Here is a 121,896-nt window from a genome sequence, read left to right as displayed (position 1 = left end):
GGAGATTGTCAATCATCCAGATCAGGGGTCTCCAACCTTGGCAACTCTGGGAGGAATTCAACTCCCAGAATTCCCCAAGATTGGAGACCCCCTGATCCAGATCACGGCTGTCCCAAAGATGCTTTTTGAAAAGGCAACTGGACTTTCTTTGTTTTTTTTCTTGAAGACATTTCGCTTCTCATCCAAGAAGCTTCCTCAGTTCTTCAGTTCAGAACCGAAGAAGCTTCTTGGATGAGTAACGAAACATTTTCAAGGAAAAACAAGGTCCTGTGGACTTTGAAAAAGTACTTTTGGGACACTTTTCTGTGGGTTTGCTGCTGGTTTTGGAACACGAAGCTTTGAAACCTCTGCGGTTAGAAGGACAGTTTAACTGTCTGTGGAACGAGAGAAACTCAAGACTTTGTGTTATTGGTCATTAAAGAAGTAGACGGGAAAGTTAAGATTTGTTGTTTTATTAAGGTACTGGTAGAACATAGTCCTTGTTCGAACAGCTTTAATCATAAATAAAATATGGCTAATACACGATTCCTACGAAAGTCATTAAAGTTACTGGAATAAAATTTTCAACCGATCCCACCCAACATGTTATTAAATCATTCCGACTAAACTGACCTACTTCGTTCGTGTTAGGACAACACAATTAACTTTCAATAGCTCTGTTAATATGCTTGGCATTCTTAGGAATGCACTGTTCCAACGTTTTAGTGATAATCAGGAATGTCAATTTTTTTTCCCCCTTTCCAAAAGCGGGGATTGTTAGACACACGTTTCATCCCGTCAAACCAACTTTGACATTTGCGCAATACTTCCAACGTGTTAATAATACTGGTGACTAAATATTTAGTCCTATCGTAGAGCTTACATTATAAGCCAAATTTGACATTTGCGCAATATTTCCAACGTGTTAATAATACTGGTGACTAAATATTTAGTCCTATCGTAGAGCTTCTATTATAAAGAGAAACCGGGCCTGGTTAATGGGCGCTAAGAACCCTTGCTAGCGGCATTGTGTTTGTGGGTCCTTTTCGCTCTGGAGCGAACCAGCCGATTCTTGGAAAGAAGTCCAGTTTCTTAACCATTCTCCAGTTTTCCTAGGCAAGGGAAAGGGCCACTTGAACTATCCTTTTTCAGTTTGCCGCACTGAACTTAACGCTGCATAGCTGTTTTTCTGGCTTTAACTGTTCTAAAAAGAAAAGGAAATAAACCCCCCAAAGTTGCCTTTCAATATACAACAGTGTAGTTAATGTAAACACAGGACAGGTAGGGCTACTTTATGAATCTAAAGGTTCTAATTTGAAAGTGATTTATATGGAAGCAGGGGAGGGCTAGATGCTGTCCGACCACTGAGGTCTCTTCCTCTTAAGGACGTTCTCTCTCAGCCAGGGAGAAATATCCTCCTTGGCTTGCTTTTTTGTGGGTATCTCTAATTTGCTTAGGAGGAGACTAGCAGATTGTGCTTTCTCAGGAAGTACGCAGAAGTCGGAGTAGATTCTAAAGTGCTGAGAGTGATTGATGGCACTTCAGGGTATAAATATTTTAACCTTCCTTCTGTGCAAGTGCAGGGCAACTGAAGTGGATTAATCAGCAACCGGATAAACGTTGCATGCAGTCCTCAACTTAGAACCATTCGTGGAGCGGCCATGCGAGGTTACGTCAGCACTGGAATAAGTGACTTGCAGCCCCGAGCTCACCTGATCCAACGTTTGGGCAGCCAGCAGATACGTACCACAGTCGCAGCATCCGGGCATCCCGTGATCGCCACCCACAAGCAACAGAGAAAACTTTTTATCTGCTTAATGGCCACGTGATTCAAACGGCGGGGTTTGCTTAACAACCATGGTCGAAAAGGTCAGAAAATCAGATGCAGCTTACTAAACCAGCTGCCTTGCTTAGCGATGGCAACGCTGATCCCAATTGCGGTTGTAACTGGAGGACTACCTGTATTCTAATTCCTGCTGCAGAAGGTATTCCTCCTAATTCTATCCAGTTTCTATCAGAGGGGGATTAAAGGAATCCCTTTGTAAGTCACAGTGGATAAATTCACAAGCCGGCTCCCCAGCGGCCTCCGGAAAGGCAGCGTCTCTCTCCTTAACCAACTGCTACTGCTTCTGTGTTCTTACACAACCGATGCAGATTTGTGTGAACTTGAGAGATACTTCAGACCTTTATTGGAAAGATTTCAGTATGCAAATATCAAGCCACTAGTTAAAATACAACAGATTTACCACACACTTTACAAGACGACCAACATTAACACGGTTAAATACCTATATTAGTTGTTTTTGCTTTGTTGTATATTTTCACCAGCTAAAAGGATCAAAATACAAGATACTGAACATTAAGATTAATCGTTAATTTAAAAGGAGCTTATTGCTTACGTCAGCAAGCAGCAAATGAGGGCGCAGGAGTTGTAACTGAAGGGAAATTACTTCCTATTTTACCAGTGGCAATGAAGAAAAAAAACACAGCATGTCACAAAGCACGTTTTTTTTTTCCTTTTTGTTTTGTTCTGTTTTTTGTTTTTATCTCTTAAAACGCCTAGTGTCATAGAATCAAGCGGCACGAACCAGAATCTGGAACAACTACTTTTAAAATATGTCATTATTACCACGTTTGGAGAGGGAAAAAAATAAATCGCCTCACAAATGGAGTCTACACACTTTTTATCACTACGTGAGATGAAAGAAATGGACACGCTCTACTTGTTTGTAACAATATTTTTGTACTGGATCACAGTAGGAATCCACTGACCGGCTCTTTCCTGCAGGGTCAAACATGGCGAGTAGCAGGTAATCCACCTATCAATCCACAGGCATGAAGTTTTAACTTTGTAAACACGAGAGAGAGAGAGAGAGACAGGTGTTCCACAACCAGAACCTTCCAAGGACGCCTCCATTTTGGGAAGACCATCCAATACTTCCATGGCACCTCCGAACTTGGTCGTGTCTCTGGAGAATTACTTTTGCGTGTTGCATTGAAGACAGCAGTTGGATCTATCACTCCTTGACTGATATGAAAGTTTTTCAGACAAGGTAGCCCTTGTACTCATCTCCTTGTCACCCTCTACGTTACGTGATACACCTAAGCTTGTAGTTGCCAAATAACAAACAAATGGTTGGTTCTCCCTCCCATTCCATCAGTACGCCTAAAGTAAAGGCTATTAATCTCATTTCACGGCATAACACTGTTTTCCTCTCGTGTAGCGTTTGTCGCCCTTGCAATTTTTATGAGGCGTGGACTTCCAACTCCCAGAATTCCCCATCTAGCATGGCTGGCTAGGGAATTCTGGGAGTTGAAGTCTACATGTCTTAAAAGTTGCTCGGGTTGAGCATCACCGCTCTTCACAAGGTGTGGACTTCAATTCCCAGGATGGCTGGAGAATTCTGGGAGTTGAAGTCCACACCTCACAAAGTTGCCAAGAGTGAAAAATACGGCTCCCAATTATGGCATCCGTCACAATTTCCAATTATGATGTCTAGATTTTAAGGGTTGCAGTTCCAAAACCTCTAAAGGGTGTCTAGTTAAGGACTACCTCAAATATATTTCTTTTTTTAAAAAAAATCAAACCGTCAAACCACGAATCAAAGTTCAGAAACATTTTCCGTAACTATTTAAATCTGCACAAACCGCATCATGCACTGGTTAATTTTACTGATCAGAATATTGTGGAATTTGGGTGAGTTTTTTTTTTTTAAGATCGTGTAAGTGGTGTTTTCAATATTTTAAGTACCTAAAAGACACCTGACATGTTTTATGTGATTCTGTTAGATCCCAGCTACCTAGCTTACGTGAAAATTAGTGTTTGTTTCAAGAATGTTTTACTCATCAGGTTTAAAATAAAAAAATGGAAGGCAATCCTTGGACTCACCCCGAACCTCTTCACTGGCAATTTAAATCTCCAAACCTTTTACATCATTTTTCTAAAGTTGCTATAGTCGATGGCCACATTCATACTTTATTTCTTCGTCTGATTACTGCTCTGGACATCCCTAGTAGGTAGCTTCATTTCCTATTCTCACAGCCTCTTCAGTTGAAAATGCAAGAAATTGGAGCAAAAACGGTTCCGACACGCGATTATTTCTAAAAAAAAATAAAATTAAAAAAAGATTACAACTTCTTATCTGGGAAAGCAGAACTGATGATAAATCGGCGATTTAAATGAGTTTTCAATAGGACAGTGTGAATTGTATCTGAACTGACTTTTACCTCCGTTTGACACCTGAGTTAAAGGATTGGGAAAGAGAGCACGGTCGCTTGAATCAGCCGCAAAATGATGATAAATCTTGAGCTGTTTTAAGTATTATTATTACTTCCCCCCCTCCCCCCCCCTGTTTAAAAGGCTAAACTGTCATTAAGGAACCCTTCCCTTCCCAGAAGCCCAAACAAGTTAAGTGTGATTTCAGCACAGTTTCGATTTTAGCGGCAGGAAAATTACCTTTTTTCAAAAAAAAAAAAAAAAAACCTACAAAAGCTCGCCATGGCATTGCTTCCCCTTGCCCCATCTCCTCAATGGGAGGGAAAAACAATTAAAAGATTAAATACTTGAACTGCATCTGAAGGGTTGGGAAGGGCCCAGGTGCTAGATTGAACCTCCCATATGGCTTTTTAACAGCAGACCTGCAAAACAACCTGATAAGATAATTTTTGCTCTATCTGATTAAAGAAGCCCGAACCCCAAGGATTCCTTATACGCCTTCTCACTTCCTCCTCTCCTCCACTTACAAACAAGCAAAAAAAACCAAAAAAAAAACCCATTGGTTCTAGAAAGTCTTTCTGAAAATATTGCTCCGTAGACTTCTCTCATAATGGGTTTTTCTCTCATTATTATTTTTTTGCAAATTCTTTTTTTTTTTTAAATGGCACTTTCCTGTCTTGTCCAGCGAGTCCATAAGAATATCCAGTTCCCACGAAGAAATGAAGCTACTACACAAAGAGTACATACAGATCCGTGTGAGAGTATGTTGTTTATACATGAGAGAGAAATTGAATGTGTCCACGAAGTTTGCTAGGGAGACTGGTATGCCAATCCTTCGTTTTTGTTTTTCCCAATTTTTGAAGACAAACGCTTGGATGTATTTACATGAGAAGAGACTTCCGCGATATCCTAATTCTGAAACACTCCCTCCGAATTACTTCTAATTATGTGAATGTCTAGCCTATTGAAGAAGAAAGGGAAAAAAATACAATGGAGGGAACATGTTATTTTTTACAGCTCCACAGCAACCATGGGTCTGGTGGTATACAGGGACTTGGCCTTAACATCAAGAAAATACTCTCGCCGTGACCTTGATGGCAGCCCAGGGAAACTTGCCCAAGATGGCTTCTTAGAAACTTGTTCCTACGGCCATTTACGTGGTTGGGTGAGCAGAGGGTTAAACCTTCCGGACATAAAAGGGACCTCTGCTCGAAGAGAAACCCATTGAGCTTCGGTTTCAGTCTAGCTAACCGTTGCCACCGCTTGGTGTCGCAGAAATGAAAGTGAGAGAAAATGGAAGCTTTTCTTCCCCACGACTTGAACCACAAGCCTTCGGGCCCGGCGGGGATCGGGGCCTCCACCAACACCACGCTGCACTCCCCTGGGGTTGGAGACCCCAAGTTCGCGGAGCCCCGGAGGGCGTTCTGCTCCTGGGGAGAAACCTCGTCCCTTCTCTTGCCGTCTCCCAAAACGCCTTGACTCAAAATCGCCCTCTTTGGTACGCCAGCACTGAAGACTTGATCTGGAGAAAGGCGTTTGGCGCTGTGGAGTTTGCCCGCTTCTGTTTTCCTCAGGTCTAAGCAGCCAGGCTCTTCCAAGATGTTGATGGTGGAACCGGCGCTCAAGGTAGTTCTGTCTGTAAAGGAATCCACTCTGCCGTCGTAGCCCAAATCGGCAGGCGCCGAGACCTGGTGCTGAGGCCACTGTCTCTTGCAATCTCCCTGGTTCTCTTTGTCGTCACCGCTGTCCTCTTGCCCGCCTTGGAAAGAGTTCTCGGTCCACTCGGATTCCTCGTCAACACTGACAGCGGCGCTCATGTCTCTGAGAAAGACCACAATGACGGTGATGTTGTCACTGGAGCCGGCATCTCGAGCGGAAGCCACCAACTTGTGGGCTACCATGCTGCTGTCCCCGTTGTTCTCCTTCAGGTGGTCGGCCACCACTTTCACCGCCTCGTCGGGGTTCACCGTGTCGTAGAAGCCGTCGCAGGCTAGAATGAGGTAATCCTCTGATCCATCCAGCACTGTGGATCCAGAATCTGCATCTCCACAGATATATGGCTTGTGCTCTGCATCACCTGGAACAGGTAGATTTAAAACAAAAACAAAAAAAAAACAGATTTAGGCTTCTGACACATACCCGTTAAACCACGGGTGTCAAACTCAAGGCCCGCGGGCCAGATCCAGCCCATTGGGTGCTTAGATCTGGCCCGCAAGGCCACCCTGAAAACAGTGGACTGGCCCACAGTGCCTCTGCTAGCAAAAATAGCTCCATTTTCACTGGCAGAGGGTTGCAGGAGGCCATCACAGCTGAAAACGGAGCTCGGGAGCCCATTTTCGCTGGCAGGGTGCTCGGGCCACTACAGGCGCCCCTGACATGAGTGACGAAGACCTGGCCATGCCCCCCAAGGTCAAACACAACCCTGATGCAGCCCTCAATGAAATCAAGTTTGACACCCCCCGTTAAACCATCGATCCGTGTTTTGCTTTTAATCTCTAGCGTTTTCCGATGCTTTACTTGGCTCTGCTCCAAAAGTATCGAGACATAGACATTTTCATTCAATTTGTGGCTGTAGCACTTCCTGACTACCAGCAATCCACATTAACAACTGTGTATTACTGCAAAAGGGCACAACAGGTAGGTAGCATTTTTCTCCTACCAATGGCTCTGGAGACAGACAGACTTCCGTTGACTCGCCACGCTCCAAACCAGACCACACAGCCTCCAAGGGCCTCGATGCGTTTCTTCTCATCCTGAAACGGAAGACAAAGCACCCGTTGGTTGAACTTCCTGCTGCTGCAGTGGAATCTACCTTAACTCCTTAGCATTTACAGTACATCCATGTCCTCAATTTTCATCTCAAACAAATTAGTCTATCTATTTAAAAAAACCCTCCCTTTTTACGACCCAGTAATCCCTTAATTCAGGGTGGAATTGGCACGACTGGATGGAGCTGTGCTTTTACTGGCTGGATACCGTTCCTGATGCCACACAGAGTTTGCAGCAGATTTTTATTTTTTTGCACCCTAGGAGAAAAATAGCCACTACCCAGCATTGAACTCTCAACCTTCCAAGTGGGAGGCGAGTGCCTCCACCACTAGGCCACCATGCCATTCTATCTCTATCTCTCTCTCTCTCTCTCTCTCCCTTTTTCTCATCCGTTTGTCTGTCTGCCTGCCTGTTATCTACCTACCCACCTACCTATCTCCCGATCTATTGTTCTATATCTATCTACATCTGTCTGTCTATCACCTATCAATCTAACTCCATGTATCATTTATCATCTATCTCATCTATCGTCTATATCAACTGTCTCTCTGTCTATATATCTATATGTCTGTATCATCTATTTGTCTTACTATCTCATATTCTATATACTGCCTGCCTACCTCTATCTAATCTCTCTCTCTCTCTCTCTCTCTCTCTCTCTCATCTCTCTATCTCTTCACCTATCTATCATCTATCTATTTATACCTATCATCTATTACATTTTGGAACCGCCCTTCTACCTCACATGGGGGATTCTGGGCAGTATACAATGAAATATTAAAACACAAAAACATCATATAAAAGTTAAAAAGGGGCAAGGATGGTAAAACTGTTAAAAATTAATTGAAAAAATGGGGAACGCACCAATCACAATTTTCTTTTTTAAAAAATCCCATCTTTTGCCAACCAGTCCCAGGGCTGCGTGTTCTACTGTGCCCTGAGCAAGGAAGCCTCAGAGCCGTGTTTTTACGCCTTCCCAGAAGACCAGGAGAGTGTTGTCGGGGGAGGGGGTTAACCTCACTTCTGGCGGGGGGAGTGTTCCACAGGACAGGGTCAATTACAGAGGAGGCTCTCTTCCTCGAACCCACCCCCTCCCAAGTCTGAATTCTTTAACTGATGGAGTCTGCAACATCCCTTCCCACCTTGACAGGTTGGTACAGGCTGATGTAATGGGATGAAGACATTCCACAGGTAGCCCAGCCCCCTGCCAATCAAACAGGCACCCAGTATAGGCTATGGAGCAGAGGTGTTACATGCACCCTTCTTTTGGGTACCCGAAATTGCCTCTGTGGCTCCATTCTGTACCAGCTGAAGCTCCCAGATACTCTTCAGGGGTAACTCCACATAGAGCACGTTGCACTAGTCCAAACAGGAGACGATTGGGGCGTGAGCAACCAAACCAGAGAGCCATCCCTATCTAGGAAAGGGCATTCATTCACTGGCACACCATACCAGTTAGCGCAGGGGTGTCAAACTCAAGGCCAATGGGGCCAGATCTGGCACGCTGGGGGTTTAAATCTGGCCTGCGAGGCTGGCCTGGAAATATCAAAGGACCGGCCCGCAGTGTCTCTGCTGGGCAAAATTGGCCTTGGCGGGACGGGGCGAACTCATGTGGCCTCCCTGCATCCTGTTTTCGGCCCTCCCTCGCCTCCAGCAGCACTCTGTCGGCCACAAAACTGGCCACGTGGCCAAAAACTGGCCTTCGCACGGCCTGTTTTTGGCTGGATGAGTGCTGCTGGAGGCGAGGGAGGCCGAAAATGGGCCCCGCAGGAGCCTTACAGGGTCTCTGCAGGCTCATTTATGGAGGGGAGAGTGTTGCAGGAGGACTTGGAGATCGAAAACAAGGGGCGGGGGAGGGGGGGCTGTGCACTGTCTCCCTGCACCCTGTTTTGGCCAGCAAAGTGCTTCAGGAGGCATCCATCCCGTCTCTCCGCCCGCTCCCTGCGTCAGCCCGGCCCGCGGAGGAGAACTACAACGCTGATCCAGCCCTCCAAGAAATCCCGCTTCACACCCCTGAGTTAGCGAATGCAAAGACGCCGCACACACCACACTGGGCTGCTGTCGGCCAAGTCCCCATGTTCTACGAGGGGTTTTGTAGTCCTAGAGGCGACTCACCTCCCGGTCTGGCTTATGAGGCTTCATCAATTCTACCGCCTGGCCCCTCTTCACAAGCATAACTTGCGAGTCTCCCAGCCAGGCCACGTACAACATGTTCCTTCGGATGAATGTCACGACACCTGTGGTGCCACATCGCAGGCTCTGGGAAGAGAAAACACAACCGTCGTTTGGACACACTTGACAAAACGGAACCCTAGTTCGGGCTCTTCTGACACACCCTGACCAAGCCCACACTTGGACAAACAGAATATAAACCAGCTTCTTTGTGTTCCAGGCAGTCCTTGACTTACAACAATTCACTTAGTGGCCATTCAAAGTTACAACGGCACTGAAAAAAGGGACTCGGAGCCCGTTTTTCACACTTACGACTGCTGCAGCATCCCCGTGGACACGGGATCCAAATTCAGATGCTTGTCAAAGTGACTCATATTTACAACGGTTACAGTGTCCCGGGGTCATGGGATCCCCTTTTGTGACCTTCCGACAAGCAAAGTCAATCGGGAAGGCCAGTTACACTCAATAACTGAGTTCCTAACTTAACAAGTGCAATGATTCGCTTAACAACCGTGGCAAGAAAGGTCGTAAAAATGGAGCAAAGTTCACCTAAAACCATCTCACTTAGCAACAGAAGTGTTGGTCTCTGTCATCGTAAGACGAGGACTACTTGTGCAGTTCTATATATTTTTGAAGCCGGCGCGGGCAATACGAGATTTTTTTTAACCAAACTGTTTGAAATACTGACGTGCATTTCTAATGGGGACATCCTCAACGCCCAGAGCAAAACCATTGTGAAAGCTGTCCTGACACATGACTTAAGGAAAGAAAAGAAAAAATGAGAGCGTCCGTGGATATGTAAATTGGTAAGTATTAATACGAAGAGTTATTTTTGTTCAACCTTTCTATTAAAGGAACGGACAGATAACTGGAAAAGTCTACTGGCTTTTGCGGTGATCAAAGCCACCCAAAATAGCTTCTGCTTCAGGCAAAAATAAAGCGTTAGGGATTTACTCAGAATAAGAAATATTTGAGTCGATGAATTCTAGAGCCATGTGAAAGCCAGGGTGAGATCAGTTTGCCAAAGGAGAATGACCATATTTTTCAGAGGATAAGACACACTTTTTACACACACACACACACACACACACAAAGTGGGTGCAAATGTCTGTGTGTCTTATACAGTGAATGCTTGCTGAAGCCCCCACCCACCCGCCAGCCTCCTTGCAGCAAATAGCAAACAGCCTATTTCAGCTTCAGCACAGCCGGATTAGCACAAGCAGCTGACAGTCGGTTCGATCGACCTCCCGACAGTCAGCTGTTTCAGGCTGCAGGGATTGCCGTCGCCTATTGCTGCCTCTGTGCACTCCGTTTTTGGCATCCGCGCGCCCCATTTTCTGCCCATTCTGATCCCCGCTGCCCGGAACGAGCCGAAAATGGGGTGAGCGGAGGTGGCAATAGGCAATGACAATCCCTGCAGCCTGAAACAGCTGATCGTTGGGAGGCCAATTCAACTGCTGAAGCTGAGCGGGCTGTTTGCTATTTGGTGCAAGGAAGCAAATCGCTGGGAGTCAGAGGCAGATTTTTCCTCCCTTGTTTTCCTCCCCAAAAGCTAGGTGGTACTTTGGAGTGTCTTATACTCTGAAAAATATTATAGCTTTCTATGCCCAAGCTTGAAATTCGAGGTAGGCCATTTGGCTTCAGGTAAATAAATAAAATATTGGCAGATTTCCTTCCAAACAACTACAGGCAGTGGTATAATGGGTTCACTTAACCACCACCACCACAAAAAAATGTCATAAAACGGGAGGGGTACATGAGTGTTTCCGATTATGAATGATGAACGTATGATGGAAATTCCAGCCTCCATCATGGGTAATAAGTCGAGGACTACAGGACAGGTGGTCCTAGGCTTATAACATTTTATTTGGTGACTGTTCAAAGGTACAACGGCACTGGAAAAAAGTGACTTATGACCATTTCTTTGCACTTCTGACCACTGTAACATCCACCTGATCACATGATGCAAAATTTGGTTGCTTGGCAATTCATTCATATTTATGACAGCAGCAGTGTCCGGGGGTCACCTGTTCCCCTTTTGTGACCTTCTGACAAGCAAAGTCAATGGGGAAGCCAGATTCACTTAACAACTGTGTGACTAATTGAACAACTGCAGGGATTTGCTTAACAAATGTGGCAAAAAAAGTCGTAAAATAGGGCAAAGCTGACTTAACAAATTTCTCACTTAGCAACATACATTCTGGGCTCAATTGTGGTTGTAGGTCGAGTTATCCTCTATGAAAATGACTCTAGGTAAGGAATACAGTGGCTCATATGGTTAGGATGCTGGGCTGGAGGTTAGCAAGCCCGCGTTCGAGACCTGTACGCTGCTGCCTGCTGGAGTGAGCTCTTGTCATTCGCTCCAGCTCCTTGACAGAGACATGAAAAAAATCCCGCACGGGCATCGCTTAGGCAGCAATGAAGTCATTAGCTAATCCTTTCGATCCAGAAGTATCTTAAACCAGGGGTCCCCAACCTCTTCAGAACCATGTTGCAAAAGCAGGTCAGTGTGCGTTCGTCGTGCAGCTCCACCTGCACAAACGACGGGTAAGCGCATGTGCACGCAAAGCTCCGTTTGTGTGGGCGGTGTGTGCGCGTGCCTGGCCACTTGCACAAACATAGCTATACACATGCACCACTCACGAGAAACCATCTTCTCTGCCCCACCCTGCTGCCGGCCCACTAAGCCAGAAAAGTTGAGGGGGGAGTGGCTGCCTTAAATGGTGCCTCCGATAAGAATGGAACCGGGGGTTCTAGATCAGGGGTGTCAAACTCGCAGCCCGTGGGCCGGATACGTCCCATATTGGCCACGCCCACCCCCGGTTTAGTGAAGGGGGGGAAAAGCTGGAAAGAGTTTGAGACCCCTGTTCTAGATTCAGCCCAATCATAAACCAGAGCTGTCTGAAACCCACTGTCAGCGTTCCAGCAAACCTCCATTCCAACCCATAACTCCCGAGACAAGACATCTCTCTCTCAAAGTTTCCTTTTATTTGGATAGTAACTGGCACATCTGCAGAATCCCGAATCTGAAAGTTTTGGGTTTCCTTGCAAAAGTAAAAACTACAAATTCACCCCCTATAACTGTGATGGCGAACCTATGGCACACGTGCCACAGGTGGCCGTTTCTGATGGCATGCGAGCTGCAGGCAAACTTACCACACTGTGCATGCATGCGCCTCAGCTGATTTTCTGTAGGCTTCTGCAGGCTTTGCAGGCCGAAAACCAGGCCCGTTTTGTCACTTCCTGTTTTTCCGAAAATACCGGAAGCGATGAAACAGGGCTAGCTTTCAGCCTGCAAAACAGAAGCCTGCAGAAGCCTTCCTCAAGCCTCTGGGAGGCCAAAAAAGGCCTCAAACCAACCAAAAATCAGCTGTGAGGCGCAGTGCAGGTAAGTGCAGGCCAGCAGAATAGGTGGGTGGGTGGGGATTGCGCACGCATGCGTACGGGGCGTGGGGGGATTGCACATTGCCTTCTGGGTGCTTGCACGTGAGTGCGAGCATACAAGTGCACGCACAATTTTTGGCACAGGAGCCCCAAAAGGTTAGCCACCACCACCCTAGACCCATCACCACATCACATGGCCGAAGCGCCATCCGTCCCAAAGTAAGACTTCCTTTTCACTATGTGCAACACTACATGACCTTGAGCCAGCAAAAGAATTTTATTTTGTCTAACTAGGTATACCCAAATGAACTCCCCCCCCCCACTCCCACTTTCCCAGGCTCAACTGTGGCAGCATGGGAGCATCGGATCTCAAGATGGCTTCCAAAGGTGACACCCATGTCCCGCCCGCCCGCTCGCTCAACTGGAGAATTCAGTTCACCTCTCTGGCTGCCTTCTGCACAAAACGTTCGTCCGTCACCCGGAAGGCTTTGCAGAGGGCTTCAGCCGGGTCGTGCTGGAACGCTTCTTGGTGCACCAAATTCACGTGCAGGTGAATGGAGGCGTAAATGGCAGCGTCCACTCCTCCGTGGCCGTCGAAGACGGCAAAATAGGCCTGCTCCCCTTGATCCTGCCGGTCAGAGGAAGAAGAGCAAATCGAAAGAGAGAATAAGCCCAGGGCCAGCAGCTTCAGCCACCAGGTGATGCAGAGGGCCTTTTAATGAGAAAAAAATTTAAGTCCAGCTGGAACCAACTAAAAATCATGCGTGGGGGAGTTAGTACTCCAGTAGTGGGATAGGGGATATGGAAACTTCCCAGTGGAAGAATCCAGACCACATGTTAATAAGCTCCACTTATGCTGATTTGTAAGGGACACGGTGGCTCGGGGGCTAAGATGCTGAGTTTGTCGATCAGAAAGGCCAGCAGTTCGGCGGTTCGAATCCCTAGTGCCGTGTAACGGAGTGAGCTCCCGTTCCTTGTCCCAGCTTCTGCCAACCTAGCAGTTCGAAAGCATGTGAAAATGCAAGTAGAAAAATAGGGACCCCTTTGGTGGGAAGGGAACAGCGTTCCGTACGCCTTCGAAGGCATTTAGTCATGATGGCCACATGACCACAGAGACGTCTTCGGACAGCGCTGGCTCTTCTTCGGCTTTGAAACGGAGATGAGCACACTGCCCCCTAGAGCCAGAAATGACTAGCACGTATATGCGGGGGGAAACTTTACCTTACTCATACCTACTCGCAAAGATCTAGTCAACAGTCAGCACTAAATTGGCACTAAGTAAATGGAATTCAAGAGGAATTAGGCTTAGACCGCTTGTGGGAACATAATGATTCTAGGCTGATTACTCTCTTCACTCCTACCCCTCCACCCTCACCGAACCAGGTTCTGCTACTCCTTCTCCTGCAGTCTCCAAAGCACCTGAAGGCAGAACAAATAGCAATGGAAGGAAATTAATCAAGGAGAGAACCAACCTAGAACTAAGGAGGAATTTCCTGATAGTGAGAACAATTAATCCGTGGAATGGCTTGCCTCCAGAAGCTGTGGGTGCTTCAACATTGGAGATTGTTAAGAGACTTTGGTCCGGAATGGTCTCCCTGTGCAGGGGTTGGACTAGAAGGCCTCCCAAGTCCCTTCTGACTCTTGTTATTCTGATGAGACGATAGTATAGAGCATTGAACTCTGGGAGTTGAAGTCCACAAGTCTTAAAGTGGCCAAGGTTGGAGACCCCTGGTGTAGTGGAATGTAGTCTGGATTCCCAGGAGGAGGGGCTGCATTCCAGAGGACCCAAGAGACAGCAAGGTTTAGATCGTTTGGTTGGGAGGAAGAGGCTCAAGACGCTCTCAGAATATCCTTCTATTGATGTTGTAGCCTGCTTTAGTTTGGCAAGTTTTCCATCTATATTAATATGTTTATTTATGAGGAAAATTTATATGGCTTCCTAACTCACCATGACATTTCCACCCGTTGCTTCTTGTCCTGTCTTCAGGTGCTTTGGAAAATAGGTTGGCCCTTCTCCGCTTTGTGGGAGCTCCTCAAATATTGGAAGACTGCTATCGTGTCACCCCTTCTTTTCATTAAACTAGACGTACCCAATTCCTGCAACGGGTCTTCATATGTTTTACCTTTCAGCCTTTTAATCATCTTTATTGTTCTTCTCTGCGCTCTTTCTAGAGCCTCAACGTCTTTTTTTATATGAAGATGACCAAAGCTGTTTCCATTATTCCAAGTATGGTCTGATTCTATCCCTCTGTCGATGCAGCCTAGGACCGTGTTGGCTTTTTTTTGGCCACTGCAGCACACAGCTGCCTACTATTTCAGGATTAGAGTCCTTCAAATATAGTTGAGGAACAACGAAGTAAATTGCTTTGGAGTAACTCAGAATATCTTTCTCGGTTTGGGAGCCTGACATCGAGTGTGGAGTTCCTTCATATATATATATATATATATATATATATAACTGCAATGAAAAGCACTCTCTTGGCACCCATATATATATATGTGTGGAGTTCCTATATATGTGGAGTTCCTTCATTCATATATATATATATATATATATATATATATATATATATATATATATATAAAACTGCAATGAAAAGCACTCTCTTGGCACCCATATATATATATATGTGTGGAGTTCCTATATATGTGGAGTTCCTTCCTTCATATATATATGAATGAAGGAACTCCACATATATAGGAACTCCAATATATATATATATGGTGTTAAGAGAGTGTTTTTCATTGCAGTTAGGCAATGAAAAACACTTTCTTGGCACCTATCTGGATTCTACCCAGGGTCGATAAAATTGATGGTTATTTTTAAACAAAATTAATGTATTTTTTAAAATTTAAATCAGATTGTTTTTTTGGATCAAATTTATTTTAATAAAATCTATCAAAAGTAAATCTAAAGATAGTTTTCTATTTAAGATACATTAATAATTTAGTTTATTCATTTAGTTAATATTAGTTTATTCACGAAAGGGAGCTTAAATTAGATAGCACGAGGCTGTAGATCATAGATCTCCAAACTTGGCAGCTTTAAGACTCGTGGACTTCAACTCCCAGAGTTGAAGTCCACAAGTCTTAAAGTTGCCAAGTTTAGGGACCCCTGTTGTAGATTCTGCAATATTTACATTTTATGGTAAACTCATTCAATGAATCCGAGCTCTGCAAACTTAAGATAACTGCCTTCATGCATTCACACACTTTCCCAGTGGAGAGGACAGTGGCTCTTTAAAAAATGTGACTTAAATCGGGTTGATTTAAATCACACCTATTTAAATCGAGTGATTGAAATCGATTGAAATCAAATCCACCCTTGATTCTGGCTACCTAGGGTTTTTTTTTTACCTCCAGGTTGAAGAGGGTGTTGAAGTCTGGAATGCAGACGTGTTTGTCTTCCATCTTGCGTCGCATGTTCTTAATGGCGTGGATCGATGTCTCGTAGTAACGAAACGGCTTCGTCTGCAGCGGGAAATCCTTCACCCAGGCGCTGCAGATATCGTGAAGCTTGGTGAACACGGTGCGGGCCAATTTCTCTGTCTCCACCTCTGTAAGGAGAACCAACACTATAGTCAGAATGAAGAACTTCTTGTTGAGATCCAAAAGAACATTTAATACCAGGAGTGTTAAATACCTTTTCTTTTGATGTTTTACTGAAACGTAAAGACACGGGAATTGCCACCTTTCGTTTAGCGGCTGTTTCCCACGTTACAAAGGCACTGAAAACAGTGACTGACAGTTTTTCACACGTACAACCATTGCAGCTTTCCCATCAAGTGATCAAAATTCAGATGCTGTGGATGACCCAAAGGGGCGTAGGAGTCCCTATCTCCAGCTTTGCCCCCAATGTCCAGTCTACCTTTGGAGATAAACTCTCCCAAGAACAGCCTTTGATGGCAGGAAATTCAGTCCAAAACAAGGTACAGCGGTGTGAAAAAGTCCTGCACGCGTTACGGTTTACAGTGTATGACATTTTTTTGGATTAGGCCATTGATTTTAGGATATTTTATGCTATGCAAATATTGTTATATTTAAATAAATACTGGTAGTTTTTAAGTGAAAAACATAAGCTTTTTGCAATTCGGTGCTGTTTGGATGGGGACTGTGAATTTTCTTGCACGCTCACAATGCATAAGGAAACAGATTAACTGATGCATACGTGTTGCAATTACTAAGGCCGATGCTAGTGTTTTGTTAACATTTTTATTGTTTGTAGCCCTGAAAAGGACCATTTAGGTAACCAAACATGGTTACTAATACAAAATTGGCCAGCCCTTAGTGCTTATCACCAGCTGGCATCGCTTCAGCATAGACTGCATAAGCCTTTCCACGTGATCTTTGTGACAATGTGGTGCCAGGCTACAATAATGGATTCAGTCAGCTCCTCTTTGGTCTCGGGATGCTTCTGGCTTATTTCGTAACTAATCTTGGCCCACAAGTTCCCAGTTGGGTTCAAATCCGGGCTGTGAGCTGGCCAATCCAGGAGTCGAACACCATATGCTCTTTCATCCACTGCTGGACGGATTTGGCTCGATGACAAGGAGCGTTGTCATCCTGGAAGTAAAAGGCCTTCCCTACAAGTCGCTGAGCTGAAGGAAGGATGGTTTTTTTTTTTCCAGGACTTCAATATAACTGCTTGGAATTCACGATTCCCTGTACAATTTGTAGCAATACAGCCTGAGATCATCACGTGCAATGGATGCTTCACAGATAGATTCATGCAGTATGGCCTAAATTCTTCGGCTGGAAATCTTCTGACATACTTATTGCACTGATTCCCAGTCAAGTAGAAATTGCTCTTGTCACGGAAGATGACCTTGGCCCACTCTTCATGGGTCCACTTGGCTTACTTCTTGGCCCATGCACGTCGACGAGAGCGGTGAGAGTCTGCGCGCAAAGGTTTACTTGGAGCCCTGCAGCCTTTTGGCCCCCTGGCAAGCAGCCTGCGACGCACTGTGCTTGTGCACGCTTTTACAGCACAGGTTTCACCCCAAATTCTTGTAATCTGAGGTGAGGTGAGCTTCCTGTCAGCCATCGAAACGCATTGCAGAGCCCGATCTTGCTGTTTTGTTGACTTCCTTGGTCTTCCAGAACAGAGCCTGTCATCAACTAGAACCACTTATTTGGTATTTTTCAACCTCACTGCTCACTGTGGTGCGATGGCATTTCACTCTCTTGGCTATTTCGGTACAGGAGTAACCTTTCTCCTCATGAAGCACAATGATGCGATGCCGCTGCTCAGTGCTGGTGAAAGCAAAGGCCTTCATCCTTGCCCGCAGCCAGAGTTATATTAAATTTCCCAATGCTTTTCATGCCTATTTATAGTCAGAGAGTATGACAGCATTGATTGGCTCATAGATTTAGCCTCTGGGCATTTTGATTGGTCAGCCACAGCCCGCTGCCGATTGGCTACTTTCGATCCTAACATGCTCGAAAATTCAAGTTGTGTTTGTTTTAGCACATAAACTCACTCAAAACCTTTAAAAAGACCTTGGTTATATTAATAAAAATTATGCATCTCAATCTGACTACAGAAATTTTCATCAGAAGTACTAATTTTGCATGGTCTCTATGAGTGAAAAGTTGATTAAACGTGTAAATACAGCTTCAAAGTGAATGTGTGCAGGACTTCTTCACACAGCTGTACACACAAACTGTAACTTCAAATCCAAACAGACCAAACTGAAGTAATTAGTTTGGCAGGGCAGGAGCAGGAATTTCAAACTTAAAAGCACGGCAAAACTCACACTGTTGGGAAGATGCCAGGAACACAGATAAGCCTCCACGATACAAGATAAAACTCACTTTTGCTCCCAACAGCCTGCTGCACATAGTTTGCCTTTTTTATACACTGTGTTCCCAACTGCAGCTAATGAAGGGAATCAGGGCCCTTTCCTCCCCCGTAAGCCATGCAACCCATGTTGCTCCCTTCTCCGTTCCTCCCTGCGTGCCCTGGGTTGAAGAGGGGGTGGGCCTGGGTCTACCTCTGAACTCCCTCTCCCTTGTTCTACCTCTCCCCTGCTCTGCCCAGCCGGACTTTGCCCTTCCCCAGTTTTGTCCACAGCCAACGGAGCCACACTCCCACCCCCTGTCAACTGTTCTGCTTCCTCCTCCGAGTCAGAGTCCAATGCTTTGGCAACTGACTCCTATTTATGATGGCTGCAGTCTCCTGTAGTCATGTAATTATTATTTTTTACGGCCTTCCGACAAGCAATGGGGAGGCCAAAGTTCTCTTATCAACCATGTTACTAACTGCAGCAATTCACTTAACAATTGTAGCAAGAATCACAGTTGTAAAATGTGGAGGAAATCTCATTTAGCAAGTGTTCCGTTTAGCCATAGAAATTTCAGGCTCCATTGTAGGTCGTAAGTCGAGAACTTCCTGCAGAAGCATGGGTCTTAGGCATCCTATTGCAACCTTGTCTGAAAAAAAAAGTATAGGGTCTCCTGCTTGAGCAGGGGGATGGACTAGAAGACCACCAAGGTCCCTTCAAGCTCCGCTCTGATTGGTTTTAATGGTCTAAATCCCACCCAGAAACTGGTAGAAGGAATCTGCAAATGGGAAATTAAAAATTCCAACATAAATCAGCATCTTCTTTTACTGACCCCCATAATCTCTTGAGGGGTGCAGTCTGGAAAACTGAATGGAGCTGAGTGTTTACTGGCCCGGATGCCCTTCCTGTCACCAATGCGGAGTTTCATTCAGCAGACACATTCTCATCGTGCCCAGAGTGTTGCGGTTCGCCGGCAGCAGGTGCAGACAGGTGAGGTCTTGGAGAGCGAGGACTCAGATGAGGGGCCTGCGTGTGGGATGCAGGGATGGGGCCAGGACCATTCAGGGAGTGGAGTGCTGCCTTCGGAGATTGTGGAGGCTGGCAGCAGTGAGGAAGAGGAGCCTGAGGAGCCTGTGCTCAGCACGTGTGTGCACAGGGCTGCTCGTAGGAAAGAGCAGCTGCAGCAGCACGGGCGACTCAGGAGTAAGGCTGCAAGGAAATGGCCCCTCCCTTAAGAGATAAAAGCCAGCTGAGAAACGATAGTTCTTTGCAGGAAGCAAAGTTCTTGCACTTCAAGCCTTCTGGAAGTTCGGAATATCTTGGTTGGTGTTTGGCGACTCTTTGTGTTTGAAATATTTCTTGGCAACTTAATCTAGTGCTTTTGGCAGCACCTTGGCAAGGCTAGTTCTTACCAGAGACCATTAGTTTTAATAGCCTTTTAACCGTGAATGAATGGAATTTGCAGAGAAGCATTAAAAGGTTTTGCTTTTATCTCTGTTTGGTGTTTGCTTCCTTGGAACAAGGTTTGGGTCAGAACACAAGAGAGAAATACCTGCCTCTACCTAGGATCCAACGCCCAGCCTCCTGATTGGAGGCGAGAACTCCACCTCCAGGCCAACACATCAAATATTCCAACATAAATAGGGTGAGAATATTCCCTTCTGATTAAAAAAAAACTTGGTTAGAGTAAAAAATTTCACTCAGCGGATTGAATCCACGGTGAGCGGCGCTTTTGCCAAACTCATTCATTCGCCTGTACGTTTTTTAAAAAAAAAATTCTCACCTCCCGAAACCGGCAAGCAACTTAGTGTTAATGAGTCACTACGTTTTTGCACAAAATTACAAAAGACCGGCACTTCTCTTTGACTTTTGAAACCGCTTAGTTTTAGCGTGGTCCTCTACTTACAACCATTTTTTTTTTTGCTGATTGCTCGAACTTACAATGGAATTTAGGATCTTTTTTTTTTTTTTCAGCCCGTACGACTGTTGTGGCCTCCCTTATGGTCCTGTGGTCAAAATTCAGACACTTGGCAATTAATATATAATAAAAAAATAACTAAAAATGAAAAAAAAATGTATTCAAACGCTTGGCAACTGACTCATATTTATGACGGTCGCCCCCAGGATCACATAATCACTTGAGACTTTCAAGAAGAGATTGGACTCCCATATGTCAGAAATGGTGTTGGGCAGTGATGGCTAATCTTTTGGGCCTCCTCTGCCCAGAAGGCGATGCGCGCCACCCCCACGCCACCTACGCATACATGCGCAATCCACCACCTACTCCCCGCCCCCCCCTTATGTGCACTGTGCTGATTTTTGGCTGGTTGAGGCCTTTTTCGGCCTCCCAAAGGCTTGAGGAAGGCTTCTGCAGGCTTTGGCAAGCTTTTTAGCCGAAAACTAGCCCCTTTCGTCACTTCCTGTTTTTACGAAAATACCGGGAATGATGAAACAGGGCTAGTTTTCGGCCTGCTAAGCCTGCAGAAGCCTTCCTCAAGACTCTGAGAGGCCGAAAAAAGGACTCAAACTGGCCGAAAATCAGCTGTGAGGCGCGCACATCTGCAGTGTGGTAAGTTTGCCTGCAGCTCGTGTGCCAGCACAAATGGCTCCGCGTGCCACCTGTGGCACACGTGCCATAGGTTCCCTATCACGGGTGTAGGGTCTCTTGCTTGGGCAGGGGGTTGGACTAGATGACCTACAAGGTCCCTTCCAACTCTGATTATCTCTTCTCTGTTATCCCCTTTTGTGACCTTCTGACTGGCAAAGTCAGCGGGGAAGTCAGATTTGCTTAACAGCCATGTGACTAACTTATCAACGGTGGTGATTCACTTAATGACTGTGGCAAGAAAGGTCGCAAAAATGGGGCAAAACTCAATGAACAAACGACTCGCTTAAGAATGGAAATTTTGAGCCCAATTGGGGTGGGATGTCGAGGACCAAATGTACAAGAAGAAAATTTTTGTCTCGCCAAGAAAAATGATAAAATGGGACAGAACCTATTTAACAAATGTCTCACTTAACAACTTAAATTTGGGGCGCCATTGTGGCTGCATGTTGAGGACTAGCTGTATATAGTCTGAAAAGAAGTTTCATCCGGGCTTAAAGGTATAGACCACAACTTTAAGACAAGAAGCAACAAACGGAAACTTATCAGGGAGAGATTCAACCTAGAAATAAGGAGAAACTTTCTCACTGTCAGAAAGTTGCCCTTGGAAGTTGTCAGAAACGGTGTAGTGTCTCCCGCTTGGGCGGGGGGTTGGACTAGATGACCTACAAGGTCCCTTCCAACTCTGTCTGTCTGTTAAAGAGTGGAGTGGAATGGAATCTTTAATTAGAATTAGAATAGAATAAAATAGAATAGAAGTTGTGGGAGCTTCATCACTGGAGGCTTTAAAGAAGAGACTAGACTGACAGCTATCAGAAATGGTGTAGGGTCTCCTGCCTACAAGGTCCCTTCCAGTGCTGTTTGTCCGTCTGTTAAAGAGTGGAATGGAATGGAATAGAACAGAACAGAACAGAATAGAATATATGGAATGGAATGGAATGGAATGGAATAGAATAGAATAGAATAGAATAGAATAGAATAGAATAGAATAGAATAGAATAGAATAGAATAGAATAGAATAGATACTGGAGTGTAGAATGGAATAGAATAGAATAGAATAGAATAGAATAGAATAGAATAGAATAGAATAGCAATTAGAATAGCAATTAGAATAGCAATTAGAATAGAACGGAACACAATGGAATGGAATGGAATGGAATGGAATGGAATAGAATAGAATAGAATAGAATAGAATAGAATAGAATAGAATAGAATAGAATAGAAATGCAGAAGAGAGAATTAGAACTAGAGAGACAAGCGGGTAAAAAGGGGAGGGAGAAGAAGAGAGGGAAGAAAGAAAGTAAAAGAAGTTTTAAAGGACAGAAACAAGATATGGAGAAACGGCCTATTTAGAGATAATGGGTGAAACTTTAATTGAAAAATGGATTCTGCAAAGGTACATAAGATAGTATTGTTTATATTAGAAATAGAAATAATTTTAGAAAATATGAAACAATGTATGATTAAAATGATGGATAAAATAGTTATTGTAATCTAGTGAAATGTTTGTTAATAAATAAGTGAAATAAAATGAATGAGAGAATTGAATTAGGAAAGAATGGGAACATTTTAATTGTTTAATGTTTTATAAAATATAAGGGAAGAGAAACAGGGGAAAAAAAATTAATTATGGAAAGCTTATAAGTGTTCCCAAGGAAGTATGATATTTAATTGAAAAGTAATGTCAAAGATGTTAAGACTTCAAGGAATATTAATGATAGAACTGAATTGGAATGGAATGAGTGTTTTAATTACATATATTTATAATCACTTTTTAAGAATATAGTGTGTATTTTAAGAATGTACCAAGCAGAATTCGATTGGAAGTTATGTATTATATTGAATGTTATAACCTCAAGGTATATATTGAAGCTTAAATAAGAGTTGAGTGGATTAAGTTAAAAGATATAAAGGTGTCATACTCCAATTACAGGAGAAAATGTGTTTAATGAGAAAAGAAAATATGAAATTGAAACAGGACAAAAGTATAAATATAATGATTCGAATTGATATGAGATAATTAAAATAAAATTGAGAAAATTAAGAGAGGAGAAAAACTATGTAGAAAATGTAAAACAGTAATAAGGTATGGAACAGAACATAAAAAGTGAGCATGAAATTGAGTTTGTGTCTGTATGAAGAAGTGTAACCCGGGACCATGCTATTTTCAAAAAAAAGATGTTTTATTTGTATTATGTTTTTTTGTGTGTGTGAAAACCCAAATAAAATTTTCAAAAAAAAAAAATGGTAAAGGTTCTCCCGCTTTGAGGCTGAACTAGATGACCTACAAGGCCCCTTCCACCTCTGTTATTCTGTTATGAAGACCTGCATGGTCCCTTCCAAGCTCAATTCTGGAACAGAAATGTGCATTTATGCCGAAGAGGAAGCCATGTGCCCCAGCCGGAGAGAAAAAAAAGACTCTTTTAATCCTGACGAGGGCAGCTCCCAACCCCCTGTGGATGGCACACGCTGGGTGAGCATCATCAATAATTACTGGTTCATTTTTTTTTTAAAGGAGCCCTCCTAGCAGTTTATCCACCCCCACACAGCTGTAAATTACTCATCAATCCTTAATGCTGGAGTGCTGGGCTGGGGCTGACTCAGCCGTCACTCTGTCTCGGCTACCACCACGACCTCCTTCCCCTCCTGCTAGGAAGCCTTAATTGAAGCAGAAATCCCACTTTACCTCACAAGGATGCGCTGGCCGGCCGAGAAGGGCCGCGCGGAAGAAGCAACGGCTAGTCCGCAGTCCGTTGCACGCTTGCTGCCTTCGTATGTTTTTAAAAAAAAGAAAAAAGAAACAGCGCTTTTTCCAAAAGCGCTTGTAATAGTAAGGGGCAGAAAAGGCAACGCAAGGGCGAGGACGAGAGAACGGTGAGGTCGGTGGGGTCCTGAGATGGGTGGTTTGCTGGTAGAGACGTTTCGTGAGCCGGCCAGGTAACATCATCAGTATCAGAAGGGAGTGGGGTTTGCTCCCTTGGTTCTATACAAGTGGCTTGGGTTGGTGCGGAGGGTTCTTGGTGGTTCTATCATTAGGCAGATGAGAGAGATTTAGGTGATAGATAGATGATAGAGTTGAAAGATAGAGAGATGGATATAGAGATAAATGGATGGATGGATGGATGGATTTAAGTGATAGATTGATAGATGATACAGGTGATAGAGAGATGGAGATAGAGATAGATAAATAGATGGATGGATGGATAGATAGATAGAAATATAAGAGATATAGATGATAGATAAAGTATAGAGATGATAGAGAGATGGAAATAGAGAGATAGATCTTTTCTTTTATGTAGACTTGAGAGTATATACACCAGGACAAATTCCTTGTGTGTCCAATCACACTTGGCCAATAAAGCTTCCTTCCTTCCTTCCTTCCTTCCTTCCTTCCTTCCTTCCTTCCTTCCTTCCTTCCTTCCTTCCTTCCTTTCTTTCTTTTTCTTTCTTTCTTTCTTTCTTTCATCTATCTATCTAGATGATGCAGATGATATAGAGATTGTATGTATGTATGTATGTATGGTATTCAGCTTTGTTTGGGTATTTTCCCACGTCATTATAGTTGTGCTTTTAAAGTTGTAGCAACATTTCGGCAGAATCTCATCTGCCATCATCAGGCTTCTGTATTGTGTTCGTCTGATGATGGCAGATGAGATTCTGCTGAAACGTTGCTACAACTTTAAAAGCACAACTATAATGACGTGGGAAAATACCCAAACAAAGCTGAATACCATACATGTAAGTACCCGCGAAAATTTAAGAATCTCAATCTCAATCTCACACACACACACACAGAGATTGAGATATATAGAGATAGGGAGATAGAGGTGATAGAGAGATGGAGTGATATAGATAGAGGTGATGGGTAGATTATAGATTATCTATCTATCTATCTATCTATCTATCTATGAGAGAGAGAGAGATGGATGATATAGTCTGTGGAGATGGTGTCCTTGGTGCTCTCTGAGCTTGGTTGTTTTCTTGCAGACATTTCATGACCCAACTAGTTTACATCATCAGTGCTACAGAGGCATAGGGTTTCCTCTCTGTTTTATACTAGTGGCTTGCCCCATCAGTGTTGGTGGGAATGATCTTCGTGGTTACTTGATTAGGCTGCTGTTTACAGAGATGGATGGATGGTAGACAGACAGACATGGATGAATGGATGTACTTGGTAGATAGATGGAGGGGCGGGGGGAAGAGGATGGGAGGGAGATGGCCGTAACTCAAGGACTACCTTCATTGGGTTTTGAAACTGCAAGAAGACCCTTGGAATTGAGCAACTTACCGCATCCTCAAGCCTTTCAAGTCGAGGATGAGAGTCTGAGAAATGTCAGCCATTCTCGGTGACTCCCAAACATTTAGGCCAGTTTCAATTTGAAATTAATGAGGGGTTTAACGCACAGCCAAATGAGAGATGGGCCCATGTCCTTCACTGAGGCAGAACCACTTCAACCAACGCAGCCCCCAAAAATAAGCCATGGTTTTCCGCTGGTCCTTTGCACTTCATTTATCTCATTTATTTTTATTTTTATTTTTGAATCTCTAGAACAAAAGCAGAGGGAAGGAAAGATGACAATCTTGTTTTGCAGGCTGAACAATAAACAGGCCCGTCAGCAATGTCCTAGAAAGAAGTGGCCTCTCCTAACTAGCGTTTGGGGATCTAACTCAGCAGATACTCTGGGAGTGAAAAACATACCTGGCCTTGGAAACGGGCGGTTGTGAACTTTTCCCGCATCACAGAAGTGTAAAAAACAGGAAAACTTTTAACAGATTAGCAGAGCTGGAAGGGACCTGGTAGGTCATCTAGTCCAACCCCCAACCCAAGTGGGAGACCGTACACAATGGCACAATGGCAGTCCAATCTGACACAATGGCAGTCCAATCTCTTCTTGAAAGCTTCCAGTGATGGCGCTCCCACAACTTCCGAAGGCAACTTCTGTCCCATGGGTTGATATTTCTCACAGTCAGAAAGTTTCTCCTTATTTCCAGGTTGAATCTCTTCTTGTTCAGTTTCCATCCATTATTCCTTGTCTGGCCTTCAGGTGCTTTGCTTGACCCCTTCCTCCTCTCTGTGGCAGCCCCCTCAAATATTGGAAGACTGTTATCCTGTCTTCCCTGGTCCTTCTCTTCACTAGACTAGCCAGGCCCAGTTCCTACAACCGTCATTCGTATGTTTTAGTCTCCGGTCCCCTAATCATCCTGGTTGCTCTTCTCTGTACTTTTTCTAGAGTCTCAACCTCTTTTTTATAGTGTGGTGACCAAAACTGGGAGCAGGACTAGGTGTGGTCTTACTAAGGCTTTATAGAGTGATATTAGTATCTCTTTTGACCTTGATTGTATCCCTCTGTTAATGCAATTTAGGATTGTGTTGGGTTTTTTGGCTGCCACTGCACACTGGCATTTTATAAAACCTCTTGTATCCTGACACCATAGCCACCCCCAAAATAAAAATGGTTAAGATCTTCATAAAACTTCCCGATTGGCTGCATCCAAGAGGAAAGTTGATTTTATCCAAAGTCCACAAAACAAGCTATGTAGGTAGTCCTCAACATAGGACCACAATTGAGCCCAAAATTGATGTTAAGTGAGACATTTGTTAAGTGAGTTTTCCCTGCCACTTTATGAATATTCGAGCCACAGTTTTTAAGTGAGACATTTGTTAAGTGGGTTTTCCCACATTTTATGACCCACAGTTGATATATTTGTCGGGTTTTGTATTAGGATCGATTTTGTATTATGATAGCTAGTCATATACAGATAGCCCTTGACATACAACAGTTCAACTCCCAAAATTTCCCAGCCTTGGCCATGTTAAGATCTGTGGACTTCAACTCCCAGAATTCCCCAGCAGGGGTAGGATTCAAATTTCTTAACAACCAGTTTGTGGGCATGGCCTAATTTGTGGGTGTGGCTTGGTGGTCTTGGTGACTGGGTGGGCATGGCTTATATGTAAATATTGTAAATATTTATGTAAATATTGATTTCTTTTTTAAATAAAAAAGCAACTTTTACCCAAAATCAGGCAAAGCAGGCAGGCAGATTGAGTTGCTCATAGAATCACAGATTCACTCAGAGATCTATCTATCTGCAATCTGCTACCTGAGTCTGCATTGAAAAATAGAAGCTTCAGTCCTAAGGAAAGTTCAGCTCTGCTTTTAGATTAGAGAGAAAGCAAGAAATCTAACGATTTCCTGCTTTCTAGCTAATCTAAATCTCCCAGCACAGCTGATAGTCAGAACAGCTGATAGTCGGGGGGGGAGGGGAGGAAAAATAGCAACTTACCAAAAATTAGGTGAAGGCACAACACAGGCAAGTTGGATGGTGCACATGCCAGATAAGGAGTGGGTGGACAGGGAGGGGAGGGGTGGGGCCAGCCAGTGGTAAAATTTGCCAGTTCTCTGAACTGCACAGAATTGTAACAATCGGTTCTATAGAACCCGTCTAACCAGGTAGAATCCCACCCCTGTTCCTCAGCCAAAAGTGTTTCCCAGCCTCAGCCATATGGACTTCAACTCCCAGAATTCCCCAGACAAATCAGCATTTCTCAATCTTGACCACGTTAAGATCTGTGGACTTCCAGCTCCCGGAGTTGGCTAGCTGGGGAATTCTGGGAGTCGAAGTCCACAGATCTTAACTAGTGGCTAAGCGTGAGGATCGCACTGTTCTTTGTGGTGTATTTCCTCACTTACGTATGATCCCATCTGGACTGTCCTCATGTTTGGGCAGGTAATGATTGGACAGGTCGCTCTGCAGGACTTCATCCGCCGTTGCCCGGGCTAACGCTGCCGCCAGGAGAGAAGGGCAGTTGCTGGAAGACAAAGAAGAAACGGGAAAGGTTTAAACGCTTTACCGTTAAAAAGCAAAGAACCAGATGGAAGAGCGGCACCAGAGTCAGATGTGAGCTGGAAGCTACGTATGTGAGAATTTTGAAGATTAAGATTCAGAGCCCCCTAGTGTTTTGACCTCGGCTTCCCCCAAAAGCACTAAGCCGACTCTTTGTCCCGGCAAAACCCCTTTTATTAAACGAAGGTGGATTTCTTGCATTCACATTCAGCCAAAGGCCTGGCAAACAGTCTTTCAAGGGTGCAATTAGGAGCCCAAACCTTATCTAGCCTGGAGAGCTGCCAAGTAAATACTTCCAAACGCAGTGCTGACAAGGAAGGGCTCAGCACGGTGTCTCTGAGATGCACAGACAGAGCTTCACACGGGTGCAACGAACCAATTGTCTCCTGCAAAAGCCCCCTCCCCTTTTGCTCCTCTTTTAATCCCTATGGGAGGGGCCATTCACCCTCCACCTGTGGCCTTATTCCCACCTCGACCCTTAGTTCATAATTGTTCTTTTCTTTTGGCAGTTCTGTGCACGTGCAGGCTCCAGTTGCTCCCCCGCCTCACTGCTCTCTGACTCCGAAGGCAACTGACCGCTGCCAGCCTGCCCTGGCCCCCTCTCTGCCTCGCACACAGAGCCCTCGTCCGAGCCTTCCTCAGCCTCCACGACTGGCCCATGATCCTCCCCAACCTCCTCACTGTGCTGACAGCTCTGCTAGCTGCTGGCAGGCCACGATACCTGGTGGCACAGTAGTTTAGAAGGCAGTATTGCAGGCTAACTTTGCTCACATTGTCAGGAGTTGGATTCCCCTCAATCTAGACCGGCTCAAGATGGACTCAGCCTTCGCTCCTTCCGAGGAGGGTAAAATGAGGGCCCAGATTGTTGGGAGGCCGACTCTGTAAACCGCTTAGAGAGGGCTGTACGGCACTGTGAAGCGGTCTATAAGTCTATGTGCTGTTACTATTGCAAGCTCACTGCCCACTGCCAGGAGTTTGATACTGACTGGCTCGAGGTTGACTCAGCCTTCCATCCTTCCGAGCTCCGTAAAATGAGGACTCAGATTGTTGGGGGCATAGACTAGACATACCCAATTCTAGCAACCGTTCTTTATATGTTTTAGCCTCCAGCCCCCTAATCACCTAATAGTAGTAACCGTGAGGGGGACCTCGGAGTCCTAGTGGACAACCATTTAAATATGAACCAGCTGTGTGCAGCGGCTACCAAAAAAGCCAACACAGTTTTAGGCTGCATAAACAGAGGGAGAGAATCCAAGATTACGTGAAGTGTTAATACCACGTTATAAGGCCTTGGTCAGGCCACAATTGGGATACGGCATCCAGTTTTGGTTGCCACGATGTAAAAAATATGTTGAGACTCTGGAAAAAGTGCAGAGAAGAGCAACAAAGAGGATTAGGGGACCGGAGGCTCAAACATATAAAGAACGGTTGCTGGAACTGGGCATGTCTAGTGAAAAAAAGGACCAGGGGTGACATGATAGCAGGGTTCCAATATCTCAGGGGCTGCCCCAAAGAAGAGGGAGTCAAGCTATTCTCCAAAGCCCCTTAGGGCAGGATGAGAAGCAACGGATGGAAATTCATCGACTTAGAACAAAGGAGAAATTTCCCGACAGAGCAATTAATCAGAGGGACAACTTGCCTCTAGAAGTTGTGAATGCTCCAACACTGGAAGTGTTTAAAAAAATGTAAGATAACCATTTGTCTGAAGTAATGTAGGGTTTCCTGCCTAGGCAGGGGGTTGGACTAGAAGACCTCCAAGGTCCCTTCCAACTCTGTTATTCTATATTCTATCTTTGTTGCACTTCTCTGCACCCTTTCCAGAGTCTCAATATCCTTTTTGTAATGTAAGGACCAAAAACTAGATGCAGTATTACAGGTGTGACCTTACTGAGGGCTTTATAAAGCAGTACTAACATTTCATGTGTTCTTGATTCTATCCCTCTGCTAATATGACCTAGGATTGCATTGACTCTTTCGGCTGCCACCGCACACAGCTGGCTCATATTTAAGTGATTGCCTACTAGGACTCCAAAATCCCTATCACTCTTATTTTTATTGAGCCCGTTTTCATCTAATCTAACATCTTACTTTTCTCTACATAGAATTTCATTTTGTTAGATAGGGCCCAGTGTTCAAGTCTGGTGAGATCCATCTGGATCTTGAGCCTATCTTCTGGCGTGTTGGCTATTCCTGCCAGTTTGGTGTCATCTGCAGATTTTTCCCAAATCACCGCTCTTACGCTGACAAGTTTTCAAAAATGTAAATTTAGAGCGTTCTTACATAAAAAAAAAAACCCCACAAGTCTAGAATACTGCATCCAGTTTTGGTCACCACACTATAAAAAAGATGTTGAGACTCTAGAAAAAGTGCAGAGAAGAGCAACCAGGAAGATGAGGGGACTGTTGACTTAAAAACATATGAAGAATGGTTGCAGGAACTGGGCATGACTAGTCTAGTGAAGAGAAGGATCAGAGGAGACAGGATAGCAGTCTTCCAATATTTGAGGGGCTGCCCCAGACAGGAGGAAGGGGTCAAGCTGTTCTCCAAAGTGCCTGTAGGCCGGAGAAGGAACAATGGATGGAAACTGAACAAGGAGAGACTCAACCTGGAAATAAGGAGAAACTTTCTGACAATGAAAACAATCAACCCATGGAATAGCTTGCCCTTGAAAGCCCTTGGGAGCTTCATCACTTAAGACTTTCAAGAAGAGATTGGACTCCCATCTGTCAGAAATGGCGTAGGGAAGGGGGTTGGACTAGATGACCTACAAGTTTCCTTCCAACTCTGATTTATCTGTTAAATCTGAGTCACACTGCATCTACCCAAACTTCCATTTTTTTTACATGTCATGTTTCTGTAAATTTCTTTAAGACAGTCTCAACGAACAATGCCCACCAAATAACACGCTGTCGGGAATAAAATGCCAACCTTTTAACTTAAAATGCCATCAAGAGGCGCCTCCTTTTCAGCTTCAGCGGTTGTGCTGTCTACCCACACAGTTGCTCGGAAGTGCAAAAAAAAAAAAAAAACCACAGTCTAGCAACGCGGGAGTAGGCGGGGATATTCTGAGGCGGCCGATTCTGACACTGGGCCTTGGGTACCGTTTAAGGCAGGGGTCTCCAACTTCGGCAACTTTAAGCCTGGTGGACTTCCACTCCCAGAATTCCCCAGCCAGCATGTCCTGAGTCCCTCCATGGCCGTTAGAAATTTAAGTCCGACCCACCTTGAATCTACTTATTGCTTATTTATTCACTTATTGCTTAATAATTATTACTTATTACTGAGAACTTATGCACGGGAGACAAATTCTTTGCGTGTCCAATCTCACTTGGCCAATAAGGAAGTGAACTCTATTCCATTCCATTCTTGATTCTATTCCATTCCACTCCACTCCACTCAATATTCATTCCATTCCATATTATTTCCATCCCATTCCTTCCCATCCTATTCTATTCCTTCCCATCCTATTCTATTCTATTCTATTCTATTCTATTCTATTCTATTCTATTCTATTCTATTCTATTCTATTCTATTCTATTCTATTCTATTCTATTCTTCCATTCCATTCTATATGATTTCCATTATTTCCATTTCATCCAGTCCCCTAATCATCCTGGTTGCTCTTCTCTGTACTTTTTCTAGAATCTCAACATCTTTTATAGTGTGGTGACCAAAACTGGACGCAGTACTCTAGGTGTGGTCTTACTAAGGCTTTATAGAGTGGTTTTAGTACCTCCCTTGATCTCGATTGTATCCCTCTGTTAACACAATTTAGGATTCCATTAGCTTTTTGGGCTGCTGCTGCACACGGCTGGCTCCTATTTAGCTGGCTGTCCGCTAAGACTCCAATATTCCTCTCCCAGTTACTGGTATTAAGCCTAATTTCTCCCAATCTATATGTATACTTTTGGTTTTCCTTGCCTAAGACTTTACTTTTCTCTACTTACTTTCTCTTCCGACACCAAAGAGAATTAAAGTGAGACAATCTTGAGCTCCTTCCTCACTCCTTCCGTTTTCAGGGGGAAGTTGTTGCAATGCTACGTGAAATTATCCGTTCACAACGTCTCTCATGATCTCTAATCAAAGAATGGGTCAGGTAGGCAGTTGGCACCACACCCGCAAACTGTATTCCTACAGTCCTTCGAATCATACCAGCCAACCGGAAGGAGTCACATCAATGAACTTGGAAAGGAAAAGATTTCAAATGGGGTTCCAGATTTATTTGTGGGGACACTCACAGTTCCAGCAGGGCACCCGAAAATCAGCCCTGGAGCCAAGGAGACGCTCTCTACCCACCTCCTTCCAGCCCCATGCAATGCCCACCCTCTGCCCAACAGCTACTCTGTTTTTGCCGCAAACCAATTTAGAATCTCCTAATTCTTTTTCACCCTTTCCCAAACTCATCCAAAACGAAGGGAGGAGGAGAATCCGAGACAAATATCTTCCACCCACACCCCCACTTCCTCCACGGAGGTATTTGCTTCTCGTACAATCAGAAGTCGGCTCTGGAAATTAGCAGATGGGAAAAGCTGGCTGCTCTGGGTATACAAGGGCTGGATTTCTCAGGGCCGCTTCAAATTGAGCAAGCATCGCTTTCCCCTGCCAGGGCTTCAGGTGTTGCTCTTCTACGCATGCAAAAGGAATTAAGCACAGCACCTGAACTCCTGTGCGTGTTTTCAAGCCTGTATCCTGCAGGCAAAATGTCATCTGGCAAAGCCTTCCCTTTTGATGTGCAGCTCCTAAAATGGCAGGGGCGGGCGCTATAAAAAGATGAGAAATTGAGAATTCCTCAATGCCAACCACAAGACGGAAAGGTAATTGTGTTCTCTCTCTCTCTCTCTCTTCCTCTTCTCTTCCTTTTTCTCTCTCCCTCTCCCCCCTCTTTCTTTCTTTCTCTCTCCCTCTCCCCCCTCTTTCTTTCTTTCTCTCTTTCTCACTCTGTTTCTCCCTCTCTCTTTCTCTCCCCCCTATCTTTCTCTCTCCCCCCTCCTATCTCTCTCCCCCCTCCTTCCCTCCCTTTCTCTTTCTCCCCCTCTCTTTCTCTCTCTCCCTCTCCATCTTTCTCTCTTTCTCTCTCTCTTTCCCTCTCTTTCTCCCCTCTTTCTCCCTCTCTTTCTATCTCTCTGTATCCCTTTCTCCCCCTTTCTCTTTCTCTCTCCCCCATCTCTTTCTCTCTCTCTCCCCTCCCATATCTCTCTCTCCATCTCTCTTTCTCTCTCTCTCCCTTCCTCACCCTCTCCCCCCTCTCTCCCCTCTCCCCATCTCTTTCTCTCTCTCCCTCCCCCATCTTTCTCTCTCTTTCTCTCTCTCTCCCCCTCCTTCCCTCCCTTTCTCTCTTTCTCCCCCTCTTTTCTCTCTCTCCCTCCCCATCTTTCTCTCTCTTTCTCTCTCTCTCCCCCTCCTTCCCTCCCTTTCTCTCTTTCTCCCCCTCTTTCTCTCTCTCCCTCCCCATCTTTCTCTCTCTTCTCTCTCTCTCCCCCTCCTTCCCTCCCTTTCTCTCTTTCTCCCCCTCTTTCTCTCTCTCCCTCCCCATCTTTCTCTCTCTTTCTCTCTCCCCTCCTATCTCTCTCTCCATCTTTCTCTCTCTTTCTCTCTCTCTCTCTCCCTCTCTTTCTCCCCCTTTCTCCCTCTCTCTTTTTATTTCTCTGTATCCCTTTCTCCCCCTTTCTCTTTTCTCTCTCCCCATCTCTTTCTCTCTCTCCCCTCCTATATCTCTCTCTCCATCTCTTCTCTCTCTCTCTCCCTCTTTCTCCCCCCTTTCTCCCTCTCTTTCTATCTCCCTCTCTCTCCCCCATCTTTCTCTCTCTCTCTCTCTCTCTCCCTTTCTTTCTTTCTTCTCTCTCTCTCTGTGGGGAGTCAATGCAATTATTATTCAATTTTTTTCAAAGGACCAACTGTTTTAATTTCAATCAGAATACAGCTGGAAGGGACCTTGGAGGTCTTCTAGTCCAACCCCCTGCTCAAGCAGGAAACCCTATCCTATACCATTTCAGACAAGTGACAGTCCAGTGTCTTCTGAAAAACCTCCATTGATATGAAGCACCCACAACTTCTGGTGGCCAGCTGTTCCACTGGTTAATTGTCCTCGCTCTTAGGAAGTTTCTCCTTAATTCCAGGTTGCTTCTCTCTTTGGTTAGTTTCCATCCGTTGCTTCCTGTCCAACCCCTCAAACGCTGGAAGACTGATTTAATTTATAAAAGAGATAAATCAGATTTCACCTGTTTCCTTCAAGAAATTGTTCCTGGAAATCCGTTTATCTACAGTAACTGCTGTCTTGGTTTCCTGCAAGATATTTAAATCCATTTGTAAAATAAAATTTCTTTAAGGGCAGATAGTCAAAAACGATTTCGTTTCTTTGCTTGTGTTAATAGGAACTCCCTTGCCTATAAATGCAGCATGTATTTATCAATTGCCTGATACCGCATCATTAAACGTAATCTGATTTTAATAATAATAATAATAATAATAATAATAATAATAATAATAAGTAATTTATGCACTGCCTCTTAACTCCAAGGAATATAATTTGGACTTGTTCAAAGTAACTGTTAAAATCAAGTCAAAAAAATCTCGAGAAGTTCTGCAATTCAGCGACACCCAATCCAGACCAAAAGTCACAGTGGCATTTATTATTTTTCTGAACTAACTATGAAAGTAATTCAGAGGAGCAATTCCACTTATTAAACATACAGCTGGAAAAAATGCCCTGGACTCAAGCCGAAGTGGAAGTCCAGAAAAATAACGAGAATGAATCATGGGCCCTTGGTCCACCCAGTGACGTCCGCAGACTCTGACTGAGGAAAATCGGTGGGCGTGGAATTTTTGCAAGTACATCAGATGGTTGAAAAAAAAAAGGGACATTGAAAGAATATCTGAAGGTCAGTGAAAAAAAAAAATAAAGATGGACTGAAGCTTACCGAACATCAAAAAAGTCCGGGCTACTGAGAAGAGCAATTCAGAAGATCAAAGAAAGAAGGAAGGGAGAAAGAGGGAGGCAGGGAAGGATTGAAGAAGGGGATTAAGGAGAGGCAAGAAGGAATGAAGGATGGAAGGTAGGAAGGAAGGAAGGAAGGAAGGAAGGAAGGAAGGAAGAAAGGAAGGAAGAGAAGGGAGGGAGGAAGGGATAGGAAGGGAGCAGAAGAAAGGAGAAAGAAAGAAAGAGGGAGGGTGGAAGAGAGAGAGAAAGAAAAAAGAAAAAGAAAGAAAAATGAAGGAAGGAATGAAGAACAAAAGGAAAGGAGGACTGATAGGAAGTCAGTCAATGGAGAAGCCAGGTTCACCTAACAACTAATAGCAAGAAAGGTTGTAAAAAGGGGTGAAATTCATTTAACAACTGTCTTGCTTAGAAAACAGAAAATTTTGGCTCAGTTGTGGTCATAATTCAGGGACTATCTTTAAACAAATAAATAAATTCCAGATCAAAGGCTTGGGGACTAAAAGATATGAAGAACGGTTGCAGGAATTGGGTATGGCCAATTTAGGACTAGTGGGGACAGGATAGCAGTATTCCATAGAAGAGGGGGGGTCAACTTATTCTGCAAAGCCCCGGAAGGCAGGACAAGAAACAACGGGTGGAAACTAATCAAGGAGAGAAGCAACCTGGGACGAAGCAGGAACTTCCTAACAGGGAGGACAGTTAATCAGCGGAACAGCTTTGCCTTCAGAAGTTGTGGGTGCTCCCATCATTGGAGGTTTTTAAGAAGAGACTACCTGAAACAGTATATAGGGCCTCCTGCTTGAGCAGAGGGTTGGACTAGAAGACCTCCAAGGTCCCTTCCAGCTCTATTCTGATTGAAATGAAAAGTGAGTTGCTTGGGTCTAAAAAAAATTGGATTGACTCCCCCCCCCCATATATACACACAGAGAAAGAGAAAGAGAGAGGGAGTGAGAGAGGGGGTAGAGAAGAGAGCTGGAGAAAGAGAGAGAGAGAAAAGGCGGGGGAGAGGGGGGAGAGAGCGAGAGAAAGAGAAAGAGGAGAGAAAGGGAGAAAGAGAGAAAGGGGGGAGAGAGAGGGAGAAAGAGAAAAAGGGGGGAGAGGGAGAGAGAGGGAGAAAGAGAAGAGAAAGCGGGAGAAAGAGAGAGAGAAAGCGGGGGAAAGAGAGAGAGAAAGGGGGGAAAGAGAGGGAGAAAGAGAGAAAGAGAAGAGAAAGTGTGAGAAAGAGGGAGAGGGAGAAAGAGGAGGAGAGAGAGATGCAGAAAGAGAAAAAACGGGAGAGAGGGAGAAAGAAAGAGAAGAGAAAGTGGGAAAGAGAGAGAGGAAGAAAGGGGGGAGAGAGAGAGAAAGAGAAAGGGGGAGAGAGAGGGAGAAAGAGGGGGAGAGAGATGGAGAAAGAGAAAAAGAGAGAGAGAAAGAGAGAAAGAAAGAGAAGAGAAAGTGGGAAAGAGAGAGAGGAAGAAAGGGGGAGAGAGAGAGAAAGAGAAAGGGGGAGAGAGAGGGAGAAAGAGGGGAAGAGAGATGGAGAAAGAGAAAAAGAGAAAGAGAGAAAGAAAGAGAAGAGAAAGTGGGAAAGAGGGAGAGGGAGAAAGAGGGGGAGAGAGAGATGCAGAAAGAGAAAAAAACGGGGAGAGAGGGAGAAAGAAAGAGAAGAGAAAGTGGGAAAGAGAGAGAGGAAGAAAGGGGGGGAGAGAGAGAGAAAGAGAAAGGGGGGAGAGAGAGGGAGAAAGAGGGAGAGAGAGATGGAGAAAGAGAGAAAAAGAGAGAGGGAGAAAGAGAAAGAGGAGAAGAGAAAGCGGGAAAGAGAGAGAGGGAGAAAGCGGGAAAGAGAGAGAGAGAAAGGGGGAAAGAGAGGGAGAAAGAGAAGGGAGAGAGAGGGGGGGAGAAAGAAAGAGGAGAGGGAAAGGGAGACCCTGAGGACACAGATAAACTTCCAAGTGGCCTCAACGACCCTCTAAAAGGATGCAAATGACCAGTTCTGTCTGCAAGGAATATAAACCCTTCCATCCTCCACCATCCAGTCAGAGCTGAAGAAGCTCCTTGGATGAGAAGCGAAACGTCTTCAAAAGAAAAAAAACAAGGAGATCCAGCTGCCTCCTGAAAAACCACTTTTGGGTCAACCAGGACCTGGATGACCGAGAACCTCCAGAGAGACTTCTAATAAGGACTCGGGAGCTGGCGAGCTTCTGCTTTCGAATGAAATGCGTCATTCAGAAAAGACGCTGCAAGATTCTTCCGGAGTTTTGTGTTTGTTCGTTTTTTTGCTTCCTTTCATCGTGAACTAACACAACTCTTCTCTTAGAAACCTCAAAAGGCGGCTTTTTCTCAAATTGTTCCATGCCTCACAAAGAGGGAAGCTTCTTTCTTAAGTATCCTGTGGAATCTATGGAGAGGCAATCTGGTCTAGTGGTCGAGGCTAGAGTAGAATTTAGAAGAACGTGAGTTCTAATCCCAACTTAACCGTGGGTGTCTAAAACCGACTGGGTGACTTTGGGCCAATCACCAGGAGAGAGTGAGTTCTAGTCCCGCCTTAGACATACATGAAAGCCAACTGGCCTTTCAATCAATCATGAGGAGAGTGTGAGTTCTAGTCCCACTTTAGACACAAAAGCTGACTGGGTGATTTGGGCCAATCACCAGGAGAGTGTAAGTTCTAGTCCCACCTTAGACACAAAAGCCGATTGGATGACTTTGGGCCAATCACCAGGAGAGAGTGAGTTCTAGTCCCACCTTAGACATACATGAAAGCCAACTGGCCTTTCAATCAATCATGAGGAGAGTGTGAGTTCTAGTCCCACTTTAGACACGAAAGCTGACTGGGTGACTTTGGGCCAATCACTAGGAGAGTGTAAGTTCTAGTCCCACCTTAGACACAAAAGCCGATTGGATGACTGTGGGCCAATCACCAGGAGAGTGTGAGTTCTAGTCTTGCCTTAGGCATGACACCAACTAGGTGACTTTGTACCGATCACAAGGAGATGGTGAGTTCTAGTCCCGCCTTAGACACAAAAGCCGATTGGATGACTTTGGGCCAATCACTAGGAGAGTGTGAGTTCTAGTCCCACCTTAGACACAAAAGCCGATTGGATGACTGTGGGCCAATCACCAGGAGAGTGTGAGTTCTAATCTTGCCTTAGGCATGACACCAACTAGGTGACTTTGTACCAATCACAAGGAGATGGTGAGTTCTAGTCCTGCCTTAGCCACAAAAGCTGATTGGGTGATTTTGGGCCAATCACCAGGAGAGTGTGAGTTCTAGACCCATCTTGGACACGAAAGCCAACTGGGTGACTTTGGGCCAATCACCAGGAACCGGCGAGTTCTAGTCCTGCCATTGGTCTATCAGATATGGGTAAAGCCTTGAGTTGTTTGTAAAAATAATAAAGGCAGGATACAAATAAGCAAAGAAACTCCAAACATTATTGATATATTCAAATTGTGCCCAGAAAGCATGGTTCTCTGTTCAAATCCTGAATATATATACATATACATATACATACATACATACATACATACATACATATATATATATATATACTGAATATATACATATATATGTATGTATGTATGTATGTATGTATGTATAGCAATTTCCCACCGTTTGCTGGGTTTCACAGCATGTGAAATCTCTGCAGCTTTTTATAAACCTCACAACGCTCCCAAAACAGAAGCATCCACTTTTTTTCTTCCTGCACTGCAAAAAACTATAATCTACGGCAGACAAAGAACAGAACTCAAAAGAGGGAGGATTTTGAATTGTGCCTCATGGATTTGTCCTATCTTAAAACAGCAGAGTCAACATTCTTTTTTTTTTTTGAAAAAAAAATATCTGCAAATCCAACAGGGAAACTGACAAATATTATCGCAGCTTGGTCCGCATCATTAAAACACCTGTTAAAAACATCGGTGGGTTAAAGGAGCATTTGCCCAATTAAAAACGAATGATTAACCTGCCACTTCCAGCAGGAGGCTGATCTCCTATAATGCTTTTGAACACCACAGGATTCCTAAGAGGCCTTGAGGTTTTGTTCAGACATCGCTCACTATCAATTAATATTTATATTCCATTCTCTCGTCCAAAAATGGACCCGCAGTTGTTGTGGCTCAAGTCCAGGGAAAGCATATAAAAGTCGCACAATAAGCAACTCCAATGAACGCCATATATAAGAACGCCTGGTTCTGTCGTCCCCGTTCAGGGGCTGCCCAGATTCTTTGGACTACGAATCCCATTATCCTCAGCAGCATGGCCATTGGTGAGGCTGTTAACCTTAACAACACTGCTCCTCTGCAAAGGAAGAGTCTTTAAGGTGCTCTCGTCTTTTAATTTACCACTAATCAGAATGGAGCTGGAAGGTAACTTGGAGGTCTTCTAGTCCACCCCCCCTCCTCAAGCAGGAGACCCTATACAATTTAAGATGAGTGACTGCCCAGTCTCTTCTTAAAAACCTCCAGGGATGGAGCACTTCTGGTGGCAAGCTGTTCCACTGGTTAATTGTTCTAGCTGTGAGGAAATTTCTCCTCAGTTTCACGTTGCTTTTCGCCTTGATTAGTTTCCATCCGTTGCTTCTTGTCTTTCCCTCTGGGGCTTTGGGAGAATAAATTGACGCCCTCCTTTTTGTGGCAACTTCTCAAATACTGGATTACCGCTATCATTGCCATACGCTAAATAAAATTAAAATAAATTGCTATCCTGTCCCTCCCTGGTCCTTCTTTCCTCTGGACTGGCCATACCCAAATCTTCCAACTGGTTCTTCGTATGTTTCAGTCTCCGGGCCTTTAATCATCTTAGTCGCTCTTCTTTGAGCTTTTTCCAAAATCTCAGCATCTTTTTGTAATGTGGTGACCAAAAGTGGGCATAGTATTCCAGGTGCGGCCTTACTAAGGCTTTACGAAGCGGTACTAATACTTTGCCTGATTTTGTTTTTATGCTTCTTTGCCTCCTAAAAGAACCATCGGGTTTATCTGATTTTGGAGAGGAATCAAAAGTAAAACGTGAAACCTTCCCCAAACACCCCAAATGTCAATGCTAGGAACCACTCCGTGCTTGAAATGAACAGTCGATCTGGAACCATAGAGATGGAAGGGCCAGCGAACCCCGCCTCTTACTTAGCGCATAAATTTAAACCTCAAGAAGTTATTTTTTGCAATCGAGACAATGTTTTGATAATGGAAATCTGAGTCCAGAATAGACCTGTAATCTAAGGAAGCATCTCAGATAAAACACTCCCTAGTTCTCACAAAGGGAAAGGGGATAGAAGGGCATAGAAAACTTACAGATTACAGATTAACAGAGTTGGAAGGGACCTTGTAGGTCATCTAGTCCAACCCCCCGCCCAAGCGGGAGAACCTACACCATTTCTGACAGATGGCAGTCCAAACGTTTTTGGAAAGCCTCCAGTGATGAAACGCCCACAATTTCCAAAGGCAAGCGGTTCCATTGAATATAGAATACCAGAGTTGGAAGGGATCCTGTAGGTCATCTAGTCCAACCCGCCAGCCCAAGCAGGAAACCCGACACCATTTCTGACAAATGGCAGTCCAGTCTCTTCTTGTAAGCCTCTAAGTGATGCCTTGCAAAAATGTCTGTTATAGGTAGCCCTTGAATCAAACAAAATCAAGTTCATTACAGTCAAAGACCAGAGACCAGAACAAATAAAAACACTCCAGTTAAAAATTCTAGAATAACGTAATAAATAAACAGATAAAATCTACATTACAACCACAATTTGGCCTCCAATCTCTCAGTTATGAGTGGCCTAACTATATCATAACATCGAACCTTAAAATTGTGAGGCCCATAGTCATTAAACACTAAACTGCAGAAGAGTAGCAATGGGAAAGGGTAGTCCTCGAATTACGACCACAGTTGGGCTCAACATTTCCACTGCTAAGTGAGATAGTCGTTAAGTGAGTTTTGCCCCATTTTTACGACCTTCCTTGCCACAGCCGTCAAGTGAATCGCTGCAATTGTTCAATTAGTAACATGGTTGTTTAGGGGAATCAATTCAATGTGCAGCATGCGAAGGATGTGCGTTTGTGTTTTATTTTCACAGTCATAATATACACTGAAGATGGCATTTAATTTCGTTGCACGAGGTCCAATGACAATAAACTAAACTAAACTCTGTCAGAACTTCCAGCCTTTCGTACGATTTATCTATTTTTTGTGACTACTGACAGAATCCTAAACCATCCATAAAACGCACCGTGCCAGTTTTCTCTTAAATTATGGCTTGGGGTAAACGTTATTGATTTTTTTCCCCCTCCCTCTCATCATTCTTCCCGCTTTTGCCTGTACTGCAATTGTTTCCTTTGAATTTTGCACCTATTTATCGAGGTGGAGGGTTTTTTTGGGGGGGTGCGCGCGATTTTCTATCATTTGTGACATCGTAGCTGAAAACCCATTACAGGCCTTCTGACTGCAGGGAACGCAACACAACCCCGTGTGTTTTTTTTTCACGGCTGCCGTTTCAACGCGTCCCTTGTCATGCGCCCCCCCCAAAAGTGGCAGCTCTTTCAAATATCTGGCGCCGCCAGAAGGAAAATGGCTGGAGCCGAGTCGATGGCGTGAGGCATCTCTTCCCGTCTTTTGAGGTAATATGTCTGAGGTAACTGCAGGGAAACGGCAGCTGGTGTGCGTCAGACTGTGGCGAGGAATGACTCCGCTGGAGCGAAGGAGGAAGGGCGGCGGATGCAAGTAGCCAAGGATGCTTCCTTCGCAGGCAGCCACGGGGCTCGCGTTTCATCTTTTCTTTCCCCCGCCTTTGTGACAAGGGAGTTCTAAAATTGCCGGGCGATCTGAGGGCGTCCGCTTGAAAGAAAGAAGATGGGAGAGAGGAGATGGATGGGTAGATAGATAGATGGATGGATGGAGAGTACGCGAGAGAGAGAGGGACAGAGAGAGAGATGGATGGATGGAAGAAATGATAGATGATGGATGGATGGATGGATGGAAAGTATGTGTGAGAGAAAGAGAGGGATAGAGAGAGAGATGGGTGGGTGGATGGATGGATGGAGTGTGCGAGAGAAAAGAGAGAGAGATAAGGATGGAGGGATGGATAGATGGATGGATGGAGAGTGTGCACGTGAGAGAGGGATAGAGAGAGAGATGGGTGGATGGAAGAAAGGATAGATGATGGATGGATGGAGAGTGTGTGTGAGAGAATGAGAGGGATAGAGGGAAAGATAGAGATGGATGGATTGATGATAGATGGATGGAGAGTGAGCGCGAGAGAAAGAGAGGGATAGAGAGAGATGGGTGGATGGATGGATGGATGGAGTGTGCGAGAGAAAGAGAGACAGATAGATGGAGGGAGGGATAGATGATAGATACATGGATGGAGTGCGCAAGAAAGAGAGGGATAGACAAGAGAGATAGAGATAGATGGATGGAGAATGCACAAGAGAAAAAGAGGGATAGAGAAAGAGAGAGAGATGGATGAATAGATGGATGGATACAGATGGATAGATGACAGATGGAGAATGGGTGAGAGAGAAAGAGAGGGATAGAGAGAGAGATGGATGGATAGATGGAATGGATGGATGGATAGATAGATAGATAGATAGATAGATGGACAGATGATGGAAGAACTGAGAGGAAGGTAAGGAAAGATGGAAAGAAGGAAGGGAGAAAGAGGGAGGCAGGGAAGGATTGAGGAAGGGAATTAAGGAGAGGCAAGAAGGAAGGAAGGATGGAAGGTAGGAAGGAAGGAAGGAAGGAAGGATGGAAGGAAGGAAGGAAGGAAGGAAGGAAGAGAAGGGAGGGAGGGAGGGATAGGAAGGGAAGGAAGAAAGCAGAAGAAAGGAGAAAGAAAGAAAGAGGGAGAGTGGAAGAGAAAGAGAAAGAAAAAAGAAAGAAAAAGAAAGAAAAATGAAGGAAGGAATGAAGAACAAAAGAAAAGGAGAACTGATAGGAAGTCAGTCAATGGAGAAGCCAGGTTCACCTAACAACTAATAGCAAGAAAGGTCATAAAAAGGGGCGAAATTCATTTAACAACGGTCTTGCTTAGAAAACAGAAAAATTTGGCTCAATTGTGGTCATAACTCAGGGACTATCTTTAAACAAATAAATAAATTCCAGTAATGCATCAAAGACTCCACCAGGGCAGGAGTGACTGTCAATGGAGCCATCTGGTCCCAGAACAAATGCAACTGGCACATAACACAAAGTTGCACAAACACCCACAAATGCCATGAGGAGCTGTGAGCTCAGGAGAATCCCAAGATTGGACACTGGGGCTGTTTGGGGTGGAGCCAACCCAAATCTACTGCAGAGGTCGCCAATCTTTCGGACCTCAGGGACCACTAAATTCATAATTTTAAATCTCATGGACCACTACCATGAATTAAAAATAAATAAATAAATAGCATCCAGTGAAATATAAAAAATGCAAATAGTTTTTCTGCAGACCACCAAAATTTTCTAGTGGACCACCAGTAGTACAGTATGAAGACCACCGGTTGGTGACCGCTGGTCTATAGTCACCATCCTCCTCCTCCTCCTCCTCCTCCTCCTCCCTCCCTCCCTCCCTCCTGCAAACTTCTCCCTTTCTAACACTGATGATGTTTCCTAGTTGGGTAATGAAACGTCTCCAAGAAAACAACCAAGCTCAGAGACCACCAAAGACCCCATAGTCATCCTCCTCCTCCTCCTCCTCCCCCCCTCTCCTTCCTTTCTAGCACTGATGATGTTTCCTAGTTGGGTCATGAAATGTTTGCAAGAAAACAAGCCAACTCAGAGAGCACCAAGGACCCCATAGTCGCCCTCCCACTTCTCTCTCCCTCCTTCCTTTCTGACACTGATGGTGTTTCCTAGTTGGGTCATGAAACATCTGCAAGAAAACAACCAAGCTCAGAGACCACCAAGGACTCCTCAGACCTCCTCCTCCTCCTCTTCCCCCCTTGTAAATACCACTGTTTAGCACTGATCGTGCTAGCTATGAGTAATGAAACATTTGCAAGAAAGCCACACAGCTCAGAAAGCACCAAGGACTCTTCATTTCAACTCTGAGCTGCAGAGATTCTCCTTTATCGGAATGCCAGATTTGCAGGTTAGACAGAAAGGGCGGGAAAAAAAACATCCCTGGAAAACAGCAGGCTTCGTTCCCGACGCTCAGAAAGCTGCATGGCTGATTCATAAAATCGTCCGCAGCTCAGCTGAAGGACGGGTTTATTTTAAGACAGGAGTCTCCAGCCTTGGCCACTTTTAAGACTTGTGGACTTCAACTCCCAGAATCCCTCAGCCAGCAGAGCTAAAACACATATTCTGAGAGCGCCTTGAGCCTCTTCCTCCCAACCAAACGGTCTAAACCTTGCTGTCTCTTGGGTCCTCTGGAACGCAGGCCCTCCTCCTGGGAATCCAGACTACATTCCTCTACACCAGGGGTCTCCAACCTTGGCCCCTTTAAGACTTGTGGACTTCAACTCCCAGAATCCCTCAGCCAGCAGAGCTAAAAAAACATATTCTGAGAGCGATTCTGGGAGTTGAAAGTCCACCAGCTTTGCCGGCTGAGGGATTCTGGGAGTTGAAGTCCACAAATCTTAAAGGGGCCAAGGTTGGAGACCCCTGTTTTAACACAGGGAACGGGTTGATCGAGGTCGGGGGCCTCTCGGATGGTTGAGCCCATATTCTCTCCGTTGGAAAGCTTTCTCTGCGGAACCCCTCCTGAGGCGCCGCCGTTTACTGACTCGGAAAGGAGAAGAAGATACCAGGTGGCCCGTCCTCTTCATCGGTGAGGAACGAAGGAACTGATGAATTATTCATGGGATACGGGACGCTGCTTTGTTCTGAGACACATCGGTTGGGTCTCTTTCTCATCTCCGTGGGAATGGAAGAGGTTCTACATTTTCAGGAGTTTAGGATGTTTTTTTAAAAAATTAAATTATTTTATTTAATACACAGCACAGGGAGCGGGGTAATGTCTTTAGTATCCAAAGCTGAGTATTGACCTGACAGCCTGCCTGCCTGCCTTCCTTTCTTCCTTCCTTCCTTCCTTCCTTCCTTCCTTCCTTCCTCCTTCCCTCCCTCCCTCTCTCTCCCCCACTCACTCTTCCCTTGCTATCAATCTTTCTTTCCTTCCTTCCTTCATGTCTCCCTCCCGCTCATTCTTCCCTTGCTATCTTTCCTCCCTCCCTCCCACTCACTCTTCCCTCTCATCAGCCCTTCCTTCTTTCCTCCCTCCCACTCATTCCTCCCTTGCTATCAGTCCTTCTTTCCTTTTTCTTTCTGTTCCTCCCTCCCTTCCTACTACCCATTCCTGCCTTGCTATCAGTCCTTCCTTCCTTTTTTCCTTCCTCCCTCCCTCCTTGCCACTCATTCCTCCCTTGCTATCAGTCCTTCAGTCCTTCCTTCCTTCCTTTCCTTCCTTCCTTCCTTCCTTCCTCTCATTCCTTCCTTCCCTCCTTCCTTCCTTCCTTCCTTCCTCATTCCTTCCTTGCTAACAGTCCTTCCTTCCTTCTCTTGCTATCAGTCCTTCCTTCCTTCCTTCCTTCCTTCCTTCCTTCCTTCCTTCCTTCCTTCCTCTCATTCCTTCCTTTCCTTCCTTCCCTCTTTCCTTCCTTCCTTCCTTCCCTACTCTCATTCCTCCCTTGCTATCAGTCCTTCCTTCCTTCTCTTGCTATCAGTCCTTCCTTCCTTTCCTTCCTCCCTCCCTCCCTCCCTCCCTCCTTCCTTCCTTCCTTCCTTCCTTCCTTCCTTCCTTCCTTCCTTCCTTCCTTCCTTCCTTCCTTCCTTCCTTTCATTCCTTCCTTGCTAACAGTACTCCCTCCCTCTCTCCCTCCCTCTATTGAAATCCAAACAGCTTAAAGATGCCAAACTGCCCTATTTAGCAATTTATCTGTTCTTCAGTCTCTGGGAAAAATGTCTTGTCTGCGTTAAGAATTCTAATAAGAGGGATTGTTCAGAGAAAAGCCAAATTGTTCAGGCTCACAAACTGCTCTAATGAACGGGAAAGAGGTCCTGTCCTTGCATATACGTAGCCCAGGGGTGGGATTCCAATTTTTTAACAACCGGTTCTGTGGGCGTAGCTTAGGTGGTGGGTGTGGCTTGGTGGTCATGTGATTGGCTGGGTGTGGCCAATTCAATATCACTCACATCGAGGCACGCATCTCTCGCCTGGCCTCTCATGACCGTGGGGATGCTGCAACAGTCGTAAGTGTGAAAAATGGTCATAAGTCGCTTTTTTCAGTGCTACTGTAACTTTGAATGGTCACTCCACACAAGCAAAGTACCAGCAAAGGAGGGGAAAAAAACTCCAGAGAAGTTCCTGAGACAGGAAGTCTAGTCCTGCCAAGAATGTAATAAGGGTTAACGGAGAGGCAGTTTCTGTAAGCAACCCCAGAATGTTTCCTTCCTGCCTTCCTTACAGGATTAGCCCTGTAATTTCTTCTAACAACCGGTTCTCCGAACTGCTTAGAGTGTTAACAACCGATTCTAGCGAATAGGTGCAAACTGGTAGAATCCCACTCCTGACGTAGCCACCACAGCCATTCATTTAGCAAAGTCACAACGAACTTGCACAAAAGGGACTTAAGCCTTGTTCCTCGCAATTAGGATGATGTTGCAGCATTGCCCAGGGTCATGCGATCAAAATTCAGGTTGCTTGTCCCTCTTTCCTCAGCAGCTGAGGTGTGATTTAACAACCATGGCCAAAAAAAAAAAGGTTGCAAATCAACACGACTCACTTAACAACCACTTTGCTTATCCACAGGAATTCTGCTCCCGATTCTGGTTGTAAGTCGAGGACCACTGCAATTCCACAATCAAGCCACTTATGCATGATCGGGCCATGAGGCCAAAATAGGCCTATTTGACATATATTTTCTCCCAGGGAGGAGCGGTTGTGACGTTACAAAAATAAAAATGAAAGGTAGCCCTCTTCTTTCTCCAAATTACATCTGGAAATTTTCCAGTTTAAGAAAAAAAATTGAAATCCTCGGTATTTTACCGTCATCCAGGTCCTGGTTGTCCTTCTTCAAGATGCAACTGGACTTTCTTGTTTTTTCTTTTGAAGACGTTTCACTTCTCATCCAAGGAGCTTTTTCGGCTCTGACTGGATGGTGGGGAATGAAAGGATTTATACTCCTTGCAGGCAGCTGGTCATTTGCATCCTTTAAGAGGGTCATTGTGGCCGCTTGGAGGTTTATCTGTGTTCTCAGGGTCACCTGAGTGGTGCAAATGGTTCCTATAAAATATTTTTTGTGCTACTCTTTCTTTCTTTCTTTCTTTCTTTCTTTCTTTCTTTCTTTCTTTCTTTCTTTCTTTCTTTCTTTCTTTCTTTTTTCTTTCTTTCTCTCTCTCTCTCCCTCTCTCTCTCCCCTTCCTTCCTTCCTTCCTTCCTTCCTTCCTTCCTTCCTCTCTCTCTCTGGAAATCCAAGGGATGAACATCGTTTGAACGGTGTGGGAGTAGGGATGGCTTTCCAGAGGAAAAAATTGCAGACTATAGGAACTAGGAACACCGCCCGGGTGACCTTGAGGACACAGAAAAAACCTCCAAGTGGCCTCAACGACCCTCTAAAAGGATGCAAACGACCAGTTCTGTCTGCAAGGAGTATAAATCCTTCCATTCCCCACTTTACTGTCAGGGTTGAAGAAGCTTCTTGGGTGAGAAGCAAAACATCTTGAAAAGAAAAAAGATAGAAAGGCCAGTTGACTCCTGAAAAAGCATCGATCTGGGACAATCTGAAATCCTCCATCTTCAAAAATCTACGCGATGGGGATGGTCGGATGTTGATGAGCCTTTCCAGAATTTAACAGCAAGCTTCTTATTAATTTCTCTCTCTTTTCTTTTCTCCTTGAGCCTCTCTCGGACAAAAAGCCGAAGCGATTTAAATTTCTTTCTAACAGCTGCATCAGTTCAGCAAAAGAAGCACCCCGTCACCCTCCGCTTCATCTTGCAGACAAAGAGATCAAAGGAGGAGAAGCAACTGAAGGGAAAGTAATTAAATTTGAAGGAAAGTCGAGACCAAGCGTTATTTACGTGCCTTTATTTAGGATCCCTGGTCTAAATAAGGGCTGCTAAGGAAGGGCTTGTCAAATTAAGGAAAGATTGCCGATGAGACCACCTCCAGAGCCGGTCTGGTGTTATGGTGCCAGCGTGGTGGACTAGAAACGGGGAGATGGTGAGTTCTAGTTCCGCCTTAGGGAAGAAAGCCAGGTGGGTTGACTTTGGGTGAATCACCAGGGATAAGGTAAGTTCTAGTCCCAACATAGCAATGAAAACCAGCTGGGTGACTTTGGGCCAATCACTAGGAGACTGTGAGTTCTAGTTCCAATATAGCCATGAAAGCCAATAACCAGGAACCAGCGAGTTCTAGTCCCACAACAGCCATGAAACATGGCTAGGGGACTTTGGGCCAATCACTAGGAGACTGTGAATTCTAGTCCCACCTTAGCCATGAAAGCTGGATGGGTGACTTTGGGCCAATCACTAGGAGACAGGGAATTCTTGTCCTGCCTTAGCCATGAAAGCCGGATGGATGACTTTGGGCAAATCATCAGGAGACTGTGAGTTCTAGTCCTGCCTTAGTCATGAAAGCCGGATGGGTGACTTTGGGCCAATCACCAGGAACCAGCAAGTTCTAGTCCCACCTTAGCCATGAAAGCCAGCTTGTTGACTTTGGGCCAATCACCAGGAGACTGTGAGTTCAAGTCCCACCTTAGCCATGAAAGCTGGATGGGTGACTTTGGGCCAATCACTAGGAGACAGGGAATTCTAGTCCTGCCTTAGCCATGAAAGCCAGCTGGGTGACCAGGAGACTGTGAGTTCTAGTCCCACAATAGCCATGAAAGCTGGATGGGTGACTATGGGCCAATTACTAGGAGACTGTGAGTTCTAGTCCCACCTTAGGCAGGAAAGCTGGCTGGGTGACTTTGGGCCAGTCATTCTCTCTCAGCCCACCTCACAGGATTGTTGCTGATGGGACCAACACAGATCTCTGGGCTCAGAATCCCATTTTTTCCCCAACAGAAATATTATGCTGGAATCTCGCTTCTCGGTCTGGATTTCCAACGTGACTATCCGATACCCTTAAAGGCACGTTTTATTATTTACGAACTTTTCAAAATAAAACGTGTTTTTTTTTCTCTCCCCTCCTTAAATTGCAGATTTAACTTCATGGATTCTCTCCTTGCAGGATGCAAAATACTAAAAGGTTTGAAAGGGGAACCATCCAACCGCCATTCTGTTAATTCGGGAAAGTTCCTGGCCTGGAAAAAAGGGACATCGCCCGTCTCTCTCTCTTATCGATCCGTATTTTTAGCAGCATAGAACGCAAACACAGATAGTCCTCGACATACAACCACTACCGAGACCCAAATTTCCATCGTTGAGCAAGACAGCTGTTGATGGGGAGTTCTGCCCCATTCATGATCTCTTTCGCTATACTTGTTCATGCTGTGATCTGCTTTGCACTGTTTATATACTTTAAAAATTCCCTTGGAATTTTTACACATACACACACACACACACACACATGCTCACACAGGTTTTCTCCCTACCCCACACACCCCAAGCTGGGCAGGACTTCCTTAGGCATCGCTCCACAGTATGCAAAGCAGAACCTTAGATTAATTAATCTATATATCTATATATCTGTACACATATAAGCGAAATACCACTCATGCATCATCGCAAAATCTTCAGAACCGTAAAGCCTACACATTTTTGAAATTTTGCATGTATGTTCCTGTTGGCTTTTAGGTGTTCACTAAGAAAGGATTTTTCAAATTGACCATCAGAGCATTAGTGTTTCCTATATTATTATTAATACCCTCTGATGCTAAGGAGTTCTACTCCCCCTCCCCACCTGAAAAGAAATCTCTTCCAAATGCAAAACACCAGCAGAGGAGAGGAGTTGAAGTTTCAGAGCACCAAGCAGCTTTAGTACAGCACAGTTGAGCTAAGCCACGCCCAGGCTCCTTGCTGTCCCCTTCTTGCTCACATAGCAAATACTGTTTCAGTTTCCAAACAGCCCTCAACTCTCACACACTGACAGGATGCTAGCCAAATGAATAACCGATGGATGCTGGTAGGCACAGGCAGAATTTTTTCCCCTTATTCCCCCAACCCCCCCTCAAAAAAATCTAAGCCCGACCACATAGTTTCGTAGCAAACCACGGGTACCGAGCTAGTACCAAATTAATATACAGTATATATTAATTTAAATTAAATTGCAAATAGCGAAACGGCACCGAACGTTAACTGATTTTTTAGTCTCTCAAGGCCAGTCTTGCAGGCATGACAATGGGAAACAGGCTGCAGGATTTGATATAATGATGCCAGCCCACGCGTTGCCCTTCCTCTGAAATTCTCCATTATTATTTTCTCTTTTTTTTTACTACATTTCCCTTCAGGGGCATCGGAGAAAAGGGGTCTAAATAAAATCTGAAAGGCCGTGCAGAGAACGGATTAAACTCCAGCAGGCGACGGAACTGTGATGCTTGCTAAACGTGTTCCTCCAACCGTTACGCACACCCTTGTTTATCGGGTGTGTACGTCATCCCCTGCCTTCTGAAGTGATCGAGGCAACGGCTATTAAATACGACCTCGGCCTCCAAATGATGAAGGGCGTGCAGGAAGATGAAAGAGGAGGCTCCGGGTTTGGTTTGGTTTTTTTTTTTTAATCCCATCCCACCTTTGCCTGGCTGGCCTAGTGGAGCCGTCTCACCTGGCTGCAGCAGACCTTACCTGTGGAAGGATTCCGATGACTTCCGCTCCATCACTGGAGGCTTTTAAGAAGAGACTGGAGAGCCACTTGTCCATATAGGGTCTCTTGTTTGAGCAGAGGGCTGGACTAGAAGACCTCCAAGGTCCCTTGCAACTCTGTTATTCTATCCTGTTCCATTCCATTCCATTCCTACATTCTATTCCAGGCATAGCTGGAGAATTCTGGGAGTTGAAGTCCACAAGTCTTAAACTTGCCAAGTTTGGAGACCTCTCTTCTGTTCTGTTCTGTCCCATTCCTACATTCTGTTCTGTTCTGTTCTATTCCATATTATTCCTATATTCTATTCTGTTCTGTTCCGTTCCGTTCCATTCCTATTCTATTCTGTTCTGTTCCATAACATTTCTATATGCTATTCTGTTCCATATTATTCCTATATTCTATTCTGTTCTATTCTATGCCACTCCTACATTCTGTTCTGTCCTGTTCCATATCATTCCTAAATCTATTCTGTTCTGTTCTGTTCTATGCCACTCCTACATTCTGTTCTGTTCCATTCTTACATTCTATTCTGTTCTGTTCCATATCATTCCTAAATCTATTCTGTTCTGTTCTGTTCTATGCCACTCCTACATTCTATTCTGTTCAGTTCTTTGCCATTCCTACATTCTGTTCTGTTCTGTTCCTACATTCTATTTATTCTGTTCTGTTCCATACCATTCAATCATTCTGTTTTGTTCTGTTCCCTTCCAACATTGTATTCTATTCTATACAAATGCCATGGCTTGGATTGAAGGAATGTTGTTCCTACATTGATAGACTAGTCCTAACTAGACCAACAATCAAGACGTAAACCACACCCCAAACAAGGAACTACCCATTCAGACAATCAATTCAGTCCAGTTCAGAATAGAGCTGGGAGGGACCTTGGAGGTCTTCTAGTCCAGCCCCCCTGCTGAAGCAGGAGACCCCATACCATTTCAGACAAGTTAATCTATTAATCTATTCATGGTGTGAAATGATGGCTGGCTACTTCTGAGTTCAATTTTCAGAAACCTACAGACCAGCCTCACTCCCAAGTAAGATTTAATCTCTTCTTCTTCTTCTTCTTCTTCTTCTTCTTCTTCTTCTTCTTCTTCTTCTTCTTCTTCTTCTTCTTCTTCTTCTTCTTTCTTCTTCTTCTTCTTCTTCTTCTTCTTCTTCTTCTTCTTCTTCTCTTCTTCTCAGTCTCTTCTTAAAAACAAGCAGTCAACAACTGCCTAATCAAAGGACCACCAAGAAGAAAACCATATCCCCACCAACACTGATAGGGCTAGTGACTTGTATATAATGAGAGAGAGAACCCCTCCCCCTTCTATCCCTGATGATGTTACCTAGCTGGTCACGAAAGATCTGCAAGAAGCAATCAAGCTCAGACAACACCAAGGACCCCAAATCCATCGGTTCATTCATCCATCCGTCTCTAGCCAGCTACCGTGTTTCTCATATAATAAGGCCGGGTCTTTTTTTTTTTTTTGAGCCCCCCCAAAATGGCTAGGCTGTCTTTTCGGGGGTGACTTAATTTCCCGCCCCCCCTTGCATCTTCGGGCGGGTGGGCGGCGACAGCTTGGATGTTGACCTCGGCGTTGGTGGGGCACTTCGTATCGGGGTCAACGCAGGCAGCACCGTATCCGGGTGTGCAACAAAAGTACTTCCTAACGGCAAGGCCCCCCCCACCATTGCCCACCATTTTGCATGTTTTAATATAGGCCTTAATTTGGGGGGGGAGGGGCTTAATTTCATTTCATGCCTATAAAACATGCTGGGACTTCCTGTTGGGGGAGGCTGTAGTGTTGGAGAAACAGGGTAGCTATCAACAACCCAATCAAGGAATCCTCAAGATCACTCTCACCAACATTGGCAAGTCAAGCCACTTGCATATAAACAGAGAGTAAAGCCCACTCTCTTCTTGCACTGATGATGTTACCTAGTTGGGTCATGAAACGTCTGCAAGAAAACCACCCAGCTCAGAGAGCGCCAAGGACACCAAATCCGTCCATTTATCCATCCATCCCTATCTATTTCCCTGTTTGTCTAGCTATGTATCTATCAACTATCTAACTAGCTAGCTGCCTAGATAGCTAGATAGCTATAATAGCCCAATCAAGGAACCATCAAGACCCCTCACACCAATATTGGCAGGTCAAGCCACCTGTATATAAATAGTGCAAACCCCACTCTCTTCAAGCACTGATGGTGTTCCCTAGTTGGGTCATGAAACGTCTGCAAGAAAACCACCCAGCTCTGAGAGCACCAAGGAGCCCACACTCCTTCCCTTCCCCTCCTCCCCCCCTCCTTTTCCTCTTTCTTCTGCTCCTCCTCCCTTTCTCCTCTACTCCACAAACCTCTCTTCCTTCTAGCGCTGAGGATGTTCCCTAGTTGGGTAATGAAACGTCTGCAAGAAAACCACCAAGCTCTGACAGCACCAAGGATTTCACAGTCCTCCCCTTCCCCTCCTCCTCCCCCTTTCCTCTTTCTTCTCCTCATCCTCCCTTTCTCCTCCACTCCACAAACTCCTCTCCCTTCTAGCCCTGATGATGTTACCTAGTTGGGTAACGAAACGTCTGCAAGAAAAATCACCAAACTTCAACAGCACCAAGGACCTCACCAATATCGAAAGATGTGGTTAGCAATAACCATCCTCTCAGGGTATATTCTTCAAGAGCTGAACACATTTCTACAAGCTCTGGCTGAGAATCGGGGGGTGGGGAGCACCTCTTTTTTTCAAATAACCCAGTTCCTGACCGGTTTCCCACACGCTCCCAAGCTCACTTTAGCTCCGTGTCTGCCCAACTTATGCTAAAGCAGATGTGCAGTGTGGTGAGTGTGAAAAACAAAACAAAACCGTGTCTTTATTTGCTTTTAATATCAGACATCCAAACTCAATAAAAGGCTAATAAAAGGAAGAAGGTAGAAAAGGAGTTATCTCAGCCTCAGCTTGGCTAACCAAAAACTAAAATAAAATAACGCATTATGAATGTTCGGGCTTTGTTAGAACAAAAAAAGAGAAAATGGCAGAATTGATTGGAAAGAGACAATATTTTCCGGCCTCCTATCAGAGGCGACGTTTCAAGCCAAAGCATATTAATTTTTTTTTTTAAAAGGAAAGTCTTATTCTTCACGAGGAACAAATAGAAAGTAAGCACGGAAGGATGAATAGGAAGCAAATTGCTTCAAAATGGTCTCTTTTCACGATGCCGCCGGCGTTAGCATTCAAGAGAGTCACCCAGACAAGACGCAAAACATCACAAGGCGAGGAAGCGGCAAGAGAGCCGTGGAGAACATCCATGTGCTTCCGAGGCTGAATGTGGAAACGCCGGGCCTGGAGCTTACAACGTTTCCAAGTTAGGACGATTCTGTGACTGATCATAACAGAATAGGGAAGGGATCTTGGAGGTCTTGTAGTCTAACCTGCTGCTTAAGAACAGGAACCCCTACACCAGGGATGGCAAAACTTTTTGTTGCGGTGTGCCGAAAGTGCGCGTGCGCCGGCACCCGCAATGCCATGCGTGCCCCCTGAGCATGCATGTGCAACACCTTGCCTCCTTACTTGCACTGCGCATGCGTGCACCTCCCAGCTGATTTTCAGCCTGTTTGAGGCCGTTTTCGCCCTCCCGGAAGCTCGAGGGAAGCCACTGCAGCCTCGGGAGGCCGAAAAACGAGGCTTCCGAAAATACCGGAAGTGCCTGTTTTCAGCATCCAGAGGGCCTCTGGAGCCTGGGAGAGGCCGTTTTCAGCCTCTCGGAGGCTCGAGGGAAGCCTCTGCAGCCTTTGGAGGCCGAAAAATGGGCCCATTTCAGCACTTCCGGTATTTCCGGAAGGCCCGTCTTTTGGCCTCCCAAGGCTGCAGAGGCTTCCCTCGAGCTTCCGGGAGGGTGAAAATGGCCTCCCCCAAGCTCCAGAGGCCCCCTGGCGGCTGAAAATGGGCACTCCCAATATTTCCGGAAGGGCGAAAATGGGAGGGTGAAAATGACCACAAACGGACTGAAAATCAGCTGGAAGGCGCGCACATAAAATTTGCTAGCAAGCAAACTCACAAAGTTAACTCACAACACACCACATATGTAAATATTGATTTATTTATTTTTAATAAAAAAAGAGCAACTTTTACCCAAAATCAGGCAAAGCAGGCAGGCAGATTGAGTTGCTCACCGAATCACAGATTCACTCAGAGATCTATCTATTTGCAATCTGCTACCTGAGTCTGCACTGAAAAATAAGGAAAGTTCAGCTCTGCTTTTAGATTAGCTAGAAAGGAAGAAATCCAACAATTTCCTGCTTTCTAGCTAATCTAAAGCTCCCGGAACAGCTGATAGTCAGAACAGCTGATGGTCGGGCGGGGGTGGGTGGAGAAGGAAAAATAGCAACTTACCAAAAATCAGGCGAAGGCACAACGCAGGCCAGTTGGAGGGTGTGCAGGCCAGGTAAGGAGTGAGTGGGTGGGTCAGGGCGGGGCCAGCCAGTGGCAATTTGCCGGCTCACCGAACTACAGAGAATCGTAACAACCGGTTCTATAGAACCGGTCCGTCCAGGCCTGGTGGTGACCAAAACTGGATTCAGTATTTCAAATATGATCAACGGATCAGGGTTTGAGATAATGGGAGAGGTTAAGGGTCAGCCGATCTTTCCAAAGGCTGAAACTTGAACAGGACAAAGGCTCACAGTAAACCTCGGGAGTTATCTATACCAGGGGTATCAAAATCAAGGCCCATTGGCTTGATCCAGACTGTGGGGTGTTTAAATCCGGTCCAAGGGGCCGGCCTGGAACTATCAAAGGACTGGCCCGCAGTGCCTCTGGTGGCTAAATGGGGCCTCGTACGCCTCACTCCTCCTGCAACTCATTTTCACCCTCCAAGGCCTCCTGCAGCACTCTGCCAGCCGAAACCGGGCGGAAAAAGGGCCCAAAACAGGCTGAAAAATGGGCTGAAAAACATTCCCCAAATGGCCTGAAAAACAGGCTGAAAACAGGCCAAAAACAGACCACACGGTGCTGCAGGAGGTCAGGGGGGTGAAAACGAAGGGCGCCCCATTTTGTCTGGCAGCGTGATGACCCAATGTGGCGTGGCACAAAAGCAACGAAGTTACAAAAGTAGGTAAAGCCCCTTGAATTCTTCCAACTTGGCCCCCGATATCCAGTTATCATCGACTGGTGAAAAAAACTCTCCCAAGAACAGTTTTCAAAGGGAAGAAATTAATTATAATAAAAACCAACACAAACTACTGCTGCAGCAATTAACGAGACAGGGCAGGTATAAGGAATCGCAGAACTCAAAAGGTAACGAAACACACACAGTTGGGAGGACACTAGAACCCGGATAAGACTTGACAAACAAAGATAATGCATGCTTTGCTTCCGGCAAGGTTCTGTGTGCAAACATCCTCTTTATCCTATTTTCCCAGCTGTAGCTAATGAAGGGAATCAGGGCCTTTTTCTCCCCCGTAACCCATGTTGCTCCCTTCTCCGTTCCTCCCTGCATGCCCTAGGATGAGGAGGAGGTGAGCCTGGGTCTTCCTCTGAATGCCCTTCCCCAGTTTCCTCCACAGCCACCGGAGCCACACTCCCACTCCCTGTCAGCTGTTCAACCTCCCCCCCCAATCAGATTCCAACAGGGGCATGACAGGCAGTGTGCTGCAGGAGGTGTCCATCCCATCTCCTTCCCCCGTTTCCCCCTTGGCCAGCCTACAGAGGAGAACTAAAATGCTAATCCATCCCTTGAAGAAATCCAGTTTGTCACCCCTGGTCTAAAGCATTCATTGTAAGAGCTGCAACATGTAAGACAAGCAGGCAGAAGACTAGCGGAGCTCACAGTATCTACAAACAGCAACTAGCCATCAAAAGACACAATGAAAACTGTGTAATTGGACAACATATGGAGAGGCTGAGCCATAGATTCAACTGGGAAACTGTGAGCATCCTAGACTAAAAATCAAGTCCAAAAACACCAGAGAATTCCTGGAAGCGGCAAATTGGCCATCAACAGACACATTGAGATAAGCAACATCTACATGCCATTAAAAGGAGACAATCGAAAAGTTAAAACACTTCCTGGCCAACAAGTACCACTCGTATACTAGAGATTAATACCAAGATCAAACAGTCGAACAAAACAATAAACAGCAACCTAATCAAGGAATCGTCAGGAACAACACCCACCAATATTGACAAGGCAAACCACTAGCATATATAAACAGGGTACAAACTCCACTCTCTTCTAGCACTGATGATGTTCCTTAGTTGGGTAATGAAACGCCTGCAAGAAAATAACCAAGCCCAGAGGGCACCAAGGACCCCACAGCCATCCTCCTCCCCTTGCTCCTCCCCCCTCCACAAACCCCGCTCCATTCTAGCACTGATGATGTTCCCCAGTTGGGTAATGAAACGTCCACAAGAAAACAACCAAGCTCAAAGAGCATTAAGGACCCCAGAGGCTCTCATATTGTATGGTCCTCTTTTGGGTGGCCCTTTAGATGAGCCACAATTTATACTGCCGTACAAGGACATAAATTGTATGTCTCAGAGTCAGCTAGCTGTCAGGATTCCGGCAGTTACCCCATTTAAATCATGAGTCTCGAGCCAAACTTCAAAAACTTCAAAAGGATTTATTGGGCGTTAACATGTCCGGCACTGCCTGGGTGTAGATGACTCTGAGACACGTAATTCATTGTCACCCTTGACCCTGGTTTCCCCCACCCCACCCCCACCCCCTGGGCCTATCGTAATTCCCATTCTCCAATGGGACACCTCCATAGCCCAGAGTCATCAATCATGCTCTCCAGGTAGAATTTTGCATGGCAGAAACTTCAGCCACCTCGTTACGATCTCTGAAAAAACTATTTATGGAATGCACTTTAGGTTTCCAAGCTGCCACACTGCTCCCCCCTCCCTTTCTGTTGGCAACTCTAACCACAGAAATATTTTATGAGTCGACAAGCACAATATAAAAGAAATAAAAAGAAAAATAATAAAAATAAAAAAGGAAAATCATAAAATAATAACCTCACCTCCCCCCTCACCATCCTGGAGAAAAACCTGCCATTTAACCGGCTCCATCCCGCTCTGTGTTCACCTGGCTTTCTGGCAAAACCAGGCCTTCAGGGCCTTCCGAAAGAGTGTTGAGGAGGGAGTCTAATCTCTGGGGATGGGGTGATGTTCCAGAGAGAGGAAGCCACCACGGAGAAGGCCCTTCTTCTAGGTCCCACCAGATGTATCTCCTTATGGGAAAAGAACTGCCACATTCTTTGCTTCCCCACTCTGATGGGTTGGGTAGATGTGACTGGCAAGAGATGGTCCCTCAGATAACTTGGTCCCAAGCCATGTGTTCTGACCCATCTCCCCAAACATGACAAACCCTCTGATGTGAACTCAAAAAGATTCCTTTATTAGGAATGCCAGCAGCTCCGGCCAAAAGTTTATCTCGCAGGCTAACAAGTCTATCTGTCTGGAAGATGAATAGTTGTCGGCCAGACTTATTCATCTCCGCCTCCTGCCTTTTATCCCCAGAGCTAGGGTGGGTCTCACTACTAGCGGTGGCTCTTCTGCCCCAAGGACCAGTGTTATGATATGCACAGAATAACCCTTGAGTAACAAGGATATGCACATGGAAACGTTTATGAGAGGAGTTATGAATAATTATCCAGCCGCAGACAGATACACTCAATTGAGTTAAAGTTTACTTTAAGAAATAACACAGTCCAATAAACAGTCCAGGTCATATTACGTTTAGCAGTCCAAAGAATATCCAACTACAAAGTCTTCTTACCGGTTGCCTTTGTCATTTACAGTAAACAAAAATATCAATGTACAAGCACAGCATAAATACAACAGAGAACCTTCGATAGCAACAGAATGTCAGAGAGACAGAATGTCAGAGAGAGCAAGCTATGATCTCTAGCTCCCTCTTATGGTAATTTGCAATATAACCAACCAACTGGAATATAGCATAAATCAATACAGTGATTTTGTCTTAAAGCTACAAACATACGTTGTTGGTTTATATATTGCCAACCCAACTAATTGGTGGACAGAGTCCTAACAACCGGCCCATAGATTTCCACTGCTCTCCTCTCCTCTGCCTTCTGCACATTCACGTGTCAGGCACTGGACTCAGCTGTTCCTCCTCTTCCTCAACAGCCACCTCTCTCTCTCTCTCTGCTGGTTCCACTTCCTCTACCCCCTCAGGGCTCCTGGTTGCCCTGATGCTGACCCTAACTCCCACACCGCCTCCTCCTCCTCCTCCTCCTCCTCCTCCACTGATTCAGCTGCTGGAGAGGCTGGCAGCCGACAGGCCACAACACCATGAAGGACTTTCAAGGTGACAACCAGCACCTTCAAATGCATGATATGATGTGAAGATGCAGCTCTCTTGAGAAGTCCATAATAACAGGAAAGAGGGAAGAAAATGACCAGCAGAAAGTGGAAGGACCCAGTTAAAGCAGTGATGAGTCCATTGTTAGAAGTTCAGATCATTTCAACTGATCATTATGGATAGCATCTATCCAGGAGATTGCTAAGAGTTGACGCCGGTCGGATGTAATCAACATAATGAAACGGATAACTGAATGGCCTGCACTGAATACTAAGATTTAATAGCGGTTGCTTCAGTTGAAAACAAGATCGAGAGGAGAAAATTATTCAAGACGGTGGAGCAGACGTACTCGGAAAGCAGCAAACGCTTTGAAGTTCAGAGGAAATTAAAAGAGGCGCCTTCCATTTGGTTACAGAGCAAAATCAGTCTTCGCCCTTTCGAACAAAGATGTTTTTTTTTTTTTTGTGCTTTCTGATATTCAATTTGTTCCCCTCCTCATCCGAGTCTCAGATTACATCATTGGGGCGTTCCAGGTTTTTCTCAAGAAAATATTGCTCATTTCAAAATTGACTTCTGCGAAGTGCCAAAGACAGCCTTTGTACCGTTGTAATTTGCCCCGTTCCATTTGGAAGATATACGACAGGCGGGATCGGAACGTTTCCAATTATGCCTCTCTTTTATTACACTTTGGGGAGGGGGTTCCGGCTGAAAGATTGAATCTTTGAAACCAGGTTTCGATTTTGGAAGCTTGAAAAATGAAGGTGGAGACAGGATAATGCCCAATTGATTGATGGAAATCTATGGAAGGTCCCTGGTGTTCTTTGAGCTTGGTTGCTTCCTTGCAGACATTTCATGACCTAGCTAGGTAACATCATCAGTGGTAGTATGGAGTGGGGTTTGTGGAAAGGAGGAGGAGGGGGAAAAGGACCATGACGACTATGGGGTCCTTGGTACTCTCTGAGGTTAGTAGTTTCCTTGCACACGTTTCATGACCCTGCTAGGTAACATAATCAGTACTAGAAGGGAGAGGGGTTTGCAGAGAGGAGGAGGAAAGGAGGAGGAGGAGAAAGAGAAAGAAGGGGAAAATGAGGAAGAGGAGGAGGAGAAGGAGAAAGAAAAGGGAGAGGAGGAGGAGGGGGAAGAGAAGGAAGAGGAGAGGGGAAAGGAGGAGGAGGACTGAGGGATCCTTGTTGCTCTCTTTGACATTGATAGTTTCCTTGCAGACTTTTCATTACCGAACTAGGTAACATCATCAGCGTAGAAGAAAGTGGGGTTTGCTCTTATTATGAACTAGTAGCTTCCCTTGTCAGTGTTGATGGAAATGATCTTGGTGGTTCCTCGATTAGACAATTGGTTACCATTTGATTGGCACGCATCCACGAACAGCAACTAGCAGTCAGAAGACATGATAACATTGACTTGGTTGCATAACGCATGTACAACATTACCACAACTCCAACTGGGAAACAGTGAGCCAAACACACACACACACACACACACCCCAAAAATGGTAGAGAATTCCTGGAAGCCTGACATTAGACAAATCAGCAATCAACAGGCACATCAAGACCGGAACTGGGCCTGGCTAGTCTAGTAAAGAGAAGGACCAGGGGAGACAGGATAGCGGTCTTCCAATATTTGAGGGGCTGCCACAGAGAGGAGGAAGGGGTGAAGCTATTTTTTAAAGCACCCGAAGGCCGGACAAGGAATAATGGCTGGAAAGTGAACAAGGAGAAAGATTCAACCTGGAAATAAGGAGAAACTTTCTGACAGTGAGAACGATCAACCCATGGACCAGAAGTTGCCTTTGGAAGTTGTGGGAGCGCCATCACTTGAGACCCTCAAGAAGAGATCCGACTCCCATTTGTCAGAAATGGTGTAGGGTGTCCCGCTTGGGCGGGGGGGTCGACTAGATGACCTACAAGGTCCCTTCCAACTCTGACGATCTGTTATCTGTTAAAGCAATATCTACACACCATTTAAAGCATAACAACAGAGTTGGAAGGGACCTTGGAGATCTTCTAGTCCAACCCCTCCTGCTCAAGCAGGAAACCCTATGTCATTTCAGACAAATGACTGTCCCATCTCTTCTTTAAAACCTCCAGTGATGAAGCACCCACAACTTCTGGAGGCAAGTTATTCCACTGATGAATTGTTGTCGTTGTCCAAAACATTCTCCTTAGTTCCAGGTTGCTTCTCTCCTTGGTGAGTTTCCACCCGTTGCTTCTTGTCCTTTCTGCCTATTTGGAGAATAGCTTGACTCCCTCTTCTTTGGGGCAGCCCCTGGGATATTGAACACTGCTATCATGTCACCCCTAGTCAATCCAGAGACACTTCCAAAACAAAAAGGAACCGGAAAACCAAAACATCTCCTGGGCAGCATTCAACATCTGGATAAGCAGGCATTAACTCCAGGATTAACACTGGACCAACCATCAAGAGATGTTGATGTTTAACACTCCAGTCAAGGAATTATCTACTCAGACAAACAATCGAACAGAAAACAACAGCCTAACCGAGGAACCACCAAGTACTCCCGGCAACACTGACTACAAGCCACTTCCAAAACAAAAGGAACAGCTTTATTACACTTGGGGAGGGGGTTCCGCTGAAAGATTGAATCTTAAACCAGGTTTATTTTTGAAAATGAAGGTGGAGACAGGATAATGCCCAATTGATTGATGGAAATCTCTGGAAGGTCCCTGGTGTTCTTCGAAGCTTGGTTGCTTCCTTGCAGACATTTCATGACCTAGCTAGGTAACATCATCAGTGGTAGTATGGAGTGGGGTTTGTGGACTGGAGGAGGAGGAGGAAAAGGACCATGACGACTGTGGGGTCCTTGGTACTCTCTGAGGTTAGTGGTTTCCTTGCACACGTTTCATGACCCTGCTAGGTAACATAATCAGTGCTAGAAGGGAGAGGGGTTTGCAGAGAGGAGGAGGAAAGGAGGAGGAGGAGAAAGAGAAAGAAGGGGAGGGATCCTTGTTGCTCTCTTTGACATTGATAGTTTCCTTGCAGACTTTTCATTACCGAACTAGGTAACATCATCAGCGTAGAAGAAAGTGGGGTTTGCTCTTATTATGAACTAGTAGCTTCCCTTGTCAGTGTTGATGGAAATGATCTTGGTGGTTCCTCGATTAGACAATTGGTTACCATTTGATTGGCACGCATCCACGAACAGCAACTAGCAGTCAGAAGACATGATAACATTGACTTGGTTGCATAACGCATGTACAACATTACCACAACTCCAACTGGGAAACAGTGAGCCAAACACACACACACACACACACACCCCAAAAATGGTAGAGAATTCCTGGAAGCCTGACATTAGACAAATCAGCAATCAACAGGCACATCAAGACAAGAACTGGGCCTGGCTAGTCTAGTAAAGAGAAGGACCAGGGGAGACAGGATAGCATCTTCCAATATTTGAGGGGCTGCCCCAGAGAGGAAGGATTCAAGCTATTTTTTAAAGCACCCGAAGGCCGGACAAGGAATAATGGCTGGAAAGTGAACAAGGAGAAAGATTCAACCTGGAAATAAGGAGAAACTTTCTGACAGTGAGAACGATCAACCCATGGACCAGAAGTTGCCTTTGGAAGTTGTGGGAGTGCCATCACTTGAGACCTTCAAGAAGAGATCAGACTCCCATTTGTCAGAAATGGTGTAGGGTGTCCCGCTTGGGCGGGGGGTTCGACTAGATGACCTACAAGGTCCCTTCCAACTCTGACGATCTGTTATCTGTTAAAGCAATATCTACACACCATTTAAAGCATAACAACAGAGTTGGAAGGGACCTTGGAGATCTTCTAGTCCAACCCCTCCTGCTCAAGCAGGAAACCCTATGTCATTTCAGACAAAAGACTGTCCCATCTCTTCTTTAAAACCTCCAGTGATGAAGCACCCACAACTTCTGGAGGCAAGTTATTCCGCTGATGAATTGTTGTCGTTGTCCAAAACATTCTCCTTAGTTCCAGGTTGCTTCTCTCCTTGGTGAGTTTCCACCCGTTGCTTCTTGTCCTTTCTGCCTATTTGGAGAATAGCTTGACTCCCTCTTCTTTGGGGCAGCCCCTGGGATATTGAACACTGCTATCATGTCACCCCTAGTCAATCCAGAGACACTTCCAAAACAAAAAAGGAACTGGAAAACCAAAACATCTCCTGGGCAGCATTCAACATCTGGATAAGCAGGCATTAACTCCAGGATTAACACTGGACCAACCATCAAGAGATGTTGATGTTTAACACTCCAGTCAAGGAATTATCTACTCAGACAAACAATCGAACAGAAAACAACAGCCTAACCGAGGAACCACCAAGTACTCCCGGCAACACTGACTGGCCAAGCCATTTATTTGTATACAAAGAGAGAGCAAACCCTTCCAGCACTGATGATGTTACCTAGTTGGGTCATGAAATGTCTGCAAGAAAACTACCAAGCTCAGAGATCAGCAAGGACCCCGCTGGCCTCCTCTTCCTCCTCCTCTCCCTTCTAACACTGCTTATGTTACCCAGTTGGGTCATGAAACGTCTGCAAGAAAACCACCAAGCTCAGAGAGCACCAAGGACCTCAAGGACCTCCTCCTCCTCTCCAAAAAAACCCCTCCCTTCGAGCACTGATGATGTTACCTGATTGGGTCATGAAACTTCAGAAAAGCAAGCTCAGAGAGCACCAAAGTCCCCACAGTTCTTGTCCTCTTCCTCCTCCTCCTCTCACAAACCCGCTTCCCTTCTAGCCCTGATGATGTCACCTAGTTGGGTAATGAAACATCTGCAAGAAAACTACCAAATTCAGATAGACCTAACAGTCCTCAACCACCTCCTCCTCCGCCTCCTCCCCCCTGCATACACCACTCCCTTCTAGCCCTGATGATGTCGCCTACTTGGGTCATGAAACGTCTGCAAGAAAACCACCAAGCTCAGAGAGCACCAAGGACCCCATAGTCATCGTCATTGTCCTCCTCTTCTTCCTCCTCCTCACAAACCTCTCTCCCTTCTAGCCCTGATGATGTCACCTAGTTGGGTCATGAAACGTCTGCAAGAAAACCACCAAGCTCAGAGAGCACCAAGGACCCCATAGTCGTCGTCCTCCTCCTCCTCCTCCTCCTCCTCCCAAACCCCTTTCCCTCCTAGCACTGATGATGTCACCTAGTTGGGTCATGAAACGTCTGCAAGAAAGCCACCAAGCTCAGAGAACACCAAGGACCCCATAGTCCAACTTGAGCCACAAGTATTCTCTTCTATTACCAATCTCTCTCTCACTCCAGCCATAACCTTCCTGGTTTCCAGTGCTTACGATCTCCTCCTGCCGATTCTATCTGGCTAATCATTTTTCAGACAGCGAGCGATGCTCTGCCTGACGGCTGCACCCAACTTCGCCGTTTTGCAACCAGCCCCCAGCAATGACTCAGAGAGAGGCAATTGCACCAACGTCAACTTAATTCAGGAGACTCCGAACCAATGGTAGGATTCCACCAGTTCGTACCACTTTGGCCGAACCGGTTGTTAAATTGCTCTCTGGCCCTGACACACTCAAGAGTCCGCACAATCCCCGTTTGGGCTCTCAGGTAAGCGCAGGGAGGCCTACTAGGCCCAAAATGGGGCACGTGGGGTGCGGCATGCCCAACCGTCGTCCTTTAGGGAGGACAGCCCTCCTTTTCCAAGTTCTGTCCTCTGTCGAAAAGGGCCCTCCTAAATGTCCTCCTTTTTGCTACTTGAAGACCAATCTGTAAATCTCCGTATGTGATCGATGCCAAGCCGATCCGTTGTATGTGATGTGACGTGTTTGTATTTGACATGGCGATTCGTCAAGGCTCGGACGCGATGATGAGACGCACGCGCTCCGCACAGGAGAATTGTTTTGAGAGAGTGCGCCGCGTGCAAGTGGCTTTGTTTTTTTTTCCTTCAATTTTTATTTATTTGATTTGTGAAAAGCTTACAGTATAACAGAAACGAGAATAAACTTAAGTTTAAATACAAGAAATAGGAACTAATAATTGGGACCCATAGGACAGGGGCGGTAGGCACGATGGTGCGCTTATGCACGCCCCTTACAGACCTCTTAGGAATGGGGTGAGGTCAATAGTGGATAGTAGTGGATAGTTTAATCTATCTATCTATCTATCTATCTATCTATCTATCATCTATCTATTTTTCTCTTTCTCTTACTTCATATCTATCTATCTATCTATCTATCTATCTATCTATCTATCTATCTATCTATCATTTCTCTCATTTCTCTCACTTCATCTATATCGATCTATCTATAGTTATCTATCTGTCTATCAATCATCTCTTTCACTTCATCTATCTATCATTTATTTGATTTGTCAAAAGCTTACAGTATAACAGAAATGAGAATAAACTTAAGTTTAAATACAAGAAATAGGAACTCATAATTGGGAACCATAGGACAGGGACGATAGGCACATTGGTGCGCTTATGCACGCCCCTTACAGACCTCTTAGGAATGGGGTGAGGTCAATAGTGGATAGTAGTGGATAGTCTGTCTATCTATCTATCTATCTATCTATCTATCTATCTATCTATCTATCTATCTATCTATCGTTTTTCTCACTTCATCTATATCTATCGATCTATCTACAGTTATCTATCTGTCTATCAATCATCTCTTTCACTTCATCTATCTATCATTTATTTGATTTTATTTATTTGATTTGTCAAAAAGCTTACAGTATAACAGAAACGAGAATAAACATAAGTTTAAATACAAGAAATAGGAACTCATAATTGGGAACCATAGGACAGGGGCGGTAGGCACGATGGTGCGCTTATGCACGTCCCCTTACAGGCCTCTTAGGAACGGGGTGAGGTCAGTCGTGGTTAGTTTATTTCTCTCCTCCTTTTCATTGTAAAAAAGTTGGCCACCTTAGGTATGCCTCACTCCCATGGCCCATTTTGGGCCTAGTAAGCCTCTCAGGAGGCTGCAAGAGGCTCATTAGGCCCAAAATGGTGGCTGTGGGTGGGTGGGTGCAGCGCTGCCCACCCACCCACAGCCTGTTTTTGCTCCCAGGGGGTGCAGGAGGCTGAGTGCGGCCTGTCACCCCCTCTGGCCATACCCACCCAGCGGATCATTAGGGCAGAGAACCAGTTGTTAAAATTATTTGAATCCCACCAATTCTCCTGAATCATGTCTTTTATATATATATGTGTTATGACTCCCCTTCGAAATTCATCTTACAAGATAACGGCTGGCAGAAACCACAGCATAAATCTTTACTCTGTCCGGCAAACCAGTCCTGGCAATAAATCTCCAGTCTCAGAGCTCTTTGCTGTAACGTCCTCACTCAAATAGTTATTTTGTTCCTGGCGAAATGTACCAGCCCAGCTGTGTCCTTTTATACTCATTAAGGCAACGTGCTAATTTACTGACTCGCTCTCCTCATTCACTCCAGCTGATTTTGCCTTTTCAACCGTCTTCTATTTTTTACATTTAACCACAAATTTTCCAAGTTCTCATCTCCACTAGAAGACTCTCTCAAAACTTCCCTGTCAGCCATTCCCGGCTGTTGATCAGATAAGGAACCAGAGGAGGTCAAAGGTCCTGACAATTCTAATACATCAGGTCTGTCGTCCTTTGTCACGTCCATCTCCTCATCCTGGTTACCAGTCCAATCACTGAGCCATGCCGGCTCATATTTTTCTGCCATGACCTCTTCACTTGAAATCATATCAATCACAGGAGCTGAATCCAAGCCCGGAGCCACAACATATATGTATTTATCAGAGGGCTGAGTTTCCACTGGCTGTGTCATATGTATTTTGTTTTTCTTTTTAATACCCAAGACAAAGAGAGGAAAAGCATTATCTGGTGAATTTCCATCCACCTTCACCATCTAAGTCTCCAACAGGGAGAACACACATTTGGGAGCTTCCAGAAGAATTAGAAAACGGTTCATAGGAGCTGCAGTGGGGATTAAAATAATCTTTGTCAGGAAACCTGTCAAGATAGCAAAGAAATTAATTGCTAGAGGCTTTCATCTACCGAAAGGGGAATAATATGTGAAAATAGACACTCTGCTACAGCCACCCACCCTTTTTTGTTGTTGCTTACAGACTCAAGAGTGAATAAATCGGAAAAATCTGGACACACGCTAATATTTAAGATAGTCCTCACACTCTCTCTTAGCTGTCTTTTGGGCAGAAAGCATGCTTGGTATTCATGTATATAGGACTGCCTTTATTTTGATTACAAAAAAGAACATAAGTACTTTTATTTCCACATGGAGATTGCTTCTGAACTTTGCTTTTGAAGTGGAAAAGAATGAAACTTTGGGTTTTACTGATTAGATTGACAGATCTTTATAGAAATGGCTCGTTAGGGTTGTGTTTTGATGTTAACACCGTATTTCACTACAACAGAGAGAGTTGGAAGCCAAATGTTTTTTTTCCTTTTTGTCTTCCCTCTCTTAACTTCTCTTCCCTCTCTTCCTTCCCACAATTTTCCTCTTTATTTTCGTATTTTGTATCTTATTTGATCGTGTAACCCAATAAAAAAGTTAAACTTGAAAGAAAACGTGAACCCACGATGCAAGATCAGCAGAATGATCGTTGCTAATTTGAGGTCTTTTTTCAAGTTTTTTTTAAAAACATAATTATATCCTGAATTAAGAGAAGGAACTTCAAAGCACACATTCGACCTAATAAACCTGAAAGGTTTTGGGGGTGGCTTTATTTTAATTTAATGCTAGGATGGTTCGAAAGTTGGACCATAAGGAAGGCTGAGCACCTAAGAATGGAGGCCTTAGAACTCAGTGACTGGGAGAGGGATCTTGGAGTCTTAGTGGACAACCAGCTAAATAGGAGCCAGCCGTGTGCAGCAGCAGCCAAAAAAGCTAATGCAATCCTAAATTGCATTAACAGAGGGATCCAATCAAAATCAAGGGAGGTACTAATACCACTCTATAAAGCCTTAGTAAGACCACACCTAGAGTCCTGCATCCAGTTTTGGTCACCACATTATAAAAAAGATGTTGAGACTCTAGAAAGAGTGCAGAGAAGAGCAACCAGGATGATTAGGGGACTGGAGGCTAAAACATATGAAGACCGGTTGCAGGAACTGGGCATGGCTAGTCTAGGGAAGAGAAGGACCAGGGGAGACATGATCGCAGACTTCCAATATTTGAGGGGCTGCCCCAGAGAGGAGGAAGGGGTGAAGCTATTTTCTAAAGCGCCTGTAGGTCAGACAAGGAATAATGGATGGAAATTGAACAAGTAGAGATTTAACCTGGAAATAAGGAGAAACTTTCTGAGAGTGAGAACGATCAACTCATAAAACAGAAGTTGCCCTCAGAAGTTGTGGGAGCGCCATCACTTAAGACCTTCAAGAAGAGATTGGACTGCCACTTGTCAAAAATGGTGTAGGGTCTCTCGCTTGGGCAGGGGGTTGGACTAGATGACCTACAAGGTCCCTTCCAACTCTGATTATGTTATCTGTCATTAATTCTGGTGCTGGAGAAGACTCCTGCGAGTCCCTTGGATGGCAAGGCAATCCAACCGGTCAGTCCTAGGGGATAACAGATAATCAGAGTTGGTAGGGACCTTGTAGGTCATCTAGTCCAACCCGCCCAAGCCAAGTGGGAGACCCTACACCATTTCTGACAAATGGCAGTCTTTAGAACTGCTCTTTGGAACACCAGATCCTGAAGAGGAAACTCAGAGACTTTGGTCACCTCATGAGAAGGAAGGACTCCCTGGAGAAGAGCCTAACGATTGAGGGCAATAGAAGAAGGAGACCTGTCATCATTCTCTTTCTATTTGCAGGTCTTTCCATGTGGTAACCTCCTTTCATTCTTTCCCTTCTAGTCTGCCATCTCCACGGTCTTTGTCTGCCTTTTATCATCATCCTCATTTTTATTATTGCTTATGAGCTTATTTAAATCTGCCTTTGAAAAGAACCCAGCCTGCACGTTGAAACTCAGCTGTGGAGTTTCATCGACATGGAAAGCTTTAAGCATTTTGACCTCTGAGCTCCTACAACTGTCTGCTAATTTTTCCTACCTCGTTATAATGAAGTGAAGGATGGCAGATTCCCTTGTCAACAAGACAAATCGGGGATTGAGGAAGGATCCCTGACTACGCGGGGTTTGTCTTGCAGCAGATGTTGAGGTAACGCCTACAGCCTTCCCACAATCTGCTACCAAAATTACTTGATTAAAAAAGAGAGAGAGGGAGAGAGAGAGAGATAAGTCTAGCCTAGCAAAGTTTACCCTTGACAGAGATCCATGCTGAATTCCGATCATGAACCGAGCTGTTTATTTCTAAATGCCTCCCTCTCAATCTCTCAGTGATTTCTTCTAGAATTTCTTGGGAGTAGCCAGGCCAAACTGGTCTCTAGGTGGGGTCCCTTGGTGGTCTCTGAGCTTGGTGGTTTTCTTGCAGACGTTTCATGAGCCAGCTAGTTAACGTCATCAGTGCTAGAAGGGAGAAGAGGAGGAGGAGGAGGAGGAGTGGGGTCCTTAGTGCTTTCTGAACTTAGTTTTCTTGCAGTTATTTCATGAGCCAATTAGATAGTATTATCAGTGCTGGAGGGAGATGAGTTTGAAAGGAGGAAGAGGAGGAGGAGGAGAATTGAGGGGTCCTTGGTGCTCTCTGAGCTTGGTGGTTTTCTTGCAGATGTTTCATTACCCAATTAGGTTATATCATCAGTGCTAGGAGAAGGGGAGGAGGAGGAGGAGAGGAGGAGGAGGAGGAGGAGGAGGAGGAGGAGGGGAGGAGGAGGAGGAGGAGGAGGAGGAGGAGGAGGAGGAGGAGGAGGAGGAGGAGGAGGAGGAGGAGGAGGAGGAGGAGGAGGAAAACAATAATGACAATAACTATGGGGTTCTTAGTGCTCCCGGAGCTTGGTGGTTTTTTGCAGACATTTCACTACCCAAATAGGGAACATCATCAGTGCTAGAGGTTTGTGAGGAGGAGGAGGAGGAGGAGGAGGAGGAGGAGAAGGAAGACAATGACAACAACAATAATGACAACAATAATTATGGGGTCCTTGGTGCTCCCTGAGCTTGGTGGTTTCCTTGCAGGCGTTTCATGACTCATCTAGGCAACATCATCAGTGCTAGAAGGAAGGAGGGTTTGGGGGAAGGAGGAGGAAGAAGAGGAGAAGGACAAGGAGGGCTGCGGGGTCCTTGGTGCTGTCTGAGGTTGGGGGGTTTCCCTGTCGACTTTTCATTACCCAACTAGGTAACGTCATCAGTGCTGAAAAGGACTGTGGGGTTTACTCTCTTGTTTACCATAGCTTGCCCTCTCAATGTTGATGGGAGTCTTCTTGGTGTCTAAAGGTGGCAGTTCCTTGAGTCGGGCATTTCTGTCGCTAAGCAAGACGTTGGTTAAGTGAATTCTGCCTCATTTTACGCACAGTCTTGCAATTTGTGAAGCGAATCGGTGCCATTTTTTTTTTTTACAGTTAGCCCCATGGTCGTTCAGGGAATCCGGCTTCCCCGTGGACTTCGCTTGTCAGACGGTCGCAAAAGGGGATGATCGCATGACCCCGGGATGCTACGATGGTCATAAGTATGAGTCAGGTGTCAAGCACCTGAATTTTGATCACGTGACCATGGGGATGCTACAATGGCCGTAAGTGGGAAAGACGGTCATGAGTCATATTTTTCCAGTGCTGTCGTAACTTTGTTATAAACAGTTTTATTTGGGTTTTCACAAAACAAAAAGAAAAACAGAACATCTTTTTTTAGTGAACAGCATGGTTCCAGGTTTTCACATCTCCATACAGATATAATTTCAGTTACATATTCATTTTTCATATTCAGTTTCTTATGTTATCACCACTTCATATATTTTCTATTTATTCTTACTCAAATACCTCCCTCAGGCTTATTTTATAGTTTCCTCATTCATTTCCAGATCTATTTCCTTTCCTTTTCATAACCTCACAATCATTATACTTATATTTTTGTCTCTCCTGTTTACAATTTCAGTACATATTCTTTTATCATCATTTCCAAAAGATTCCTCCACATTTCAAATATCACAAAACAAGGTTTCCCCTGTAATTACCATTTAGAGTGTGTCATGTACATATCTTGTAAATAATTCCCTTTTAAATCCCATTGAACATTCTACTTTTAGTCTGTCCCCTTAAACAATTATAACATTCATCTCCTAATAACTGTATTATAACATAAATCCGTATGAATATAAAACAGTGCCGTCGTAACTTTGAATGGTCACTAAACCAATGGTCGTAAGTCAAGGACTACCTGTAGGGCACTTTAAACCATGTCTCGAAGCTGCGTAGCACCTCCTTTGGTGAAATGGGCGGCACACACATTTAAATAATTAAAATAAAATAAAATAAGAATAAAATAGAATAGAATAGAATAGAATAGCAATTAGAGTAGAATAGAATAAAGAATAGAATATAGAACGCCATCATTCTGCTAAACAATTCCCCCAACACTGTCCAACTATTTACAAATTCTGCACTACTATTGCTATTAACCTTCTCATCACTCTTTATCACCCATCTTCTCCCACTTGGGACTGTATGACTAACTTTGTCGCTTGTATCCTTAGGATTTATATTGACTGTTTCCTAGTATGATTTGATTGCCTATTTGTACCCTATGACTATCATTAAGTGTTGCACCTTATGATTCTGGACTCTAGACAAATGTATCTTTTCTTTTTATGTACACTGAGAGCATTTGCACCAAGACAAATTCCTTGTGTGTCCAATCACACTTGGCCAATAAAGAATTCTATTCTATTCTATTCTATTCTATTCTATTCTATTCTATTCTATTCTATTCTATTCTATTCTATTCTATTCTATTCTATTCTAATAGAATGGAATACAATACAATAACAACAAGAATAGAATAGAATAGAATAGAATAGAATAGAATAGGAAGAATTAGAATAGAAATAGAAACAGAATAGCAAGAGGAGTAGAATAGAATAGAGAATGGAATAAAGAATAAAATAAAGAATAGAATAGAATAAAGAATAGAATCGAATGGAATAAAGAGTAGAATAAAGAATAGAAGAGAAGAGAAGAGAAGAGAAGAGAAGAGAAGAGAAAAGAAAAGAAAAGAAAAGAAAAGAAAAGAAAAGAAAAGAAAAGAAAAAAGAAAAAATAGGACGGTCACTAAATGAACTATTGTAAGACGAGAATTACTGTACATCTTCGTACATCAAGGACTGGATACCTGGGGACGGTTTCCCAGGTGATGTGATTCACTGCTTTATAATCTTTCAAAATCCACCAACCTATCATGATTAAGGTCCAAAGTATTTTGCAAAATAACTTCTTCTTCTTCCCTGGAGAAATAAGCATCGTTCCATTACAGACCCCTCTGTTAATTAGACCCAGACTCTTTGGCAAATGCAAATTAAAATGGCTTTAAATACTTTTGGAGGAAGGGTAAAATCACACACACACACACACACACACACACACACACACACACACATCATTTTTTCTCTGCCAGCCCTTGGCGAAAATCAGAATGGCTCCCCAGACTCATATTTAAATAAGAAGAAGCAAACTGAGGGATCTCAACCTTTTTGCGGGAAAGAATAATATGCGTAAATCTGCCGGTTAGAAAACCCTGGGTAGACGTGGGAACGAGAGAACTCAATATTAAAAAAAGGAAAATTTAGGAGAACAGGGACGATCATCATGCGAATAAGAATTAAGGAGATAAAAATCGAGCCTTAAGATCCCAGCAAAACACGAAGGCCTTTATTAGTTCAGCTTTTATTACTGCTACCAAATTTAACAAGCATCTTATCTCATTTAGAAAAAAAGCAAAAAACAAAAAAACAAGAAGTTTGGGGTATTAAAATGATCCAGTCCCAGAAAGAAAGAAAGAAAAAAAAAAACCCCAACCTTCCTGCAGTGTATGGGAATAGAAAGGAGGGGAAATAATTATAATTCCTTTAGTTTAAAAAATGAGCAGGAGATTTATTGAAGCAATTAGAATCCTACCAAGGCAGGAAGAAAAAAAAATCTATTACGGTCTTTTCCCCATTAGCTTATCCTTCACGTAAGAATCCCTTTTTAAAATATATATATATATATATACACACTAAAATTGTGCAGTTTGGGGAACCCAAAGGCAGATTTGCAAATGGGTGAAGATGGACTCACTTAATGACAAATATGATTCATGTAATTGCCATTTGTGTCCACTTTTCAGCAAAAACCCACCCGTTGCAAACCATTGGTCTGCTTAACGGCCACTTTGTTTGCTTAATGACCATGGCTTCATTTAACAACCACAGATTAACTTAACAACCGCTGCATAAAAGAGTGTAGAGTGGGCAGGCTCTATTATGGCTGTAACTCGAGGAGCACCTGTATACCCAGAATAATAATTATGCTTTGGTGTGACACATTTTTTTAAGTACAACTGTGATAAAAATCAAGAAAATGCAGAAAAGTTTACAGGTAATAATCGTCTTACGATAGTTCGTTTAGTGACCGTTCAAAATGACAAACGGCACTGAAAAAAGGGACTTTATGACTGTTTTTCACACTTACGACCACTGCAGCATCCCCAGGGTCACATGATGAAAATTTACTTGGCAAATGACTCATCTGTCAGCTTTGGAAGCCATATTAGCGCCAGACGCTTCCACCCTGCCACACTCTTGAGCCTGGGAAGGATGGGAAGGGGGAATTTCTTGGGAGTGTTTGTGGTTAGACATAATAACATTCTTTTCCTAAGTCAAGGTCATGTTGTTTCTGCACCTGGCTGAGAGAACATCTCAAGTTGGGACAGATGGTGATTGAGGCATGCGATGCCATGAAAGGTGCAGGGGGCGGAGTTGTAGTTTTTTTTACTTATTTCAAGGAAACCCAGAACTTTCAGATTTGGGATTTACCAGATGTGCCAGTTTACCACTCTAATAAAAAGAACCTTGGAGAGGATGTCTGTCTCGGAGTTATTTGTTGGAGTGGAGGTTTTCTGGAATGCTGACACTTATATTTACCATGGCTGTGGTAAGCTGAGGTCACATGATTCGTGTGAGTAACTTAACAACTGCAGTGGTTCACTTAACAACGGTGGCAAGGAAGGTTGTAAGATGGAGCAAAACCCACTTCCCAAATGTCTTACTTAGCGAGAGAAAGTTTAGGTTCAATTGTGGTCATAAGTCAAGGACTACCTATGTTTGACATTAGTAAATGTGCACTAAACATAATAACACCGGGTTACATTAAATATCTGTATTTATTTATCAAATCCATGTCTACGGCTGCTCATTTCACAGATGTGACTCTGGGCAGCTAACCACACGTAACGCAAATAACGATCTCAACAAAGCATGAATAATTAAGACAGTCACAGAGGACAAAGCCAACACACACTCAACAACACAATAATATCTCACAGGCTGTTTAACCTCCCAACCCTGGAGCACATCACAATGTTGTGTGAAAGACCAGCAGAGCTGGGTTCAAATTCAGGAAATATGAATCGATCTGGGCAAATTACAGTCGCGTAGGTGAGATGGACAGGTATAAAAATCGGTTAAATAATTAAATAGTGGAATCCTAACTGTTATAATATGGAAAGCCTCTTTATGGAAGACGTTAGCAGATAGCAGTTGGTCCAAAGTCAGCTACCATGTTTCCCTGAAAATAAGACCTTGTCTTAGATTCTTTTTCGACACCAAAAAAGGCACCAAGTTTTATTTTCGGGGGAATCTGTTTTCCCCATGGCCTTTGCTTGTCAGAAGTTGGCAAAAGGGGAATCACACGACTCTTGGACACCACAACCGTCATAAATAGGAGTCAGGGCCAAGCCTCTAAATTTTAATCACATGACCAATGGGGATGCTGCAATGGTTTTAAGTGTGAACATTTTTTTCCCCCAATACTGTTGAAACTTCAAAATTCCCCTCTTTTCAGTGCTGTTATAATTTAGAACGGTTGCCAAATGAATTGTTATACAGACCCTGTCTTATATTTTTTTGCCACCCAAAAAGGCATCAGGTCTTATTTTCGGGGGGAAGGCATTCACTGACGAACCTCACTTGCGCATGTCGCCTCTCTCCCACCCCCGGCCTCCTTTTCACGGTCAGAGGCCTTCAGGAACTTCTTCTGCGACTGGCAAGGCTTCCCTGAAAGCCTCTGCGGCCGATAACAGAGCTCAGGATCGATCCGGAGCTTTCTAATCAGCTCCAGAGGCCTTCAGGAAAGCCTTACCAGCCTTGCTGGCTGCAGAAGAAATGGGCCGGCAAGGCAGGTGTCGGGGTGTGTGAGACCTGGCTGCAACTGTCCAAAGGTACGTAGTAGGGCAGCTCCACCCTCCCATCCTGACCCAAGCTTAATTTTTACCCATTCACTCTGGAGTGGGCAGGATCTTAATTAGGGCTTATTTTGGGGGGTAGGGCTTATATTGGGCGCACATGTAAAAAAAATCAAGCTAGTACTTACTTTCAGGGTAGGTCATATTTTTGGGGAAACAGGCTAGGGGGTCTATGGAGGATTTTCATCATCCAGGTCCTGGTTGTCCCAAAGGTGCTTTTTCAAGAGATAGATGGACTTTCTGGTTTCTCTTTGAAGACATTTCGCTTCTCATCCAGGAAGCTTCTTCAGCTCTGACCGGATGGTGGGGAAGGGAAGGATTTATACTCCTTGCAGACAGCTAGTCATTTACATTCTGTTAACCAGAAAGTCCAGTTGCTCTTAAAAATAGCACCTTTGAGACAGTCAGCTAGTGAGTTGCTACAGACTAAGGGGACTTAAGGTAAGGGGGTCTCCAAAGAAGGCTGGGGAATTTTGGGAGTTGAAGTCTACAAGTCTTAAAGTTGCCAAGGTTGGACACGTATGCACAATTGAGTTCAAAATTTCATTGCTAAGCAAGGCAGTTGTTAAGAGTTGTGCCTCATTTAACAACCTATTTTGCCAGTGGTTGTTCAGTGAATCACTGCAGCTGTTAAGTGAATCATGCAAACATTTAAGGCAGTGGTCCTCAACCTTTTTTGTGCCACGGGCCAGTACCAGCATCACAAAATGATCCGTGGCCCGGTACCGGCATCAGCACACATGATAAGGCAAGACGAGCCGAGCGACCGGCCAGCCAGCCATCCCCCGCTTCTCCCCGCCACCTTCAACTCCTCCTTTGTACCTTTGTCGATGGGCTTCGCTTCGGGACGGCTTCGGGACGGTCTCTCGTCTCGCCTTGCTTTGGGTGCTGAAAGAATCCTCGCGCCTTAGTTTCGTTCGAAGCCCCCCCCTTCGATGAAACTAAGGTGCGAGGATTCCTTCAGGACCCAAACGCCGCTTTCCAACCGGAAAAGCTCACCCGGAAGCACTTTCTCGTCAAACAAGATGGCGGCGCCCAGCAAACCGGCAGCCCGGTAGGAAATGTTCCACAGACCGGTACCGGTCCGCGGCCCGGTGGTTGGGGACCCCTGCTCTAGGGGTTCTACTGTAGTCATAAAAGTAACAGTACCGCTTTATTAAAGCCTTAGTCAGGCCACACCCGGAATACTACATCCCTTATATGCAGTAATAAAAGCAACTCAACTTGCTGTATAATTAAAACCAAAGTAAGGAGGGAAAATAAAAGATTTTGCCATTCACCCACATCTGTAGCCAACGAGTGACAGACAGTCAAATCCTTCCGCCAAAGGTGCAATCCTGAACCTTCCCTTTTCATTTCTAATTCCTGTTAGCTATGTTGGAACCACCGAGAAGGCAATTCTGCACGTGGGCCACCTAAGGCAACCCTTTGAAGATCTGCCCGCAAGATGGAAACTGGTCTTGGATACGAATCCTGCACAAAGTGGGAACATCTGTGGAGCCCTTCATTTTGGAGCTTCGCTCGAAAAGGAAATCATCTCGATGTTAACTCTTAAAACATTTCTATGCCCGTTTTAAGAGTTGCCACGCACAGAAAAGAGGAAGGGATTTGAAAGGGCAGTGCAGCAGTTTGGAACCAAAAGTGCATTCCCATTCATATCTTGCAAAGATTATAACTAAGTGACTGGAGTTACTGCCGCACAAATCTCTAATTGGAGAACATGACTGATGACTCTTGGCTAATGAATGTGTTTTATTTGAGAATATGAATTATGATACACCCAGAGAGGGTGGGGGAAGACCAGGGTCAAGGGTAACAGTGATGTCAGGATTCCGGGAGTTACTCCAATTAACTCAAGCCACACTCCCAAAAGTTTTCTTTTATTAGAAGTTAACATGCTGTCATTTACCTGGCCGTAGACAACTCTGAGATACATAATTCACTGTCACCCTTGATTCTGTTTTTCTCCCCACTCCTCTGGGTGTATCATCCAACAAAACACGTCCATAGCCTATAAAACGTGTCTACAATATGTTTGATGAGTTGACAAGTGAATTACATGTGTCGGAATCGGCTTCATACAGGTCATGCCGACATGTTCGCTCCTAATAAATCCTTCGTAGTTTTTGAAACTTGGCTCGAGGCTCATGATTTAATTAGGGCAACTGCCGGAATCCTGACACTCAATTTCAATTATTTCACTGTGCAGGTTAGTCCTCGACTTATGACCACCATGGAGCCCAAAATTCCTGTTGCTAAGCGAGACAGTCGTTGAGCAAGTTTTGCCCCATTTTACGACCTTTTCCTGCCATAGTCGTTCTGTGAATCTCTGCCGTTGTGAAGCCGGTCACGCGGTTGTTAAGCAAAACTGAGCAGGTCGCAAAAGGGGATCACCTGACCTCAGGACACTGCCACCATCATGAGTCAAGTGGCTGAATTTTGATCACGTGACCACAGAGATGCTGTAACAGTCGTTAAGTGTGGGAAAACGGTCATAAGCCCCTTCTGTTGTAACTTTGAACTGCCACTAAATGAACTCTTGGAATTCGAGAATTACCTGTATTCTATTTTAATTAAAGATTCTACATCACATGATTCTTATGGAATATACAGGTAGTCCTGCTTCGTTTAGTGACTGTTTGAAATTACAACAGTACCGAAAACAGGGACATAATTTCCCCATGTTTATATCCGTTGCGACATCCCCATCGTCACGTGATCAAAGTTCGGATGTTTGGCAACTGGTTCATATTTACGACGGTTGCAATGCCCCGAGATCTACTTTTTGGGGACTTCAACAATCAACATCAATGGAGAATCCATTTAACAACCATTTTATTAGTTTAACAACTGCAGTTAATTCACTAAACCACCGTGGCAGGAAAGGTCAAAAAATTGGGCCCAAACTCACTTAGCCACGGTCTTGCTTAGTGACAGAAATGTTGGACTCAATGGTGGTCGTAAATCGAGGACTGCCTGCATGGGTTCAAAGGACACAGTCTACTCTCCCCAGCTGTAGTGTAAAGCAAGTGGTGGGATTCATTTTTTTTTACTACTGGTTCCGTGGGTGTGGCTTAGTGGGTGTGGCTTAATGGGTGTGGCTTGGTGGGTGTGGCAGGGGAAGGATACTGCAAAATTCCCATTCCCTCCTGGGGGAAGGTTACTGCAAACCCCCATTCCTTCCCCACCCCACTAACCTACTTTCCAGCTCTGTTCTCCTATGCAGGGCAACAAAAGAAGACCCAGCCGATCAGCTGGGACTCAATGGGAGGCAGAGAAGAGATGGGGGCGGGACCAGTCAGAGGTGGTATTTGCCGGTTCTCTGAACTACTCAAAATGTCCGCTACCGGTTCTCCAGAACTGGCCAGAACCTGCTGAATTCCATCTGTTCTGACCAAGGCTTCCAAGACCGTAATTATGCACACGCTTATTTTAAAAACAAGTCTTGTTTTATTGCAACGCTGGGAATTATTTTTATTCCCAGCTGGTAAGGAATCTCAAACATTGATTCTCGAGATAAGCACCCACCTTTCTTTCCTTTGAAGTGCTGCCAAATAACAGAAGTGTCAACTAAACTAGAGCAAAAACCAACCGAAGTGCAAAGAGCTTCAAGAATGAATCTGAACCGAACGAACAACTTTGCTTCCTGCAAAGGTTTCGTCATCTTGGCCTCTCCTTTATTCCTTATGGGGGGCGGGGTGCAATCACCTCCCAGCCTGACTCCCAAGTCACCCCTTTTGTTTCAGCTGCTCTTGCCTTCTAGCAGCTCTGTGCAGGTGCGCACTGGGAACAGGCTCCCCTGGGTCCTCTGCCTCGCTGCTGCCAGACTCTAAAGGCTCCGGAGGCAGCACTCCACTCCCAGAAGGTCCTGTCCAATTCTTGCTGCTGTCTGCACAGGCTGCCGGCGAACCACAACACCACCTCTGTGTAAAGCGGTGGTATAAATCTAGGATGGCTTCAGTCATTACGGTTAATTTTTTGTTTTAATTCATTTGGGGAGCCTAATCTCGCTCTGTTCACTAAAAATCACTTCAGATTGTCTTCGAGCATCTGTCAAAAAAAAAAAGAAAAAGAAAAAACCCCAAAAACCTCCTTTGGCAGTTTTCTTCCCACAGATTATGCATATTTCGGTGCCTAATACTGCAATTCCTCCGTGTTTGTTCAGACTTTTCGCTAAATATTGACAGCGTCGTTCGAGAGACGGATTGTTCCCGCGCCACGCCTCCCTCAAAATGATTCACCTGTTACTTCTATTCAACAGGAACAACAACGTTCAACACAGCTCTGAGGAGATGTCATCCTCGCTTCCTGTTTTTAGCTGCATCACCTTGACAGCAACCGTGTGCTCTTTTTCCTTGACGGCGTAAGAATCGGAATGGTGACGAGAGTTGCAAAAAAATAAAAATAAAGGAAAGAGTTGTGTAATCGCAAGGTCAAGCATCTCATCCGTTGGGTTGCTACATCCGGAGTAGAAACATTGGACCGACTAACCCCTTGGAAGACCTCTTGGTAATCTCTGAGCTTCGTTGCTTTCTTGTAGACCAGGAAGGAGCTTCAAAAATTTAGCAACCGGTTCTCAGCCTAGTTGGCCTCCTGCACCACGGCGGGCGAGGGGAGGACGGTGTTTTCAGCCTCCCGGGCTCTGGAGGCTTTCTTTGAGCCTCCAGGAAGGCAAAAATGGCCTCTCTGGGCTCCGGAGGCCCTCTGGAGCCCGGAAACAGGCCCGTTTCTGGCCTTCCAGAGCCTCTGAGAGGCCGATTTTTCACCTTCACCCCGGCCCTGTATTTACCTGGAATCCAAAACGGGCCACATGGAGATTCCTGGTAGGGGAGGGGCAGGGTGGGTGGGGCCAGGCAGTCGGCCAAACTACCGGTTCGGCGAACTAGATGTCCGGGTTTCCCAAACCGGTGTGAACCGGTAGCAGCCCATCCCCGTTGTAGACGTTTCGTTACCATGCTAGGTAACCTTATCAGTGCTAGCAGGGAGTGGGTTTTGTGGTTTATGTACTGGTAGACTATCTTGTCAGAATTGGTGGGATTGTTCTTGGTGGTTTCTTGATTAGGCTGTTGAATGATTACTTGTCTAAGTTGATAGTTCCTTGATTGGGGTATTATTCACTACTGTACTTGATTGTTGGTTTGGTATTAGTCTACCGTATCAATCAAGGAACTGAATAGAATACAGAATAACCAAGTTGGAAGGGACCTTGGAGGTCTTCCAGTCCAACCCCTGCTCAAGCAGGTGATCCTATGCCATTTGGGACAAACGGCTGTCTTCTTAAAAACCTCCAGTGTTGGAGCAACCACAACTTCTGGAGGCAATTTATTCCACTGATTAATTGTTCTCACTGTCAGGAAATTTCTCCTTAGTTCTAGGTTGGATCTCTCTTTAATGATCCTTCACCTGTTACTTCTTGTCCTGCCCTCAGGTGCTTTGATGGGAGTGGCCTTGATGGTTGCCTTATTAGGCTGCTGTAGGTAGGTAGGTAGGTAGGTAGGTATGGATGGATGGATGGATAGATAGATATGGAGGAATAGATAGACAGATATGAAGGAATAGATAGATAAGTAGGTAGGTAGGTAGGTAGGTAGGTAGATAGACAGATAGATATGGAGGAATATAAATATGTAGGTAGGTAGGTAGGTACGTAGGTAGATAGATAGGTAGGTAGGTAGGTATGTAGATAGATAGGTAGGTAGGTAGGAATAGATAGATAAATATGTAGATAGGTAGGTAGATTGGTAGATAGATAGGTAGATATGGATGAATAGACAGACAGGAAGGATGGATGGATGGATAAGATAGATATGGAGGAATAGATAGAGGGATATGAAGGAATAGATAGATAAATAGGTAGGTAGGTAGATAGATAGATAGATAGATAGATAGATAGATAGATAGATAGATAGATAGATATGGAGGAATAGATAGATAGATATGGAGGAATAGATAGATAAATAGGTAGGTAGGTAGATAGATAGATAGATAGATAGATAGATAGATAGATAGATAGATAGATAGATAGATAGATATGAAGGAATAGATAGTTAGATATGGATGAATAGACAGACAGGAAGGAAGGATGGATGGATGGATGGATGGATGGATGGATGGATGGATGGATGGATAGATAAGGCAGACATACAGACAGACAAAGACAGGTAGGTAGGCAGAGAAAGAGGTAGGTAGATAGGTAGAACACTGATAGGGCAAGGCACTGGTATTTAACCAGATGGCAAATCCTCACGTCTTTCTAGCACTGATGGTATTACCTAGTTGGGTCGTGAAATTTCTGCAAGATCACCAACCTCAGAGAGCACCAAGGACCCCACATCCACTCATTTATCATCCATCTTCCTTCCTTCCTTCCATTATCCTCCCATCCATTCATCCATCTGACAACAGCCTAATCAAAAAACCTCCAAGAACACTCCTGCCAACAGTGATGGGGCAAGCTACTATTATATAAACAGAGAGCAATTCCCACTCCCTTCTAGCACTGATGATGTTACCTAGTTGGCTCATGAGAAGTCTGCAAGGAAAACCACCAAGCTCAGAGATCCCCAGGGGCCCCAAAGCTGTGAATCACACAACTGGGCAAGGTGAATGGATGTTTTGATTCCCGCTCCTTCCGGTCAGCCCCCCATCCGCCTGGCATGGACTTCCCTCACGGTCTTCGTTCTCCATCATCTTGAGATGGACCCTCACATCCTCAGCCAAGCGCAGTGAGCCAAGAGAGCAATTTTGCAAATGATGGAAACTTCCCAACCTTGTGAGAAGCCGAAGGAAAGGATGGTGGAAACACCCACCGAGAAGAGACCTGGTCTTCTCTCTAGATCTTGTTGTGGCGTGCCAGGGGCCAGCGGAGCTGGCGGCAGACTCGGGCAATGAGGAGGTTGGGGAGGAGCATGGGCCAATCCTGGAGTCTGGGGAAGGCTCTGAGGAGTGCTTTGCGTTGGAGACAGGAGATGAGGCCAAGACCGTCTGACAGTTGCCTTCAGAATCAGAGATCAGTGGGGAAGAAGAACAGCTGGAGCCTGTTCCCAGTGTGCGCATGCACAGAGCTGCCAGAAGAAGGGAACAAGTTAAGGAACAAGAGTCAACTCAGGGAATAAAGCCACAGGTAGACAGCGAATGGCCTTTTCCATGGGGAATAAAAGAGGAGCGAAAGGGGAGCGGTGTTTGCAGGAGACAATTAGTTCAATCCATTAGGGCGAAGATCTGTTCCTGACTTCTTGCCAAGTAATTGTTACTTACAGCGTGGCGTTTGGGAGATATCGGCCTGGCAACTCTCTAAGCCTGATCAAGGTCTGTGGTTGTGAAATCTCTTGAAAGACTGTTGGCTGGGACTTTGCTGGAGAGGAATTCACTTTAATAATCTAAATAAAAGGGGTTTTATCGGGACGAGGAATCGGATTCAGGATTTTGGGAAGCCTGGGTCAGAACAGATCTGGCACTCAATGCCCACCACCCCAAAGCAGTTATATAAAGCAACCCTCCCTTGTTCAATGAAAGGCATACAATCTCCAGTCTAGGAGTCCTGATGCTTTTCCCCCCCGTTGCTATAACAACGGGGTATTTTTAAACTCAACAGCTGGATTTGTGTGTTTGAATTCCAGTCCTAAGATGACAAAAGTGGTTTATTTTCCTCTCTCTCTTTCTCTCTCTGCAATATTACAGGAGAAATGTCAAAGGCCAGGGCCAGAGCTAAGATAAAATCATGTGCAATTGCATGAAAGGATCACAGGAAAAATATTTAAAATACGCAACATGTTGCCTTGCTTCAATGGGATATATAGAATGAAAGTCAGGGTCAGCTTTTATTTTATTTTTTTAAAAGTGGGGATGACTAAACAGGTAGTCCTCGGCTTGCGACCACAATTGAGGGCAGGATTTCTACTGCTAAGTGAACCGTCACAAATATGAGTTCATTGCCACGCCTCTGAATTTTGACCACATGATCAGAGGGATGCGGGAACAGTCGTAAATGCGAAAAGCGGTCAGGTTTCAAACACCCGATCAACATGAATTCTGGAAATTGGAGTCCAGATACCTCAAACCTCCAACCAGCACGGATTCTGGGAGTTGAAGTCCAGATATCGAAACATTCCCCAACAAAGATCTTTTTTTAGTAGCCAGGAAAGCTCTCCTGGGTCAGCCCTTTAAATCCTGCTAATTATAACAGGATCTAGTCCTGGCCTTTCAGATTATGTCTTGACAAATCCTGGACACTCAGATCAGGAGGAGCTACTATAGAGAAAGAAAGGAGACGGCTCTCACCAATCCCTTAATTCTAAGTCGCTGTCTCGTTTGACGCAACTTTAATTGCGGAGTTAATTTAAACCCCGACAATGATGTGATGTTTTTCCAACAGGTTATCACCATCATCATCATCATTTCTTTTATTCATTAAACATGAAACTCAGTCAACTGAACGATTATAATTAGCTGTGATAAGCACAAGCCTTGCCAAATTGTGCAAGACTTGCCAAAAGATAAGAGACAAGAAATAATTCGCAATACAAGAATCTTCAAATACAAACTCAGGATACTGGAATGTCCACGAGGCAGGAGTTTCAAAACGTCTTTGCCTTCTGCAAAGAATGTTCGTTTCACAGCTGGCTTTTATCTTCTTGAAAGAGGGGCCATTACCTTGCAGCCTTACTCCCGAGTCGCCCGGCCTGCTGCAGCTGCTCTTTCCTACGAGCAGCCCTGTGCACACGTGCACTTGGCACAGGCTCCTCGGGAACCTCCTCATCGCTGCTGCCAGCCCCCACAATCTCTGAAGGCAGCAATCCACTCCCTAATGGTCCTGGCCCCTCACCTGAGTCCTCGCTCTCCTCAGTCGTCCGTCCACATCTGCTGCCGGCTAACTACAGCACTGGGTGACTTTGGGACAATCACCAGGAGACCGTGAGTTCTAGCCCCATCTTAGGTATAAAAAAAAGTGACTGGGTGGCTTTGGGCCAATCACCAGAAGATGGTGAGTTCTAGTTCCGCCTTGGGAATAAAAGCTGGTTGGCTGATTTTGGGCCAATCACTGGAAACTGTGAATTCTACACCCTTCTTAGGCATGAAAGCCGATTGGCTGACTTTGGGATAATCACGAGGAGATGTTAAGTTCTAATCCCACCTTAGGAAAAAAAAAAAAGAAGACTGGGCGACTTTGGGCCTATCATTGTCTCTCAGCCCAAACCAACCTCACAGGGTTGTTGTGGTGGTGGTGGTGGTGGGAAATATAGGAGGAAGGTGTATCAGACATATTCACCACCTTATTTCTAAAAGCAATAAAAGCAAGATTCAATAAATTATCTATCTATCTATCTATCTATCTATCTATCTATCTATCTATCTATCTATCTATATGAGTGAAATACCACTCACGCATCATCACAAAATCTCCAGAACTGTAAAGCCTACAAACTTGAAATTTGGCACGTTATGTTCCTCTTGGCTTCTTGGGGCTCACTAAGAAAGGATTTTTCAAAATGACCACCAGAGCTATTAGTATTTCGTATATTGTTATTATTAACATGCTCTGAAGCTAAGGAGTTCTACTCCCCCTCCCCACCTGAAAAGAAATCTGTTCCAAATGCAAAACACAAGCAGAGAAGAGGAGTTTCAGTTTCGGTTTTATTTTCTCAGTAGCAACCAGCTTCAGGACAGAACAGTTGAGCTAAGCCACGCCCAGGCTCCTTGCTGTCTCCTTGCTCACACAGCAAATACTCTTTCAGTTTCCAAACAGCCCTCAACTCCCCCAGACACTGATAAGACACTAGCCAGATGAGTACCGATGGATGCTGGTAAGCAAAGGCAGAATTCCCCCCCACCCTTATTTTCCTCCCCCCAAAACTAAGCCTGACCACATAATTTTGTAGCGAAGCCCGAGTATCCAGCTAGTAATTAAGATTAAAAAATAAAGGACATTGTTGGGAAAGTCTTCCCGGGTTTTTTTTTGCAACTTCAGGCTGCAACCGCTACCCCCAAAATTCTCCAACCTCACGTCTATTCAATTGCACGACAAAATCCAAGAAGAGAGAAGTCCCAACAATTTCTTTCATTGGGTGTGGAATGGGCAATTTAGCAAAACACACAAATTTGCAGTGTTGTTATGGAAACGGAGAAAAACTGGAAAAGGAAACAAAGGCAGAGATGAAACAGCAAGGAGAAGGAAAAAAAAGGATGCCCTTCGCTCTCCCAAATCTGCATTTCAGATAACACAGCTGGTCCTCAACTTACCACGCATTCATTTAGTGACGGTTCGGAAAGTTGCAACATCGCTGGAAAAAAAGCGACTTCTTGTGAGCATTTTTCACACTTTCTCACCGTTGCGGCGTCCCCACGTGATCCAAATTCAGACGCTTGGAGACTGACTCTCATTTATGACGGCGGCAGTGTCCCGGGGCCACATGACCCCCTTTTACGAACTTCTGATAGCAAAGTCAGTGGGGAAGCCCAATTCACTTAACAACCATGTCACTAACTGAACAACCACAACGATTCACTGAACAAATGTGGCAAGGAAAGTCGTAAAATGGGCTAAACTCACTTAACAGTTTTCTTGCTTAGCAACATATATTCTGAACTCAATTGTGGTGATAAGCTGAGGATTACCTGCATTTCCCTTTCAAGGGTTGAATTGCAAGGCCAGGCCACAAAAGCCAGAAATAAGCATTTTGGCTGTACACAGATAGTCCTTGGCTTACAACAATTCATTTAGTTGTAAGGTCGTAAAATGGGACAAAACTCGCTTCATGGATATCTCGCTTAAGCAACAAAACAATTGGGCTGAATTGTGGTCATAGGTCAAGGAATATCTGAACTTTCTAACCTCAGCCCCTATACCCTTGGCTTATGTTCTAAATCTTTTGTTTTATTTCATATCTTTAATTATATCCTTTTCGTTTCCAGAGAATTATCTTTAACGGCAAGTTACATGAAATAAAAATGGCAATAAAAACTGTAATCGCAAAAACTAAAGCCCAACAGCAAAGTTAAGGCTGTAAAATGGAAGGATAATCTTTGAAATCCTATAATATGTGCCCAGAGTCTCCTTGTAACAGTGGTGGCTAACCTTTTTGGGCTCATGGGCCAAAAATTGTGCATGCGTTTGCACGCTCATGCTCACGTGCCAGTACCCAGAAGGCAATGAGCCCCCCCCATGTCCCCTACGCATGTGTGCGCAATCCCATCCACCCACCTACCTACGCTGCCCCCTTACCTGTACTGTACCTCACAGCTGATTTGCGGCTGGTTTGAGGTCTTTTTCGGCCTCCCAAAGGCTTGAGGGAGGCTTCTGCAGGCTTCTACAAGCTTTGTAGGCTGAAATCTAGCCCTGTTTCGTCACTTCCTGTTTTTCCCGAAAATACCGTAAGTGACAAAACGGGGCTAGTTTTCGGCCTGCAAAGCTTGTAGAAGCCTGCAGAGGCTTTCCTTAAGCCTTTGGGAGGCTGAAAAAGGCCTCAAACTGGCCGAAAATCAGCTGTGAGGCGCACACACGGACAATGAGGTAAGTTTGCCTGCAGCTCGCATGCCGGCACAAATGGCTCTGCGTGCCACCTGTGGCACGCATGCCATAGGTTCACCATCATGGCCTTATAAGTTAGATGGGAGACATTTAATCAAAATAAAGAAATATAAATAAAGAAATAATGGGCCAGGATGCTGTCCTTGTTTCGATGTGAGACAAAGCTTGTTTGGCAAAGCAATTTCTAAAATCCAGGGAGTTCTCGGGTTACGACCACAAGTGACCCCAAAATAAAGGATCTCCTGCCCCTGCAGGGAGCTGGCCTAGATGATCTCTTAAGGTCTCTTCCAACTCTGTTATTCTGAAAAAGGAGATTTAGAACCGGTTCCCTTAATTGGCAGTCATCGTGGTATTCCCATGGCCATGTGATCATGATTTGGGCGCTTGGCAACCAGCTGGAAATTCCCACGGTCACATGATCACCATTTGCAAACATCGCAGCCCGCCTCCAACTAGCAAAGTCAATGGGGAAACCAGCGGGAAGTCATGAGTGTCAGCCAGGTGTCTCTCTTTTAATGACGATTTGCTTAACAATTGTGGCCAGGATTGATATCATCCGTCAGCGCCATCACGTGCCATCACCCTTAACCGTTGTGCTGCTTAGCAACGGCCCCAATTAGGGTCAGTAAATGAGGACTATCCGTGTTCTAGGCTAAGACTCAACGCGTCTTTGATGGCATTTCGTCCCTATTTCGTAATTTCTCGGAAGAAGATCCTCGAGAAACAAACAAAAATCATTCTTGACTCAACTTTTAATTATCTTTTGGCGGTTAACAGTTTTCTCCGAAAACAGAAAGAAAGAAAGAAAGAAAGAAAGAAAGAAAGAAAGAAAGAAAGAAAGAAAGAAAGTAAGTTTGTATAACCTTGGGGAAAATCAAACTGAATAGCTTAAGAGAAGCAGTATTCTTGGTGGAAACATGTGACTTTCGAAGTCACGACAATGTGTTTCGTTTGGCATATAAGATATAGGTGTGTGTTACACCCGGGGTTTAATGATGGGGTGGATTGTGTGGCATAAACGTTATTCTTCGGGCTGACTTTTGATGTTTCACAGCAGATCCCCGCCTGTTTCAACCATTACAGTTCCGCACAAAATTACTGTTATTTCAATAGCTGCCACGAGCGTATTGCAATAACCATGATAATATATACAAGAAAAGGCTCTGGACAGGATGCACATTTTCAGCTACAGCTGGGCAAGCAAGGTGGCTTTGAAAGCAGCAAAAGGATCCCTGGGATGACCTTTGGTGACTTCCTGATGACCAGGGGCCGTGCGGGGAAACCTGAACAATGTTGTTCCTAACTGAACCCACTTCAGGGATTCACTTAACCACGGCGGCGAGAGCGGTCGTAACACGGGGCAAAACACACTTCACAACCGTCTCACTTAGCAACGGAAACGTTGGGCTTGGTTGTGGTTGTCTGTCGAAGGCTACCTGTGTGGCCAACATAGAATAGAATGGGATGGGATGGGATGGGATAGGATAGGGTAGGGTAGGGTAGGGTAGGGTAGGATAGGATAGGATAGGACAGGACAGGACAGGACAGGACAGGACAGGACAGAATGATATGGGGATAGAATTTAAATACAGTATAATGGGATGGAATGGGATATAGAATAGAATAGAACAGAACAGAACAGAACAGAATAGAATGATATAGGGATATAATTTAATTATATCCCTATAAATACAGTATAATGGGATGGAATGGAATAGAGAATAGAACAGAACAGAACAGAACAGAACAGAATAGAATGATATAATTTAAATACAGTATAATGGGATGGAATGGAATAGAGAATAGAATAGAATAGAATAGAATAGAATAGAATAGAATAGGAATAGGAATAGAATTTAAATACAGTATAATGGGATGAAATGGGATATAGAATAGAACAGAACAGAACAGAACAGAATAGAATAGAATAGAACAGAACAGAATAGAATAGAATAGAATAGAATAGAATGATATAGGGATATAATTTAAATACAGTATAATGGGATGGAATGGGATAGAGAATAGAATAGAATAGAATAGAATAGAATAGAATAGAATAGAATAGAATAGAATAGAATAGAATAGAATAACAGAGTTGGAAGGGACCTTCTAGTCCAACGCCCTACCTAGGCAGGAAACACTACACCACTTCAGACAAATGGTTATCCCGATCTCTTCTTAAAATCTTCCGGTGTTGGAGCATTTACTACCTCTGGAGGCAAGTTGTTCCACTGATCAATTGCTCTAACTGTCAGGAAATTTCTCCTTAGCTCTAAGTTGCTTCTGTTTAGTTTAGTTTAGTCACCTGAAATCTTCTCCATCAGAATAGAGTTGGAAGGGGCCTTGGAGATCTTCTAGTCCAACCCCTTGCCCAGGCAGGAAACCCTACACCACTTCAGACAAAGGGTTATCCAATTTCTTCTTTTTAAAAACTTCCACCGTTGGAGGCATTCACAACTTCTGGAGGCAAGTTGTTACACTGATTAATTGTTCTCACTGTCAGGAAATTTATCCTCCACAAAAGAGAAGTTCATCCTCTGAGTGAATTTTATAGGTAGTCCTCGGATTACAACAGTTTGTTTAGCGACCGTTCAAACTTACAACAGCACTGAAAAAAGTGATTTACAGCCGCTTTTCACAGTTACAACTTTTGCAGCATCCTCAGGATGATGTGATCTAGTTTCAGAAGCTTGGCGACCAACTCGTACTTACGACGGCTGCAGGACCCCGGGTCACGTGATCCCCTTTTGTGACCTCCTGACAAGCAAAGTCACCGGGGAAGCCAGATCCACTTAAACGACGTTCCGAATTTAAATAACGGCAATGATTCGCTTAACAACGGTGGCTGGAAAGATGGGGCGAAGCTCACCTAACAAACATCTCACTTAATAATAGGAATGTTCAGCCCAAGTGTGGTCGTAGGTCGAGGATTACCTGTATTCAAAAAGTGTCATGCCCCTGGTGGAGACGGACTCTGAGGAAGAGGAGGAACAGCCGACAGGGAGTGGAAGTGGGGCTCCGGAGGTTGGGGAGGAGGCTGGGGAAGGGCAGAGGCCGGCTGGGCAGTCAGAGGAGGACCCAGGCCCATCCCCTCTCCATCCTAGGGCACACAGGGAGGAGAGGATAAAGGAGAGACATGGCCTATTTGGAAGGAGAGGGCCTTGATCCCCTTCATGGGCTGCAGCTGTGACAACTGGATAAGAGGACGGACATGCGTACGGGCAAACGCTGGAAACAAAGCATGGAAATATCTCTGGTTTATGGTTCCTCTCTGAGTTGACATTCTTCCCAGGGTGTGTTCTGATATCTGTGGACGTCCTCCAGCCCTTATCTTGCCTGGTTTGTCTTGCTTTTTTCCTTCTTCTTGTAACTGTTTGTATGGGAGTTTTTTTGTCTTCCATCAAGGATATTCGGCGCTTGGAAGCAAAGTCAAGGAATAAAAGGGGCTTCACCTGGTTTCTGTGACTGTATTTGTTTTGTATCCCACCCTGGGTCATCACAAAAACTGCACCTCGACAACCCAGGAAAACTCAAAAAGAACGGCAATATTCTCTTCGAAGATCAGACAGTTGTATGCGTTCCTTGCTTAATTAAGTTTGAGTATTTTAAGACTGAATCCTGCATAGTGACATACATAATTACCTGATTTGAAGGGAGAATATATTAACGAAGGACTCCGGAGGACGATTAGCATAACTTCAGCACATACATCAAAAGCAATGATTTTCGGCTCCAATTAGTTAGCTTTTAACAGGCAATTCATTCCGGGTTATGAGAACTCTACCAAGGTGAATTATCACTCCCGATACAGAATCACACCTGGCACAGTGGCCTAGTGGTTAAGACAGTGGGTTTACTGACCGGAAGATTCCCAGTTCGAGACCCAACTGCCACACGATGGGGTGATTTCCCATTCCTTGCCTCAGCTCCTGCCACCCCAAGCATTTTGAAAGCATGCCAAAGTGTTGTGGTTAACCGGCAGCAGGTGTGGACGGCTGAGGAGAGCGAGGACTCGGATGAGGGGCCAGGACCATCAGGGAGTGGACTGCTGCCTGCAGAGATTGTGGGGGCTGGCAGCAGCGATGAGGAGGTTCCCGAGGAGCCTGTGCCAAGCGCGCGTGTGCGCAGGGCTGCTCGTAGGAAAGAGCAGCGACTTGGGAGTAAGGCTGCAAGGTAATGGCCCCTCCTTCAAGAAGATAAAAGCCAGCTGTGAATCGGACGTTCTTTGCAGAGCCTGGTGAGATTCGAACTGCGAAATTGTAGTCAGTCAGCAGAAGTAGCCTGCAGTACTGCACTCTAACCACTGCGCCACCACGGCAATGGATATGCTTAATGACCATTGTATTTGCCTTATGACCATGTTTGCTTTATGACTGTCATGTCTGCTTAACAACTGCTGGGAAAAAAATATGTCATAAAATCAGGACGGTCGGATGGGTGTTTAAATTGATGAGCTTACAACCATCATGACACATGATGGAAATTTGAGGCTCCATCGTAAGTCTGTACAATGAAAGGAAAACCTGTGCTAAAATTGCAATTTAATCTAAGGCTTGTGTCATATTTATATATTGGGAGGGGACACGTGTGTGTGAGTGAGGGAGAGAGAGGAGAGAAAGAAGGAGAGGAGAAGGAATGAGGAGAGTGTGAGGAGAAAAAGAGAGAGGAGAGAGAGAGAGAAGGAAAGAGAGAAAGAGAGAGAAAGGAGAGGGAATGAGGAGAGAGAAAAGAGAAAGAGAGTAAGAGGAGAGAGAGATCAGAGAGAGGAGAAAGAGAGAAAGAGGAGAGGTGAGAGGAGAGAGAAAAAGACAGAGACTGAGAAAGAAAGAGAGAAGGAGAGAGAAAGAGAGGAGAGAGAGAAGAGGAGGAGAGAAAGAGAGAAGAGAGAAAAGGTGAGAGGAGAGAGAAAGTGAGAGAGGAGAATGAAAGAGAGTGAGAGAGGAATTAAAAAGACTTAATTAGGAGTAATATTCTTTCAGTTACCTTCTGAAAAAACTTTCCCTTTGGACTGTGACAGAAAAAGCTATAAATTACAATTAAAAACCTTTGCAGATTAACTGCAGCAATGAATCAAACCAAGTCCTTAATGATGGCAGAGAACAAGGAGCAGTTTTAATTATGTCTTGATAAGAATGGCTCCTTCCCAGGACCTGCCGACTTACGAACACAATTGAGCCCCCGATTTCTTCTGCTGAGACGTCTGTTAAGTGAGTTTTGTCCCATTTCTGACCTTCCTTGCTACTGTTGTTAAGTGAATCAGGCTTCCCCATGCAGCTGTTAAGTTAGTCACACAGTTGTTAAGTGAATCAGGCTTCCCCCATGGACTTGGCTCATCAGAAGGTCACAAAAAGGGATCACGTGATCCTGGGGACGCTGCGACCGTCGTAAATATGAATCAGTTGCCAAGCAACAGCTGAATTTTGATCACGTGACTGTGGGGGGGGGAAAGCTACAACGGTTATTAAGTGTGAAAAGCAGTCATAATGATGGCACTTTTTTCAGTGCTGTCATTAAGTTCGAACGGTCATTAAATGAATGATCATAAGTCGAGGACTGCCTGTATTCAATGAAACACTGGTTGAAATAAAAACACCAAATTTTGCACATATCATGAGCATAAGCTTCCATATCTGCAATCAATCTGTTTTTTGTGTGTGTTGTACAGGTCACCTTCAAGAAGTGAGGGGAGCCGAATGTCAACTCATAAAACATTTTGTATGCACGTTTTATGGTTGTCAACAGAAGGAAGGGGGGTGAGTTTCAGAAAGCAGGCAGCAGTGTGGAATCGAAAGTACATTCCATTCATATTTTTTTCAGAGACTGATTAGATGACTGAAGCTTCTGCCGCGCAAAAATCTAATTGGAGAGCATGATTGATGACTCTTGGCTATGGACATGTTTCGTTGGGTGATACACCCAGAGGGCTGGGGGAAAAAGCAGGATCAAGGGTGACAGTGAATTATGCATCTCAGAGTCGGCTACGCCCAGGCTAATGCCGGCATGTTAACTTCTAATAAATCCTTTCAGGTTTTTGGAGTGTGGCTCAAGGCTCATGAGTTAATTGGAGTAACTGCCGGAATCCTGGCAGTGCCACCATTGTGAATGTAGCCTGCCCCAAGTTGTCGTAATGCTTACTGGTGTGGTTGTCAATCAAAGAGATTAGAGGACATTTTTGATGGATCGGGCCCTGTCGAAGCTTTTAGTCAGTACAATGACCTGATTGAGGGACTATACAGGTAGTCCTCGACTTATGACAATGGTGCCCAAAATTTGTTATGAAGCGAGACAGACTCCTTTGAGTTTTCCCCATTTTACGACCTTTCTTGCCTCCGTTGTTAAGAGAATCACTGCAGTTGTTCAGTGAATAACACGCTTGTTGACTGAACCCAGCTTCCCCATCGACTTTGCTTGTCAGAAGGTCACAAAAGGGAGTTATGTGACACCCCCCCCGACGCTACGACCGTCATAAATAGGAGTCAGTTGCCAAGCATCTGAAGTTTGAACGTGTGACCACGGGGAGGCTGCAACAGTCGTACATGTGAAAAATGGTCATAAGTCACCCTTTTTCAGTGCTGCTGTAACTCTGAATGGTCACTAAGTGAACTGTTGTAAGTCGAGGACTAATGTGTATCTCTGAATAGCATCTGTGAAATGCCACAACACAAAAAAAATGCTTTTGTGCTGTAAGGATCCCCCAGCTTAATAGCAGCGCTACACAAAAGCTCGGATCTCCCTAGCAGATTTATCTCTTCCATAATAAAATTTGCTGGTTAAGGGAAAAAAACCCTGTATTTCTCTGAGAAATGTGTGCCAAGCATCGGTGAAGAATTCATCACAATCACGCACGACTGGAAACAGACTTCAATTCGAAGCTGCTTAGAGTACATTTCATATTTAGAAGGCCCTTATAATGAATAGAATAGAATAGAAAATTTGTAATGGAAAGGGATAAAGAATAGGATAGGATAGGATAGGATAGGATAGGATAGGATAGGATTAAAATTAGAATAGAATAATAGAATAGAATAGAAAATAGAACAGAATAGAATAGAAAATAGAATAGAATATAATTAGAATAGAATCTCCACTGAGAATAGAATAGAATGGAAGATGGAATAGAATAGAATAGAATAGAATAGAATAGAATAGAATAGAATGGAATGGAATGGAATGGAATGGAATGGAATGGAATGGAATAGAATAGAATAGAATAGAATAGAATAGAATCTAAAATAAAATCTAGAATAGAACAGAATCTTTACTGAGAATAGAATAGAATCTAGAATAGAATCTAAAATGAAACATCTGCAAGCAAACCATCAACTTCAAAGAGCAACAAGGACCCCACCATTTTCCTCCCCCTTCTCGCCTTCCCTCCTCCACAAACCCCACTCCCCCTAACACGGATGATGTTACATAGATGGGTACCGAAACGTTCGCAAATTCGCAAAAAAAAAATCACCACGCTCAGAGAGCACCAAGGCCCCCAAAGGTCAACCCTGCCAAGTATGAGATGTCCTCACCAAACACGGAAAAGCCACATGTGGACAGAGGCCACCTCAAGGCCCCCTTGACGAAACCCACCGAGCGTGCAACTCTCAAGAACGAACAGGGTGCAAGAAATAATCCTCCTTTCCTTCGAATGACTTTCCACATCACCTAATTAGATTTTTGCTAATAACATTCCTAACGACTGCCTGGCCATCGTTAAAAAAAAATAAAAAATACACACACACAAACAAAATTTTCTCTTTCTTTCCCTAAAGATGCTTGTCAGCGTTAAGTTTCGCACTCAGAAGGCCTCTTCAAAGTGCTAATTGGTGCTTTTGGCATTGTGCGTTATCAAATTAAAGGAAATGAGCCCTAATCAGGATAAAATCTAATTTGCTACAGATAAAATTCTGTTACTATTAGAGCTTTAAAGCGATTTTTTTTTTTCTTTGCCTTCCTAATTTGCAAAGCAGAGATGTTCAAACGCGTCCTAGGTGAGGAGGGAAAAGATTGCCAGGGAAAAGGCTGTGCGTTCTACCTTGAGCCTGGACTATATATTTGGGGCAGGGGTGATTCAAATAATTGAACAGCCGGCTCTCTGCCCTAATGACCGGCTGGGTGGGTGTGGCCATGGTGGGCGTGGCCATGGTGACCGTCACGGTTTTGAGACGAGCACCATAACCACCAGACCAGTTTGCTCTTCCTCAAACTGTTTTTCTTCAGCTGGACCAGGATTTAGGCTTATGTACTGGTGATAGGAACGGCATCTGGCTATCAAAACAGTCTGCTAGTTCTATTCAGTTGCCCACACTCCACCCCATAGAGGATTATGGGATCGTTAAATGAAGATGATCATGATCATGATGATTGAGGCCAAGGGTCTTCAAACTGGACAGCTTCAAGACTTGTGGACTCCAACTCCCAGAATTCCTGAGCTGACATGACTGGAGGAGGAATTCTGGGAATTGAAGTCCACAAGTCTTAAAGCTGTCCAGTTTGAAGGCCACCGATTTAGGCTTACATACTGTTTCACAGGGCTTCACTGCTTTCTCTGAGCTTTTAGAGTCAGCCTCTTGCCAACAATTTGGGTCCTCGTTTTACCGACCTCGGAAGGATGGAAGGCAGAGTCAACCTTGAGCCGGTCGGGATCAAACTGCTGGCAGTGGACAGAGTCAGCCTGCAATGCTGCATTCTAACCACCAGGACTCCTAAAAGCACAATACTGGTTCTATCTTTTCATGCAAAAGGACAGGCAGAGCCTGAAGGAAGGGTCAAGAGAGGAATCAGTCTGGAGTCATTACGTTCCCACAAATGGTTCGACTCTTCTTCGATTCCGTTGCTGCTTATCTAGCCCTAATTTGGTGCTGTCCGTTAGCTATCTTGATTCTTGCGTAGAAATAGTCCTAGGCCTATAACCATTCATTTATTGACCATTCGAACAGCAATGGCAATAGCCTTTAGACTTATATACTGTGCCGTGGTCCATTGAGTTGCGAAGAGTTGGACACGACTTAGGGATTAAACAACTATTCTTAGGAACACTAAACATCTGTAGAGATTCTCAGTCATCCAGGTCATAGTTGTCCCAAAGGGGGTGTTTCTGGAGGCAACTGGACTTTCTTATTTTTTTTTTCTTTTGAAGACAGTTCATTTCCCATCTAAGAAGCTTCTTCGGCTCTGACAGGATGATGAAGAAGGGAAGGATTTATACTCCTTGCAGACGGCTGGTCATTTGCATCCTCTTAGAGGGTCGTTGAAGCACTTGGGGTTTTATCTGTGTCCTCAGGGTCACCTTAGTAGACTACAGGATCCATTTGCACTATTCAGGTGATCCTGAGGACACAGATAAGCTTCCAAGTGGCCTCAACGACCCTCTAAAAGGATGCAAATGACCAGCCATCTGCAAGGAATATAAATCCTTCCATTTCCCCCAACCTGTCAGAGTTGAAGTTCCTTGGATGGGAAATGAACCGACATTTATTTGAGGACCCAGATAAACTTCCAAGTGGCCTCAACGACCCTCTAAAAGGATGCAAATGACCAGCTGTCTGCAAAGAATAGAAATCCTTCCCTTCCGCACCATCCAAGTCAGAGCTGAAGAAGCTGCTTGGATGGGAAATGAAACGCTTATCTGAGGACCCAGATAAGCTTCCAGGTGGCCTCAACGACCCTCTAAAAGGATGCCAATGACCAGCTGTCTGCAAAGAATAGAAATCCTTCCCTTCCGCACCATCCTGTCAGAGTTGAAGAAGCTGCTTGGATGGGAAATGAAACATCTTCAAAAGACGTTTATCTGAGGACCCAGATAAACTTCCAGGTGGCCTCAACGACCCTCTAAAAGGATGCAAATGACCAGCTGTCTGCAAAGAATAGAAATCCTTCCCTTCCGCACCATCCTGTCAGAGTTGAAGAAGCTGCTTGGATGGGAAATGAAACATCTTCAAAATAAATAAATTTTAAAAAACCAAACAAGAGGAGTCCAGTTGCCCCCAGAAAAAGCACCTTTGGGACATTCTTGGGGACCTTCCAATGGGGAAGGATTTTTTTGCTTGGCTTTTGAGCCAGACCTGAGCTCCGTCGTCCTTAAAAGCCCTTCTTTCAGGGACAGTCCCTTCTTTTCCCTTCACCCTCCCATCCCTTCATTTGCAACAAGAGCCTTTTCAGGGAGGAAAAAAAATGAAAGTAAAGAAAGCCCCGTTGATCACCTCGGGCTTAGACAATGGCTTGTTTCTGAACAAGCCCTGTTCTTGTTTACAGCGCTGAAAGGTTTTCTGTTGGCTTCCAAAAGGCTGGCAAGACATTGGGGGACACAGTGGGTGCTCGATGCCAAATCCCGTTGCTTTCCTCTGAGTTCTTAGGGCTGTTTTCTCGCCTTTGCGCCTTGAATAAAGCGTCCGAAATCATATGCTCCAGTAACCCGTTCAATTTTTTTCTTTCCACCACCACCACCACCTCCTCTTCCCTCTTCTCATTTATCCATCTGTTAAAGAGGCTCTTCCAGCAATCATTCAATTTGCTTCAATCGGTTACCAAGGGAGCGCTCGAGTCGTAGGAAACTTTCCTCAATTTGATAGCATTCAGGGACGCAGATTATAAACCAGGGGGAAGAAGAAGAAGAAAAAAAAGAGCCGGCTGGAAAAATGAACGCGTTCGTTTACCGACAGGCATCATCCTTCTCGTTTGGGAAAGGTACGACCGAATCACTCTTCACAGAGAAGGAAGGAAGGAAGGAAGGAAGGAAGGAAGGAAGGAAGGAAGGAAGGAAGGAAGGAAAGCGATTTGGCCTCACTGGAAAGCGGGAGACAGTGAGTTCTAGTCCTGCCTTAGGCATGAAAGCTAACAGGGTGACTTTGTGCCAATCACCAGGAGATGGTGAGTTCTAGTCCCGCCTTAGGCATGAAAGCAGGCTGGGTGACTTTGTGCCAATCACCAGGAGATGGTGAGTTCTAGTCCCGCCTTAGGCATGAAAGCTGACTGGGTGACCTTGGGCCAAACACCAGGAGATGGTGAGTTCTAGTCCCATGTCAGGCAGGAAAGCTAACAGGGTGACTTTGTGCCAATCACCAGGAGATGGTGAGTTCTAGTCCCGCCTTAGGCATGAAAGCTGACTGGGTGACCTTGGGCCAAACACCAGGAGATGGTGAGTTCTAGTCCCATGTCAGGCAGGAAAGCTAACAGGGTGACTTTGTGCCAATCACCAGGAGATGGTGAGTTCTAGTCCCGCCTTAGGCATGAAAGCAGGCTGGGTGACTTTGTGCCAATCACCAGGAGATGGTAAGTTCTAGTCCCGCCTTAGGCATGAAAGCTGACTGGGTGACCTTGGGCCAAACACCAGGAGATGGTGAGTTCTAGTCCCATGTCAGGCAGGAAAGCTAACAGGGTGACTTTGTGCCAATCACCAGGAGATGGTGAGTTCTAGTCCCGCCTTAGGCATGAAAGCTGGCTGGGTGACCTTGGGCCAAACACCAGGAGATGGTGAGTTCTAGTCCCACCTTGGCCATGAAAACCGAAAGGGTGACTTTGGGCCAATCTTCAGGAGACTATGAGTTCCAGTTCTGTGCTTGGAATGAAAATGGGCTGGGTGATTTGGGGCCAATTACCAGGAGACGGTGAGTTCTAGTCCCACCTTAGCCATGAAAACCGAGAGAGGTGATTTCCTCTCTCTCAGCCCACACCACCTCACAGGATTCTTGTTATGGGGAAAATAGGAGAGGGGGGTATGTTAGATCTGTTCGCTGCCTTGAGTTATTTGCAAAAATAATAAAGGCCAGATACAAATGAATAAAGGTAGGCCAAGCTAAACTTTCTACATCTTAACCCTGGGAAACGTTTAGTATCTTTTTATGGGGTTGGTAAGAGAAAGCTGATCTCAGTAGTCAAGGTTGGAGAAAATCTTAAGAACGGAACCTTTTGTCTGGACCAAACTCAACTTCCTATTTTTAAGAGATTGTTGGCTTTAAGGCAGTGCTGGCTAAACTTTTAGGGCTCATGTGCCAAAAATTGTGTGCGTGCGCTTGCGCTCATGTGCCAGCACCCAGAAAGCAATGTATACTCTTCCCATGTCCCCTACGCATGCGTGTGCAATCCCAACCACCCACCCCTGCTACTCCACCCCTTTACCTGCACTGAGCCTCACAGCTGATTTTCGGCTGGTTTGAGGCCTTTTTCGGCCTCCCAGAGGCTTGAGGAAGGCTTCTGCAGGCTTTGCAGGCTGAAAACTAGGCCCATTTTGTCACTTCCGGTATTGTTGGAAAAACAGGAAGTAATGAAACGGGGCTAGTGTTTGGCGTGCAAACCTTGTAGAAGCCTGCAGTAGCCTTCCTCGAGCCTTTGGGAGATCGAAAAAAGGGCCTCAAACTGGCCGAAAATCAGCTGTGAGGCACGCACATGCACAGTGAGGTAAGTTTCCCTGTAGCTCGCGTGCCGGCACAAATGGCTCTGCGTGCCACCTGTGGCGACATCAAGTCAACCCAATTCCTGGAGAAGTCCCTGCAGTTTTCTTAGGAAATATTTTCAGAAGTAGTTTGCCATTGTTTTCTTCCTAAGGCTGTGATAAGAGGGGCTGGCCCACCTGGCTTTGTGTCCAAGGCAGGACTAGAACTCACTGTCTCCTGGTGATTGGGCCGAAGTCATCAAGCTGGTTCTTGTGCCTAAGGTGGGACTAGAACTCACCGTCTTCTGGTGATTAGCCCAAAGACTGACTTCTGTGCCTAAGGTGGGTCTAGAACTCACAGCCTCCTAGTGATTGGCCCAAAGTTACCCAGTCACAGGTTTCATGCCTAAGGTAGGACTAGAACTCAGTGGCTCCTGGTGATGGGCCCAAAATCCCCCAGCTGGCTTTTGTGCCTAAGGCAAGACTAGAACTCAAATTCTCCCAGTCTGTAAATCAACACCTTTCCCATTAGACCAAACCGGCTCTGTACTTAATCAATTACTGATCCATAAAAAGGAAATCTTCACTGGGCTGGGGGAGCTATTTGACATTTCTTTGGAAGGGGAAAAAAAAAAGAAAAAAGAAGAGAAGCTTGCATTTATCACAGTGGATTTCCAATATGTTGAGACACATAATAAGTGCCTTTTGGATAACTGCATTGAAAGCTGCTGAGGGGAGATTCTATGCATCAATAGCCCCGACTCTCTATCTTTAAAAGCGATTTTTCACATCACTCTTCAATTATCCTTTGTGCCAGTAGGTAGTTGTCTGCAAAGATTTATTTTATCACTGCGAATCAGACCTTCCGCAGCAAATTTCCCTCAGCACGGCTCTAATTTTCAAGGGGAAGCTTACAGGAAAAAGTCGAAGTGAGGACAATTAAGAGAAAGGAGGAAAAACCCACCTCAATTATGCTTTATATAGCATTATACAGGCACTCCTTTACTTACGACCGCAATCGGAGACGGAATTTCCAGTGATAAACAAGGCCAGTTGTTCATTCTACGGCCTTTTTCCCACCGTCATCCAGGAAATCACGGCAGCTGTTAAAGCCAGTCACTCGGCCGCTAAAACAATTAAAATCCGGCTTAAGTTGACTGGGTTTACGTTAGGATGACGACTGCGACCGTCGTAATTATGAAGCGGTTCTGCAAGTGTCTGAACTTGGATCCAATGACCGGGGAAGACGCGCTTGGAATGGTTGTGCGTGTGAACAATGATCACCTGACGCTTTTTCCAGTGACTTCAAACGGTCACTAAATGAACTGTCGTAAGTGCAGGCAGTCCTCGACTTACAACAGTTCATTTAGTGACCGTTCAAAGTTACAACGGCACTGAAAAAGGTGACTTGTGACCCGGTTTTCACAGTTACAACCTCTGTAGCATCCCCATGCTCACCTCATCAAAATTCACACACTTGGCAACTGCTTCGTATTTATGACCGTTGCAGTGTCCCAGGGTCACGTGACCACCTTTTTGCAACCTTCTGGCAAGCAAAATCAACGGGGAAGACAGATTTGCTTAACAACCGGGTGACTGACTTGTCAACTATCGTGATTCACTTAACAACTGAGGCAAGAAAGGTCATAAAATGAGGAAAAAACTCACTTAACACATGTCTGTTATAGTTCGCTGGCAGCAGGTGCGGATGGCTGAGGTCTTGGAGAGCGAGGACTCAGATGAGGGGCCTGCGTGTGAGGCAGGGATGGGGCCAAGACCATCAGGGAGTGGAATGCTGCCTTCGGAGATTGTGGAGGCTGGCAGCAGTGATGAAGAGGAGACCGAGGAGCCTATGCCAAGTGCTCATGTGCGCAGGGCTGCTCGAAGGAAAGAGCACCTGCAGCAGCACGGGTGACTCGGGAGTAAGGCTGCAAGGTAATGGCCCTTCCCAGAAGAGATAAAAACCAGCTGAGAAACTGCAGTTCTTTGCAGAAGGCAAAGAAGTTTGATACTCGAGCCTGGTGGACGTTAGAATATCTGAGTTGGTGTTTGGAGACTCTCTGATTTATTGCTTAGGAACTTTATCTGGTGTGCTTGGCAGCCTTGCAGAACCTTGGCAAGGCTCTTTCTTATTGGAGCTAATTAGTCGGAAGCAGCCTTTTATCTGCGAAGGAACAGGATTCGTAAATGAAACGTTAAAAGGTTGTGCTGCTCCCTTTGTCTTGTGTTTGCTCTCTTGGAACCAGGTTTGGGTCGGAACAATGTCTCATATAACAACTGAAATTCAGGAGTCAATTGTGGCCGTAAGTCGAGGCCTAGCTATATTTCCTTTCCTTAAATGTCTTTTTAACAGTGGCAAAAAATTCAGGGAGATATTCACAGAGGCCTGGAAAGTACCTCATGCTGAACTGTTTAGAACCATCAAGCTAACATCGCGGGCTAACAAACATCAGGAGCTGATCATAAGAAACGTTTTACGACGTTTGTATATTCTGTCATAAAATGCTTTACGATCATTTTGATAAAAATTTGCCACAATTCAACGCCATGAGATTCAAGGGGTGCCCGATTTTTGGATGCATTATTGTAAGTTAGTCCGTTGGAGGCTCCTTTCTTAAAAAAACAATTGTTGCCCTGGGAAGTACCACCTCGCTCAGTTAAAGGACACAGACATGAGAATAATAAAATAATTAGAGTTGGAAAAGGACTTTGGAGGTCATCTAGTCCAACCCCTTGTTCAAGCAGGAGGCTCTACACCATTTCAGACAAAAGGTTGTCCAATCTCTTCTTGAAAACCTCCAGTGTTTGGAGCACCCACAACTCCTGGTTGCAAGTAAGTTCCACTGATTAACTGTTCTCACTGTTAGGAAATTCCTCCTTAGATCTAGGTTGCTTCTCTCCTTGATTAGTTTCCATCCGTTGCTTCTTGTCCTGGCCTTCAGGGGCTTTGGAGAATAGCTTGACTCCCTCTTCTTTGGGGCAGCCCCTCAGATATTGGAACACTGCTATCCTGTCAAGCTTTAGTAGGATGGATGGATAGATGGATGGATAGATGAATTGAGGGATAGATAGATAGATAGATAGATAGATAGATAGATAGATAGATAGTTGGATGGATGGAGATGGATGGATGGAGATGGATGGATGGAGATGGATGGATGGATGGATGGATAGATAGATAAATAGTTGGAAGGATGATGGACGGATGGAGATGGGTGGATGGATGGATGGATAGATGAATTGAGGGATAGATAGATAGACAGACAGACAGACAGACAGACAGATGTGGATGGGTGGATGGATGGATGTAGATATATAGGATAGATAGACAGACAGACAGACAGATAGATAGTTGGATGGATGATGGATGGATGGAGAAGGATGGATGGATGGATGGATGGATGGATGGATAGATAGATAGATAGATAGATAGATAGATAGATAGATAGATAGATAGATAGATAGATACAGACAGACAGACAGACAGACAGACAGTTGGATGGATGATGGATGGATAGATGGAGATGGATGGATGAATGGATGCACAGATAGATAAATAGTTGGAAGGATGATGGATGGATGTAGATGGATGGATGTATGGATGGATAGATAGATAGATGGATAGATAAGTTTTTGAGAGATTGTAATTTGAGGGTCTTCCAGGTTTTGCCAACCCTGTTTCTATATTCTCCAATGAAATTTGGAGCATGTATGGATGTCAATCTGGCTGAATTGAGGGATAGATAGATAGATAGATAGATAGATAGATAGATAGATAGATAGATAGATAGATAGATAGATCATTTACCCGCCTCTTCGGGGTTTAACTAAGCTTCCCTTCTAACAAACTGAGGCCAATGCTAGCCCAATCTTCCTTGCTTTTATCACGAAAAGAAAGGACATGCCTGGGTTAAATATCCTGATTGGTTTCATGCCTCACACTAAGTCACGATTAGTCTCATCAGGGCTTATTGAATCACTGCCGTTGTTAAGTTAGTAACATGTCTGCTAAGGGTATCGGGTTTTTCTCCCCACTTGCCAAAGGATTGCAAAAAGCGGGGACATCAAAACAGAACATTTATGTACATGCCAGTGGCCAAGCGTCTGAATTTTGATCACGTGACTGTGGGGAATGGCACAATGGTCGTTAAGTGTGAAAAACACTTTTTTTCAGTGTCGCTGTAACTTGGAACGGTCACTAACTGAACTGTTGTAAGTCGAGGATTGCTGTATGAAGCCACAGAAAGGCCCGTACAAAGCACATCACAAGAGCCAACCCATTTTATAAAACCTTTTAGGATATAAAATCCGTCATAGAGCATTTTATGGCAGAATACAAAAACGTCATAAAACAACTCCCACTGCAGCACCTCGACGGTCGTCTGATCAAAATTCGGACGCTTGGCAACTGCTTCATACTTATGATGGTTTGCAGTCTCTTGGGGTCATAGGATTTACCTACTGCGACCTTCTGACAATCAAAATCAATGGGGATTCACTTAACAACCAAGTGACTAACTGGACAACTGCAGGCATTCCCTTAACAACTTGTGCCAAGGAAGGTCATAAAATAGGACAAAATTAACAAATAACAGATAATCAGAGTTGGAAGGGACCTTGTAGGTCATCTAGTCCAACCCCCCGCCCAAGCGGGAGACCCTACACCATTTCTGACCGATGACAGCCCAGTCTCTTCTTGAAAGCCTCCAACTTCCGAGGGCAACTTCTGTTCCAAGGGTTGATGGTTTCTCACGGTCAGAAAATTTCTCCTTATTTCCAGGTTGAATCTCTCCTGGATCAGTTTCCATCCATTCTTCCTTGTCTGGCCTTCGGGGGCTTTAGAAAAATAGCTTGACCCCCTCTTCTCTGTGGCGAATCGATTGCATGGATTTTGTCTCGCTCAGCAACAGAAATGTTGGTCTCCATTTGCGGTCATTAAGTCGAGCACTGCCTATATCTGGGGGCGGGGTGTGTGTGGGGAAATGACCCCACAGATCACGGTTTGTCTAGTTTAAGGAATAAAACTAGCCGTTCGCTGAATTTCACACTCCTGATCTCCTTTTTTAAAGAGACAAATTCAGTCGACAGCTTTGCGTGTCCGTCCGTCTGTCTCTGCAACCTCTTCTCCTTGTTCCAAACTCTTCCTTTCCCCAAAAGATAGCTATACCGTGATGAGCCCATTCCACTTAAAACAAGGAAGATTCTTACAGTAATTAAAAAAAAACACCAACAACCCCATCCTTTTAACTAAACCTCCTCCTGATTATGGTAGGTCGTGTAATTAAACTGGTGCCAGGCTGAGAACGAGGACATGACAGAAGAGCTGATTTAGAAAAACAGTTTTGCTAAAACACGAAGTACCAAGACAAGAAGCCAAAAAAATATTATTTCTCCCCCACCTGACTCAAAGCAGCAGTCGCAGCAGGAATAAAACAGGCCCCCAACAGAAAAAATCTTATTTTACTCCTGGAATAGCCTCTAGCATCTTTCATTTTACAGTGGACACTTCACTGGTTTTTTTCAACACGCTGAGCCTATTATCCGAACAGCCTCTTCCATCTCTCTGATCAGAGAGGGAGGGAAAAATAACCCCCCCAACCATGTTGCACAGCCAGCCAGCCAGCCAGCCAGGATGGAAACACAGAACCAAAGCATCTGGGACCAATTTGGGGTTAAGTCTGCAAGCGGAAACACCCCATCCGTCTCTTGCCCAGGTGCTTCCAAATCCTCAATTCAAAATTTAGCCCAATTTTAGGCACCCAGTTACACCCAGCTGTAACGGGGAGCACAAATGCCTCTCCCCACCCTGCCTGCTGGGTTTAGGAGAAGGTGGGAATTCTAGTTCAGCCTGCACATCAGATCTTGCAAAGGCGTTTCGGCAACCGGCCTGATTCCTTATGGTTTGAATTTCTCCATTTCATTGCTCGCTACAAGGCTAATCGGATATGCATCAGTCCAGGAGAGAAACGAGAAGAAGGGGTTTTGTTCGGTTTCTCCAAAAAAAAGGGTGTCCCCAACTGCCCCTCTCAAATCACTCGCTGTCAAATTAATTTGGTTAGGAAGATTCCCCCACCTCTCCTCCTCGACTAATTCATCCCGGCAGGATTTTCCCACCTGGATGGCAAATGTTAGCCTCATTTAAGCCAGCTTTCCTTCCCCACCGTTTTCAGAGCCAAGCCAAGCCAAACTAAAATTAGGACAATTTGGATTATTCCCCAAGTCAGGCTGGAAAGTTGAGCTCCGATCCCAGAGGAAGAGGGAAAGTCCCCGGTTCTTGGGATGAAATAATGCCATCCATCCGGGTTCTTCTGCACCCACGTTCAAGTCATTATTTTAAACCACCTGCGAGTCTTTGAGTTGGGCAGCCGCATTAAATCGGTTGGAATCAAGAAATAAAATAAAGGCACTAACGACATTGTCCACACATACCAAATCTTTGCAAATCTGCAACGTATAAACCGTTAGGCAGCATGCCGTATCCATCTAAGTTTGTATGCATTTTTTTAAAAAAATATGTGTACCTCTTTTTAATCTTAATTTTTTGGCCTGTTTTTGAATTTTGCCTTATGCCTACTTTGCCAGCCATCAATCTATTTCAACCCAGGGAAAATTTCCTGCTTTCTCTCACCTACCATTTCTCTCCATTCCCCCAACCTTTTCCTGAAATCGAATCTCCCCCTTCCTTGTAAACAGGGGTATTTAATCTATTTATTTATTTTGCAAGCATCCTTTCACCTTCCGGTCACCCTTTGCAAGGAGGGGGAAAAAATATATATATCTTATTAGACATATCAAATTTCAACCCTGAGTCCTTTCATCTCAGGATTATCTACAGAGATAGGTCTATAGATAAGAACCTTTTAATATATATATATATTTTTCTTTTAGCAATACGTGGGGAACTCCAGGGCTTCTGGAATCTTTTCTTTTCTTTTTTTTAAAAAACATAAAATGCAATGTGCTTTGGTAACCAGATTAGAATCGCTGACATCCAGCCATCCTTTCCTATTAATGTCAAGGCTCAATTCCAAAAAAAGTAACAGCCGGGAAAGAGAGTCTCTTTAAACTAGCTGGGATGCCTTTCCTCCCGCAGGCAATATTGATCAATTTCCTTCCATGACTCTGCGTGTGTGTGTGTGTGTGTGTGTGTGTGTGTGTGTGTGTGATGTCTCACAGTAAAAATAGATTGAAGAAAATCAGAAATCAACAGCACTAAAGGGAAGATTCAAATCCACTCCAAACCGAGATTTATATATGCAGAGGTGAAAATGCAGAGGTGGAAAAACCCCGGCAGTGACTGGTGGGAGCTGAAAATTTTAAAATGTGCCAGAAGGATTTTCTGCACAGAGTCAAATAATTAATTTCCCCTTGCATAGCTAGAGAAGATTGGAGGAAGAGGAGGCAGATTACACTTTGCAAACGCTCAGGGGTTCTCTTGATTTCTGAAGGTATCCTTTGAGCCTTATTGCTGGTTAATTCTGTGTGTGCATATTTTCATGTTTTCTCTCTCTCTCTCTCTCTCTCTCTTTGTGCGTGTGTGTATGCGCATGCATATATATTATACATGAAAACATGCACCTATAAAATTATCTAGCAATAAGGCTAAAAGGACAGCTTTTAACTCAAGCGAATCCCTGAGCACATATACGCACACAAACACACACAGTGCATCTATCTGAGTGTGTGTGTGTGTGTGTGTGTGTGTGTGTGTCTATATACTGAGCAGGGTTGGACTAGAAGACCTCCAAGGTCCTTTCCAACTCGGTAATTCTGTTAAAACACACACACACACACACTGTGCCTATATATGTATGTGTGTATGTGTGTGTGTGTATATATATATATATATATATACCTCAGAAAACCTCAGAAAACATATATATATATATGCATATACATACATACAAACACACACTGTACATATATACATACGTGCACACACTCATACTGTATAGACATTTACGCACACACACACACAATGCCTGTATAGTTTCTGCTTGATTCGCAATTCATGTATTCAAGGAAGAATATTGGGCTCCAAGTACTAGATTTCCGTGGGGTCAAGGCCAGGGTGAAGTGGGGGGCATAGAAAAAGGGGTACCTCACCCCCACCCACGATTTTGAAGGTGGAACCGAAGCCGATCGGACAGCTCGGCTTTCTTATTCCAAGCGGAAAAGGTAAATGGATCCATTCTGCGTACAGGCAGACAGCATCCTATTTTTTCTCTCTCCCCCCCAAACCCCCCCCCCACTCCAGATCTGAAAATGTGGCTGGGGAACTCCGATTCCCATCATCCACAGACAGTTCCCCTCTTTTGCAGGGTGCCTGGCGGGGCTGGTTCTTTAGTGCTGGTCAGCTGAAATGGATTCTCTGCTGGGGGCGGAATTAAGTGATTTTAATACCAGCCCTGTTGGGTGTCCTGTTCCCCCCAAATTTTTTTTTGGGGGGGGCGCTTTCATTTGTATTGGGGAGAGGAGCGAGAGGGGGAAAAAACGGAGGGTTTTGATCTTGGAGAAAGAAGGAAGGAGGAGATCAAAACTGGGATGAAGATCTGTGTAAGAATGCAGGTTTCATTCCAAAGTATTTTCTCACCTTGGCGGAAAGGCAATCTGGCTTTTGCAAGGGGCAGGGCGGTATGTATAGAGAGGGGTAGGGGAGCATGGGAGGCGGAGTCCAACCGGCCGCAAGGCAGCCTCTCCGGATGGGTCTTGACCTCCTGAGAGAGACAGGGGTGGTGTATGGATACTGTAGTCTATAGATCCTGCCGGGAAGCTTCTCCCACCTACGATGACGGGTGGGCTGGGATTCCCAAGCAGGGGAGGATGGGATTTGGAGTTCCAACGCTCTGCCAAGCAGCCTCTCTAGACTGAGCTAGACCTCCTGAGTGAGACGGGGGGGGGGATGTATGGGTAGTGTAGTCTCTGTACCCTGCTGGGAACCCTCTCCGCCAACGCCAACGGTGGGATGGGTCTCCCAAGCAGTGGAGACTGGGAGGTGGAGTCCTCACCTTTAGCAGATACAGAGAGGGCTAGAGATGGGGGAGTATGGGTGATGTAGTCCCCCCATCTTTTCCCCATATGCAGTGCGAGAGATCCCCAATGGGGGAGTATGGGTGATGTGGTCCCCCCACCCTTTCCCCATATGCAGGGTGAGAGATCCCCAATGGGGGAGTATGGATGTTGTAGTCCCTCACCCTTTCCCCGATATGTAAAAGGAACTAGAGGTCCAAGACAGGGGAGCATGGATAGTGTAATCCCCTCCAAACAATCTCTCCCAAGTCGGGAGTATGGATACTGTAGTCCCCCCACCCACCCTCGCAAACAACCTCTCCCGAGTCATGGGGCTACAGCCTTCTCCTGTGGACCATGGGACCTGGAATCCAAACCCTCCCACCTGACCGACCTTCCTTTCCCGGAGACATCGCGCGCTTCCTCCATCCACGGCGCCCCCGGGAAGCCCTTTCCCCACCCAGCCAGCAGCGGCGCCTGGGAGCCGGAATCCCGTCTCTCTCTCTCTCTCCCCACAAAGCCCATCATCCCCGGCACTCACTACTTGTAGAGCTGCTGCAGGCAGAGGTCCAGGCACTCGCCTTCCACCTCCTCCTCCGTGATGTGCTCCGAGAGCGGCCGGGGCAGCGAGGGCAGCGGAGGCAGCGGCACCGGCGGGCAAGGGCTGGCCGGGCGAGGCGGAGGCGGCGGGGGCGGCGGCGCTGGCTCGGCCGGAGGAGCCTCCTCGGGCTCGGCGTCCCCGGGAGGGCTGGCTCCGTCCGGTCCGGACCCTTCCTCCTCCTCCTCCTCCTCCTCCTCTCCATCCTCCTCCGGTCCAGCTGTGGCTGCCTCCTCCTCCTCAACCTCCTCTACATCTTCATCTTCATCCTCCTCTTCTTCTACTTCCTCGGCCGCGGTGGCTTCTCCGTCCCCGCCAGGCGGAGGAGGAGGAGGAGGCGGCGGCGGCGACGACGGCGGCGGTTCTTCTCCTTCCCCGGCTTCGCCGCCGCCGCCGCCCGCGGAGGAGGAGGAGGTGGAGGTGGAGGCGGAGGCGGAGGCGGGCGAGGCGGGCGCGGGGCTCTCGGCCGCCGCTTCGAAAGGTCCGCGGAACTCGCCCAGGAAAGCCTCCAAGAAGCGGCGGTAGGTCCGCTCCTCAGCGCTGCTGCTGCTGCTGCTGCCGCCGCCCGCGGCCATCGCTCCTCCGCCCGCCCGGCCGGCAGCCACCGACCGACCCCGCAGCCCAGCGCCAGCCAGCCAGCCCAGCCAGCGAGCGCGCCGCGCGCCCCCGACCCGCCGGCCGGAATCCCGAGCCCCGCCTCCTCCTCCTCCTCCCGCGCGCGCCCGTCGTCCCTCCCGCTAAGCAAGCGGGGGGAGGAGAGGGAGCGCGCGTGCCCGCGCCCGGCTTGCTTCTTCCCCGCGGGAGTGGGAGGGGGGGGGGCTTTCCTCCACTCCTCCTCCTCCTCTTCCTCCTCCTGCCCCCTCCCTTCCCTTTCCAAGCGGGGAGGGGGCGTGAAATCCCCCTCTCCCCCTCCCTGCCTTACCAAGGGGCGAGGAGGAGTGCAAGCCCCTCCTCTCTTCCCGGACCCTGCAAAAAGGGAGAAACTCCCCCACACACACACCCTTTCCAGGTGAGGAAGGGGGCGTGTGCAATCCCCTCTCCTCCCCTCTCCCTCTTATCAAGGGGCGAGGGGGCGCGTGCACACCCCCTCCCCTCCTCTCTTCCCTGGGCGCTGCAAAAGGGTGGGAAACCCCCACCCCTTTCCAAGCGGGAGGGGGCGTGCAATTCCCCACCCCCAGTCTCTCTCTCTCTCGTCGGATTCTGCAAAAGGAGAACCACCCCCTTTCCCTTAACTAAAGGATGAGGGGGCGTGTGTGTAATCCCCCTCCCTTCTCTACTCGCGGATTCTTGCAAAAGCGAGGGGGATCCTTTTCCAAGCGGGCAAAGGATGTGCGACTCCCCTCCTCCCACCCACCGCCTCTCGGACTCTCAGAAAAGGGAGACCCCACTTTCCAAGGAGGAGAGGGGAGCGCGGAATCACCCCCCGCTTCCTCCCTCTCTCCCCGGATTCTGCAAGAAGGGAGACCCCCTCCCCTTTCCAAGTGGTGAGGAGTGTGCAAGTCCCCCTCTTCCTTCTCGGACTCTCAAAAGGAAGACCCCCTTTCCATGGAGGGCAGGGGGTGTTGAAATCCCCCCCCTCTCTCTCTCCCCCAGCACTGCAACAAGGAGAGCCCCTCCCCACGTTTACTAAGGGGAGGAGGGCGTGCAATCCCGTCCTCCTCCCTCCCACCTTTTGCTAGGACTCAGCGAGAGAGACTGCCCCCTTTCCAAACCGGGAGGGTGCAATCTCTCCCCACCCCCACTTTCTCCTCTCCCCTCCTTCTCCCCCCATTCAAAAGAGAGGCTCCTGTCTTTCCAAGAGGGGGCATGCAATCCCCCCCTCTTTCTCCTCCCTCCCCTCGGACTCTGGAGAAAGAAAGACACACACTCTCTCTCTCTCTCACACACACACACACACACACACACACACACACACACACACACACACTTTCCAAGCAGAGATAAGGCTTGCAATTCTATTGCAGCTTGCAGAGAAAGACGAGCTCAACACACACACACACACACAGAGAGGCTGCTGGGGGGTTCAGATTCCCATCATCCACAGACCACAGCCACATTTCTTCCCATCCTGAGACTCTGGAAAGAGTGCAGAGAAGAGCAACCAGGATGATGAGGGGACTGGAGGCTAAGACATAAGAGGAAGGGTCTAGCTCCTCTAGGGAAGAGAAGGGCCAGGGGAGACAGGAGAGCAGCCTTCCAATATTTGAGGGGCTGCCCCAGAGAGGAGGAAGGGGTCAAGCTATTTTCTAAAGCACCCGAAGGCCAGAGAAGGGAGAATGGATGGAAACTGAACAAGGAGAGAGATTCTACCTAGGAGGAATTTTCTGACAGGGAGAACAATCAACCGATGGAACAGAAGTTGCCTTCAGAAGTTGTGGGAGCTTCATCCCTGGAAGCTTTCAAGAACAGACTGGACTGCCCTTTGTCAGAAATGGTGTAGGGTCTCCTGCTTGGGCAGGGGGTTGGACTAGATGACCTACAAGGTCTCTTCCAACTCTGTTAATCTGTTAATCCCTTGCAGGGCGCCTGCTGCGAGGAGAAACGGATGGTGCCTGGTCCTTAAGTCTGGATCGTTACCAAAAGGGTGTGGAAGAGGGCGACCTCCAAACATTTTGCCCTCTTTTTCGGCTCCAAGTACTGGAAACAGGTGATGGGAGGTGTTAAGCCTTTAGAAAATGCTCCGGAACAACCCCCACCTGCTTGAGCATGGGGCTGGACTAGAAGATCTCGAAGGTCCCTTCCTGCTCTATTCTGAACTGAACTTTCTTCCCCAGGAGTCAGGTGGATGTTTAATTACTCTAAAGGGCTCCTTTTGGGGGGATATTTCTAATTGGACAAGGAAGAAAAAACATTGTTAAACGCAACTGAATTTTTCCTGCAAACTACAGAGAGCCCACAACTTACAAGTGTTTGTTTTAACAATCTTTTGAAGTTCGCAGGGACACTGGCAACACTGACTTATGACCGTTTTGCACACTTGACCACATCCCCAGGGTCATGGGATCAAAACTTACAGGCTGGGTCCGAAGATCACTGTGATCCCCCTCTTTTGTGACCTTGTGACAAGCAAAGTCGATGGGGAAGCCGGCTTCACTTAACCACCGTGTGAACTAACTTATGAACTGCAGAGATTCACTTAACATCTGTGGCAGGAAAGGTCGTAATATGGGCCAAAACTCACAACAAATGTCTCGCTTAACAACATAAATGTGGGGCTCAATGGTGGTCATAAGTCAAGGTGTGATGGACTGGCAATTGAAAAAATGACGGGAGACGCAGGGAAGACGTCTGAGCAACTGCCAGCCCCGAGAGCCCCCGGGTAGCAGTATTTATTAAGAAAATGCAAATACAAAATCAAAACAATGACTTCAACATTAGCTCAGCAACATTATCTAGCTAGGCCTTGGCGAAGGTGATAAATTTCCGTGAGAAAGCAGGGCACCAAAGGTCTCATGGGAATGGCTCAGATAGGTACTGTGAACTCCCACACACATTCCTGTCCTCTGAGCTTTGCAGATAACAGGATCAAACTCTCATCATAAAGACACTACTGCCCTCATGAGGAGCGTTTGTGATACCCCCAGATCTTACAAAGCTGTACAAGAACTTGCAGAATATGATGGATATATTACCACATTCCCTCCTTTTTTATTTATTCAAAGATAGGGGGTGTTTCAGTGGCATAATACACAGTTCCCTTGCAAACTTGGTTTCGTACACTTAAGGCTGAGGCACACATTTGAAATAGATTAGGAATACATTGAATACAGCAACATAACATAATAAGTGTAATAACAATTATTACAACTAATTGAAGCAATAAACGTAACCATGAGCTGTCAGGAAGCCAATCCCATAGCAAAGCCCAAAGTGACTTATTGAAGCCATCTTTTCCTGCTTCGTGTTCAGCTATGCGGTCTTCCATATCATGAACAGTTCTTGTAATGTTAGGCTCAAAATTATGTATAAAAACACAACAATGTAAATGAATTAAAGCACAAACTCCTAACATTATATCTAAAGCATAAAGTAACTTGGCGAATTTCAGACACTTCTTCATTTAACATCTTAATATTCTCAACAGTATCATAAAACATAGCAACAGTAAAATTATTTAAAATATGAATATCTCTATAGTTCATAGCTATTCCAAAAGGTGGGTACATGCATACAAAGCTAACAATTAGTTACATTTAAACTCTTTGCTGCAATCCGAACGTCCTTGATGTAGGAATTTTCCTTCCATAAATTATCACCAAGGTCTCTAGTTTCTGAGATAATAGCAGCTCTCCGCCTCCGTATTAGAGTCCGTGGAGGCATAAGACGAATGGAAAAAGAAGTTGTGTAAAGTAACTTAGGCAACTCCAATTGACACCAATATTGTCCATAGTCTGAAACAGAAACATTAAACAGAATCAGAGTTGTAGCACAGGCTGAAGATATAATATCCTTATCAGGTCCCGAGTAAAGAATGTCTTGACCCTTATGCCAGGACCAATATGCTGGAAAAATCAAAAGATGCCGCTGTTTGCAGATTAATTTAGTCCAATTCCCCAAAGGAACCTGCTGCATACAAGTTGATAATCTCGGATAAGCAGTCATCTTTTCCCAGCTTTCACAGCGCCACGCCTGGACTGCCGGCATCAAGAGAATCAGGAACCACGGAAACACCATCCTGAGAATCAGGAACATCAGGAACGGAATCAGGAACCACAGGAACGCCATCCTGAGAATCAGGAACATCCTCACTGGCACCTGCAAGGCGCTTGTGAATGATCAGGCCGGATACATCGACCAGGAACCCAACGAATTTGACCAAGATGTTCTACTGCTGCATAACCACGCCCCCACGTAATCAGCTCAGCGGGAACCCATGCCGGATCCGGAAGGAATCGCACCAACACTCGAGGTCTCACTGCATCTGTAGAAGGGGAAGAAAATGCCTGCTGGCCGCGCCGCAGGGGGTTACCAGACAAATTTAAAAATTTAAAGTATACAAAGCAAGATTTAAATGATCTTGAATTGCCGGAAGCCCCAGGAGCTTCCTCCTTTTTATTTAATTTAGCTAACATGTTCTTGAGCGTGCCATTATAACGCTCCACAATAGCTTGTCCTGTGGAATTGTATGGAATTCCAAATTTATGTTCCACGGACCACTGTTTGCAAAACTGATCAAAGACTGTGCTCCGATAAGCCGCACCATTGTCTGTTTTTAAAGTTTGAGGCGTACAGCGACTGAAAATGTCTTAATGCAATGATTGATGACATGTTTAACCGCTTCACCTCTTTGAGGAGTAGCCATTAGAAATCCTGAATAAGTATCCACAGTCACATGTATATACTTCCAAGGTGCAAATGATGGATACTGAGTAACATCCATTTGCCAAATCATTGAGGGTTTCAACCCCTGGGGTTGACTCCATAGGAATAGCTGTGCCTTGCTTTGAACAAGTTGGACATTGTTGAATTATGGCAGCAGCTTCTGCAGCAGTAAGCTTGAATTGATGTGCCAACGCTTTAGCATTTTGATGAAAATAACTATGGCTGTCCCATGGCTGGACAGTGAGAACTGAAGTTACAGCACTGTCAGCTTTGGCATTGCCTTGTGATAAAATTCCAGGTAAATTACTATGACTACGGATATGAGCAATAAAACACACATTCATACGCTGCTCCAAACATTCTTGCAACAACAAAAGCAAACGTAGAATATTAGGTGATATTCCAGGAGACAAATAAGAACCTGCTACAAAGGGTAACAAATTATATACATACAAAGAATCCACTATTAGATTAAAATCCTGATTTTGAAAATTTTGAAAAGCCAAAACTACAGCAGCAAGTTCTGCCTGTTGGGCAGACTTCTGCTCTGATGTCACTTTTGTATGCCAAATTCCAGATTTATCTTTCCAAACACAAGCACAAAAAAAAAATTTCTCCATCAGTAAAGACTGTAGGAGCATCTGATATACTGATTACTGATTTAGGTCACACCCTGTCCCATTGATCTCTCATTTTGCTGACTTTGACCCCCCCCAGGAGCCCGACATTGCGCTTTAAAATGTCCAGGCTTCCCGCAATTGAAAAAAGTTTCTTTTTTAGCATTTCCTGCCCGGAGAGCCAGAACTAAAGTCTCCATGTTAAAAGTCTGACTCCCCACCTTTTGGCAATCTGCGTTAGCCTGATCTACTGCTAACTTCAAAAGATTCATTCCGGGCAAATTGATTGTCAATTTGCCTTTCAATAGCCACTTTCAATCTGCTAATGAAATTTTCATAGGGTTCATTGTTTCCTTGTTTGATGTTAGTAAAGGTCTTCTCACCACCTTCGCCGTCAGGGAGAGTCCGTACGGCTTGTAAATTTAACTGTGGGAGAAGAACGAACCCCTCCTCAGGCATTCTATCTCTCTGTTGATTTAAAGCAACGTCCACACCAATTTCTACTGGATTAAGTTGAATCTCCACTCCAAAATCTACCAAATCATCTCCTGATAATTCCCCTCTATTTGTTGCTTCTTGAATAGCTGCAGTAACTGCATCTACTTGAACTCTTAAAGGCAAACTCTTCTCTTCTGACAAAGTATTTTCAGTGCCTGACAGCCCTCTGGATTTATCTGGAGGTGCTGTCGGTGGCAATATACGTACCGCATTGTAAGGCGGCAAACCTTCTTCGGGGGGTGATAGGAGCGGTTGTTCATGCGTAGCTAATGCATCCATAACCACCCTCCAGGTTAACAAAATTGAAGAAGGGGCACGAGGCTCCTCGTGCAAAAATTTCCCTATCTTTCTCCAGCGCTCTACTTTAATACTACCTCCTCTGGATAACACGGAATATGTTTCCAAACATACTGTAATAAATCCTCAATTTCTTTCTTTCCTACTTCATGTCCTCTACTATGAACTCCAAACTTAAAACTATTCCCAGCGATCTCTCTCATTTCTCTAAGGTGCTTTGTCTGAGCTTTGAGAGACCTTCCCCCATACTCACGAAAAGAATCTGTCTCCGTCCAGCGAAGAAGATGAGGGCCCAGTCGACGTCCCGCGACGATGAGTATAGGATGCGGGAAACGATAGCTTTCAAGCTATCACGCCAAAACGTATAGCCTTCCAAACTATCACGTCGGGGTCACCACTTGTGATGGACTGGCAATTGAAAAAATGACGGGAGACGCAGGGAAGACGTCTGAGCAACTGCCAGCCCCGAGAGCCCCGGGTAGCAGTATTTATTAAGAAAATGCAAATACAAAATCAAAACAATGACTTCAACATTAGCTCAGCAACATTATCTAGCTAGGCCTTGGCGAAGGTGATAAAGTTCCCGTGAGAAAGCAGGGCACCAAAGGTCTCATGGGAATGGCTCAGATAGGTACTGTGAACTCCCACACACATTCCTGTCCTCTGAGCTTTGCAGATAACAGGATCAAACTCTCATCATAAAGACACTACTGCCCTCATGAGGAGCGTTTGTGATACCCCCAGATCTTACAAAGCTGTACAAGAACTTGCAGAATATGATGGATATATTACCACATCAAGGACTCTCTGTACTGTCAGCAACTCAGGAGAATTTGCAGGCACTTTGCATTTGATTTTTAGAATAGAATAGAACAGAACAGAACAGAATGATATAGGGATAGAATTTAAATACAGTATAATGGGATGGAATGGGATATAGAATAGAATAGAATAGAATAGAATAGAATAGAATAGAATAGAATAGAATAGAATAGAATAGGGAAAGAATGGAATGGAATTCTTTATTGGCCAAGTGTGAGTGGACACACAAGGAATTTGTTTTGGTGCAAATGCCCTCAGTGTCCATAAAAAGAAAAGATAAATTTGTCAAGAGTCCAGAATCATCAGGTACAACACTTAATGATAGTCATAGGGTACAAATAGGCGATCAAATCATACTAGAAACAGTATAAATCATTAGGATACAAGCGACAAAGTTACAGTCATACAGTCACAAGTGGGAGGGTGATGAGAAGATTAATAGTAATAGTAGTGCAGACTTTGTAATAGTTGAACAGTGTTGAGGTAACTATTTGTTTAGCAGAGTGATGGCTTTTGGGAACAAACTGTCCTTGTGTCTAGTTGTTCTGGTGTGCAGTGTTCTATAGAGTCGTTTTGAGGGAAGGTGTTGAAACAGTTTATGTCCAGGATATGAGGGGTCTGTAGATATTTTCACAGGCCTCTTTCTGACTCGTGCAGTATACAGGTCCTCAGTGGAAGACAGGTTGGTAGCCATTGTTTTTTTCTGCAGCCCTAATTATGCTAATTATTTTTATTTTCTAAGCTGGAGAAACTATAAGGTGTGATCCAAAAATTATTCCACTTTTCCTTTATTATGAGTTAAGATGTTCACCAAAAAATTATTACAGGTTAAACGTGCATCGGATTGTTCCATCTATTATCTTTATGTTTCCTTCCCTTATTTTAGTTGATGTTACAAAGTTGTGGCAAAGCTTAAAAAAATAAATTTAAACCTTGTGCCATAGGAAGAGAAAATAAATATATTTAGGGACACACATATATTTAGGGACAAACACTGTTAGGTGTTTTAAGTGTACACTGGCTGAAGTTTGGGTTAGATTTCACCTGAAAAAACTTTGCAAAGGAGAAGTTTCTTTTCCTTTTTTGCTTATCACGATAAACCACAAATAAACAACCATGTACGAGTGTAAACTCCGTTAGAAGCATTTGGATTATTTTGTTCCTCAACCTCTACAATTTTGAAGATGGGTGGACTTCAACTCCCAGAATTCCCCAGCCAGGAGATGAATTCTGGGAGTTGAAGTCCACCCATCTTAAAGTCAAACCAATGTAGTCAATTCCTCCCTCTATTCTGCAAGACAGAATCGGATTTATTGATAATACCAGCTTACTTTCCTTCCTCCAGCATGGCAGATCGCTGGCTGAGCTCCTTGGGGCTGAATTATCAGGGGTGTTCCGAGGATTATTATGGCCCTGGAGGGGGATCTTAATCCGCCTGTTTTGAACACTGGGTCAGAGGTGGCTTTGGAGTACATGGCCAATTATGGACACGATGATCCAACGTACCAAGGGACCAACCCCGTGGTGGTATGCTACTGGTTCAGACTGGTTCGGCCGAACAGGTAGTAAAAAAAAAACTACCGGTATGGCCAGACCGGTTCCTCCAATGATCAGCTGAGAGGATAAAAGAAGCAGCTAGCTTTCCGTTTCTTCATCCTCTCAGCTGCTTGGCGTGTTAGGGATGCATGTGCGCCAACATGCATGCCCCAATCACCCACCAAATTGGTAGTGACCAAGGTAAGAACCCACTACTGGACCAACCTACAGTTGAGATCACAAACTAGATCTGTATTTTGTCGCAGAGCAGAGGCATGAAGGTAATCCTCGACTAAGGACCACAATTGAGGCCAAAATTTCTGTTGCTAAGCGAGACAGTTGGTAAAACCGTCGTAAAATGCGGTCATGCTGCAATCAGCCGTAAATACCGTCACGTTGCCAAGCCCCCCAAATGCAGTCACATAACTTTGTGTTTGTGTGGGCATGTGTGCGTGTGTGTCTGTGTGTAGAGCCTGGATTGTCGGAACTTCAAATCCAAGCTGTAAGTCTCCTTTGTCAGGTAGGTCATAACTTCAAACAGTCATAAGTCGAGGACTGTCTTTAATTGGGTGGCTCTGAGAGCTACGACAGGCAAATGTGGGATTGAAATCCACAGAGAAGGACTGAAGAACGAGAGTGTGATGTCTCCCGTGGGATGGGGCTGGCAATAATCACACCCCCTCTTTATTCAACACCACCGACAATGCTACTATCTTTCAAAGCGACCTTGATTATGTGTCTGAATGGTCAAACATCTGGCAACTCCAAATCTCGACCAACAAATGCTCTGTCCTACACATTGGCAAAATCTGTACACCAAATACAAACTAGGTGGATCTGACCTCGTTGATGATCCTCACTCTGTCAAGGACCTTGGAGTACTCACATCAAATGACCTAAACGCCAGCGTTCACTGTAAAAGCATTGCCAAAAAGGCATTAAGAGTTGTTGTAAATCTAATTTTACGAAGCTTCTCCTCCGGAAATATCGAATTGCTAACTAGAGCGTACAAAACTTTTGCTGGACCAATACTCGAATACAGCTCACCAGTCTGGAATCCCCACGGTATATCAGACATTAATAATACAATTGAGCGAGTCCAGAAGTATTTCACGAGAAGAGTTACTACACTCCTCTGCTCGCAACAGAATACCCTATATCACCAGGCTTGAGATTTTGGGCTTGGACAACCTTGAACTACGCTGCCTCCGACTTAAGTGCAGCACACAAAATTATCTGCTACAATGTCCTACCTGTCCATGACTACTTCAGCTTCAACCACAACAATACAAGAGCACACAACAGATACAAACTCAATGTAAACCGCTCCAAACTTGATTGCAGAAAACATGATTTCAGCAACCGAGTGGTCAATGCCTGGAATGCACTACCTGACTCTGTTGTCACATCCTCTAACCCCCCACATTCCTTTAACCTCAAACTAACCACTATTGACCTCACCCCATTCCTAAGAGGTCTGTAAGGGGCATGCATAAGTGCACCATCGTGCCTACCATCCCTGTCCTATTGTCCCCATTATTTGTACCTATTTCCTGTATTCTTACTCATGTTTATACTTACATCTATTATCTTGTAAGCGATTGACAAATCAAATCAATCAAATCAATCAATCAATCAATAAATCACACCCCCTCTCTCCAGTGATGGGATTCAAAAATTTTTACTACCGGTTCTGTGGGCACGGTTTGGTGGGCGTGGCGTGGCAGGCGTGGTGTGGCTTGGTGGGCGTGGCAGGGGAAGGATACTGCAAAATCCCCATTCCCTCCCCACCCCACTAACCTGCTTTCCAGCTCTGTTCTCCTGTGCAGGGCAACCAAAGGAGACCCAGCCAATCAGCTGGGACTCAAAGGGAGGCGGAGAATAGATGGGGGCGGGGCCAGTCAGAGGTGGGATTTGCCGGTTCTCCAAACTACTCAACATTTCCACTACCGGTTCTCCAGACCTGGTTAGAACCTGCTGAATACCACTTCTGCCTGTCTCTCCAAAACCCAGATCACTACAGACAATCCTCAACTTACAACAGTTTGTTTAATGACCGTTCGAAATTACAGCGGCACTGAAAAAGCTGATATGACCGTTTTTCACACTTACAACCGTGGCAGCATTCCAGTGGTCCCGTGATCAAAATTGAGCCGCTTGGCAACTGCCTCATATTTATGACGGTATCAATGTCATGTGATCACTTTCGGCAACCTTCTGACAAGCAAAATTAGAAAGGGGAAGCGAGATTCGCTTAACAACCATATTACTCACTTAACAACTGTCGCAAGGAAGGCTGTGAGATGGGGCAAAGCTTACCCAACAGCAGCCTCGCTTAGAAATTCGGGGTTTAATTGTGGTCCTAAGTTGAGGACTAGCTGTGTTTATTATTTATGGGTGGTCCTTGGCTTACGACCACAATTGAGCCCAAAATTTATGTTGTTAAGCGAGGCATTTGTTAGCTGAGTTTTTCCCCCCCCACATGCTATATAACTTTTCTTGCCACCGTTGCTAAGCGAATCACTGCAGTGGTTAAGTTAGTAACAGGGTTGTTAAGTGGATCTGGCTTCCCCATGGACTTTGCTTATCAGAAAGTCGCAAAAGGGGAGATCACATGACCCCGGGACACTGCGACCGTCATAAATACAAGTCAGTTGCCAAGTGTCTGAATTTTGATCACATGACCATGGGAATGCTGCCCCGGTCGTAAGTGTGCAAAAATGGCCGCAAGTCACTTTTTCTATTGATGTTGTGATGTTGAACGGTCACTAAATGAACCATTGCAAGTCGAGGACTAGTTGTATTTATTAAATTTACTACCTCTATACCTGTTCTTCGCTACGAAACTATGTGATTGGGCTTAGTTTTGGGGGAGGAAAATAAGGGGGAAAAAATTCTGCCTTTTCCTACCAGCATCCATCAGTATTCATCTGGCTAGCGTCCTGTCAGTGTCTGAGAGTTGAGGGCTGTTTGGAAACTGAAACAGTATTTGCAGTGTGAGCAAGGAGACAGCAAGGAGCCTGGGTGTAGCTTAGCTCAACTGTTCTGTACTAAAGCTGCTTGGGTCTGGGAAACTGAAATTGAAACTCTTCTCCTCTGCTGGTGTTTTGCATTTGGAAGAGATTTCTTTCCAGGTGGGGAGGGGGAGTAGAACTCCTTAGCATCAGAGCCTGTTAATAATAATAATATAGGAAATACTAATAGCTCTAATGGTCATTTTGAAAAATCCTTTCTTTGTGAGCCCCGAGAAGCCAAGAAGAACATACGTGCCAAATTTCAAGTTTGTAGGCTTTACGGTTCTGGAGATTTTGTGATGATGCGTGAGTGGTCTTTCGCTTTTATATACACTGCTCATAAAAATAAAGGGAACACAAAAATAAGACATCCTAGACTTGAATGAATGAAATATTCTTATGAAATACTTTGTTCATTACATAGTTGAATGTGCTGACAACAAAATCACACAAAAATTATCAATGGAAATCAAATTTAGCAACCCATGGAAGTCTGGATTTGGAGTGACACTCAAAATTAAAGTGGAAAAAAACACTACAGGCTGATCCAACTTTGGTGTCATGTCCTTAAAACAAGTCAGAATGAGGCTCAGTAGTGTGTGTGGCCTCCACGTGCCTGTATGACCTCCCTACAACGCCTGGGCATGCTCCTGATGAGGTGGCGGATGGTCTCCTGAGGGATCGCCTCCCACACCTGGACTAAAGCATCCCCCAACTCCTGGACTCCTGTCGTGCAACATGGCATTGGTGGATGGAGCGAGACATGATATCCCAGATGTGCTCAATTGGATTCAGGTCTGGGGAACGGGCGGGCCAGTCCATAGCATCAATGCCTTCGTCTTGCAGGAACTGCTGACACACTCCAGCCACATGAGGTCTAGCATTGTCCTGCATTAGGAGGAACCCAGGGCCAACCGCACCAGCATGTGGTCTCACAAGGGGTCTGAGGATCTCATCTCGGTACCTAATGGCAGTCAGGCTACCTCTGGCGAGCACATGGAGGGCTCTGCGGCCCCCAAACAAAATGCCACCCCACACCTTTACTGACCCACTGCCAAACCGGTCATGCTGGAGGATGTTGCAGGCAGCAGAACATTCTCCACGGCGTCTCCAGACTCTGTCACGTCTGTCACATGTGCTCAGTGTGAACCTGCTTTCATCTGTGAAGAGCACAGGGCGCCAGTGGTGAATTTGCCAATCTTGGTGTTCTCTGGCAAATGCCAAACATCCTGCACGGTGTTGGGCTGTAAGCACAACCCCCACCTGTGGACGTCGGGCCCTCATACCACCCTCATGGAGTC

At 45.1% G+C, this 121,896-nt stretch overlaps 1 protein-coding gene across 1 annotated transcript; it reads right to left on the bottom strand.

The window, feature by feature from the left end:
* Positions 1-436: 436 nt before the first annotated feature.
* PPM1E (protein phosphatase, Mg2+/Mn2+ dependent 1E) lies at positions 437-109,101 on the bottom strand. The gene is made up of 7 exons (XM_087924947.1): positions 108,433-109,101; positions 27,601-27,719; positions 15,878-16,077; positions 12,960-13,148; positions 9,080-9,223; positions 6,855-6,948; positions 437-6,272 (listed from the first exon to the last, which is right to left on the bottom strand). The coding sequence occupies exons 1-7, from the start codon at positions 109,062-109,064 to the stop codon at positions 5,200-5,202; spliced, it is 2,451 nt and encodes an 816-aa protein (XP_087781073.1). The 5' UTR covers positions 109,065-109,101; the 3' UTR covers positions 437-5,199.
* Positions 109,102-121,896: the final 12,795 nt, after the last annotated feature.

The sequence above is a fragment of the Pseudonaja textilis genome, chromosome 1 (genome assembly GCF_049901715.1).
Source record: "Pseudonaja textilis isolate UNSWEBS1 chromosome 1, rPseTex1.2, whole genome shotgun sequence".
NCBI classification, from domain to species: Eukaryota; Metazoa; Chordata; class Lepidosauria; order Squamata; family Elapidae; genus Pseudonaja; species Pseudonaja textilis.
The sequence above is the reverse complement of the archived record's forward strand: the minus strand, read 5'-3'. Positions and strand labels throughout refer to the sequence as shown.

Excerpts from the sequence above, each read along its gene's own strand:
- PPM1E (XM_087924947.1), bottom strand. The coding sequence starts at position 109,064 with ATGGCCGCGGGCGGCGGCAGCAGCAGCAGCAGCAGCGCTGAGGAGCGG. Across the intron at positions 27,720-108,432 it reads CTGCAGCAGCTCTACAAGTA|CAACTGCCCTTCTCTCCTGG; the intron begins GTGAGTGCCGGG and ends TTTGTCTTCCAG. Across the intron at positions 13,149-15,877 it reads ACACCCTCTTCAACCTGGAG|GATCAAGGGGAGCAGGCCTA; the intron begins GTAAAAAAAAAA and ends TCTGACCGGCAG.